Source organism: Ursus americanus, chromosome 22, assembly GCF_024610735.1.
Source record: "Ursus americanus isolate L20-20 chromosome 22, mUrsAme1.1.p, whole genome shotgun sequence".
NCBI classification, from domain to species: Eukaryota; Metazoa; Chordata; class Mammalia; order Carnivora; family Ursidae; genus Ursus; species Ursus americanus.
Window position 1 is genome coordinate 20,449,341 of NC_142148.1, and position 120,840 is coordinate 20,570,180.

At 42.7% G+C, this 120,840-nt stretch overlaps 4 protein-coding genes and 4 non-coding genes across 13 annotated transcripts; 5 read left to right on the top strand and 3 right to left on the bottom strand.

Annotated features, from left to right (window-relative positions):
• Nucleotides 1–248: 248 nt before the first annotated feature.
• RALGAPB (Ral GTPase activating protein non-catalytic subunit beta) lies at nucleotides 249–79,335 on the bottom strand. Of its 5 annotated transcripts, none has more exons than XM_045804607.2 (31): nucleotides 79,112–79,334; nucleotides 66,480–66,695; nucleotides 63,099–63,301; nucleotides 58,273–58,436; nucleotides 56,496–56,682; nucleotides 53,012–53,143; nucleotides 52,161–52,339; nucleotides 50,723–50,871; nucleotides 50,378–50,594; nucleotides 48,109–48,144; nucleotides 46,688–46,889; nucleotides 43,725–43,892; nucleotides 43,072–43,186; nucleotides 42,554–42,701; nucleotides 40,023–40,087; nucleotides 39,013–39,142; nucleotides 37,102–37,223; nucleotides 35,623–35,805; nucleotides 34,372–34,523; nucleotides 28,682–28,869; nucleotides 26,304–26,410; nucleotides 24,585–24,737; nucleotides 22,195–22,404; nucleotides 20,265–20,423; nucleotides 16,669–16,834; nucleotides 14,180–14,302; nucleotides 12,250–12,386; nucleotides 8,297–8,405; nucleotides 7,424–7,502; nucleotides 4,833–4,981; nucleotides 249–4,128 (listed from the first exon to the last, which is right to left on the bottom strand). In XM_045804607.2, the coding sequence occupies exons 2-31, from the start codon at nucleotides 66,663–66,665 to the stop codon at nucleotides 3,935–3,937; spliced, it is 4,512 nt and encodes a 1,503-aa protein (XP_045660563.1). In that variant the 5' UTR covers nucleotides 66,666–66,695; nucleotides 79,112–79,334; the 3' UTR covers nucleotides 249–3,934. The 5 variants fall into 5 exon arrangements, 4 of the variants coding, with proteins under 4 accessions (XP_045660563.1, XP_045660561.1, XP_045660565.1 ...); XM_045804605.2 differs by having other exon boundaries at nucleotides 37,102–37,235; XM_045804609.2 differs by lacking the exon at nucleotides 48,109–48,144 and having other exon boundaries at nucleotides 79,112–79,333.
• A 10,545-nt stretch (nucleotides 79,336–89,880) lies between these two features.
• On the bottom strand, nucleotides 89,881–94,581 carry LOC123796981 (uncharacterized). Its single transcript, XM_087853943.1, has 4 exons — nucleotides 94,286–94,581; nucleotides 93,499–93,658; nucleotides 90,358–90,465; nucleotides 89,881–90,271 (listed from the first exon to the last, which is right to left on the bottom strand). Exons 1-4 carry the CDS (start codon nucleotides 94,579–94,581, stop codon nucleotides 90,233–90,235), a joined length of 603 nt encoding a protein of 200 aa, XP_087710069.1. The 3' UTR covers nucleotides 89,881–90,232.
• LOC123797040 (small nucleolar RNA SNORA71) lies at nucleotides 91,209–91,342 on the bottom strand. The gene has a single exon (XR_006780867.2). It is a non-coding gene; the product is annotated as a small nucleolar RNA SNORA71 (small nucleolar RNA).
• Nucleotides 94,582–103,682: 9,101 nt separating the features above from the next.
• LOC148108034 (uncharacterized) lies at nucleotides 103,683–107,729 on the top strand. 2 transcript variants are annotated; one of them, XM_087853589.1, is made up of 3 exons: nucleotides 103,683–104,006; nucleotides 104,537–104,696; nucleotides 105,277–107,729. In XM_087853589.1, exons 1-2 carry the CDS (start codon nucleotides 103,710–103,712, stop codon nucleotides 104,684–104,686), a joined length of 447 nt encoding a protein of 148 aa, XP_087709715.1. In that variant the 5' UTR covers nucleotides 103,683–103,709; the 3' UTR covers nucleotides 104,687–104,696; nucleotides 105,277–107,729. The 2 variants fall into 2 exon arrangements, with proteins under 2 accessions (XP_087709715.1, XP_087709714.1); XM_087853588.1 differs by having other exon boundaries at nucleotides 106,065–107,729.
• Nucleotides 105,458–105,591, top strand: LOC123797039 (small nucleolar RNA SNORA71). The gene has a single exon (XR_006780866.1). It is a non-coding gene; the product is annotated as a small nucleolar RNA SNORA71 (small nucleolar RNA).
• On the top strand, nucleotides 106,104–116,370 carry LOC123796933 (uncharacterized). Its single transcript, XM_087853944.1, has 4 exons — nucleotides 106,104–106,135; nucleotides 107,620–107,737; nucleotides 109,894–111,576; nucleotides 111,683–116,370. Exons 1-3 carry the CDS (start codon nucleotides 106,104–106,106, stop codon nucleotides 110,527–110,529), a joined length of 786 nt encoding a protein of 261 aa, XP_087710070.1. The 3' UTR covers nucleotides 110,530–111,576; nucleotides 111,683–116,370.
• LOC123797041 (small nucleolar RNA SNORA71) lies at nucleotides 106,666–106,798 on the top strand. The gene has a single exon (XR_006780868.1). It is a non-coding gene; the product is annotated as a small nucleolar RNA SNORA71 (small nucleolar RNA).
• On the top strand, nucleotides 108,600–108,734 carry LOC123797042 (small nucleolar RNA SNORA71). The gene has a single exon (XR_006780869.1). It is a non-coding gene; the product is annotated as a small nucleolar RNA SNORA71 (small nucleolar RNA).
• Nucleotides 116,371–120,840: the final 4,470 nt, after the last annotated feature.

Genomic DNA, 120,840 nt, shown 5'->3' on the forward strand with positions numbered 1-120,840 from the left:
AGGCAAAGCAGAACACACACGCCCTGGAAAGAGTAAACTAGAAACACCAATGCAGGGGTCAAACCCTGGCCTGTCACCAAAAGCACACACAACATTATTAGATAAGAATCTCCTTAAAATTTAATTGACTAAATGTATTACATTCAATATTCCATGGGTTTCTTCTGGACAAAGGATCGGCATAAATACAAACAAGCCTCTGGGCCTTTTTCCCTAACTGATGAAGAGAAAACACAGGAGGCGAGGGGTCACGGGTACACCTTCGTATTTACATTTCGCCTTTACTTTACAGTTCAGTGCCAGAAATATTTACAGAAAATACAATAAGAAAAAGATCATGTCTTGGCAACATACCGAAATTCATACAAATTGTATATATGATTTCAAGCAAATAATGATACTGCTTATTTTTTAGCCACAACTGCCAAGCCCTTCAGAGGAGAAAGATGTTCTTGGTCGCTGCAAGAGGCAAGGACTTGGGAAACTTGGTTTGCTTCAACAAATATTTATTGGGCGCCTACTATATGCAAGGCACTGTGGAATCCCAAATCACACCTTCTCCCTCACCATTAAAAAAAGAAAAGCATCTTAAGAACGTGAGCTGATACTCTGAGAAAAACACTATACAGTACATGGCTTCTTCAGCTACCGAGAACCCACAGTTCGATTCCACACTGAGCGGGTGGATTACCTCCAATCTCTCCGTCTCAGGAAAAGAGGCTGTCACGGAAATCCTTAAAACAGACCATCAAATTCAACTTACTGTTTCATGTAAACAGAGAAATCAATTCTTTTCGGGAAGATATAACCTGAATGGGTTTTAAAATGCTGAATGGAGAACCACTGCCAGCAGGAGTGTCAAATTACCCCCAAAACATCTTTACTATCTACCACAAAACAGGTCTTTGAGCAAGGCTGATTTCCACCTTGGGGGTAAAGTCTCACCTTCCAATGGAAATCAATGCTCCCGAAGACTGTCTCTCTGAAAATCACTCTGCAGAGCCTGACAAATGCTTCCCCACAGTGTGTGGAAAGTAACCACTCACAAAGGCCTCATACATACAACCTGTGGGCAACTGACATTACTGGCCAAAGATGTAGGTCTTTTGTTTTTATAAGTGAGTCCAGAGGAGAATGGGCTGCCCTGAAATCGAGGACCAGGAAATGGAGGACAGCATGCACGCATGTGGGTGTGTCTAGCCAGGGCAGGATGGGGTGAACCCACCATGTAACTATTCCTTTCAGAGGGCCAAAGTGGGATCTGGCTGACCAAGAAAGGGCAAAGCCTCCTTACTGTCATCAGTGCTCCCAACCAGAAAGGAGGAGGAAAGCCCCCATCTCCCGAATGGGAAAAAGGACTATGAGGGGCTACCTGCCTCTGTCCCTTGGGTAATGCCTTCCTTGTCACCAAATGCCACACTCATCCACCCCCTGATAACACCTGTCACATACAGCTACTATACTGTTTAAGCCACAGACCACAGTGGTCCTGGCTTCCCTTCGAAGGTTATGAAACTAAAGGTTATTACTAGGGACTACATATGCTCCTCTGGCATTGTTCTACTCAAAGTGATTTTTAACAAAGGCAGTTGGGTGAACTTAGTGACCATGAATTCAAACCTACGGTAAGGGTTCTTACCGCACTCCTTTTAGGTAAATGCTGTTTTGAGCAGAAGGGAGGAGCACCTCACGAGCTACACGTAACCCTATATTCTGTTTGTGCTGTACACACCAGGATCTCATGCCTTTGGGGGCTGCACAGCTCTGAGTCTATCCCTCCTTCCCTGGGAGATCATAGGCTTCCAGATTACAAACTGCATTCAACATAGTTATTCAGTTATCAGTCATGAGAATTACGAAGAGTTGCCAGAAATTACAGCAAACTGAAGGATCAGGAAGCCTACCTTCAACACGCACAACACAGGATATTTTGCTGACGATAAAACTATGCTAAAGGAAAGTTTTACCTGAAGAATCACACCGAGGAAGTACACTTACATCAGTTATTTTTAACCTCTGGAATGTTATAAATTGCCTATCAATTTAAGCTTTCTTTGTTCATGTCCACTAGAAAAAGGGCCCATTTTTCCCTTGAAATGTCAATCTGGAATTTCCATGGAAGTTGTTAAACCTCACCTTATAACCTGCTGAGTTAAATAAAACATTTTTAGGGTAGAATTTGCTCATCTTTATCCTACATCCCCTAACCCCATGCTACCATCTGGAAACATCGATTTATTGCCCAGATTAAAAAGAAAATCAATTATTCAATAATATCACACCCTGAATGGAAACTGGAGTCATAGGAGGAGGAGGTAACCTTTACCTGAGCTTAAAACAAACATGAAGAAACGGGTACAGCAAACTTAAGACCAAGAGCTGCTATGATATCCACATTTCTTGCTCAGAGATGACAAAATACATACCTTTGGAATAGAAACATCTGCACAGGGAACTAGGCCCTACATTATCCCGCACCCTCGAATGAACTCCCCAAACATCAAACCAAACACAGCACTGCGGCCCCGACCTGCAGAGTCTACTGACACCAGAGTTCACGTGGGAAACCACCCTCAACACAGCCATGAGCACTCCTCTTTGGACTTCAAATGTCACTTATTTTCTTAACAAAAAAAAATCTTAATAAAGAAGAAAGCACAGAAGAATAGGAGAAATGAGCAGTGTATACTCTAGCACTGGAACAGGAATCCTTGGAAGGTTGTTCTGGGTCTGGCCACCTCAAAACATTTATCCCTGGCAGAAAAGTAGCAGTGAGGTAACAGAAGTATTTCCAAAACCCGGGCAGGGATTTGTTGTGCCTTCAGCTGGCAAAAGTCCAGAAAACATGACCCCAACAGCTATTTCTAACAGCAGCCACCCTATGGGGTGGTCATTAACATTGGTCAATTATGACGAAATCCAGTAGCTCTCTGGGAGAGATCTGAGTTAGTAGCGCTGAGAGGCTATTTCCTGAACCCAAATTAGACTCCTTCACAAACTACTGCAGTCTCCTGCTTGGTCCTGAAGTAAGAGACAATGGATGAAACCAATGATGTTCAACCCTTGTTGTGAATTTACATTTCTCAAAATGTAACCAAGAGATTACCAAGGAATTACGAATGCTTAGCCTATCATCATGTCCCCAAGCCACACAGCAATGGAGAGAGTTGAGGCATCTCTGCTGTCCCACAACTTTTAACCCCACAAACGCCACTTGTGTCTCTGCTAAAGGACAGGGCCACGCCTCCATTGTAGATCTGCTCCTGGGCTGCCCAGAAATGGAGGCCTTCAGATTGATCTGTGCAGTAATGAGGACGATAATTTTGTGAAATGTGGAGAGGAAACATGAAATATTTTAATGTCAGGCTTCTTATCTAAACAAAACACATTTATGCTCATTTCTGTCAGTTGGACAGCTGGACGACAAATGGACTTACAAGTGAGCAGAAAGCTGAGATTTCTTCCCTTCTCCTCCATGCTATCATCAGCATGAGTCTTTAAATGTCCTGGAAGATTCTGAGACAGATTTCAATTCTGAACATAACCTCCTAAAAAGTGAAGTATAAAACTATCTTCAACTTCTAATTTGCAAATTTGATACTACCAATGCACATGTTTAACTGAGATGCATAAAGCCTTTCTCCTCAAAAGGCTTATATTTAACTAAAATTGTCACTTTTAAAAGAAAGTTTATGGCTAAAATGTATATCATCATTACCAGCAGGAATATGATTGTGTCTGGGAGCCCATTTCACTAGAAAGCCGAAAGTCTTCTATCAAATGGGTTTATAATGTGTTTCTTCTATTCTGGTGATTAAACAGTAAGCTCTTGGGGAGTGATTTGTTTTTCTTTTTACAGTGATCACCTATCAAACTGTTTTGCTCTGATATCATAGCCCCAAACTGGAGTTCAAGAGTCCTAGACAGACCGTGTCTAAGAAGTGCAGTTCTTGAGTCCAACCTCCTGGAAAAGTGAAGTATAAAACTCTGGCTCCAGCTGCTTGTTCCGGTACTTGTTGACGATGTCTGTGATTTTCTGTTTCCGGCGGACATGTGGTGGACTGTAGGAGTCACTCTCCAGTCTCTTTCTTCTACAAATATTAATTACAGTCTGCCTCACCAGAAAACCTTAAAAACAGAGGGTATTGAAGTCAATGTGAATAACTAGCCATCTAGGTGAACTACCAGTATTCAAGTGAACTACACTCTGCAGTCAAACCTACTTCATTCCATTTGCAAAACTCCCCGTCCCTGGAGAGACAGACAACATTCTACTAAGACAAAACTGCTAGAAGAAATATATGAGAAGGGAAAACCGAAGTAAATCTGGTCCGACAACCCATTTTCCTGCCCTGGATTATAAACCGCTATCTGATTTTCCAGGAAGTTTGTGAATTGTAGTTCTACACATGCTTAAGTAGATGAAGCACAATTAAAACAGAACAAAACATGCTGCTTATTTAACAAGAACCATAGCATTATCTTTTTTTCTTTTTTTTTAGATTTTATTTATTTGAGAGAGAGTGAGTGAGAGAGAGAGAGAGAACGAGCAGGAGGAAGAAGAGGGAGATGCAGACTCCCCGCTGAGCAGGGAGCCTGATGCAGGACTTGATCCCAGGACCCTGAGATCAAGATCTGAGCCGAAGGCAGACGCTTAACCAACTGACGACCCAGGCACCCCAAACCATAATAGCATTTTCTACATGTGGCATCTATTAAGTAATATCACCATTTCCTTATTTCTACTTCTTCTTGGTTCATAAAAGTGTTTAAACAAATAAATAAATAAAAGAGAGAAACCTTAACTCTTTGGCCATACATGAAGACCTTACCAAGTGCTCGCCTGCTGACAATCATCCCATCCACAAGCGGGATGACCATGTTAAATTTTCCAGTGGCTCCTTGAATTTTTATCCGGAATAATCCAGTGTTTAAAGGGTGGATAAAGATGACAGGAACTTCTTTTTCAAGAGTGGTAGATCTTAAGAAAAGAAAAGAAAACTCTTTTTACCCCAAACATATAAAAGTTGAAAGGCCTCCATGTGTAATATAAGAAAATTAAGGACACTTGATGCCAGGCTTGATGTAGTCTGATAAGAGCCAACATGTTAGTCTGCTCAGAATCCTCCTTCTGGGAGCCCATGTTGCTGCACCCAATCCCCCACCCCCACCCCCACCCGGCCCAAAAGGCCCATCACTGGGGTTGGGCTTTTTGAACTGACAAAAAAGGGGCTAAAAAATGTGTTTTAAAACCTCTAGGGACACAGGGTGGAAGCAAAGGCAGAGGAATCTCTGGCAGGGAGCTATGACTCCAGCACCAGTGATGGGGCTTTCACTTAGTTCCTCCTTCTTGTAGGGAACAAATGTGGGGGTGGCCAGAGAGCAGGGAATGCCACCACAGTTAACCCTGGCATCTCAGAGCACAAGTGGGGATATAGTTGAGGCCTCATTATGGGAATCTCTAATGTAATTTTTGTGCAGGGGTGGGGGGAAGAAGTTGGGAGGCCCATTAGTCTGGGCCAGCTGCAAATGTCCTCCTTAGCAAAGGTGATAAATGACTGTATCTTGGAGGGCCAAAGCCTTCTAAGCCTCTAAATAGGTCATGGGTGCTAATGTCACAACTGTGCCTTTAGAAGACTGAGATACACATCATGCTCAGGGATATGTCACCAAACCTAGAGGTACCCACATTACTACTCTGTGATACTTGCTACATGTTGCCATTTCTGTTTTTTTGTGTGTGTTTTTTTTTTCTATATAAGTAAAGTGATTCTGGCCAAAGCAACACTGAGTCAATTTTCAATACATTATATAAAAGTCAAACCTATAGTTAATTTTGTCACCAAGCCAAATTCTTGATTTTGCCAGTTTACCAACAAAACACGATTTTTACAGTCTAGTCATATCATAACTTTTGACCTAAAAAGACTGAAACAGTTAACACTACCACCACCAACACAAGACACTTAAAAGTTCTCTTCCAAACTAGTTCTAGAAAAGTCCACCTCAAGAATTACTCTAGTCTTTTCAGTAAGTCAGTATCACGGAGAGAAAAAAAAGACAAAAAGGGCTGTTCTGGAGTAAAAGATACTGAAGGCACATTAACATCAGACACAAGGTTCCAGAGTGGATTCCGGTTTGAACAAACTATAAAGGATATTCTAGGGAAAATGGAGAAAACTCAATATGAACTGGTTACTACATAAAATTAAGGAACTATTACTAATTTTATTATTGTGATAATTTTATCTTTATCTATTTGAAAAGTGTTTTTGTTTTTCAGAAATGCAGACTGATATATTTAAACTGTCAGGATCCCTTGTAACTTGTTTTAAAATACTTTAGCAGAAAAAACACGTAAGTTTTAAGAATGACTTGTCCTCCTGGAGGGGGGTGGGGTGATGGGGTAATTGGGTGATGGATATTAAGGAGGGCACATGTTGTGATGAGCACTGGGTGTTATACACAACTAATGAATCACTGAACACTACATCAAAAACCTATGATGTACTATTTGCTGGCTTAACTGAACATAAAAAAATAAAAAAATAAATGACTTGTCCTTTCTGGAAATTTAAAAATATGATGTTAAAATAAACCATCTTTACCTCACTTCAATTCTATGACAATAATCTAGTGATGTTAAGAACAAATTCATCTTACATGCAGTACAAATCAGATCATGTAGCTTGACATCAAGGGTAGCTCTCTGATGTACGAAATGAGGCTGGCATCTGGGGGCGGAAGCTTAAGTTCAGATCACTTTCTCTTTTAACATTTACTGAATGTGTGATACTGAAGAAAAACTTCCATCAGTATTTTACTCCATTTGTAAAACAGAGATGATAATGGCACCTCTTATGAATTGTTTTAAAATACTTCCAAAAGGAAGCAAGCAAAAAGCCTTGAAACTATAAAGCCTATATAGATACGTTGTTCTTAATCTTAGAATTCAGTTATCCCCTTTTATCCTTTTCGTGCATGGGCAGCTACAATAGGAATCTTACTACTATGATAAAGTTACTATTATATTTTACTTAGAAATATTTTTCCATTAAATAGCTTATTTAATTAGGACATTTTAACCATCCAGAATGTTTTGACCAATTTAACTCTATTATTTCTATCCAGTATTGCCAGTCTGTTATTATAGTCTTCATTAATACTTAAGTGCTTCCACCTATTCATTTTTCTCTTTGCTGCAGATAAAACAGCAATTATGCCATTTAAAAATGCTCGTTAATTTATCACCTTGTACACATATCTATCAACTTCTTTGATTTTTTTCCCCTATGTTTATTTCCTATTGCCTTCATCCCTTTTGTTTCCTTACGTCTTTATGAAATCACAACTGACATTGTAATGAACGGTTTCTGTATACTTAAAGACATGCTGGTGAGCCTCGGGCAAATAGAGAGTGTACCTCAGAGAAGTGCTACTGTTTGCAGTTGTTTCCACACCAGTACTGATCTCTGTCAGCAGGTCTGAGAGGGGAAAGTTTTCTGGAAGAAAGTAACAGCATTACAATTAATATCTCCCTCATATTTCTAAAATAAACAGTATGAAACCTAATTTCCTAATCTCTTTATACAAGTGTGCAATAAATACATGGATTGTGGTATCCTGAAATACATAATCCTAACCATTCCTCATCAAAAAGAAATCTCCCTCAAGATAAATTTTCGCTAAGTTCATCTAAAGCTGAGTGTTTATAAAACATGATCTGTGGTCTCTGAGGGCTTGGTTGGAAAGCAATGGTCACACTCTTCCACAAACCCTGAGCTGGATGAGATTCTAGGCTAAGTATGCATTTCTAATGCTCTTATGTTGCTTACATAAAAATCACGAGAAACTTATCCATGGCAGAATTCCTAAGGACAAATTCATCTTTACACCAGAACGAGACAGTAGGGTTCATGCAGAGGTGAAGGAAGTGTTCCCCTTTCCCCCTTCCAGAGGTCTTGGGATGACTGGGAGCTACGTGGAGTGGGACTGACTTGCAACAAGCCATTCAGTGTGATATCAAGAATAGCTAAGTTTTACATCCACTTACATCCACTAGTCTCACCAAATCATAACTAGGAGGCACCATGAGTGTCTCCATTTAACAGAAGAGTAATCTGAGGCTTAAAGAAATTGAGTGAGGGGTGGAGCCAGGATGCCAACCCAGGCTTGCTGAGCTCCAGCTCCAGCTTCTGGCCACCATACCACATCTGTGCTGCCTCTCCCTAGACATTCAGCAAGTCATTGTCATTCTACAATAATTTTACTTATGGACAAAGCCCTTACACAGTACCTATATCATCATAGCGCTCCACCCAGACTACAGAAACTCTTGTCTCAGGTCCAAGGGGAGGCACAGGGCGACCCTGAGGCAGCTTCTTCATTCTGGAACTGGGACTAAGCTATATGAGGTAGAGAAAAGCAGAAAAGGAGAAGGGGGAGGGAAAAAAAAGAAGCGGCTTAATAAAACTACCCAACCACATATTTATCAAGCTGGCCAGTGATTTAAGTATCAGGTCATGGGAAATCACGTCAGGAAAAAAGTGAAATATATTTGCAAAAAAGCTCTTCTTTGACTTCTGTTTATCAAGTCTCAACCTAGAACAAAGAAATGAAGGTCTTAAATTCTCAAAGAAAAGTAGATAAGGAATACGGACCAATTATAATTTACATTAATAAAAATAAAACTTGTGGGCGGGGTGCCTGGGTGGTTCAGTCGGTTGGGCGTCCGGCTCTTGGTTTCAGCTCAGGTCCTGATCTTGGGGATGTGGGATCGAGCCCCACGTATGCTGGAGATTTTCTCCCTCTCTCTCGGCCCCTCCACTTGCTAGCACATACTCTCTCTAAAATAAATGGGTAAATAAAATCTTCAAAAAATTTGCAGGCAATGTCTTAATGAGGGCTTCAAAGGATTTGAGTCTATCTGTCTATGGCCAGCAAGCAGAATGCTTTCCTCATCACAGCAACGTCACTGGTTTGCCTGGGGATCCTAATCTCTAAAACGTCCCATCAGCAAGTTACTTCTAGTTCTCATTTCTAGGCCAGAAGTTTCCTACTGCAATCTAAGCCAAAAAAAGACCTTTTTCTTGCCAACAGAAAGAAAAGAAGAGTTGCTTATGTCTTTGCTATCATGCAGTTTGCTTCTGGTGTCCCTGCCTACCTGATCGGCTTGAAGTTTCTCTGAAGGGCTAGCAGGACTCTGTGGCTCCCCTTTAGCAAACTGGTGCTCTGAGCACCACCACTTCAAAGACATGCAGCCGGGAGGAGTTTGTGCTAAAGCCCTAAACGAAGCTATGTGGACAGAAGAGAGACTCTCATATCTAAGTTGAATTTAAAAAATAAAACTGCTTTATTAGTACAGAAACATACCTGTGTTCAGCAGATGACAGAGACCATGGCAATTTCCCTAGATTCTTATTTCCATTTCTGTTTGTATTCTGGCAGTCACAGAAAATGACTGTGACTAAAAGATCTTCCCCAACTTGGTGGCAGACATCAGCCACACTGAGAGACCATTTTCTTAGCATGGCTCCTAATCAGCTTTGAATCTCTGACTTCAGCCCTAGATTTAAAGGGCTCCTATGGGGCGCCTGGGTGGCTCAGTCGGTTAAGAGTCTGCCTTCAACTCAGGTCATGATCCTGTAGTCCCAGGATTGAGCCCTGCATCAGGCTCCCGGTTCAGCGGGGAGTCTGCTTCTCCCTCTGCCCTTCCCCCTACTCACACCCTCTCTTTCTCTCTCAAATAAATAAAATCTTAAAAAAAAGGGGAGGGGTTCTTAATGATTAGGTCAGGCCTACTGGGTAATCTCTCTTTTGATTAACTCAAAGTAACCTTAATAATTATATCCACAAAATCCCTTTTACTGTATAATGTAACATAATCACAGGATATCTCATCATATTCACAGGTTCTACCCACACACAAGGGGAGGACATCATACAGGGGCAAGAGTCTCTGTGGGTCATCTTAGAATTCAGCCTAACACAGTGGCCTTTTTTCCTATAACCTTAATAAACTCACCCAGTAGATCTAGTAGATTCTTTCAAAAAGATTCCTCAGGGTTTCTACATATATGATCATATCTGCAAACACAGTATTACTTCTCCTTTCCAATCCTTATGCACTTTAATTCTTTTTCTTGTCATAGTACTCCATGCTGAATACAAGTGGTGAGAGCAGACATCATTGCTTTGTCCTCTACTCAGGGTGAAAGCAGTCAACAATACTGTATAGTATAATCTTAGCTCTAGGCTTCCAGCAGAGCTCTGTCTCAGGTTGAGAAAGTTCTCTTCTTCCAGAAAGTCATGAATGAATGTTGAATTCTATGTCAACTACTTTTTCTGCATCTATTGAGGTACTATTTTTCTCTTTTTAGTTAGTAGTGTAAAAATTAACAAAGGGAAACCTCACTAAAGTGGGAGGCTAGAAAAAGGAGCCATACCACCCAAGAGCAATTACATGAAGAACTGCCCATTACAGACCCCAAAAGAAGAATCATCAACAGGAAAGAATAGTCAATTATAGGCCTCACCACGAAAAGATGTACATGCAATCTCCTACCAAGAAATCCCCCGCAACTCAGCCAATAAGAAACCTTGGTTAGTCATTCTCCTCCTGAACTCTTGCTTTCCTCCAATGGATTTCCACTCAGAACAACCCCTCCCAACTTCCTCCTCATTCTCCATAAAATGTTCCTCTCCTCTATTTGCTGGATTTGCCAATAGTTTTGCCATAGTTTGCATGTCCCTGATTGGAATTCTTTGCTATTCTCTAGTAAACCCATTTTTGCTGATAAAGTAGGTCCTATTTTTAAGGTTAGTAAGTAGTCTGCAAAGTATAAGTAATAAAACGTGGTGCTTTGAAGATTTTGTATTTTAAGGGATAATCATACTGACATTCAGAAAATGAGTACAATCATTGAATATCAGATCTGGCTGAAATCCTATATTTCCACCCTACACAGACATGTTCATCTCCAAACTGTACTCTATGAAACCTTTTAAATATGCAACTCCTGATTTTCAATATGAGTCTACTTCAGAAAGTCTTAAACAACTATTTTTCCTAAATTAGTTTTTGATTCTCCAAAATTTAACTACTAATAGCCTATTGTTGAAGAGAAGTCTTACCAATAATATAGTCAATTAACATATATTTTATATATTAGATGTAATATGTACTGTAAAGCTAGAGAAAATAAAATGTTACTAAGAAAATCATAAGGAAGAGAAAATACATTTACAACACTGTACTGCATTTATTTTTTAAAAAATCCACATATAAGTGGACCCACATAGTTTAAACCTATTGTTCAAGAGTCACTTTTATTTATGTTAAAAACAACTTTCATGGGGAAGGAGCCAAATTAAAATCCTGTAAAATCAAAGAATGGTTCAATCAAGGTTGCACTTTTTTTGTCTTTCTTATTATTTGTTACAAATCAATCTTCCCATATTTATGAAATGATCCTATATCCTCCTATCACTCACTTGTCCACTTTCCAGTAAGGATGAAGACGTAACAGGAGGAGAAAACAAAAATAAAGACATAACATCTACTCATATGGCAAGAAAAATAGTATAAAAGTAAAATGCTCCCTTCTTGTGGTGGCTGCTGTGTGCCTCACTCATTATGTCTAGTCACACACTGGGCTAGTCTCCAAAGTGCTACCATTTGTATACACCAGACTTAAGTTGAATGTTGCATGATTAAAGATGTGGAACATACAGCTGCTATTGCACCTTTTCTTTTTTTGAGGTTTTATTTATTTGAGAGAGAAAGCAGGAGCACGCATGTGAGCGGGGGGGGGGGGGCTGCAGGGGAAGAGGCAGAGGGAGAGGGAGAAGCAGACTTCCTGCTGAGCATGGAGCCCAACACGGGGCTCGATCCCATGACCTGAGCCAACGGCAGACATTTAACCGACTGAGACACCCAGGTGCCCCATTACTGTTGTACCTTTAATGGATAAACCCAGGCTTGAGAAGGAATGGCTGAGAGACTCAAGCATGGTACCAGAATGGCCAAATCAAGGAAAACAATAGAGGCTGTCTTAGAATGACCTATTTGTTGCAAGCTGAAAAAAAGAAAATTGTGAGAATTTGATTTTAAAAAATTAAGATACTAATGAATCAGTACTGCTATCATTGCTCTCTAGGTTACAGTTAAAAGGTTGATTAAAGGGATGATTCTATAATTATTTCCATTGCACGACAAATTTTCAGAGCTGTATCAACAAAGTTACTTACCCGCTGTGAGGAATTAAGATTGTCTGTGTGATTAGGGAAAAGCTCAAGTGTCAGGGATGGCTGTTTCAGAATTCCAGGCATAAGATCCATATTTGAATCACTATCTTGGTCCGAGATGTTACTTTCCAATGAATCAGCTACAGAGTAAAGAAAAAAATCAATTATATGTCCTACTTCTTTAGAGAAGTGTTTAATTATGCTAATGGTCTAGCCTAAGTCACTTAAGAGAAGCACTGCCTCTAGACAAAAGGCTGGTAAACTTTTTCTGTAAAGGGTTGGTAAATATTTTAGGCTTTGCTGGCTATGTCGGTCTCTTCTTTGTACTTTACTTACAACCCTAAAAATGTAAAAACTGTACTTAGTGGTCTGATTTCGGCCTGCGTGCCATAGTTTGGAGGCTCCTGAGCTACAGGATGACTGAGTAAGACTAGAAAATATTTGACTTTTCAGATGCAGAATATAAGCCATCTATTATTCTCTGAATTATTTTGATTACATATTCAATCATGTAGCACGGTACCAAGTGGCACTGGGGCATTCCGAAGCTAAAGAGGACCTAGTCTCTGTAATTAAGAAGGGATCTGGTTGGAGCCCAGCACACAGAGAGTCAGAAACCACAAACACAAAGACAAATCTCAAGAAACAGGAGGAGGCTGAGTTGCAGCAGGGGCACAGTCATCACACAGGACATTTCATGACAGGAGGTGAAGACCCAACTGTGGAAACTAAAGTACGAGGACAAGGCTCTAGCTCTGTTGGTGCAAACAGGTTGGGGTAGAGACGAAGCAGGGACTCAACTCACAGAGGACAAATGGGGCCTGGCTTCTGGAATTAGGGTAGTAGATCACAGCCTTGACATGAAGGCAAACAGCTGCTTAGGGATACTGCTAGGGAAGGACACAACTGGCCTAAGAATATAAGACAGGGGTGGGGGGCCTAGTGTGTGAAATCAAGGGTCCAAGTACAAAGGTCAGGAGGCTGCCAGAGCAAGGGCACGAGAAAAGTTATTAGCCTAGAGATGAAACCATGACAGTATGATATATAGCAGCCCATCCTACAGATGGTCTCAATGAAGAAGGTGAAATTTTCTACCTACTGCCTGGTTAGGCACAAAGAAATGAGCTTACTTTGCAAGAAGCAAAGGTTCTAGGCCAGATAAGACTATGGGTTCACACTGAGAAGTAATAATCACTCCTGATCCTTTGAAGAACAGGATTAATTTACCACCTTTTCTAGGTTGTGAAGTTTCTCCTACTTGGTGTCAGAAGATCAGCCAGATGCTATCTTCCAACTATAGAGATCTTCCAATTGTAGGATTCTCTGGGGTTCCACATAAGGCTCTCACATGGAAACAGGCAAGTAGGTGGGGGCTCATTCATAGAGAAAAAAATGAATAAACTGGAAAACCAGTCTTCTATGTACTGATTAATTAAAGAAAGACAAAAAAACAGGCTGAAGTGGGTCCACTTCTCTACTTAAAGATTATTATGAGAGGTTGGGTCTACCTGTCTTTTTTCTTTTTTTTTTTTTTTTTTAAGATTTTATTTATTTATTCGACAGAGATAGAGACAGCCAGCGAGAGAGGGAACACAAGCAGGGGGAGTGGGAGAGGAAGAAGCAGGCTCATAGCGGAGGAGCCTGATGTGGGGCTCGATCCCATAACGCCGGGATCACGCCCTGAGACGAAGGCAGACACTCAACTGCTCTGCCACCCAGGCGCCCCAAGGTCTGCCTGTCTTTAACTAGTGTCCTTAAGAAAGTTAAGAAGAGCTAAGATCCTATACCTTGGCATACTCTAAATGCTATCATGTCTTAGAAGTTAAACAACAACTTAGAGAATTTCAGAATTTCTCCCAACACAAAAATACTGCACAAACCAGTGAATACAAAAATAGATTTGAAAACAGCACCATACAAAAAATGCTCTTACTTAAGGACTCCACAGGAGAAGGAACTACAAAAGCTATTTCCGTAAGGGCATCGGCATAATACAGCACCTTCTTCTGTCCATTGAAAATGCTAGCCCCAACGTCTTCAGAGGAAATCACTTCATCTAGGAATGAGAAACACTACATTACTGCTCCAAGAAAAATCAGTTTCATCCAGCTTCATGAAATTTTAACTGGTTAATAAAATGGTAATCAACAGAAGGCATGTTTCCAGCAAGAACCAATGAGTGTGTAAGAAGAATAAACTATAAATGTTCATTAAATGTCTTTACACTAACTTTAAATGATAAAATCTTAAGAAACTACTCTAAATTAGGCTACTTCTGATTAGCAGGGACTTGAACTCATCTGTATGAGGCAGATTATGAAAACAGTTTTTCAGGAAGAGGTAGTAATACAAAGGAAGATGACCACCACAGACCTCTGAAAGGAGTTAGGGCAGGTGTCTGCGTGTTTCGTACTCTTGCTTTCAAGGCATTTCTGTCCCTGGTCTGTCTCTACTGCTCCTCAGCTCTGCTTCTGCTCTACCTTCCCCAATGGTCAGTGACACAACATAAAATGTACATTTTGAGTAACAGCATCTGCTCTAAGCCAGCAAGAATGAATTAACAAAAGTAACGTTCCTGAGAGCTAGTATAGTTCTCAATTAGAATGAACATAATGCCCTACTGGTAATACATAAAAGACCAACAACCTGACAAAAAATTGGGAAGAGGAAATGAACAAGTAGTTCTCAGGAGAGAAATAAAAATGCGAAAAAATGCTGAAACTCAATCACAATTAAAAACAGAAAATTTCTCAGCTAACAGATTGGAAGATACCTAATGTTGGTGAGGATGTGGCAAAAAGAAGTTTAGACCAGAGGTTAACAAACTTTCTCTGTAAAGGATCAGATAGTAAATAAGGCTTTGTAGGCCACATGGTCTCTGCTGCACTGTAGCATGAAAGCAGTCATAAACAATACATAGACAGGTGTGGCTGAGTTCCAATAAAACTTCATTTGCAAAAACAGGATGGGCTGTACTTTGCCAACTCCTGGTTTAGACACCGGGAAGGCACATTGCATCTACCATAGTGGACACTTTGGTTATTGCCCGAACACACACTCCGTCCTCCCCCACTCTGTAGCAGGTGTGAACTGACTGGAACTGACCCTTCATACGGGTTGTACCTGGTCTATAGCTCTCTACCAGGGTCATTCCATCTCTTGCCAGGGCAACAGGTTTGGAGTGGCCAAATCACTGCATATCTAAGGACCTAGGTGTAGGGAGGTTCTGAGACCCAGCTAATCTCTCCTCTTCAGGCTAGGGTTGGTATGTGAATTAAAGCCTGGAATGGCCTTTTTGTACTATGAGAAAAGCCAGGCTAGGGACAAAGTCAACATACGAACAGCAGAGCTACAGGAAAATTGTAGAGAAAGAGAATGGGGTGCTGATCAAATGACAACAAAAATGTACACTAACCTCTGGAATTTTCATTTACATCAGACATTAAATGACCTTTAAAATATAAGCCAGTTTGGGTCAAGTTTTCTATTACTGCAACCATAAGCATCCAATGATACATTTATCAAATTGAAAAATGTGCATATCCTTTATCAATTTACTTACAGGAATTAAATATACTCAAGCATATATTAAAGGATATATGGAAACTTAAATTAGAGTATATTCCCAAATACTTCGATTCAACCTTGACTGAAATTAGTAAAAATGACAGGTCACAAGTCACCATGGTATTCAGTGGGAAACCTTGAGAGAGTACAATCTTGTTGACAGAGCAACTCTGATAATTCCAAGCACTCGACACAGGTATCACCCACTTCAGAGATAATATTAACTCTCCAGTGACTTCAGGAGCCCTCAGAACAAAGAGCATTAGCCAGGTGGGGCAAAGGTCTTAAGTTTAAATTTATACTTGCTCTGGTACTTATTATCCTGATTATAGTTCCTCAGGAAGATTTGTAGATATGGGCATGAATCTCTCCAAGATAGTCAGCTGTTTACTACAAAGGTTTTTATATAATATCTCAAGAATGTAACCTTTAATGATAGCCACAAAGTTTATAAAACACACCTGTTAATAGAAAACTGTATTGGACAACATATGTTAGCACACTTGTTAGCAAATAAATTTCAATTTATTATAATACTGTTATAGAAAATAGAAGTTGTTTACTCACAATATAAAAGGGAACTTACTAGCTTTGTGATATTTAAGCCATGAATTTTCTATTAACTAACTTTATCTGTAATTTTTTCCCCTGAAATTTACACAGAAGACATCTGAAAGAATATACAAACTAGTGTTAAGTGGCCTCTTGTGAGGACTCCAATTAGGGGAAGAAAACTTTTCTTTAACATACTTCTGGTTTGTTTGTTTCTTTGTAAAGTAAGACTACAAACTTATAGTAAAGAAAGAAATCAAGAATAACAAAACAAGAGAAAACAATGACCATTATGAGTTTTACCTTGTTCGGGTCCTTCACCATCGTCACAACTGTTAATAGACCAACTGGTGGAAACGTGCCCAGTCCAACCAGGGTGTCTGCCCACATCTACTGACCAGCCAAGGGAAAGCAAAAATTCTAGGAAATGTGGCTGAACATTTCTGGAAGATTCCACATTCTTTAAAATCTGAAATACATACCAATCATCAGCTATAATGAAGGAAACAAAAGAGCATATCAAAATAAATCTCCATAAAAATCAGTTAGCTTTGAAGTATCTGACAAATTAAGTCTAAGCTCAGAATAAACTTGGGAATACATCCCTATAGTTAAAAATGATGCTTCTAGTTAGACAGATTTCGGTTCAAATCCTGGCTGGGCCTTGGGAAAGTTTCTTAATCTTACTGTTTCATTGCCTTCAAATCTAAAGTAGGGATAATAATGATGGTTGGAAGATTAAGTGAGATAATGCAAGTAAAGCCTTTAGCTTCCCTTGTAGCCAAAGAATTACTGAACCAGACACGTTTACTAAAAGTAAATTAAAACTGCTATGTCCCTGTCTTCACAGACTACTGTCTGGTTAGTGAGATACATTACACAGGTATGTGATTATTTTATTACACATCATGACAAAGGATATAAAAGGCACAAATCTATTAAAAATTCAATAATGATTAGGTATAATTAACAAACAAGTGAGAAAACACCCTCCTCTTAGTCCAAAGAAGAGAATGCAGCCATTCCAGAAGAAAAAAGTAACCAGAAGGTTCTCCCCTCTTCACTAAATACCAGATTTAATACCTGGGCTTTTTACTGGCCTCAAAAAGAAAAGTCCCTAAAACCATGGTTCTCATGAGGGTGATTTCCCCCTCCAGGGGGCAACTGGAATGTCTGAAGACATTTCTGTCATCACAACTTGTGGGGTGCTACTGGTATCTAGTGAGTAGAGGCCAAAGATGCTGCTAAATGTCCTATTTATAGGACAGCTCCCATAACAAAGAATTATCTAGCCTAAAATAGCAATAGTACTGCTGTTGAAAACCCTATGCTAAGGGAAGGAAAATGAGAACTCCTCTACAAATTATAAATGAAAAAGGGGGGAATGTATCAAAATCACCAAGGGAATATTTTTTCTCGAACATTTAATTAAACTTTTAATTATAAAACATTTATTTTACTTTTATTTAATTTTGTATTAAATATTATTTCCCTTGTGAGAATGACTAAAATTATTAAGTGATTTATCTGATCAAAAATCTTAATCTAAGATCATTCGACTTATAATTTAATATCTGTAATAATAAAAGTATGCAGTATGAACGACATCTATAAAACACATAAACAAATCATATAACACAAAAGAGTATAAGGATCACCTGACACTGATTACAGCAATAGATATCACTGTTGATAGCACTCAGAATCAGCACACAGAGATTTGAGGCATTCTTGAATTCAGAGAGGAGTGAGCTGACATTGATTCTACAGAAACATGAATCAACGGGTTCTAGGGAAACATAAATCTGCCACCTGGGCAATTTCTTAAATATGAGATTCTCTTAGATCACTGCAGACCTTCTATACAGCATCAGAAGTAGGATCCTGGAATCCTGGAGTTTTTAAAACTCTCCAAATGACAGTGATGGAGTCGGTCCACAAGTCACAGATGTGGTTCATCAATGCTAATCTATCTCAAGACCATACAGAGGCCTGATCAAATCAAAATACAGGGTGTTCCCTCGATTACTTGTCAATCCACTGGGCAAAAACTGCCAGGCCATCATGTCTTAAACACTTCTCGTTAGAAGCACACTTAAGTAGTTCACCCATAGCCCTTCACAGTCCTGTAAGTGTCAGCAAACTGATTTGACAGCCACTTCCAGTTTTCTTTCAACTAAAATTTTTATTCAGAAGTAGAAGTTTAAAATAAACAATTTCTGAAAAGTTAGTCGAGACACAATAGATGAGTCAAATTCAACCTGCAGGCCACTGACTGGCAGCCAGAAATTAATCTAAAGCTCCCCTGCGGCTAGGGAAGCTGGGGCTCAGACATCTACAGGAGGCTGCAGACTGTGCAATGCTCTAATCACTCTCAGTCCCTAGAAAGCTAAGGAAAGTGAGTTAGTTTAAGAGCTACCTCAATAGTTTGTGTCTTCTTTCACAGGAAGAAGAAAAACGGCCCTATTATTATCATACGAACCATGCTTGAGTCTTCTTCCAAACAAATCCCCAACCCCTGCAATCGACCCCATTCTGAGGTTCTTTCAAACATCTGGAGTCTACTAGTCTCACCTCCAGCTGGCATAAGCTCACATTCTCCCAAGCTCCAAGTATACTGGACTCCACAGTGAATTTTGTTAAGATGGAATTCTCTCTTACCTCCAGGGCCATTACACATAATACTATGACTTTGTTAGTAACAACCTGCTGCTACCTTTTTACCTACTCTTAATGTAACCACAGATACCAGTAAAATGTCTTCTCCTCCTAACCTCAAAACAAGGTTAAGTCTTCCTGTGGTTGGCTCCTATAACATGCACACTTTACTATGGTTGTTTATTTAGTCATCTGTGTTCCCCTTTAGACAGTAGTTCTGGGATGTCAGATACCTTGTAGATCTTGTTCACCATTACAACCCTGGCACCTGATAGTGGACACTCAATAAATATTTATTGAATCAACAGCATGAGATGAGAAGAACTTTCTCATAAATCAACCTCATTTTCTACTAATTCACCAATTATCTGAAATAGTGCTTCTAACAGAAATAAACATTTGATAAATTTCTTAAGGTGTGTTCAATCTGTAACACTGTTCAGCTAACAGTGTTACAAGGATTACAGTAAAATTCCAAGATCATGTAGTCGTAGTGCCCTACACATCTAATACTGTATTTGATAAATCTTCCTTTGGCCCTTTCCTAGTCAAAAGTTGGTAACTGCCTGCCTACTCCATGTTTCAACTACTCATTTCCAACAGACACGTCAAATCTCTTGTCATTTACTCTTTTTCCCATTATCCCTTATCTTGTATTTTTCTTCATCCTTCTCCTACCCTCTCTGATACAAGGACCAACTTCAGTCTTCTTTAACTTAAGTTTTAACTTCAGTCTTCTGCTTCTGTCCTTTATTTCAGGTGTTCTTTTCCCCACCACACGCTATACATGCCTCGACTGAAATCACTTGCTTGTGAAACTACCTGGAAGGTGAGCTCCTTGAGAGGAAAGACTGTTGTTACTCACTTCTATACCCAGGCACGGTGAGTCACAAAGATGTTCAGTAAATATCTGTTGCTGTTTTTCATCTTCTTAAGCAATCGAGCCTAGCTTTAGCTTTTTGTGGTTAACCTTCTGTATTTCAGTTTCTTTTGTCCTATCAATCTGAATTCTTTAAGGGGAAGAAAGAAACACTATGGCTCCTTTCTGAATCATGTTCTTTTGAGAATCAAAAGACTTAGGACTCTGGGCATCACAATTTTCATTAATTCCATTCTGCACTGGTTCACAATTCTTTAAGCATCAAGTATAACCTACCTCCTACTATGGATAAACACAAGCCAAATAAAACTTGTTAACATTTATAGCATAAAAAGTTATCCCCAAAATTCAGAAATCTTACCTCCTGGTTTGTCTTCTGACCTGGTTTCATATAGAAAATAAAAACTGTGTCAAAGGGACGACACGGCAAGAGATCCAGATACCCAATGTCATCAAAAAATCCAGGTATCGTGGAGTCAAGTGCAATAAGGTGAGGAGGTAGGCGACTATTTGCAGGTTCCTACCACCAAAGGAAGAAAGGACAAATTATTATCTCTTTTTACTATTCTAATTATAAAAGCAATACTTGCTCATAGTTCGATAAATATTAAGTAAAAAAATTATAAAGTGGCAGGAGTAAGCACAACCATTATCCTAAACTAGAAAAGCTATTTAACATTCTTGTATACTACAATTGTCTTTTTTTGTCAAAGACAATTGAGATCATACTATGTATCTAATTCTGGATCCTATTTTCTCTGTAATATATCACGCTTTCTAGACAAAAAATAAAAAATTTCACGGGGGGTGCCTGCATGGCTCAGTTGGTTAAGCAGCCAACTCGATTTCAGCTCAGGTCATGATCTCGGGATTGTGAGACTGAGCCCCACATTGGGCTCTGTGCTGGAGCCTGCTTGAGATTCTTTCTCTCCCTTTCCCTGTGCCCCTCCCCCTACTTGTGCGAGCCCAGAGTAATGTTCATACTCTCCATCACCAACTCACTCTTCTACAACACGGAACATTTTCCATCAATGTGCTGAAACCCAAAACCAGCAATGTTGCCCCTGCTTTCCCAAAAAGTTAACCTTTGGCCTTTAACCAAGTAGCTGCTAGGGAGTGAGGGCAGGGGACAACTTGTGCAATGAGCAACTTCTTGCCTGGCACACGTCCACTGTGCTTTTCAAAACAAAAAGCTCTTAGTACAAACCCCAAATCTACCTCGGGCAAGCTATTTCATATTTTTGAGCCTGTTTCCACATCTGTAAAATAGGGATAATATCACTTTCCTTGTAAAACTGTTTAAAGGATAATGGAATTAAGAATAATGGCAATAGGGGTGCCTGTGTGGCTCAGTCGGTTAAGCATCTGCCTTCGGCTCAGGTCATAATCTCACGGTCCTGGGATCGAGCCCCATGTCAGGGTTCCCTGCTCAGTGAGGAGTCTGCTTCTCCCTCTCCCTCTGCACCTCCCCACCCCCCGCTTGTGCTCTTTTTCAAATAAATAAATAAAATCTTTAAAGAAAAAAAAAAGAATAATTGCAATATCCAGGCCCTGGCTGGTTCAGTCAGTAGAGTGTGCAACCCTTGATCTCAGGGCTGTGAGTTCAAGCCCCACACTGGGTGTGGAGCCAACTTAAAAAAAAAAAAAAAAAAAAAAGCATGGCAGTATTCACCGTCCAGGCTGGTGGCTGTGCACTAGGTACTGCATGAGCGTCTCACACAGTCTCACAAAGCCACAGCGACGTGGGTACTTTTATTGTCTGCGTTTCGGATGACGAGCTAAGACTCGGAGACGTTGGGCAACTGCCCAAGACCACACGGCTGGCAAGCACTGGCACCAGGACATACACCCAGCCAATCTGACCTTAGAACCTCGGCTCACAAATACATGTTACTTTTTAAGAGTGGCATGGAAGAGCAGAGCCCACTGTAGCCTATGCCTTTGGTCATAAATGTTGATAGAAGATTTTTAACATTCTTATTCTAATTATCTGAAGATTTCCTTTATACATGTGATATGGGCCCTGCACTACTTAGGGACTTTCAGAGCTAGGTGTATTACCAAAGCAGCCCCCTCAGATAGGGGGATTGTCCCCCCAACACAGAAGGATTCATGAGACAGTCTTGGACTTGTAGAGTAAAAACTACAGCACCACAGAATTTCATTTACTTGCATACAGGGTAAGATTTATTTATTTAATTCCTTCTGTCCTCATAAAAATGCTTTACCTGTTATCAAATCCATGTTAATTTATGAATATATTTACTCATATAGAGGTTTAGGAAAATTACCTTCAATGCTTCTAAGGACAAAAATCCAAAGTGGGAAAGGAAGAGGCGTGCTGTTTGGAATTCCTGGGCAGGAGGTGGAGGCTTACAATCTGTAATTGGATCAGGAAAACTTCTCTTCTGCAGTTCTTCCTCACTTTGTTTTTCAAGGTGTACTTCATAAGCAATCTGCTGGGTCATGCCATTCCTTAATTTCTCATGTCTCTCTTCTAACTGAAATAAATCAAATATTTAATTTTTTTGGAACTATCATAAAAGTAATAGGATCAATCTTAATTTAAGAATAAAAAGCTTTAAGCAACAAAGAAAACGCAGATAATTTTCAGTGATCAACACTGAGTTTCAATAGAGAACGCAACCAAGCAAACATGTTTCAAGGTTAAAACAAATACCCAAAAAACTCCCCTGTAGCGTCAACAATGATGTCCTTCATCTCCTTGCTGTAAATGAAACCATTGTGTCTCTGCTTCCCCTCAAATGGGCAAGAAAGGGGGCAGAGTTGTTGCTTTCACCCGCTCTCCCTCATCACTGTCCACCCTCACCCCGCAGCTCATGTTGAAAGTTCTCGTCCCTATGGATTACTCCACTAGATTCAGAGACTCTCCCCGACCCCCGCTTCCCTTCTGATCAAACCTAGTTTAAACTCAGTCCTCTGTGGTGAGCAATGATCCTTCCAATAGCCTGGCTTTTATTTCTGTAACTTCCTCAACCTTCATAACTTTGGCCATCCATGAGCACACTCTGAACCTCAGGTAAGCTGTACTTTAAAGAGCTACAATGATGAGATTCCCTTCTCCACCCACAAGCCCCCTCCTGCAGCTCTCCCACAACTTCACTTCCCAGGCTGTGCTTTCCCAGCACTGTGAGCATTCAATCCCTCCTCATGTTGTCCCAGGCCGGTATATCCCGGCTTCGTCTATTTCCCCACCAAGCCTAACCCCCCAAATCTAACATCTTAGTACCCGTCTTCTAAATATATAAATGGCCATGTTTTTTTATTCTTTCATATTCTTTCCCCTATCAATCTCCACACCAAATTTTTTACTTAATACCTCCAGATCCCAAGGACTTTTGAAGAAGCACAGTAAGTTAAGTAATTTCACTACAGACAATTCTATTTAACCTGGGCTGGGCTGCCTGGCAATTTTATGAGCCATATTTTATTCCCTATTTCATTGCTAAGAACTAAAATTAAAATTTACATGAGCTCCTTCAGTTTCCCTCCTTTCCACCTTCAAATGTCTCTGAACCTCCACCTGCTCTCTCTCTCCCGTCTTACCAGAAATAAGGTTTTTCTAGACACAATCACTCAGACTCTTGACCTTACTGCCTCCAGGGCCTTATTCGATTACTTGTTTCCCTAGCCCACCTTACAGTGTTAGCAGACACAGGCCCTTCTCCACTGCTTCCTTCCTTTCAGCCTCTAAGCATGTTCTTATTCCTCGCATCTATGAGTTTAAAAAAAAAAAAGAAAGAAAGAAAAAAAAAGAAAAGTAAAAACTAGCTTTGCCTTGCCTTAGCTAGGCCATTTCCTCACGCTATTATCCACTTTGTACTCTTCTCTTTACTGCTAACTGTATAGTTTATGTTCACTGCCTCTCATTAACCATTCACTCCCCAGCCCCTTACACTCCTGTCCCTGACTTGAACACTCTTTTGAACCTGCTCCCAAAGGTCACCCACACATTCATGCCAAAATCCTCTACTTAGTGCTCCTTCTCCCCAGTCTCTCTGGCTAGTGTAAGCAGCCTCCGATTCCTGCCCTATTCTCTCAAGCCCTAACATACTTATGCCCCTACTTCTTAAACAACTTCTTTCTTGATCTAAGATACCAATCATTTAATCTAATTATCTAAATTAATCTAAAACCAAATACATTTTTCCCATCTTCCCAAACCTGTCCTCTTCCTAAATAATCCATATTTCTGTAAACAGCACTGATATCTCCCTTGTCACTCAGCTTCAGAATCTAAGTTCTTACAGTTTTTTTCCTTCTCTCATCAATCAAAAACTGCTTGGGTCTACCTCTACAGTACATCCCATGTGTTTCAACCTCCACTATCACTCAGGTGGTCTTTCCTTTTCCCTTCCCGAATGGTCATCAAAATCTCTAAACTGGTCTCCCTGCTCCAAAAACCCTCCACCAGAGTCTGATCATGTCCCCATCCTGCTGGACCAGCCCAGACGCCTCTCCAAGAGAGGTCCAGGTCCTTTCAATCAGCCACAAACTACACTTGTCCTACTACATGGTAACCTAGATGACAGAGATCTAGGTCATCTCAGGAACCACCTCCAACAACATCAAAAAAAAAAAGCAGTGTCTCGACCACAGCAGTTGTTCAAGAATGTTTATAATCCTTCCCTTAACAATAGCTGACAATAACTTATCTTACTTCTTCAGTGACAATTTCATGCAAATCTGGAATGCTCAGATCTGCTTTCACAAAAGGAATCTTATCCACCTCTTCAGGAAACGGTCGATGTTTGACGGTATATTTAAATCCAACATCGTTTTTAGGAACTGGACGAGGTTCAGGTACAAAAAGCTGTTAAAATAAAACAAATAATGTTATGTGTATTACATTTGGTGCCTCTGTAATGACATGTACTTCCCCGGTCTCTTAGATGCCTGTTTCCCTAGGATTACATAACACTGAAACTCAGTTAAGAATCTGCAAATACCACTGCTAACACTAGAGGTAAACAGACTGTGTACCAGTGTACTCCTTTATTTTCATAAAAACGTTCATTTTGCAGATTTTGTGACTTATGGGTTGTATACCTCTAACAGCCCCAGGCCAGAATCTCCCATATTAAGTGGTAAACCAATTGATAAGGCAGTTCAGAACTTAAGGCTCAAAATTCCCTCTTCTCCAAGGGCTCTCATATCATCCCATATAACAAAGTACAAGTTTAGGTCCCCTGGGCCTCTCTAGACAGTGAGTTCAACTGAATACCAAATCTAGATCCTCATAGCTCCAAATCTCTGCTTTAATATACATTAACTGTGAGGCTTCTGTTTTTGCATCTGAAAAGTAGAAATAATCCATCTCAAGGATGTTGTAATGATTAAATAAAAATGTATAAGGCACATATTAAAGCATCAACAAATTTTAGTTCCTTTCCTGATCTCCTTCCTCCTGTCTTTAATGCTAATTTAGTGGCTTACAGTGTTGATAGAATGTGATCTGCGTGATGCCAGCAAGTGAAAACAGGGGTGTGCTCCTCAGGGTAAAAACACATCTCATCTAAAAGAGATGGCTAGGATGTTAAATGACTTTAGACACATGCTCCAATTTTGTGGCTGTCTCTCTTAAATGCTGGTGACATTTTATGAAGTCATGTTTTAAGGAATTTTTAGTAACGTAAGTAAAAGCTAGTAATGTAAAAAGTGAAAAGAACAGTATATAAAAAGGACTCAAATTCGATTTAATATTATTGTGTACAGAAAAGAAAAAAAGATTGTAAATAAATCCACGAAAATACTTAGTGACTACTTCTGGAAAGTCAGAGTACAGATGATCTAAAATTTCTTCCTTATTATCTGAATTCTCCAACCTTCTCCCATGAGCAAATTTTATTCACAAAATTACAAACGTTACAAAGAAAATAAACTATGCCATCCCAAATAAGATTTCATTAAATTATACAGCATATTAAAAAAAATTATAGGGCATATTACCAATTACACAGGAATTAATCATATAAAAACAATGTGAAACTAAGTCCTGTTGCCAGAGAGATAGAGAGTCTGGCCAAATTTTTTTCATATACGGCATATACCTGAGTTTTATTATATTTAACACAGAATAAAAAAATGAGGCCACGGCTCAGAACAGTTCTTGATCATAAGCGGATTCAGAATCACCTGGAAAGCTTTTTGAAAATACACCCGTCATGAAGATGTCTTTAAAGAGTAATTTAGTGGATGTGGAAATTATGGGCTCCTAAGATGATTCTGATGTGAACCCACTGACTGAACCCTGACTAGGATCAAAAATATTAATGAATTTTGTTGGGATATTATTTAACCTTTAAATCATAACACACGCACACTCGAACGCATGCACTCACTCACTCCTAGTCATTTCCCTGTAACTTCTAATGGATACCTTCTGATTTGCTTTTGCTCCTCTGGGTAAAAGGCAAAGTTGTTGTGCCCAAGCAAGTCTTCCAGACATTCCCCGGACCAGCACAGTGACAGAGGGGAAAAAATCATCTAGAATAAAATATTGGCATAAAAAGTTATTTCAGACAACAACCATTTAAAATACACGTGCTATCAACTGTAGAGCCTCTAATAATCCAAACCCCAGCACAGTGTTTGAAGCCAGAGTGTTCCTGTCGTGTGCCACCTCTGCGGTTTCTGCCATATCCACTTGCCGTAAGTACTATTATCTTACTTTGTATCAACCACTTTCTTATTTAAACTTACATCTATTTTAAAAGGAAATTATGTATTTTTAAATGGAAAACTGCGAATTTTGGTGTGCTAATAATGTATTTTTTAAACACATGTTTAACAATACATAAAATAACGTTCACCAATATATTCACCAACACCATCTCACATGCCTCCATGGGTACACATACACATTTTTGGTAAACCCTGTCCTAGCCAATACTCTTAGTACAGAGAGACAGACTGGTTGTCTGCAGTGCTGCTGCTGCATTCCCCCACGCCTTGTGTAATGCTATCCACCACAGGCAGTCACTGTTCCATCCCAGGAGAAGTTCAGGGGCAGGGATTTGGGGGTTGGGGGGGGATGGGAGGAACTCAGGATGGATTTCCTAAGTGACCCAGATCCTCCTCCTTATTCCCTCCTTCTGTCCTGGTGTGGGAGTTCAACTTCTTCAAACTTTTTTTCTCACTTCTTCTGTTATTAACTATTACAATAAACTATTAAAATGTCCTTGTAAATCTATAAAGTCCTAACTGTTTATATTTTTAGTACACTTCCAAAGCAGTGAAATTACTGTGAATGAGAGTAGGGAAGTCCTAAAAAATCTGAAAGAGGGCTGACACTGACCCCTCAGGCCAGGAAACCTGAAGGGAACACTGAGATTTTAGACTCCACAGCAGGTGGCCTGGGAGTAGAAAGCTGGAGGAATCATGAATAACAGGTACAAGACAAGGAAGAAAGTGAAGCAAGCCCTAGGTCTAGGACAGAGAAGATTGAAGTGCATGCAGGGAAGAGCTGGAACTAGCACTTCTAGAGCTGGGCGATGCTTAAAGGCAACATCTATTTTATATTAAAGTCATTGTATCTTACCACCACACAATGGAAACCTGTGATGGTATCCACTCGTCTCTGAGCTATAGGGAAAGGTTTCATTTTCATTTTATGGATTCATGAGATCCTACTTATACAGTCTCAACAGAATTTGCATCAGACTGTAAGACCCTGTTCACCTTTGTAAAGGTAACAAGTCTTCAATTACTAAGAAAATCCTTGGGGGCAGGGACAACAGAAAAGGACAGCATGAGGCTCAGAAAATTTGGACACTAGTCCTAGTCATACCACGTACTTCTTGAGTAACCCTGACCAAGTCACATACTCTCTCTGAGCCTCCATTTCTTCACCTGTAAGTGAAGGAACAGTGGGTGATTCCCTGGACCCTCTCTGCCCATAGGTTCTGTAAGCTTCACTTCCCCAGAAATAAGGGTCTCTCTGAGAACATGCTTCCTTTACATACTGGCTGATTCCAAAAGCCATCAGAAAAAATATATATATATACTCTGAGTAGCCTCGGTTGTAGTGGTAATCATGTACCTCGAGATGGGTTACAACTGGGGGGGAGGAGTTGAGGAGGGAAATAGTGTATGCTATGTCAACGGAAAATCATTAAAGGGTTTTCAGGAGGGCACTGGCATGGTCAGATCCATATTTAAGAGTATAATGATGGCAGCAAGTAGGACTGGGGTAAGGGTAAGATATTTTGGAATGGGGGGGTGGGGGTGGTCAGACCATGTGGGAAGCAACCACAATAATCTGAGTAAGAAATATTAAGGCCCTGCATTTGGATGTATTGGCAGGGATGCAGAGGAAAAAAAGATGCAAGAGTCACTGGGTAAGCAGAAACTTGGACACCAATTATGGAAGGGGGAAACAGGAAGGAGCAGGCCAAGATGACTCCTCAAATTTCCCGCCTGTTTGGGTGGCACGGATAACTGAAATACGACGATGTGGAATGAGGACCAGAAGAGGAGAAGGGCAGGATCCGAAGTTCAGGAAGAGTAATAATAATTTTTATACACATTACACAAGAGAAAATACCCCACTAAAATAAACCTTTTACAGAACTATAGAGCTCCTTTCTGATATTTCAGATACATACAAAGAGCCTCTAAGAGATTCTATTTAATATGTGTATTCTATTTTCTGTGGGCATTTGCAGTCTTTTCCCTCCCTGACCCTGGAAACAGCCTGTGAGTACTGACGAACACGTCGATTTAGCAATGGAGAAGGCCCAAAGTGCTGCAACTTACTCTGTTCATTTCCAAGAGGTTGCTCCAGCATTGCCAGGATGACACTGTTATCCAAGACAAAGTACCGGAAACTATGCTTGTTTATGGTTGGGAGCCTGGAGTATTTAATCAAAGTGGTCTCATTCACCAGACTACAAGGAGAGGCAGGACCACTGGGTGAAGGAAATGCGCCAAGCAACTGCATAATACTATGGAGAATGCAAAAGATAACAGTTAATACCCAAAGCAAAATCTTAAGTTTACCTCATGCATCAATGTGTTCTTCTGCCCTTTGAATTTTAAGTGACCAGAGCCATGCCTCCTCTTTGCAAATCAGAGTTACTCCCTGTGGTGGACATAGTGGTGTGTGGTCCAGATTCCTGCCTCCAAGTCTGAAAGCTCCGGTCCCAAGAGATGGTGGCCACAATTTTCAGCTGCATCCCTCTCTAGGACTTGCTCTCAGGCCAAGAAGAAGCACCTCACCCCAAATCACCACTTTGTCTGGGACAGCCCACAGGCAGCAAAAGGGTTATATGGCAGTATCAAGTCCCATCCCAGCCCCAAAGATCTCTGTTGCACCTGCCTCAGCTTAGTGTTTCCCCTCTGCTCAGTCCTGCCTCCTTCACTTCCACAGAGCAGCTGATCCTAAGAGCACCTTCCAATAAACTTCTTGCAAGGAAATTTCTCTCAGAGCCTGCTATCCAGAGAACCCAACTAACCACACTTCTAAACTGTGGAGCTCCCAAAAATGTATTTTAAAAAATATGTGCTCCAAGTGTCAGGATTACGCTAGCTAAAGCATTCTAGACCTAGAAAAGAACCCAAAGACCAGCCAAACCTCAATATTTCAGATGAGGAAATTCAGGCTCAGATGTGATAAGTGATTTTTTTAAGCAACCAGGAACCAGGGCCTGCTGCCTTCTCACTGTGTGGTCCTGAATAGACATTATCCCCATTTTACAGATAAGACTGGAGGCACTAATAGTACACCTTACAGAACTACTGTAATTACTAAATAAGAATATTTAAGAAAAAAAAATGCTTTGTAAACTGGAATTCAACTGAACAAAACTTAACATTCAGAAATGTTTATGTCCATAGAAATTTCTGCATACATTCAATTAACAATAATAATAACTGGCACTTATCATGAGGCACTGGTCTAAGCACTTTACACACGATCTTTTGTTTAGCTATCAAAACAACCCTATGAGGTAAGTACCACTATTATTCCCATTGTATAATGAAGAAACTGAAACAAAGAGAGAAAGTACCTTGTAATGATTTTACCTTGTGGTCCTCACATCACCTGACCCGTCATATGCATCTCATCTGGAGTCTGATGTACTACCAGTGTGCCACAAGGCCTTCCCCACATGCACCTCATTCGGAAAACTAATACTCCCCAACCATTTTCGTCATCTCAATCCTTAGGTGGAGCAGCCTCTCCCTTTCTCCTTCATTCTAATGCCTGAACGCCAATAGCTCTGATAATGGAAGGCAACACTGCTCAACAGATGTTTTCCACCCAAAATTTTCTCTCCTTTTAGGTGGAGGATGGTCTAAAAATTTCAAAGACCAGGAGAATTTGATGGTGAGTTCAAGCCTCTAAGGATGTGTGGGAAACAGGTGAAATAGTAGACCAGAAAGAGGATAATGTGATTTCAGTTTTCTAATACAGGACAGAGACAGATGTTACAAAGTATATGGACCATGTGAGTTTGTCATGTTCCACGCAAGATCCTAAGACAATATCAAATGGGCTGCTGGCAAGGAAACAGGTTACTAAGATCAAATCACACCAGCCTAACCACATTTTCTCTTCTGATAGTGACTAGACTGGAAAGGTAGAGAATGGTCTCTGAAGTCAAGACATACAGGTATTTAACAGTGTATGGTGATAACCTTGGAGACAACATTGAAAAATTCCTGTCAACCCGAATGGAAATCTCTGATGGTGTGCTTTGTGAGTCTATCTCTGTTCAATATTTTCACCAGTGTCTTTGACTAAGTCACACACATAGCAGGCTCATTAAATCTACGGCTGACCAAAAGTTGAGCTGCAGAGTTAATATGTCAGAGGAAGAGTTGGGATCCAAATAATGAGATACATCTTACATAAAAAGATCCGAAGTTTAAATGTAGAGTTCTGTACATCCAAATACCCCCAAACAAGTAAGTACATGATGAGAAAAACAGACAAAAGATAAATGTGTGAAAAAGACTCTAATTTTAGTTGACTTTATGCAAATCATCAAGTTCTCAAAAACCCAATGCAGTCTCAAAGTACATTTTAATGAAAATAATATCCTACAGAGCATAAAGATCATCCAACTCACCTAGAATATTGTACTCAGTAACTTTAAGAGGTACATACGTAGTCAAACCCACACTGCTGAGAGAAGAATGACCAGGATGATAAAGGTACTTGAAGCTTTGTCATACAACAAATAGCTAAAGGTACTGGCAGAAACGAATCACTATCTTTATGAGCACTATGTTCAGATATCATTATAGCCTGGGAAGAGGACTCCACTACCAAGAGTTTGAATTAGAACTAATAGGTAGAAGTTTAAGTGGGACGATTTCAGTTCAATGTAAACATCAAATTTTTAACAATAAAAATGAAATGGGAACCCCGGGGGTTACAGTATCCCAAAATTAGATACTAAATAACTGGGTATACGTGTCTTACAGGTGGCTTAAGCAGAGGGGCTGCTGAAAGGTGTTCCAAGAGTCCTAATTCTGAATTTGTATTAGTACACGGAGAAAACACCCAACTAGCTAATCTGCACTTCATCACTGTCTACTATTCTTAGCATTGTGAAGAGGTGTTGAAGAAGGAAATGTGGGCTCTACCCAAGTTTGGGAGACAACACCAGCATGTATCAAATATAACCAGATACGATCGTGACAGTATAGAATTCCACACTACGCAGTCGGGTCTGACTGAATGAGCACAGAGGCACAGTCATCATTTGGAAGCAGAATAGCCAAGAGAGATACCATGGAGGTAGACAGATCTTATGTGAGCACTGAACAGTGGAGGATGTGACCGCAGGGAAAAGAGGGAAGTCATGAAACCCAGGGAATACACAGAGACAGGTATGAGCATACCCACAAATGGCCTGCCAGGTCCAACTATGGCAGAAGGGATATGCTGGGAAAGATCAGACAGTATGAGTGGGGACAGAAGAAGGAAGGCCTTGACAACCAGATAAGAAGTTCAGACAACATGGCAGGAAACAAGAGATCTATTCAGTTTTCAACCACTCAAGCAACAGAAAAAAAAAAACAGTGCTTAAGGATGAGTTCAAAAACGGAATACAAGACGAACAAGGTGAGATTAAAAACAGGGAAATTAGGCAAGAAGTGAGAAGAGCCTAGACCAGGATGCTGAGGTTAGAGGGGACGGAGGAAATACTTGTAAAAATAAAGTCTACTGGATTCGGACACTAGCTTCATATGGCGAATGACAGATAAAGCAGAGATAAATCAGAAAAAAAGCCAAAGGTCTATGTTTGCATAACCGGAAAGCAGCAGTGATGCAGACATAAAGCAGTAATTTTGAGGGAACAGAGAGATTTGGTTTGGGACAGGTTTCATGATGACGGTACTCTGCAGGGCCCTCTTTAAGACTGGTAACTGGAGATACCATTCGTGGAGTTGGCAGCAGAAACAAGTGCAGATAAAACAGATGAGCCACTTAGATAATCACTGGCTAGGTTGCCTGGAAGCCAGGGCTCACTACTCATTCTGAACACATACCAATTCTTGCGGCGTCATATTCTCATAGGAATGCCCCACCTAGGGGCTAGGATGCAGCAAACTTACTTTTGTATAATACAGAGTTCCCAGTGAGAAATGCTCTCCCTCTTTCTCTCCATATCCTTCTTACTCTTCCAGGCACACATCAAAGCTCAGTTCTTTTATAAAGCTTTTCAGTCTATCCCACCCCCCACATGGTCTTCTCTCTGAATTTTTTTTTTTAAGATTTATTTATTTGAAAGAGAACACACGTACACGAGCAGGAGGAGGGGCAGAGGAAGATAATCTTTGAGCAGACTCTCTGCTGAGCGGGAAGCCCAACTTGGGGTTCAATCTCACCACCCATGAGATCATGACCTGAGCTGAAACCAAGAGTTGGAAGGGCACCTGGGTGGCTCAGTCAGTTAAGCATCTGTGTTTGGCTCAGGGTCCTGGGATCAAGCCCCACATCAGGCTCCCTGCTCAGCGGGGAGTCTGCTTCTCCCTCTGCACCTCCCTCTACTCGTGCACAATCTCTCTCTCTCAGATAAATACAGAACATCTTCGAAAACAAAACAAAACCCAAGAACTGGACACTTAAATGACTGAGCCATCCAGGCACCTCTCTGAACTTTTATCTAGTACTCATCGCCTGTATAAGTACATATTTAAACAGTTACATTCACATTTTTCTGGTTTTCTAGCTATTAGCCAAACCTCCAGAAGCACACCAAAAGCCTAGCTAGTGCAGTAAGCAGGACTAAACTAAAGCATGCATGCTTCTAAAAATGCACTGAATAACCAAAGCCCACAAGGAAGAGAAATAACACCCAATAACACACACCCCAAGTGATAAATAGACCACTGAACTCAAAAGAGTCTGGGATCTTGGTAAGGGCTGACTTACATACAAATCTGCAAGCAGTCTTGCCTACCACTTTAAGACCAAGATGAGCCAATCCAGACTGACCTGACATCCGCCTTCCTGCTTTTATGTTTTCTGGGTCTTCACCCACCCTTACCCTCATAAGCCCCAACTTTCCATCTGTACTGTGATTCTACCTAATCTTCTCCACTCAACTCTTCCCTTCAATCCATAAATGTGCCTACATGGCCTTCCTTCCCTCTTTCCACTCTCCTCACTTACCAGCCAAATGCAAACTCTCTCAGCAATCTCTGCTATTTTTCTAAGGTTCCAACCTGTCTCTATCCCTTCACTACCAAAATGATTAGAACAGAAATCTTCCCTTGCTGCCTTCTTAACCACTCTGTAATCTGGTTTTTGATGAAACTTCACCAGTCCTGTAAAAGTCAGGTCCAATGTCATCTTCTCTAGAAATCTCTGATTTGCCCATATCTGGAAGTATTCATTTCCCCCTTCCAGCATGTTATTATACTCCTCCTGCAGCACTTACTCTCCACCTAACATTATAGCTATTTGTACTCATCTCTTATCTTCCCTATTGGACAAGAACCTCTTTGAGCGTGGTGATTGAATCCGATTTATCTTTACAATCCTATTACAAGTTCATAAGAGGGAGCTCATAAATTTTGACTGAATGCACTTCTAATACGTACTGTAAATGTAACAGAATACAGACCACTCAGCTAAGAAGCAGGAGACTTAATAGTGTGACCTCAGGCAGATCCCATCTCTGGACTCAGGCACCAAAGTGAAGAGGAAGGGTAAGGCTCTCCGAGATTCTTTCTAACTCTAACAAGATATGACTTCAATTAATGCCAACTAGCACAGAAAAACAAGGACCCAAACTCTCAGCCCCACATTCCTGGGTTCTTTTGGTTCCCAAAACAAGTTTTCCCTTTCCATTTTATTTCTAAAGAAAAAGTATCCTGGAAGATTACATCACTTAATGCTGAACAACTGCGGAGGAGAGGAAACAACATGGACCACAACTAACCCCATCTAATTGCTAGGCGCAATCCCTGTGCAGTCACTTTCATACCATGTTAGGGTGGCTTCAGCAGCATCCTTTACCCTCATAGATGCAGGGTTTGGCTCCTTATCTCCTTTGTACTTGACCTCTTGCTCACTGCTCTTGGACTTACTTCCTGAAATACCCAGTTCCACAATCTCCAATACTTCCTTAAGACAGTCCTAGAAGCAGGAAAGGCAAATCAGTTTTTGTAATACACCTATCTTATGAGAAGATAAGGAAATACAGCAAAATGCTAACAGTGGTTGTGTTTTGGTGATGGGCTCCAGTTTCCTTCTCACTTTAATAGGTATATGTTAATTTCACAATAATATAAAAAACTTTGCCCAATTTTTCTTTTAAGAACTGAATTTGAATGTTCAGTGTTAGATAATAAATGATAAATTCAATTCAATCTTATCAGTCATAATTCTTACAAAACTACCACAGACTATAAAATCATGAAAGCCCAAGTTTAAGAGATAGAACAGTAATTCAGTTAAACCTGGGATGGTTTAAGACATTAAGACATTAGATTATCCAAAGGGAAGTTCATCCGTTACTAACATTTTTAAGCAATTCTTGGTACCATAACTTTAGTAGAAATCATAATGAAAATAACTAAGATTTTATCAACAGTATTATTTTAAAATGATATAAAGTTCTCCATAAATATCCAATGAGCCTGATATATCTTATTTATACTATGAATTCTTGATAGCCGCCTGGCTCCCTATAAGGAAGATATTAAATGGAACAATGGCAAGGGAAATCAGCCTAGAGATCCGCGCCTACTTGAAAGTGGGAAATATGTGTGAAATGAGATTTTTATATACAGGCAAACCATTATGGCAAGCTGTGCCCTTAGTTTGCAGCCCGGCTACCAACTGTCCTTCAAAGTTTGGCAATGTGTGACCAAAGTGCCTGGTGGCCATCTCAAAGCTACCACATCCTTTCAAGAAAGAATTTTCTTGATAGTTCAGAGAAATTAGTCAAGGCTCCATCTTGCAAAAGAACTTCTCCATCGATTAATTTGCAACCAAATATAAGTGTGATGACAATTTTTGAATTGTGCTCCAAAGGACAAGTATTCTACTGAAATACAACAAAGAATATTCAGTTTAAAGTAGGCAATATGTATTTAAATATTCTCTTTTAAGAGACATCGTCCCAATATACATTTTTGTTTCTCCTTCCTGTTTTAAGATCTAGTAAACTAACCTTTTCTTTCTTTTTTTTTTTAAAGATTTTATTTATTTTTTAAAGATTTTATTTACTAACCTTTTCATCAAGCATATCAGGGTGCTCTGTCAGCCAGACACAGAGACACTGAAAAGCTGCTACTATCATGGAGTGCAGATCCCGGGAGTGAAGGGGAGCTGGCCGACTACACTGGTACACAATGTAGCTGCACACAGAACTGATGGCTCGCTTCCGGTCTCCAGAGTCAACCATCACCTTCACCTAAGCATATTCATATGGGGAACACAGTTAGCCAGGAACCACTGTATCAATTTCAAACTATCTGCACTGCAGCCTGGCCTTTCTGACACTGGGATACACCACAGGAAGCCTTGCTTTTTAAAATATTATTGATACAAAGGCACCTGGGTGGCTCAATCAGTTGAGTGTCCAACTCTTGATTTTGGCTCAGGTCACGATCCCAGGGTTGTGTGAGATCAAGTCCCATGTTGGGTCTGTGCAGTGGGTAGAGCCTGCTTGAGATTCTCTCTCCCCCTCTCCCTTTGCCCCTCCTCCCACTCTCTCTCTCTTTGAAATAAATAAATCTTAAAAATAAATAAATAAAATATTATTTATACAGGAACAGAATATTTCAGATACATCATTATATAATACTCTATAAAAACCAGAGAGCATTTTTCAAACTCTAAAATAGTTATTTCATTTTAGCATATTTTTTCATTGGCTAAAAACCTAAACTCCTGGGGTACACCTATTCATCACTGCTAGGTATCAAAAGAATATCTGGCAATGGAACGTGTATATTTCTTAAGCCCTCTAACCCAATCTTGCGGTGATGCACTATGGGCTATGAAGTTCTGTATAGCTGCTCAGAGGTATAATTAACATACAGGAAACTACACATATTTAAAGTGTAATTTTACAAATTTTGGCATAAGTATACACTTGTGAACTACCACTACAATCAAAATAGTAGATGTATCCTTCACTCCCCAAATATCCTCATGCACCTTTCTAATTCTTTCTTCCATTCCTTTATGCCCCTTCCCTAGGTTACTATTGATCTGCTTTCTGTCAATGCATTTTCTAGAGTTTAATACAAATAAAATCACATGTATCGTATTCTCTTTGGGGGGAGGGGGTCTGGCTTCTTCTTCTCAGCATCAGTATTTTGAGATTTATGCATATTTTTATGTGCATTTATTAAAATCAGATGATCCTATAATGACACAAAATATCATGTTGAAAATTTAAGGGTATTATAAGCAAATACAAAACCAATAGGTATTCTATTATCATGTGCAAATTAATAGGAAGTACTGAAATGTTTCCTGTAACTTAAGAGCAAAAGTATCATTCATAATCTTTGAATCTATTAAAAAAAGTAAAGTTCACTTTGTAAAATTTCACTAGGAGGCTCATTTTTGCACACTCTGGATAAAACTATATTTGAGTGTAAGTAACACTGTAATACCCATATCCAGGAGTTGAGAGATATAGGAAAAAGAGTCATGGTCCAAAGCTATTGGGCTAAAATAAGAGGACTGTTCTCCTCACCTTTGCCAGGCCAGAGAGGAGCTCTAGAGCTGCCAGTGATATGCTCATGTCTTGCCGCCACTGGGAGTTGAGTCTTTGGGTGACAAGATGAATGCTGCGAATCAGGAGCCCAGCAGCTGAATCTGTATTAAGAGCTAGGATATAACCCCAATGCCACATCCCACAGGGAGGGAAAACAACTAAGCATTAGTAACGAGAAGCACAGCATTCCACCAGGCACAGACCACAGCAGCCACAGTGAGCACGACGGGCACCCACACAGTGCTATGCTCCCCACCCCACTGGCCTGAGCGTCAAGCCTGACTGAACAACAGTGCACAGGGCACACACACTGGACCAAAGCAGCTTCTAGCGCTCAGCTCAGGTACTTTTACACAGACATCCACTAGGATTTGGCAGTTCAATATATCTTAAAATTTCTTAATTAACTCATAGGGAGTTACATTTAAAAAAAAAACCAATGAAAAGGCTATCAATTATTTTTTTGGAATTTTATAGAAAAAGGAATTCACATTTTAGAATCTCCTCCGATGTTAGGAATACCCTAAAACATCTGTTGAAATTATTTTCAGGGTTTAACACTATCAAAAGTCACATGCAATGCCTTTTCAAACACATTTTAACATTTAATTCTCTAAAGCTACTTTAATACTTCTAAAAAAATTAAATAATCAAGTCGCCATATTTTTATTTGGCCTCTAGTTCTACATTTAAAAATAATTACTACTTAGCTAATTATAAATTAGGACAAATTAAACCAAATTTATAAAGGAAGCTTTAGGGACATTATACCTGTCGATCCTATCAGAAAGAGGGCAGTGACAACAGAAAAAGGAATGATCATTAAAGAGAGACATTCATGCGACACTAACACAAATCTGGATTTCTTAGTAAAAACTACTTTACGACATTACAAGCAGAACTCACTAACACCAGTTCAAAAGGCTGAAACAAACAATAATCACTTCAAACATTTATATTAGAACACATACAATAATTCAAAAAGTTCTTTAGTGTTTTAGAAAGCATGAAAAACAAATTTTCATCTCTAGTATACTTAAATCCATGAACATAATGAATAAGATAACAATTTAAATAACTTCTTTATAAATGCAATATTTAAATTTGTTGAATAACCTCACAATGACCTGATGTATTTGACATGCTCAAGGATACTTAAAGCAAATTTAAACATGCCTGGACTCCTAGGCTCATGAATTCTCCAGATAATTAAAAAATTAAATTCACATCTAAGGATCCAGATTTCATTCCAGTCATGTTGGACTAACACTCACAGATTCAATACAATATTAATAATCATGTAAAAAAAAAAAAGGCACCCACAAATTCACAGAACCCGTAAAGTAATTGCCAAAGTAATGGGCATCACTGAATAGGATGATCTGCTAGCTTTTGCTTAAAATTTGTGACTAAAAAATCTAACCAGTTATAGTAGGGTATATGGTTTTTAAACACAAAGACTCTCCCCTCTTGGTTCCATCTAACGTATATTTTATCACTCCACTTACCACACTGCAATAATTGATGTGCTGGCTATCTCTGTCATTAGAGCCTGAGGCAGAGCACATTCTATTTCTCTGTATTGCCAGTATCTGGTAACAGAATCCATAAATTTTTCCTGACTACCCGCTATAAACATTTATAAAATTGAATAAACTACCCAAAATCTAGCTACTAAAAGCTATAGAGTAATTTTAAAAGATTTGTTTTCTTTTTAAAAATCTTGTAGACTAATAAATATTAGGTTATTAAGTATTATACCTAAATACATTTAAGTATTATACTTAAACACATTAAAATCATGAACACTAAAATTTTGTTTGTTTTATGTACTGGGCATTAAAAATTATTCAATAATCTTCAGCTTTCAAAAGAACAAACATGGCTTACCATAATCCCTTAGGAGAGCTTGAGCAGGTCTTTCACTATCGGGAGTTGTGGGCTCTGTGCTTCCACCACTTGCTGAACTAATACCACTATTAGTGCGACTATGACTCTTCAGGTTATTCTCTCCACCACCCTAGTCAAATAAAAATGGATCAAATATTTGAGGGCTACATCCAAAATTGGCCAGTACAGACAGAAGTCAGTCATTAAAAGCCATGTTAATAAAATGGAATAGGCCAACTAAGTAGCACAAACTGATACACAGATAAAAACTGACAAGGGATTAAAACTACTGAGGTGTTTTTGCATAGACACCATCTACTGAAGGGTATGAAGGGTCTGATGATTATGAGTGTCCATTCTGGAGTCTTTGCTGCTGTTTACAAAGGGCGGGCCCAAGACCTTTCCTATCTTCACTAGACTTCACCAGCTAATGACTCTGGGCCCTTAAACAATTACCTTATGCCTCCTAAGCAAAATTTCAGGAGTACAAGCTTAAAAAACAAAATACAAGTAAACAAACAACAGTAACTCTCAAATGTAGTTACATCATAGAAAGCAAACAATAAGATATCACGGTTAGTGTAAAGACTGACTCCTACACGGATAGGGGCTAACAAAGGTATCTGTTAAAGGTTTCTCTCATTTTTTCCCCATATAAACAAAATTCATTATATCCAGATCAGTGGATTATTATTAGCAACCTACTGGGACACGAATATAATTTCCTTAATAATAATTTGATCACCCATCCTACCTCTACCCAGCTCATTCTGGTATACTCTGTTAATTTCCCCACTCTCCTGTCTGTACTCCAAGTGTGGGGATCACATATCCTATAGCCAGAAGCAAGGGGCAGTGGGAGTCTCTGGGAAGCTCTTTTTAATTTGGAAGTATTGGTGCTTTGGGGGACCTTCAAACTTTAAAAATCACAAGGACAGACATTTTGGAATGCAATTTACATAAAATCAGATGTTGATATTCTGACAGATAACATGTGGTATGCTTCTTACCATCTCCATTTGGCAACCAATGGCTTCTAAAAGTGCTGAATCTTGAACAATATTTAACATTGCCCCTGTAACAGCAAAAAAAAAAAAAAAAAAAGGCATTTTATTTAAATATATGACAAGAATACTAAATTGGCTAAAATATCTCAATAGAGATAAGAATATGATTTTAGCTGACTATTCCTGAAATGTCCATAAAATTGCTAATAAATCTACAGACTGGATAAAAAAAACACTCCTTAGAAATGCCCTAATTCTGATCCGTCCTCAAAGTTGTAAAACCACATTTTCTAAAATAAACTTGAAGTCAAACTTAACTATATAAAAACATGACCACTCAGATATTTTTAAACTGGTATTTAAGACCAAATGCAAGCATATCAATTTCAAGTATAATACAAACTAAGAAAAATATTATGGACTACTTTAAAAAAACAGATTCTGTTCTTTTATTTTTTTTTTTAAAGATTTTATTTATTTATTTGACAGAGAGAGAGAGAGCCAGAGAGCACACGTGGGGGGAATGGCAGAGAGGGAGAGATGTGGGGCTTGATCCCAGGACCCCAGGATCATGACCCAAGCCGAAGGCAGACACCTAACCAACTGAGCCACCCAGGCGCCCCTGGATTCTGTTCTTTTAGAAATAAAAGAAAAATGACAAAATAAAAATCTTTCTGGTCAGACTGCTTTTGTGTTTATTTATTTATTTGAGATAGAAAACGAGAGGAGAGGGCATGAGTGGGGGGAGGAGCAGAGGGAAAGGGAGAATCTCAAGCAAACTCCCTGCACAGCACAGAGCCTGGGGCTCCATACATGGGGCTTGATCCCACAGCCTATGAAATCATGATCTGAGCTGAGATCATCAGTCGGACGCTCAATCAACTGAGCCGCCCAGGTACCCTTGATCAGACTGCTAAGAATGATTAAAGCCACAAGGTTCAGGGCTACCCGTGGCTGCATATTCTGAAGGAAAGCTGCACATATTTACTATCAAGGAACTTACAGCCCTAGAAAGGCTAGAACAGAAATAAGACAGTGTGCCTAGCACACCGCTTCTTATCTCAGTGTGGGAGTACTCTCGTCCACAGTGGATAAAGAGAGGAGAGACACAGCTTTGCCAATCTATGGCAAGAGTTGGACAACTGACTCTTCCTTGAAATGTACATATGGAGCTCTTCAGAACAAGGGTAAGGCAAAACTAAATAACAACTCTGTAGTAAAGTATCTGATTTCAAGTGATACGTTATTTGAATAACCTAAAACACTACAATGTGGAGGCCCCCTCATAGTAAGATTTAAGCTCTGTTCTTTCAACTCTTTCAAAATGAAAGGATTTATTCTTCCCTATTTATTCCACCTTCTCACTGCATAACATAACACTTCCTGAACACTCACCTCAACTACTCCTGCCACCACCAATTCTTTGGCCAGGACATTTCCTCTCTTGAAATGAAATCCTAACTTCATTTCTGCCTATTCAAATTCTGCCCCACAAGATCAAATTTAACTTCCACTTCCCCCATGAAGTCTTCCTTGCTCTTTTGGTTTGTTCTCTCAACAATGAAGACACTGAACAAGACATGCAATCTGCTATTATCTGACACTTTGTGAGAATATTCTAATTTCTGCAATAAGACTTGCTCAAGGCTGAAAGCCATGTCATTCAGTTCTTTAGTACTGTCCTCAGAGCACCTGTAACTAGGGCCATGTTCTTGGCTTGGATGAAAAGCCAGAAGTACAGAAAGAGACAGCTGTAGTAATTAAGCTGAAAAATAACGGGGGCTTAAAACATGGCAGTGGGCATAACGATAAGGAGCCATTTAAAACAGATAATCAGGGACACCTGGGTGGCTCAGTTGGTTAAGCTTTGGCTCAGGTCATGATCCAGGGTCCTGGGATCGAGTCCCGAATCGGGCTCCCTGCTCAGCGGGGAGTCTGCTACTCCCTCTGCCTGCTGCTCCCCCCTGCTTGTGCCTTCTCTCTCTGACAATAAATAAAATCTTAAAAAAAATTTTTTTTAAATAAAAATAAAACAGAGAATCAGTATGATCAGGAGACCACCAGAGAACATTAAGGAAAAAGGAAGGAAGCAGAGCAACAGCTATTCCTCAGTTTCCTCCTGGTAGGGTTCTGACATAGCTTCCAGATTTACACCCAACTCAAAATTTTTCCCCATGGACATAATGAGCAGGAGGCAGAGGAAAACGCAGATGTAAGGGATGGAAGGAAAGAGGAGAGAGGGAAAAAGAAGAAGGAGGTAAGGGAAAGGAGGAGAGAGGAAAGGCAAGAGGGAAAGAGAAAAATAATACAACTAAAACTAAGCAAAACTGACCCCCTGAGTCACCTATAACGCTTTCCCCTTTCCTCATCTCACACCTTTAAACTTTTTCACATATAGAAGCAAACAAATTCTGCCTCTGATTCAGAGTAGAGCTGTATTAGGCTCAGGCTTCATCACCGACCCCTGGCTTCCAAGCACACCTGGGGTCAACAGTGTATGGGTTCACTTACAAAAAAAATGTGTTAACACAAACCTAGTATCATTTGAGTGTTGTTGGGGTCCGTTTCCGTTTGCAAGGCACCTATTAGTATATTCACAAGTCTCAACTTCAGGGACAAAAAAGTTATTGGTTTATCATATGAAGAGCTGTCATCATTACTAAACTTTCCTTCCAGGACCACCTATGGAAGAAACAAATAATACTCAACATCAACTGCTGCGGTGCGCTATGCCCACGTGGCAACTCCTGCAGTGGACAAAGAGACCAGGCTACCAAGCAAGGCCTTCAACTTACTAGTATTAGCCCGTCTGCGAAGTCTGGCACTAACTCACACAACATGCGTTATTATTAGCTGTCACTAGCTATCGCCACCTGAAACAGTAGACCAAGGCATGCTGGCTGGCTGACAGAAGAAGAACTTTGTTGATTTGATTGAAATAATCTGAGAAAAGTTTTAAAAAGCTCATGTTCCATTTTTTAAAATACAATTTGATTTGATTTAAGCACACAAAACAGAATACAGAATATAAAAAACTTTAATAAAACATTACCTCAGATCTGACTGTGCCAAAATGATGAGGGAGGGGCAACAAAGAAAGGAGGATATTAATGGAAGATCTTCTCAATTCTGTTGGATTTACATAGCTTTTGAATTTTGAGAGTTCTCTGCCAAAAAAAAAAAAAAAAAAAAAAAAAGAAGGAAAGAAAGAAAGAAATAGCTATTGGTATTTCCAAACCAAAGCTTGTTTTTAGCTATTGCCAAATATACATTATGTCAATTTTTCACAATATTAAGCACTGAGTTTGGTTTCATAATGCAATAACTACTTTCCACTGAGTTTATATTCTGTGGGGGGTGTGTGTGTGTGAATTTCCATGTTAAATCGTTACAGAATGAAACTAGAATCTGATTGACTGATTTAAAATGTATGACCTACTCTGTAAAAGTAGGACCTCTGGGCTGCAGTTGTTCTTAGCCCTCTAGACCAGGCCAAAAAGGATTCAATATGCCCAGGACAAATTAGAACTAAATGAATTCAGGGATGAGGTATATCTGGATGTTCTAAGCTCAGGTAATGTGACCTGAGTCCCCTTGGGCTATGAAGACAACTGCACAGGATAAATTAGGAAACTGGGGAGGAAGCACCAAAACAGACCAGGCCAAACCCAACAAGTGATATGCTAGTACAGAGTGAGAGCTTACCTGTCAGGCAAAATGGTTTCAAGAGCTGAAATAAAGTAAGGAACCACAACATCAATCCCTTTCAAGTCACAGCAGAACAAAGGAGGGGAGTTTAGAATAACGCTGGCCAAGACAGGATGGCACACATAATCATTTATCTGCAAACCTTGAATTAAAAGCATGTAAAATCTAGGAAAGCAAGAAAAAAATTTTAAATAAACTGATCAACTGTTTTCATAATTATTAATATTTTCTACACACTTATCTGAAAGTCTATTTCCACTCTTCACTACTTCTATCCTTTAAAAGGTATTATTAGAGTTAGAACAATTCAAAAGCAAATATACTAAGAACCAAATTATCTTTCCTAATGAAAAGAGAAAAAAGATTCATGTCTATTACACCTTCTTGAAGTGTTAAGCCTCGCAACTCAGTTATAGGTGCCTGCAAATGAAGACAAATGACTGCAGTAATTATCAGTAAACTAGGAATTATTGAACTGAATTCCATGCCAGTAAAATTCTGCAACAATTCCCAGTTTTCCCAAGGGGGAAAAAAAAAGTGTGTGTTGTCTCTTTCCCCTTCCCCATCATTTCTGGGGGGACGATGAAAGAAAGAAACCTCATTCAACCCTGCATTTACCATGGAGGTGAGTATGAGTAAGACTCCTTTTAGGAATATACCTGAGCGTACCTTCCTTCAGCCTCCTCTCCTAACCTCCAATCAACTAAGTATTCAATCTTCCATCATTCAAGAGCAACTAGATCGGTAAACTCTTCTACTACCGTGAGGCACTTTTCTCCACAACCTATTCGGAAACAACTTCCTCACCTCCTGGTCACTACTCAACACACTGCAATCTAGCTTCTCCTCCTAGAACTCGGTTGAAACCATGTCAGCAAATAATCAACAGCCTCTCAATTACTAAATCCAGAAGACATGTCTAAGTCTTAACTTACTCTGCCTTTTTTAAAGCATTCAACCCTTTAATTACTCCCTTCTTCTCTTCTTTTCCTTCTGTGACCTCTGTAGTTGTTTTCTCTAATAGACCCTCTTACTCCGCCTGCCTCCTACACTGGTATCCATCAGGCTGTCAAGTTCCACTCTCTTAAGCTCTCTCTCACACTAACCTGGTTTTAAGCTCCTGAATATAGTCAAATCAATCTCTAGCCCATGCCTCTCAAGTGAGCCCCAGATCTGTGCCAAAAGTGTGCTGGATACCTGAAAACAGGTCATGTCAATTATTGATTAGTGATAATTTGTACTGATTACTCCAGTACTTCCTATGCACAGTGTCTGGCACATGGCAGGAACTTAATAAATATCAGTTGATTAATATCCTACAGGCATCTCAAACTCAATGGTTTCATAACTAAGTTCACCACTTGCCCTCTAACAGATCTGCTTTTTTGGTTGGTCATACTCCCACCACCCAGTCTTAGGGGCCAGACAGAAAGCTCATGATCACAGCCTTCTTCCTTATTGCTATTTACTCTTCGGGGTATCTCCCCAACCCATAGTCTCCCTCCTGAGACTATGCCTCCACCACAAGTGATAAGCTCCGGCGCTCCATGTGACCCACCCTCACAGTTGTAGCTGACTAGACCAGAGGAAGACACCTGATTAATCCGATCCTCTTTCTCAGGAATCTGAAATTAGGCTTCAGAAATGCTAACTGGCCCTGCTGATCATCTAGACCAAAGCCATGGAATTTGAGAACTCAGAAGCATATTGAATATAAGTAATCTGCAGAGAAGAGAAGAATGAAGCAGCTCTGGGAGACCATGAAGACAGAGAAACAGAAAGGAAGAAAGTTGCTTTGTTCCTTGAACACTTCCTAGTTTCTGATCCCTGCCCTTCTGAGGCCCTGCTGCACGTCCTGACTTCAGAATGTATTAAATAGCAGTTTCTCGTAACTCATTACCATTTTGCTTAAATCACATTGAGGGGTTTCCTGTTACTTAAAGCCAAGAACCTATTAAGATACCCGATTAGCTGCCTGCATGTACCATTCTGTTCAGGCCTACAGGATTCTGCACTCGGTTCCTTCTGACTCAGTTTAATCCTCACTCTTGAGAACCCGGCAGGTACAGACACCTGAATGCTCTTGTTGATCACCTTAGCAGCTATGTGAATGATCAGTTCAGGAAAGCAAAACAGAGTCAAGAAAAAACAGGAGGCCACTACAAGTTAATTTAGGGAAAAAATGACAAGATCTAAAGTGTCATGGTGAGGACACAGTGGAGAGACTAGAAAGAGGGTTAAGTAAGGCAGGAGTTGGTTCACCATCTAAAGAGAAAGAGGGACAAGAGTCTAAAATGACTCCCTGGTTTCTGGCCTGAGCAACTGAATGGCTGACAGAGCCATTCACCAAGATGGTTGAAGTCACCGATTGGGGTAAGATGACTCTATCCAACCTGCTAACATAGGCTAACCACTACCCAACCTTTTTAAGTCCAGCATAATCATCCCATCCTCTGTAACTCTTTCCTGAACCCCTGGGGTAAATGTGTACTGCTGCTTCTTCTGAATGCCCACAGCACTTGACCTCTGCCTCTCTCCTACCAGCTTCCTATTACTATCGGATCATTGTTACTTATGTACGTGGCTTTGCTCACTTGAGAAAATAAGCTCCCCAGAGGCCAGATTCACAGCCAACATTTCTGGACCATCTATAGTGCCTAATACTGTGCTAAAAATTTATTTAATTAATGTGATTCTTCCAAATTTCTCCATTATTAATAAAAATCAAATATGATGAAATAAATAATATTTCTAAAATAAAAAGCATCTCAAGGATCTTTACCAAATTTGATGAGGCAGCTAAAATGCAAGAATTCAAGCAAAAATTCCAATTACTTATAGACATTTGCAAGTATTTCAGACCAAAATTTACTTATCACTTCAGCCTACCAAGTCATGCTATAATAGTTTCACTATCAAAACTATATAAATGGAAAAATAAACAAAAAAAATTCTAAGACCTGGATAAATAAGCTGGCAGAATCTCTTCTCCAGTCTTCTTGCTACAAAAAATCCTACACAGTGTCCCACAAGCCTCAGCTCTTCCTGCTTCATAGTTATCAGGAAATTCACTTGCATCAAACATAGGATTGGAAACCATGGTGTCTGTGGACATTTGTGACCCTTTCCGTCGAAACTCCATGCTAGCTTGTGTTGTAATGGCTGAGGAGAGAAAAGGAGCGTTTTATTATATTTGTCAATATGCAAATAGGCTCATGGGACCCTGGACACAAAGATCAAGTGTTGATGTCATTAAATTGTTACTTAAATAGAATTCAATAATGCTTTTGTTTGGCAACTACGTCTTAATTTTTTTAAAAAGGGGCTCTCTGAAATCTTCTTTGAAAATGGTAACAATTAATTTACAGTGATATTATCAGTTTAATAGAGTCTACTAGAAGCATTTTTCAACTGAATTTTTGATCAGCAGAGTACATGTGTATATATCTGTATGTGAATACAGATATATAATAAAAGAATTTGGCTTTTCTATTATTTATTCTGCTTTTTCCTCCCCCTGTAGAATGATGCTTAAACATTAAGAAAAATAGCTACTGCAATTTACACATTACCCCAGACAGACATCATAATTGAATGGGCAAGCCCATGCCAGTTTGTATACTTTAGGGAGAGGGCAAAGTAAGGATGAGAAATGGGTAGGGAGGAAGAGAGAGCATTCCCACCACCCACCCAACTCCAAAACACACACCAAAGAATTGCCCAACCAAGCAAAATGAGAATGAATTTTAACAACCACAGACAGCAGCTAACTTGAGGTTGATAAGTCAGATAATTGGATTGGTAAGAAAGATTATCATGGTCATTCGTTGTCACTGAAACAGAAGCCCTTTGAAAGTTGCTTTTATTTTTAACAAAAGATTTCACAGTGTATTGAAAATCACTCTGAAATCTTTTATCACTCTACATGAAATGTTTAAATTATTTTGTAATAGTTTTAATAGAATGCAGAGTCAAGCATAAATCTTTATGCAACTTCCCATGAGCCATTTTTTAGTCCTGAATAAGCTATCCAGCAATAATACATTTGAAAAACACTACATGCAGAATGCATACAAACCAAACACTAAATCTGTATAAAAATAAGCTTAAAGCTTAAAAAAAAAAAAAAAAGCCAAAACACAGTTAGTGCAAAGTCCTGGAATTCATGACATGACCAGACTAGTGTACAGAAATAATGGGACTGATTCAGGCAGATTAATTTGCTTTTGCCAACAATCTTCCCCATTCAAAACACAGAAAAGTATTTTTCTTCCCAAGTGCAAAAACTACAAGAGACAATGACAATCAAATTTTTTAATGGAATTATGAAAAAAATAAAAACATGACTGCAATTAAGGAGAAGCTTCTGGTTCCTACTTACAAGATTTATAAGAAAGAAGAATTTGGATAAAAGATGCTGCAAGATAATAGAAATAAATGGAAACAAATCAAAGGACAGCAGTAATTATAAAATACTTTAAAGATGGTGAAATTTTACAATAAGTTAAGAAGCTTTTTAGCTTTTTAAAAGTTAGATTAAAAGCTTTATGATACCACAAGCTAGTTCAAAAACAGGAAATTGTGCATTCAGATCCAAAATTATGATTTTTGTATCATGCAAAACAATGAACGAAGAAAATTACACAACTACAAAGAATTGAGGTTTTGAACTGCCAATACGTGCATTAAAATTTTAGTTCATTAACCCTTCCCAGCTCAATGTCACTTTTACAAACTACAGTGTAATGTCACATCAGTCTAGAGCTAACCAGTTCATAGAAGCAAACATTTTAAGTTAGAGGTGAACTGCATGGCAGAATTCCTTGATGGCAGCCAGTACTTAGAAAACAGACTACAGCGTTAGTATTTCCAAATCTTCCAACCCTGCCCCTCCACTCCCACCCCCACAACTTCAAGAGCAGCACCCAATAGCACTCAAACCCAGTGAAATACCAGGACACCTCCTATCTCCTGGGTAATGTAACAGCCTTTCTCATCTCCAAACACAATAGGGGAAAGAGGAGCTTCTATCTTTTCCGTACCAAGGAAAATGTTAAGAGTTAAAAGTAAGAATTAGTTGCCCACATATTATCTGAATTATCCATCTTTTGGAACGAGAGGGTGAACAAAGCTGTTACAAACTCCCTAGAGAGTGAGAAGAGCTGTATATTCCCTTTAAGCAAGCCCACCAAGGAGGCAGGAGATTGAGCCATTCTGGATCCAGGGATTTTATGGTCAATAGCTTGATACCCAAAAGTTACAATTATAAGAATTGCACCTTAATAAAAATAAAAATTAAAAATATGACTGATTCATTCTAGAAAATACAATACAAATTAATAAACATAAACATGGTTCAGAAAACTCAAAATATAAGGCACACGAACATAAGAAAATATAAGCCAAAAATGTGTCCTAAAAGTTTTCATTTAGTCATGAGTACATTTACTTATCCATACGTAAGAACTACTTTCAAACTTGTAAATAAAATATAATATGGAAATGGCAGAATATAAAGTGTCTGAATTTGAAGAAAATAAACAAAGGAATCTGTAAATTCAAACATGCAATCTCCAATTATATTCCCAAAAATATCTTCATAGTCACACTTTTTAAAATTATTTAAAAGATTTGTGAGAACATCCAAAATGATTAAACACGTATAATGCTCATATAGACCTTAGTTCTGAGATGATTCATAATAGCTAAGAATGCATTTCTGAGAGAAAGCAGAGACCTTTATGGTCATCACATCAGTTTTAATCCTTGGAACTAATATTCTCCCTAGAGATGCATAAATTAATGCAATCAGGCATCCTTTTCTCTCAACCTACACCTAATCCCAGTCGGAAAAGTGCTTTCCTAACAACCAATACACTCACTAGTGCATATAACACAGTGTCTGGGCACATAGTCATTGCAGCTCAATAAATGCTAGCCATGATTATTGTTCTCTATAAGACATGTCATAAATATCCAGTATTTTCTGCACTACCCCACACTCCCATCCTGCACGCTATGCCACTACTTCCAAGTACAATGGTGAGATGACAAAAATAAATCGGACTTCACTTAGTGCCATTTCTGTAATAAAATCTAAATGAAGATAGCAGGGTTGAGTTAATTTGCCACCAGTCTTATTTAGTTCCAAAGCAAATGGTATTTTTTAAAGTGTGCCCTGAAATAAAGTTCTCTAGACTAAAACCTGAGAAGAGTTTTTCATGAAGCAGAAATTTTCTAATATTTACATGTACTAATAAGTGAATGGCTGTCAGCATCTAAGAAAACACTTCCTGTGAATAAATTTCTGGTCAAAATCTTTAATTCTTTCTATCAATATTATTATCCTGGCTGACATGAAGGGAACTTCCGGCCACCTACTGAAAGGAATTTGATTCAACAAAAAGTGGCTAACCTGAAGTGTGTCTAATAAACCAGACAAAAGCCAAACCTCATAGAACAGACATAAAAAGGACATAGGAAAACTTCCAAAATTCTGTTACTGCAGCTGGAAGGGGTTAAACACAAGACACTGCTTGGTCAGAGACAGAAAGCTTTTTAAGGTACATATTAATCTTGCAGGTAGGAAAGATTAAAAAGAAAAAAAAGAAAAGAAAAAAGTGATAACATATTTCTTGAGCAATATTTACCAGTCATGCTGCTGTCTCTGTTTATCCCATTATGAAGTTTACAGTGAACAAACGCTGCATCAAACAACCAAGATCCAAAGAGATTCAAGATGCTGTTAACCTTTGGTCTCCGAGGGGCAGGCAGTGGCCGGGGTTCAGAACTAGTCTGATTGGGACTTGACAGAGGAGAGGTGGAGGATGTCTGGTGCTGAACTTTCGAGGCATGAGCAGTACTAACCTGTTAGAGGAGTACAAGAATATATCCATACTCAAGAAAAGTTGAGAAAACAGCAGGACTTTTTAAAAAGGTTAGCAGATTAAAAAGTCAACTTTATACAGCATAATAAGAGAGACGAAAACTCTTACTGTGCTTGTCTTCATGGTGGCCTTATTCACAGTCACAGCCCGGTGCCTCCGGTTATGTGGTGGGGTGGTATTGACAGCAGTGCTTTGAGGCATACTTAATCTATTCACGGGTGTTGGAGGAGCACTGTCTGATCGGGGCCTAGAAATGCCTTTAAGAAAAAGACAACTGGAGTTATTCTTCATAGTTTCAAACATGTGGTCAGAAAAATCTTCCTTAAATAACACCAGTGAAGGCTGATCATGACAGACTACAGCAGACACTGCTAGCTGCCTCCCAATAACCACTCACTCTTTCTGAGTTACAGAACACGAATTTTAGCTGGACATGGCTACCCAAAATACACAACTACATTTTCTAGCCTCCCTTAGAGCCAGATGTAGCCATGTTCTGACCATAGACAAATGGGTGATTGTTGGGTGGGTCTTCCAAGAAATCTCCTTAATAAGACCAATCAAGTACAGACTTTCCTCCCTTCCTAATTCCCGAACAGGATGGTTGGAACTTATTTAACCATCATGGCCTATGAGAGAGTACACAAAGAGCCACAAGATGGAAGGGCCCTGGGTCCCTTACAATGATGGAACAGCTACAGCAGCCCTATACTGCCTACCCATGGCCTTACCATATGTGAAAATAAACTATCTTGTTTAAACCACTGGTATTTTTGGTTGTTATGTGGCAGCCAAACTTAATTTGAACTAATATACTAGCTATGTAATGTATTAACAAGTGCACGTAATAAATGTTTTAGAAAAAAATAGTTATTAAATATCATTGCCTTTTGGTAGGTTAAAAATACTGACTTTTCATATTCCTAAAATGTGAAAAACGTTTTTTTTTTTTTTTTTTTAAGATTTTATTTATTTATTTGACGGGAGGTGGGGGGAAAGTACAAGGAGGGGGAGTGACAGGATGAGCAGGGAGCCCGATGTGGGGCTCGATCCCAGGACCCCGGCATCCTGACCTGAACAGAAGGCAGATGCTTACCCGACTGAGCCACTCAGTCGCCCTAAAATCGTTTAAAATAATGGTTCACAAAAGGTGTAATTTGCTTCCCAGTGACACACATAAGAAAGATACCTAATGTATTTTAATCCTATTTTCTTGGATTACTAGTGAGAATGAACTTTTCCCTTCTGTAAATCATTTATTTATATCCTTTGTCCATCTATCTACCAAATCTTATTCTTTTTCTTAGCATATTTTGATCTATTTATATAAAGACAACGGAAGCCTTCTAGCTATTACATTTGTTGCAAATAATTTTTCCTACTTTGTCATTTGTAATCAGATTTGTTCTGAAAAACAGATTTGTTCATCTTTTTCTTCGGGCTTTCCATAATGGTTTCTAAATCTATACTCTAGAGTTATCCATAATAGTTTCTAAATCTATACTCTAGAGTTATCCAAACATTTAGCAACATACACAAAATTCACCTAAGAATGCATCCACCAGACAGCTGATTCCACGCATGGCACGAAAAAATATTTGAGGCAGATGTTTAAGGCAGGGATACTGATTCAATTCTTGTGGCATTCCGCTCACATTTAAGAACTGTTCCTGAAATTTGGGAGTTGAGCTTATAATGGCCGGGTTACTCAAATCCACAGGATTACTACCAAAAAAGAGAAAAAGAATTAATTACAAAGAAAGGCTTTCTAATTTTAAAGGAAACAGAAAACGATCATAGAAAAAGACATTTTAAAAAAACTAAAATCACTGAAAGACAAAAAACAAACTACAAACTGGAAAAAAAGATAGAGAATGATTAACATCCCTAATTTATAAAAAGGATAATTTAGCATCACTAATACACAAACAGAAAAATGAGGCCAGTCAAACCAGAATGAGAGGATATGGAGAGGAAATGGTTTAAGAATTAGGGCAGTATGCAACAGAACAAAAGTTCCAAAGGACACAAGGACGTAGCTAGTAGAAAGAAAAGTAAGAAGCAATAAAACTGAACGGAAAAGAATTACTATAAAGAGAGAGCAGGTCCTGGGAGAGATAATATCCAAGCTGCAACAGTAGGCACGAGAGCAAGTGTTACATGTACACAGGGGACAAGATTCTAGAGAGTGCAGACCAAGCGCAGCTGAGGGTAGCCTGACTCTGCTGGGACAGGGAGAGCAGGAGGCCCATGATGTAGATATGCCTATTGTCCACTGTGCCTCCATCTGAGGACTGTACTTAGCAGTCACATACTGAGCACCAACATGAAAGTTACAGCATGGTTCCTGCCCTAAGACACCGGGGAAAGAGCACACACAATATTAAATAATAGTACCTTAACATATGTAAGAAGCGGAACCACGTCTGTGCTACACACTCGTTATCCATTTCAGGAGGGATCAGACTGGCATCTTCATCAGGAACTTTAAATGGAGGAAATGAAGGACCATATGTAAAGCGTAGCAATCTGGAATACAAAAAAAATGCATACCACCAAGTTCTTTTTTTTTTTTTTTTTAAAGATTTTATTTATTTGACAGAGGGAGACAGCAAGAGAGGGAACACAAGCAAGGGGAGTGTGAGAGGGAGAAGCAGGCTTACTGCCGAGCAGGGAGCCCGATGCAAGGCTCGATCCCAGGACCCTGGGATCATGACCTGAGCCGAAGGCAGACACTTAACAGCTAAGCCACCCAGGTACCCCAACTAAGGTCATTTCTTAACAGAATGAAAAATATATTAAAGTGTTAAGATATGTATTAAGTATTAAAATATTAAGAATTAAAATATGATAAGAGAAATACAAGAGAAACAGATGACATGTGCATTATACCTCACAGAAGTGAATAAGATAAATGAAAACCTTTGTTGATAAGAGACAAACTATAAGGGGATTTCCAGTTTTGTAAGATAAAAAAATGTTTAAATATTTGAATAATGTATTTATTTTAAAAATTACTGTTATTTAGTTACATACCTATTTATATTTTAGGTTACATAATTTACATTATAAATGTATATATAATTTATAAAACTACATATACATAATGTTATACATTAAACATATACATTATGATCTTATATTTTATATACTAGCTTTTTAATACATAATATGTAATATATAACTATATGATATAATTTCATAATATATAACATTATAAACCATATATTATCAAATTATAAAATTATGCATTTTTAAATTTTTATTTATAATTGCAAACAACATAAGTAGTAAATTGTATAATCATATAATATGAAACTGATGTTTATATAGTTATATAGTTATAATATAGTTATTTAAATTATTTTTAAAAGATTCACCCCACTGCAAACTCCTTCAACACAACTAAGCTGTAATTTATCCATAATAACTGCTATATAACTTGCATGAAGTTCAGAATTTATAGTGTACCTTAAAAGTAATTCGATTCAAAACTTCAATTACTTAATTTAATAGTACTATTCCAAATGTATTTAAACTGTTCAATGCCCTTCGACTCAATTATCTTATATCTAGAAATTACATCTTGGGGCGCCTGGGTGGCGCAGTCGTTAAGCGTCTGCCTTCGGCTTGGGGCGTGATCCCAGCGTTCTGGGATTGAGCCCCACATCAGGCTTCTCCACTAGAAGCCTGCTTCTTCCTCTCCCACTCCCCCTGTGTTCCCTCTCTCACTGGCTGTCTCTCTCTCTAAAATCTTAAAAAAAAAAAAAAAAAAAAAGAAATTACATCTTAATGAAATAACCAAAATACACACAGACTTTGTATAAAGCATTCATATCAACAATATTTTTAAAGAACATAAATATCTAACCAATGAAATTATTTATATAATGAAAAACTACAAAGGCATTAAAAATACGATCTTGAGATTTAAGAATGGAAAAGGCACACGTAATTAATGGGACAAGAATCAAATTTAAAAAGCAGATAACAATACTATACAGATTAATCTCAAATTTTTTTTATAAAGAGAAATGGAAAAAATACATTAAAATGTTAACACTGGTTATCTGTAAGTGATGGATATTTTTCCCTATATCTTCCAAATTTTCTATTTTAAGAATGTATTGCTTTTATAATCAAGATAAAAAGAAGTATTATTTATTTTTTTGGAGGAGTAATTAGTTGATTTATTTAACATGATACAGGTATTATTTAATGACTACTTTTTTTTTGGTTGCTAAAAATTGGGGGTTTTTTTTCACTTATTTTTTTTTCATTTAAAGTCACTTAAGTATTATTTAAAAATAGATTCATAATTTTGACATTCACTAAGATAAAACAGAATCAAAAGAATATTCCAAAACCTCCATTTTTTACTTTAAACAATGATAAAGATATAAACATAAACATTTTATTAACTCAGAAAAAGACCAGTCTACCTTCTGATATACAATGCTACCTATAAGGTATTTGTTCCTGCCTTCACACTGCCTCTCCATCTATCGAATCTAAATCAGATCAAGTCTCTAGATCGTACTGCCAGCTGACAGGAAACACAGAGGACAGAGAAACATACTGACACAGCTAGGACAAAATCAGAAAAATTCAGAACGTGGAAACACTCTAAGACAAACAACCCAGTTTCTTCAACAACAAAAACTGCAAAGAAATAAAAATGAGAGAGTAAGAACCTACAGTTTAAGATAAGCTTAAGAAACATGTCAACTAAATGTAATATGGGAACCTTGCTTGTTTTGATTCAATGGCATCAACCATAAAAAGAAAAAAATAGAGGCACTCAAGGGAAATTTAAACATGGAATGGCTAACTGATATTAAAGAGCTGTTAAAATTTTTAGGTATGATAATGGTATTATGATTATGCTTTAAAAAGAATCTTCATCTTTTAGAGTTACATATTAAAATATGTAGAGTTGGGGGTGCCTGGGTGGCTCAGTCGGTTAAGCATCTGCCTTCAGCTCAGGTCATGATTCTGGAGTCCTAGGATCAAGCCCCGCAACAGGCTCCCTGCTCAGCGGGGAGTCTGCTTCTCCCTCTGCCCCTCACATTGCTCTCACGCTCTCTCTCACTCCCTCTCTCTCAAATAAATAAATAAAATCTTTAGGAAAAAAAATGTGTAGAATTGAAATGAAAAAACAAGTCTGAAAAAAAAAAAGCCTAAAGTTTACTCACATTACATATAAATGGTAAAAAAGGTAAAATTATTATAACAAACTACCTACACTTTGGTTATAATATAGCATGTTATAGTATGGTCTTGTTTCTGTAAAATTATGTATAAATATATATAATAGGATTTCTAGTGAACTTAACTTTTTTTATACCTTTCTATGGTTTTTTAAAAATAATTATCATGGGGGCGCCTGGGTAGCGCAGTCGTTAAAGCGTCTGCCTTTGGCTCAGGGCGTGATCCTGGCGTTCTGGGATCGAGTCCCACATCAGGCTCCTCCGCTATGAGCCTGCTTCTTCCTCTCCCACTCCCCCTGCTGTGTTCCCTCTCTCGCTGGCTGTCTCTCTGTCACATAAATAAATAAAATCTTTAAAAAAAAAAAATAATAATTATCATGGTATTTTAGTAATCAAATTAAGAATGGGATTTTGGCAAGGGAGGCAGGGTGCTGAATTTATCTGCTTCTCCATACTTCATCTGAAGGTTTTAGATTTGCCAGGCAGTAGCCGAACTGCTATATCCATTTTTAAAAAGCAGGTTGATTCTACACCTGAAATACAAGTAATAACAGACACAGGATATGGACTTTTCACAACATAGTCCATGAATCCCAGGAAGACATGGAACTAGGAGAAAGCTGTCTTAGACCAGGTGGATGAAGGAAGGCAAGTCAATGATGGTAACCTACCTTGAAGTGAGCGCACAGGTGACCTTGCTCCACTGCTCCACCACTGCCGGGTGGTGCCTCCAGTTCGCCACCATCTCCTTGGCTGTTTTCCAGTAAGGTGGTGTTGGGAAGCACCGAGTACAAGCTAGTAACCAAACCTCAAAGAGAACACCAATCAACTTCTCTGCTAGATTCTCAGCAATGCCACCTTACCAACAAAAAGAAAACATCTTTGGCATACTTACTTTTAAAGAAAAATCTTTAATTCACTGATTTGGGATAAGTGGTCAAAAAAATCAAAATAACTGCAATGTTAAGTTCTGACTTTCAAACAGCCACTTAATAAGTAAGAATGAGAAACTGTTCTTAGGAGCCCCTATGAAGAAAATAATGACTACGTCAACCAATTATCATTTATAAAGTTTTCAAGTCACCCTGCTCAATTCTTATCAAAGATCTTTATCTTCCAGCAAGTGGGACACAGAGGAGAAGGGGAAGGAAGAATGTCTATAATGTGTGACTACTGGGTCAGTTTCTGGCTGACTGGTTTTTACACATGACCTCCCATATTCCTCGCATTAATTCTGCAAGATAGATACTTGTATCTTTTACCAATTATCAATTAAACACGTTTTGAAGAAGAGAAAACTTAGATGAGAAAATTTAAGTAACCTCTCCAAGTTTACTTAGTAAGTGAAGGAATCAGAGCAAATAAATACCCAGGTCTTTCTACCTCCAAACTTTGCTGTAAAACACTCAGGTGTTTGAAAGCTACCCTTCGGGGAGAGGGAGACAAAGAAGGGAGCAAAAGGACTGGTGCTGTGCAGGACAGAGCCTCAACCATGAAAACAGACCTGTTCCTCTGCTCCGAGCCCCGGAACTAGGGAGAAAAGCAGTGGTCTGTACTCTGCATAGCTCCACAAGGCAAACGTGGGATTAGTAGGAAAAGTTACAAGGATGCATATCTCAAATAAGCAAAAATGAAGTTTCAACAATAATGAGCCCCAGAAGGGGAGAAACTGCCTGTGTTGAGTTGCTGAGATCCCTGGCATGGAGACTGTGTACCAACGATCTAATGAGTCAATGACTGGCTAGCTATCATCATAACAGACAATGTATTCCTACTATGGACTCACTTTCAACGGTGGAATTCTGTGATTTCCTTTAGGTAATTTCCTGGACACTGCATTTGTGTGAGATCACAAGCACACACTTGCATGTCTGTTAGTAAGAGACTACACAGATGAATAGGCAACAAGGGAACCTAGAACTAGAATATCAACGTAGTTTGTGTACACTGTGCTGTAACATACACAGCAGGGCCTCTAAAATACAATCTGAAGGCATAAAGCTGGAGGCTTCTTAATGACAAGGTAATGAGTGGCATACTGTCATAGCTCAAATAGAACCCTTAAGATTTTGTATGTTTCATTTGCTGAACAAAATATCTTCTGCAGCTGTTAAGTTTTCAGTGTCTACTTTGATAACTACTTTGTAATCAGGTACAGTACTTACAGGTTCCACTTCAGTTAGTTCTTTCCTATATAGGCTCTGTACCGTTCCTATCATTATCAAATATGCATCAGTGCACTGAGTCTCTCCCTACATTAGCAAAATCATCACTGAAAGTAAAATAACTTCATATTGCACCTATGAGGGCTCCCATTCTAAGACCTGTTAACCTTAGTTTGTCAAATGTCATGCCAAATTGTAAATCCCTACTGAGTCTACTACTCATTGAGTTTAAAGTGAACTGTATCCAGAGCTCGGAAATAAATTAGAAAAAACATAAACAGACCTTGCACCGTTGGCGGGGCTAGAAGTATGTCATTAATCTGCAGAAGAAACAACAGTAAGACTTCCCACGTTTCTCGTGCCATGATGGATGACTCACGGGCCAGTTTCTGAATGGCTCTCAGGACCTGTAAGCATAGTCGGATCTGACTGGAGCCCTGTTCCTGTCTGAAGAAGACAGACATATCACTGACAAGCCTCAAGGAGAGAAAGCAAAGGCTTGAGGACAGGCGACTTATGGACACAGCAAGCAATGGTCCAATGACACTCCCCAAGAGCATCAGAAGACAGGACGAGGTGCAGCCTCTTCAGTTCAAAGCTATTTCACCACCATACAGTTTGGCTCTCTGGGATCTCAACCTGCCATTCCTATGAGAGCTTGAAGAGCTCCTGGGGGTGGGGGTGGGGGAGGGATAGCAGAATGGAAACTTCACCTCTGGATTTTCTAAGTCTAAAATGTGCCTGACACATAACAAGCACACCATTTTCTGCTGAATGAATGAGTAAACACCCACAGCCCCTTCTGTTACTCAGACTGAAGTAGAATGGCCTTTGTATTCTTTTTTAACTTTTTTAAACACACATTCACAAGAATTTGGAATGTGAATTCATAGTGTTCACAGTTGCACTGAAGCTGATGTCTGGTAAAGAAGAGCCTACAGACCCAATGAAATATCCTCACAGGTCCCTGAAACTGATGAGGTATGGAGGCGACTGCCTCAGAATTGAACACCCTGCTACTGCTGTTCTAATGAAAAAAGCAACTTAACCTAAGATGGGGGTTCCAATGGTTCCCAAGATAAACTAGAAAAAAGTTTCATAACTCTCTTTAGTCCACGGGACCATTTTTTCTCAAGAGAATAAAACAGATCAAAGTACTGGGGCTTGAGTTGAAGACAGAGGTCCAAGCCCCAGCCCCTTATCCCTACTTTCCAAAGTGGACGACCTAAGAATTTTGAAAATAGTAGGAAACTCACTGCATAAATGAGTGGTGAGTTGGCCCCCGGACCTCCTATGTGAAACTTAAGACAAGTAACTAATATTACTGAAATAAATCTTGAGGACAAGTTTCTGTATTATGACTTATGTCACAAAGAACTGATAAAACAGAGCTTCCTCAAAAAAATCTAGAAAATGAAGTGAGTGGCCTTACCACTCCTGCCCCACCTTCAGATCGAAGATTCTGATTCTGGGCCATGGCCCAGAAAACCAGACACTTACCCTAAAGTTGCAAATAAATGACACACTAAGTTTTTCCTAAAGAAGTCCTACCTAGAGTAAAATGAGACATTCACCTGGAAAAGACCAAGCCCTCCCAAAGAGCAGGGAGATGTCCCATGTTCAGTTGGAGGTGAATTCAGTTCATGTGAAGCCATGAGGCTCAAGTTTGTGTCTGTTGCTCTGGCTACTTGAAGAATAGTACAAAACTATCTAATAGCCCCAAATCTCATCTAGCCATATAAGAAGTCCAGAATAAGAAATAAGAATAGCTCGAGGGCGCCTGGGTGGCTCAGTCGTTAAGCGTCCGCCTTCGGCTCAGGGCGTGATCCCAGGGTCCTGGGATGGAGCCCCACATCAGGCTCCATGCTCTGCGCTGGAAGCCTGCTTCTTCCTCTCCCCCTACCCCTGCTAGCGTTCCCTCTCTCACTGGCTGTCTCTCTCTCTCTGTCAAATAAATAAATAAAATCTTTAAAAAAAAAAAAAAAAGACAGACAGACTAGCTCTGGGGCTGACACTCTTCCAAGCTAGTGGTAAGACTCCAAGCCAGTAACTTAGGCCTATTCACTACTTCCAGGTACCCGTCCACTGGTACAAAAGGAAACATCAGCTCTGTAGGTAACTGTAGCCTCACTAAGAAGACCTACATTCAGGAGCAGCGTCCAAGTTTCTAAAGCTAAGAGAAACAAGATCATCTTTACTAAAAAATAAACAGAAAGGTCTAAACACCAGAGATTCTCCTTTCCCCCCAATATTTTCAAAAAGAACTTGTGATCTTCAGAAAAACCATTCTTAGAACAAGGGCTGGTGAACTATAGCCCTTGGGTCAAATCTGGCTGCCATCTGTTCTTGTTGAAGTTTTATTGGAACACTGCCATGCTCATTCATTTATACATTATCTATGGCTGCTTTCTCTACATCAGCAGAGTGAGTAGTTAGAACAGACACAGTATGGCCCACAAAGCCTAAAATATTTACTATCTGGCTGTTTATCAAAAAAGTTTGCCAACCACTGATTTAGAAGAATATTACATTTTTTAAACTACAATATATTTGAGCAATGAAAACCCTAATCAATTTTAAAAGATGATTCACTCTTCAATTACTCAAACAAAAAAAGAGGTCAAACTGATAGGCAAAAAGAGAAAGGTTACCCCCACCGACTTATCTCTAGCAAAGCGGCAAAAAGTTTCTTCCATTTTGAGTGTCACTTTTTATAAAAATAACTAAGTAAACTTGACGACAATTTTGTGATCTGAATAAAAAAAAAAAACTCTGATACTTCCAATAAACGGAGAGGAAATCATAACTTGCAATATTTAGCACTGAAAATATTCAGCTCCCCAGAACTGTTGGCCAGGAGAACTCTAGTACTCAGTTCAGTATCCTCTCCAAAGAATGCACACACACTCGTGAAAAAACAAGCTAATGAACAAGGTACTCATGTTCTCAAAAGGGAAAAAAAGCAAAAGCCCAATTAACTCAAATGCCAGTGATATTCTTCATCAATACAAATGAACTGAACACGGAGAGGTGGTGAGAGTACAAACAGGAAAGAAACACAGTGACAATATTACTCATCAGACTGTCCCATGCCCAAGGAAAAAGCCAGTAAATTAGTCTCCTACATGGAATGACAAAAGCAGTAAAACTATTACACCATTTTAGAAGAGCCTGCTTAGACACAAGTAATATGCTAATCACTGCCAACTACTTCCTGTTACTACTTCTATTTGAAATCAATAAATACAAGCAACGAATATTTAATTCACATCTAAAGTAATATAAGTACTGCACCGGGTACTGTGGAAGCCCAAAATACGGACAACCTAGCTCTTGCCTTCAATCTGGTTAGCTGGGGAAATGAGACACACACATTTTAAAAGATAAACAATAAAACAGTGAAGACATAAAGGAGTGACACAGGAAGTACCACACTGGTTCAGAAAAGGTATGGTCACCGTGGGTCTGGATGGTCAAGCAAGGCTTGACCAACAAGAGTGAGATGTGGACAACCAGGAGAGGGAGAAGAGGAAGAAGATGACAAAAGGTCACGTGAAGATGCAGATCATTAAGGAGTCTTAAGGGAATGTTTAATTTATGAGTCTGACCTATGAGCAGGGCTCAGGCAGAATTAGCAGCAGATAATCTGGCTAGATTACAGCCAGCATTTCACACAAGGCAAGGAGTTTATACTTGATCCTACACATCACAGTTCTCAATGAGATTTTTTTTTAATTCAAATTTTACAAAGTAATCTTCTTTCTAAAACTCTTTAAAAAAATTTTTTGGGGGGGGGTGCCTAGGTGGCTCAGGCAGTTAAGCGTCTGCCTTCTGCTCAGGTCATGATCCCAGGTCCTGGAATCCAGCCCCGAGTTGGGCTCCCTGCTCAGTGTGGAGTCTGCTTGTCCCTCTCCCTCTGCCCTCCCCCCGCTCATGCTCTCTCTCTCTCTCTCACTCACTAATAAATAAATAAAATTTTTTAAAAATAGTAATTTTTTTAAGTAAACTCAATGCCACATGTGGGGCTCAAACTCACAACCCTGAGATCCAGAGTTGCATACTCTACCAACTGAGCCTGCCAGGCACCCCCAAAGTAATCTTCCTTCTAAACTTAAAAAGTTAAAATTTATAGAGTAGTTTTTGGATGATTCAAAGTCCCTCACCATCTGATAAAGAAAAAGCTGTAACAAGAACTTTTCCAAAAGGAAGCAAGCCCCTCTGCCTCTTTCAAAGACATTAAAAAATAGCTAAAGACAGGTTTTCCTTAAAGGAAATCCTCATGAATGGATAAGAAATAATTAATGCTTTCTTCTCCATTATTTTCTGTATTTCCCAAACTCTTTACAATGACATATAATCTTTTAGAATTGGAAAAAAAAAAATTTTAAGATTTATTTATTTATTTATTTGAGAGAGAGAGTGCAAGAGGGGGAGAGTGCAAGCAGGGGAGAGGGAGAAACAGACTCCCTGCCAAGCAGGGTGCCCAATGTGGGGCTTGATCCCAGGACCCTGAGATCATGACCTGAGCTGAAGGCTGCCACTTACCTGACTGAGCCATCCAGGCGCTGCTGGAAAAAAAATTTTAAGCCCAAATAAGGTACATACCCATACTATGACATTTAAGGTCTTTGTCTCTGAAGATGGGAGAAAAAAAAATCAGTAACAAACTGTTAACATAATCTTTTGGCCTACTATGAATTTGCTCATAATAATTTCAAGTCTGCTTACTTCAATGTCTTCATTCTCTCATAGGAAAAATTCATTTTAAGGTAGTAGACTTAGTTGCCTTTAGCTTAAGTGGAGAAAAGAACTATGATAGATAAAAGTATGATTTTGAATGGAGGGGAAAGGGGTTATAGCATTTTAATATCTAACAGCTATCTTAGAAAGGAAACCAAAAGCCTTTAATGAACACACAGTTGTTAAAAACTCTTAGTAAACATTATATAAGCCCATCTCTTTTCATTAATATTAATACATTCTTCAAACAGTAATGAAAGTCACTTTTCAAAAAACTAACAATGAAATCAGCTCCTATTAATATAAAAAAGTAACATTTATGAATATTTTATTATGATCCTGATAACAGGCCAGACAGGTATAGCTTACCTAGGTACAAAAAGATTTTGCAGGTGTTTTAGTATACTTTGAACATATAGATTAGGCTCTTTAATAACTGGCAATGGAATAGAATCTTTCGGCAATACTAAAGCCATAATCCAGTCTGTATATACATCAACACAATATTTTACAGTCTCTCCATCCAACGGAAGGGTCAGTCCATAGCAAATTACTTCCATGGTCCATTTCACCTGAACAAAAGAAAATATACATACAGGATTATCACAACTCCCTACTAGATTTCAGTAGACTGATTGAAAATATTTACCTCTTTTATTACAAAACCTCTCAAGTGACAGTATATTCATCTCAATTAGGTATCATCAGATTTATTCTCAAGAATGCACTTTCCATGGATAAAATGTGCTCACACATTTCCTAAGCAAAATATTTAAGAAGAAAATAAATTACTTATTTCTAAATATTAAGCCCACATTGGCTTTTACCCATTAGAGATTATTATTGTTTGCTATGTGAAATAAAAAGCAATTATGGGCCATCTTGATTTTCCCTAGAAACTGGAGGCACAGAAATAGAAAATTTTAGCTATATTTTTCCTTTGAATTTGTATATAGGTATGTGTGTCACTTAGGAAATCATCTACATAAATTCAATCATATTCCATGTCCACATTATGCAACATTAACAAGCAAAAGGAAGGATATGAACCGCTCAACTCTTTTTCTGCCAAAGAAAATAATTAACATGGGAAGGTAAGAACAAACACAAGTGAGAAGAGACTTAAGCTGGGTAAGATCTTAACAAGGCACTTAGCCGCACTAGTGCCGGCCTCTCGACCCATCTGCATCACATCACAGAGGCTGAGAGAACTTGCCTAAGGGACTGCCAAACCACTGCCTGCAGTCATGAAGAATGAATACGATCTGAGCAGAAAGGGAAAATAGCATGATTTGCAAAAGAGAATGAAACAATATTCCAGATACTGTAGACTGCAAAGTTTCAGTGAATTCCAGACGAAACTTGGGACAAATCACTAAGCAGATGATCAGCGAGCACTTATAAAACGGAAGCATGATCACTGGGAACCAGCCTACTCAAAAAGAACAAGTCATGCTAGACAAGTTTCATTCCTTTACTAACAAGGTTACTATGAAGGCAGTGGACAATTGCATAACCCTGGCAATTTACAAAGCAACTTTCATAAATATCATCTAATCATCAAAATAACCCTGTGTGAGAAGGTAAACTATCCTCACTTTATAGATAAGAAAACTGGGGGCGCCTGGGTGGCACAGTCGTTAAGCGTCTGCCTTCAGCTCAGGGCGTGGTCCCGGCGTTCTGGGATCGAGCCCCACATCAGGCTCCTCCGCTGTGAGCCTGCTTCTTCCTCTCCCACTCCCCCTGCTTGTGTTCCCTCTCTCGCTGGCTATCTCTATCTCTGTCAAATAAATAAATAAATAAATAATCTTTAAAAAAAAAAAAAAAAAGAAAACTGACACTTAGGAAGATTAAGCAATTTGGCCCAAGTCACTGGTTTGGAAATGGTAAAACTAGAAAATTGGACCCTAGTCTTGCAGCTAGACATCTGAAGCCACTCTCACCATACCATCAATAGCCTTGTCTGGCTAAGGGGGACCTGGGTTTTAGCAAGAAATGTGGTCAGATGCAGGATATCCTTTGGACAAGATGGAGACCTATGGCCCAGAGGATGGTAGAATGGCTGGATTTATAAGTGGATGAAACACAAGATGAGAGAACACAGTGGTTTAATGTACCAAGATCATTTTGAAGAAGGTGCCCAGTGGCATGCCAAAGGCCCTGCTGAGATTTTAACTTAGGAAAAGACAGAAAAACAGATTATAGGCTGACCATCTGTAGATATCACAAAGCTAAAATGGATAGCTAACTATTCAGGATTCGAAAAGACTTCAAACAGTTTAAAACAAAAAAACAAAGCTGAATCTAACAAGATAAATACATGTCGAGAAAATGTTAAGCTCAAAAACAACTACAAAGACTAAGGGTAAAATTATGTAACAGCAATATAACATAGATAATATAATACAATATTATCTACAACAGTGATAAACTTTAAAGGCTATAATACCACAGTGAAGCTGTGACAAATATAGGAGGGTGGGAGGAATTTAACCACACATAAGAAGGGATTTTAAAAGGGACAGCAAGTCCATAATTGTCAGATGAAAAGACAAAGGAGAAAACATCTCTGGTGATATCTTCATAATAGTTCAATTGTATAATTCTAGAGGACACTGGATTCAAGGACTGTTCTCTCGTATCTTTTTAAGGGCGGGGAAGGAGAACAAACAAGGGCTGCCCCAGAGCACCGCTATCTATTCATGTGCCATCTCCTCCCAGGAGAGGACTACAGAGCCAGCAAGAGGAGAGTGCACCAGGGCAAGCTCTGGTGCTCAGGGTAAGTCTCTGCTGAGGTACTCTGAAGAGAGAAAAACCGCTCCTCAGACTGAGGGGCTTCGTCCTCCGGCAACCCATGGCCTGCGGAGGGTAAATAAACTGCCTTTAGAACTATAAGCTTTAGTCTTGTATCCAGTTTTCTATCTAGATTAAGTCTAATCTCTCCTTCATCAGAAAGAAATCAAAAAATAAGGAAGAGAAAAAGTGGGTCTGGAATATAAGTTAACCCAAAGTCTGAAGGTTGTGTAAACTTCCTCAAGCACAGAGAGAAAGTTCTAATCCCATATCTTAGCCAGACATCACACTAGCAAGTTCCTGTATCCCTCCATTTTCAGGGTCCCTTCATGTCCTGCCCCTGAACACTTCACTTCAGCCCAGTCACCAGAACCCAAGAACAGAGGACCACCTCCAGGCCAAGCCACTCTAAGAGACCTTATCTTTAGGGACAGCAAACACAACCCCCATTCCAACGACTTGGGCTCAGAGCCATACGGGCTTAGCTGCTCTGCAGCACTCTAAAACCTGAGAGTCAGGTAAGGGTAGGCAAACATGGAGACACAGGAGGGCCTCAAGTTCAGTGCATATGTGCAGCCTGAAAAACTTGATACAAGATAGGCCTTCAGTTAGAGGCCATATGGGAGTAGCAGTGAAGACCTTCCAAACACACCTCTGAATAAAAATCTGAAGACTGGGCCCAGAGCTTAAGGGAAAGGGCTGACACTTAAGCCTCTGTCTTGGGCACACAGCTCAAATGGAGAGTTGGGTCTGGCTAGTAAGGAGCCAGCAGCACAAAGGTACAACCTATTCCGTGACCCCCACAAACTCTCAGCCCCAACCCTCAACCCAAACAAAGGTCAAAATTAAGAAAGTTGTACTACATTGGAGAGAAACCCATTAAAAGGACAATGTCAAATAAATGCTTCAATAAAAAAAATTTTGTTTTCACACAGAATGAAATGAAGAAACACTTACTTCTTTGTCAGTTTTTAACAAACTCTCACTACCAGCCACTGAAGGGGTACCTAAGGCCTGCCCAAGGGGATGGACCACTGCATTTGCCACTTCTCGCCCAACGCTCTCTGGATAGCTGTGCAGCACACTCGTGTGGCCCTGATCATTCTGAATCACCAAATGCAGTGACCTCCACTCAGAGTACATCGTGCCGCTAAAGGACTATCCAAATGGCACCTGAAAAGACAAAACAGAATTATGTTAAATTACACTGTTGCAAATTAATAAAAATAAGTAAAACACAGATTTACCCTACATGGAAAGATAAAGCAGCTACAAACACAATGCCAAGTAGACAGAAAACTACACATCTAAATGTTTTGAGAAAGTCCTAAAACAGCCTCATGGCAAGATCAGGGAGGAAGGCAGACCCTGGGAAGCAGCTGTCTGAGCACCTCCCCAAAGAGCCTCAGAAGCGCCGGAGCGGAACTCGGACAGACATCACTGTGCAAGGGGATAAAATGATCTGATTTGGCAGTCATAGCAAGAGGGAGCCCTCCTCATTCTATGTTCCAGGATAGAAAAAGACAGCAGAATGAAGCACACTAAGTAGGAAAGGAAGACAAAGGAAAGAGTTTACTCCAAGATCCAGATTTTTCAGTCAACAATTTCCAAGTACCTATTACATGCTAGAAACTTACCCCTGCAATTTCCCACCAATGTCCTCAAATCAGACATAAAATTCTTTGAGAATATTTCATTCCCTGCAGCAGTGACACACAAATTTCTAGTAATGGAACACCTGGAAGTCACAGCGTTCTTCAGAAAATACTGTAAGAGCTCCACTCACTGAGCATTTACTACATGCTACTCATGCAATCATCAAAACAGGGGTGCCTGGACGGCTCAGTCGGCTAAGCCTCCCGACTCTTGGTTTCAGCTCAGGTCATGGGATCCAGCTCCACATCAGGCTCCACGTTCAGCAGGGAGTCAGCCTGGGATTCTCCCTCTCCTACTCCCTCTGCCCCTCCCCCCACCGTGTTTGTGTATGCGTGTGCGCAGGCTCTCTCTCCCTAAAGATAAATCTTGAAAAAAAACCAACTCAATGAATATCAATAAATGTTATCTCTATTTTACAGATGAAAAAGCTGAGACACAGAGAGGTTTGCTACTTACCTGAGGCTTCAGAGCCATAACATGGTGGAGCTGGGTGTGAATCCATATCTGTTGGGTTCCAGGGACCATTCCCTCAACCATGGCATGTACTACCTTCTCCCTATCTTATACATTCTCCATGCATGTACTGCTTCTCCCTGTGCTGTGTATTCTCCATGAAATGATCTGTCTACCATGCAAATGAAAAACTTTCAGCCACAGAAAACATATCTGTATGAATGCAATGTAAATGTTACAATCATAAACACCACGCTCATGAAGAGAATCAAGGATGGTTAGCTCTTTCCAATTAATTTCTGTTAACTTCCAACTTCTACTTGTTCTGAAATCTGTATGCCCAGTCAACAGAGTTTAAGCAAAATACATGGGTACACTTAATCTTTAAAAAGTTCTATCCCTTAAAAAAAAAAAAAAAAGTTCTATCCCTTAAGTTAATTTTTCTTCACACTGGGAAAGACTAGCATTGTTCATTTTTATCTCAAAAAACCTCATTCCAGCTCAACAAGTATCAGTGTTTTTCAAGAGGATATGGCATTTGAGAATTACAGGCCTGCAGAATGAAGATGAAACTCCTTAGCACAAAGTCAAAGTCATTCACAGACTGGTCCCAAACTACATTTCTTTCTCATTTCCATACAGAGGAACCCACCACCTCCCCTTCCCCTCTTGCGTATCTCCCACCCGCAACCCTACTCAATCTTCTCAGGTGCTTCGGGAATCTCATGGACTCTGGACCCTGGTACCTTTCAGTACCCTGTGAGATCTGATGTTCCCCTCTGAAAAAAAAGCCCTGAAAATGGGAAGGCAAGAGAGATGGACCAGCATCTAACAAGGTACCTACAATTTGAAGGAAGGGTGAATGTGACTATTAAGATTGCCTCAGTTTCCTTGGGTTTATAAGGAATCCTCCCAAGGATACTCTGGTGCTCTCCCCACCCCTCCCAAAATAATGGAAGGGGGAAAATGGAAAGCTCTGATAGGGAGCCATCCCCATCAGATGACAACTTATATTCCCATGCAACACATTTTTTCTCACCTTTTTTAGTCTATATATATGTATATATACACACACACACATACACATACAGTACAGTATAATATACATATACACGCTACACATAGTCTCTTACATATATGCACAAGAATATTACACCACAGGGACTTTCTTTTTTAAAACTTTTTGTTTTAAGGTAGTTTTAATTTTTTTTTTCATTTTATTTAGCTCCATGTCCTGTCCAAATAATTCACTTTCCTAGATAGATAATCCATGTTGCCAACCTAACATTTCCTCTTGTGTTTGTCCTATTCTAACTCAATCATATTAAAATAATTTACATACTTGCATAGATAAGCAGTGTATACTTTTCTATATCTGTTTTTTTTTTTTTCCATTCAACAATGCCTTGTGAACGTCCTTCCAACTAATAATAGATTCCTTTTAATGACTGTGTAACATTCCATGGCATGGGTGTGGTATATCTTATTCAACCAGTCTCCTAATGATGTGTATTTATTTCATTTCCCATTTTTTGGTACCAGGAAATGATGCAATAAACATGCTTGTTCATATAAACACTGGCCTTTTAATTTCTATGGAACAAGTCCCCAAGAATGAAACTATTGGATCAAAGGACATTTGTTTTTAATGTTAGTAGGTCTTGCCAGATTGCTTCCCAAAAAAAACTGTAACAACTTCCATCTACATTGAGAATGGATGAGAGCCGTTCCCTCCTCTCACTATCTCCTGCCAGGAATTGCTTGCTTTTTTCTTTCTTTCTTTGAGAATTTGGTAGTTATGAAGTGAAATTTCATTGTTCTAGTCACATATTTACATTTTACAGCTTGAGTCTGGCTTAGGTGGTTTCTGTCTCCCCTCTCCTCCATCAGTGTTTCTCAAACTGTGCATCATGAAATAAATGTAATGGTAACACTTTTGTTTTTCATTACATGGAATAAGATATACAATAAAGGCATCACACATAGTAAAGGTAAGCAATATTCTGTGAAATTTGTTTCACTCTTCAGAAATGCATATTTCTGGGTCACGGTGTAAAATACATTTATTATGGGACTAGGTCCAAAAGTGTGAAAATGTAACCCTAAAGTGTATGTGTACTCTCCCAGATTTCCTACAAAACAACTGTTTATTTCTACACACTGAAGTTTTATATTCATCTGGAATTTACTTCTGTAAGGAAAGATGCAATTTATTTTCTTGTAAGTGTACAGGCAGTTGTGCCATCATCATCTATTAAAAATACATCCTTTCCGACCAAACTGAAACACCAATTTGTCATATACTAAATTGTCATTTATACAGGAATCTACTTATGAATGTGTTCTATTCAACTATTTACGTATTCCTATGCCAATGCCATAATGATTTAAATTTAGTGGCTTTACAGAATGTTTTAAGATCTGAAAAGAAAGCCCCCTCCACCTCCCCTATTCTTTTTCAAAACTTTATTGGCTGTTCCCAGAACAAATTATTACATATGTATTCTTCTATATAAAATTTAGATTATTTTATACAATTAAAAAAATAGACACAACCTTGCTGGGAATCTAATTGAAATTGCTTATTCCACCTTCTCAGCCTCATCTTCTACTGACACTTTTCCACACGTACCCTTCCCCACAGCTATGGCCATAAAGGACCACTGATGGATCACTCAAACTCAACAAGGTTTTTCATACCCTATCTTACTGCTCGAGCTACTCCCACTGACTGCACTGCCACGCTTCACCTTGATCCACTTTATGAAGTACTCCTTCAAGGAACAGCACAAATGTCCTCCCTTTGGTAAGGCTTTTCTACACTCCTCAAATCACTCCTCCTCCATGTGCCTATTACAGGTTGATCATATCAAACTTCACATTAACTTATTTGTTGGCTGTGTAAAGATATCTTCACAAGAGTGTCAACTTTTTCTGAGTGGAAACTTCACTTCCTAAATCTTTGAGTAGTTTCTAGCATGCAGTAGGTAATACATGTTTCAGAATGCTAAGGTTTACCAGTGGGAAACAGGAAGACATCAGAAAGTTCCCTTTATTCCACTGAGCTATGTTCAAAATTCTGCATACTATACACAAATAAAATTGGAAAATGTCCATTTGTTTTATGCTATTAGTTTTTTTTTAATTTTTTAAAGATTTTATTTATTTATTTGGGAGAGACTGAGAGAGAGAGCACGAGAGGGCAGAGTGCCAGAGGGAGAAGCAGACTCCCCACTGAGCAGGGAGCCAGATGCGGGGCTAGATCCTGGAACTCCGGGATCATGACCTGAGCCAAAGGCACATGCTCAACCAACTAAGCCACCCAGGTGCCCCTATGTTATTAGTTTTTTAAAAAGTAGTTAGATGGTTTCCAAATATCTAAAGAATATTTAATTAATATTTTGCATGAATTCCAGACAACACAGTATTGGAGGGAAAAAAAATGTTTTAAGGCAAAAAAAAAAAAAAAAAAGGACAAGTTAGCTTTCAAACTCTATTGCACACATAAGAATCATGGAGGGGCAGGGCAGGGGTGGTGGTGGTGCTGCTGCATATTTCCAGGCCCTATCACTAGAAACTGAAATTCTGTATAGGTCTGCACTGGAGCCTGGGAATAAGCATTTTTAAGAAACAGCTGCTATTCCTCCCAATTCTGAAGAAAAGACAGGAATATTATTCTTTAAAAACAACAACAACAACAACACTGTGAAAGACCAATCAAAACAGGTTTAATAGCTCTTAAATCCTTAAAAACTTAAATGTAAGAAATTTTAATTCTTTAAATGTACTTTTAAATAATTAAATGTAAGAAAATGAAGCATATAAAGTAGAAAGGTATAGAAAAGATACAGTGAAAAAGTTGAACTTAACTATTAAAATGTATATAACAGAAAAAACATGCTAAGTTTTAACAAAAAACATGCTAAGTTTTAACAAAATAGACAAAAAGTATTAAGACAAAGATGTGCGTTATAATTACAGGCAAATTAAATAAAACAATGAAGAGAAAATAAACATTGGAAACAAACATGAATAAAAAAACAAAGCAAAGCAACAAAGATATTGTTTTGTACCTATTAAACTAGCAAAACAAGTGATAAAACTCAATTCTGATTAGGAGGTAAGGCCAACAAGACACACTCAAGAATTTAAGTCAATGGTTTTCAATACAAAAGAACTGCCTCCTAGAGGGCATTTTGGAACTATTAAGTGTACTTCTGGTTAACACAATGATTGGGGTGTGCTATTGGTATTTACGGGCAGAGGCAGGAAATCTAGACATCCTGCAATGCAGGAGACAGTCCTGCACAATGAACAATTATGCTACTTTTCACATGACTATCAACTGTCTGCCAGAAAATCATTCTGTCCTTAACTGTCTAAGCCTAGAAATGTAACTCTACTTTATATAAAAATACGAAATATTTTGTGCTATCTTAATATACACTGAATTTTTCAGTAATGCAATTAATCGTGTAAACTGCAAAAAGACTGGACCTTTTATGTTTATAACCTCACCATACCAAGAATTGTTTAAAAAAAAAAAAAAAACTGTTGACCATTTCAGAAAAATCACATCACCAAAGGCTATGCCACGGGTGATATCTGAGCTGCTGATACCACACACTGCTATCAGACACACAATCACAAGAACTACATACATACTTCTGAAGCCCTTATTTCAAGAAAAGACAGTCTCTTTAATAAATGGTGCTGGGAAAATTGGATATTCACATGTAAAATATACAAGAAAAGACAGTCTCTTTAATAAATGGTGCTGGGAAAATTGGATATTCACATGTAAAAAAAATGGAACAACCCCTATCTTATACCATCCACAAAAATTAACTCAAACTGGATTAAAGACTTAATTTTAAGACACAAAACTCCTAGAAGAAAACACAGGAAAAAGGCTCCTTGATATGGGTCTTGATAATGGATTTTTTGGAAATCATACCTAAAGCAGAAGCAACAAAATGAAAAATAAGTGGAACCACAACAAACTGAGAAGCTTCTGCAGAGCAAAAGAAACCATCAACAAAGCGAAAAGACAACCTATGGGGAAAATATGGGAATGGGAAAAAATACTTGCAAACCATGTATCTGATAAGGGGTTAATATCCAAAACACACAAAGAACTCGTATATACAACTCAATAGCAAAAAACCCCAAATAATCCAATTAAAAATGGGCAAAGGATCTGAATAGACATTTTTCCAAAGAACATATATGAATGGACAACAGGTAGATGAAAAGGTGCTCAACATCATTAGTCATTAGGGAAATGCAAATTGAAACCAAAATGAGATACTACCCCATGCCTGTTAAAACGGCCATTGTCAAAAAGACATAATAAATGCTGGCATGGATGTGGAGAAAAGGGGACCCTTATACACTGTTGGTGGGATTGTGAACTGGTACAGCCACTATAGAAAAAGGTATGAAATTTCCTCAAAAAATTAAAAAAGAACTAACATATGATCCAGCAATTTCACTTGTGGGAATATATCCAAAGGAAATGAAAGTACTAATTCAAAAAGATATCTGCACCCCCATGTTCATAGCAACGTCAATACATGGAAACAACCTAAGTGTCCATTGATGGATGAATGGATAAAGAAGTTGTGTGTGTGGGGGGGTGTATAATGGAATATTATTTAGCCATAAAGAAACAAGAAAATTCTACCATTTGTAACAACACGGATGGACAATGAAGGCATTATGCTAGGTGAAGGTAGACAGAGAAAGACAAATACTGTATGATCTCACTTATATGTGGCATCTTAAACAAACGAACAACAAAAAAAAACCCCAACAAAATCATAGAAAAAGAGATCAGATTTGTGGTTACCAGTGATGGGGGTTTTGGGGAGGGGAAATTGGAGGAAGGTAGTCAAAAGGTACAAACTTCCAGTTACGAGATAAATAAGCACTAGGGATATAATGTACAACGTAATGACTATAGTTACCGCTGCTGTATGACATACAGGAAAGCTGTTAAGAGAGCAGATCCTAAGAGTTCTCATCACAAGGAAAATATTTTTTTTTTCTTTTTATTGTATCTATAGGAGATGATGGATATTAACTAAACCTATTATGGTAAGCTATAGGCAAGACATTGTGGAAGTTCAGAGGACAAAAGATTACTTTTGATTGAAAGAAGGGCTGAGCTGGAAAACAACAGGTTAAGATCAGGGAAGAATGAATGAGGTATTGAACGAAGGTTACAATTTTAACAGAGATAAGAAAATTAAGTGAATAAGAGTGAGAATAAAAAGAGGCGGGCAGAAAAGGAAAATATATGAGGAAGGGTGCTTGCTTCAAGTAGCAAAAAAAAAAAACAGCACCAGAAACTAAAAACCTAGAGTGGCAGAAAAGAAAGCTGTAAGTAGAAGGGATAAGATTTCAAAGATAAACAGTGACCAATTTTGAAAGAGTATGAATGCTAGGACTGGAGATTTATAACTTAACAAAAACTGGGGCAGAGAATGAGAGAATATTAACTTTATCATAGAAATGATACAACAGAAACTAGAATTTGGTGTAAGTGTCCAAGACAGGCTGAAGAGACAACAGAAAAGTAAACTCCAGTGCAGCTAATATACTGAGAGGGAGGGAGGGAAGGATGGGGACGAGGCAGGGAGGACCGGGCACTGCAGTGAGAAATGAAGACAGAACTGAAGTTAGATAATTAAGGGCTCTGACTGCTAAGTTAAGGATCCTGTGTCTCCTCCCCAGACAGGCTCGGTCAGCTATCACCCTGAGCTACTAGCAGAGAAGTCTCCAGAAGTAAATATGACAGGAGGAAGGAGAAGATGATGACAATGCTCCCCTGCAGATCACTTAATTTCTTCCCAACTCTACATGTGTCGATTTTCTAGGTAATCTCCCTGGAGGTTTCTACTATCAGGTGACTGTGTGCTGGTAACAGCTTATGGCTTGTAGGCACTACTGCAAAGTAACATGAAGGTTTGGTCTAATTGACAGATTACCAAAATGATTGATACAGTGGTAGTAGTAGATGCACTGAGACCACAGCCTGACATTAATTATATCAATGGACTCAACCAATATTTACTGCATGCCTTCTGTACACCTTCTGTACACCATGCACAGGGAATAATAACAGTGAATAAATAAGATCCCTGTTTCCAAGAAGCTCCAAGTCTAATTGCAAAGAACAACTTTTAAAAACTTCATAAAGTAAATCCAGACATCAGTTATTTCTGAAACAAACATTTATTAAACACAAGCTACATGTCAGGTATTGTCCTAGGTATAGGTAGGCAGATATAAACGGGACACGATGCCTGCCCAAGGGAAGGTTTCATAGTAAGGAAGACAAGAGAAATCTATGACAACACCAGAGTACCGCAGTATTCAACATAATTAACTGACATGATGAGTTTTGAAGTCAGCATCAAACAAGAGAAAAACTACTAGAGATCTTGCTTTGCACCTCTGTAAGTGTACCTCTGTAAAACTGATCATTTTGAAAGAGCTTTCACGTGTTATTTCATTTTATTCCAATAACGAGCCTAGAAAGTTCAGTAAGACAGATGTACTAGACACTAGCTGAGGAAACAAAAAAGGCTATAACTTGCTCAGAGTCACATCAAGTGACAGTAGAGCTGGGACAAGAAACCACCTTTTGCTCCAAAGCCCAATGTTTTTCCCTTTTGTTCTGACTCCATACCTCACCATTATGACCTTGGACAAGTCACTTGGCATTTCTTTGTCATAGTTTCCTCATCTGCAAAACAGGGAGAACACCTGCAGTACCTACCTAAAGTAACTCAGGGGGAAGGATCAAATAAAGTGACATAAGGCAACATACTTTAAGATGTACAAAGGCAAGGTACACATTATCAGGCATGCCTTGTTTCTCTTAGGAAAAATAGGGTACAGAGTGCCAAAACACTGAGTAAATATATGAACCATGCTGGATTTTAAAGCACACATTGCTCTCAAGGTCACCCATATAACTTTATGATGAATAAAGACAAAAGGATTATAGTTTACATTTCTGTTGTAGTCCCACTGACCCTACAAGGCAAATATCAATCAAGTTTCATCTGAAAGGAATGTATTCACCTATACACCAGATTCTGTTGGGGATCCTACCAAACACCTGAATCACAAGAAAGAAAGACAGGTTGTGCCTGTATTCCTCCCTAAAAGGGTAAACAAGTAGTTTTTGCTAGTTTCAAAAAAAAAAAAAGCATGAATACTATGAATACCCTGCCCGCCCCTCATCAGCACCATCACACTTCTCATCTTTTATGCCTCAGACCTGCTCTGTCCAGTACAGGAGCCATATCCGCACGTAACTACTTACATTTAAATTAGAAATTCAGTTCCTCATTTACACTAGTCACATTTCCAGTGCTCAGTACTCACATGTGGCTAGGGGCTACCATACTGGACAGTGCAGATACAGAGCTGCTTTAGATACTATACTTCTATTTTTATGACAACTCTAATGAAACTATAGACTCCTTGAGGACAGAGGCTGTGTCTTATTTGTCTTGGTATCCTCAGTATATAAAGTACATGTCACACACCAAGCATTCACTATACATCTAATTGAGTTCTCAAACATAGCAGACTACTCTGTCATTTTCCCCACCCCAAAACACACACACAGGCACACACACAACAATAACAAAGAAGACATCCTCTCACTTGGGGCATGGAGGTGGAAGGAAATACTGCACGCAGAGGAAGGAACCTGCTTTCTAGCCCTTGATGTGCTAGAACGCAACCATGTTGTCTTGGGCAAATTACCTACTTTCTTCATTTCTAAAAACTTAGAATTAAACTCCATGTACTTTAATTCTAAAACTTTAATCATCTTGTACCAAAAGAAATCATGTATTCTATCTAAAAGGTCTTTATGCATGTCAGAAAACACATTGGCTAACATTGATGAGTATCTCAAATTAAACAGAATCCATTTCTAAGTCTCAGGCTATCTTGATTGGAGCCACTTTTGGTGTTTAATGAACATGTGAAATATTTCACCTTTACTTTGGAGATCAACTACAGAGTAAAACCTCAGGCTTAAAGATTGAGTTTCTTCCAGGCGCTGAGGCCAGAACTGGATAGTCTGTCCACATCTGATCAGAGAGAAACAAGAGCAAGTTTCTTGAGTATCTGAATTTGACAAGAATTGTCCCATCAGTTTCTCTATTAGCCTTAGCCTAAAAATGGACAAAACAGTCCAAAACAGAACCAAGAGAATCTTTCTGTAACAATTCTTATTCTGTAAAGAATGTCTTTATATAAAATGTATATATTTTTATTTAGTCCACACACTTCACCATATTTAACTGCTATAAAAAACTTTATTGTACAAAAACCTCTTCATAATGACCTTCACACACATATTCACTCATTTCCTTTTATAAACTTTACATGAATTGAAGACCAGCCAAGAACAAATATAATCTGAATTACTGGCCTGCCTTTCCTTAAAATCTGTAAATATGTTGGGCAATAGCAGTTCAGGCATTCTACAATAAATATCTACTAAGTTTGTCAAATCCTCTTTTCATTAAATACTACTTATGTCATCTCTCCTAGTGAACAGGATAAACTGCTAAAATAGCCAATCCCATCTACTAGCATTTACCAAGTACCAACAAAGCAATAACAACGTTTAGCAAATGACAACTAAACACTATTTTGGACAATGAGGTGGGGAACATATGCAAAGGCCTACAAACAATTAAAGGTCTCCACTGCAGAAATGATCATATCTGATTATGATAAAATCAGATTTTAAACAAATCAACCAATGTTGATTACACATCATCCTACATAGTGCCTTGCCAGTGTAAGAACTCAATGTGTTTCTCCAGCTGCTGGATGGATAAATTAATGAACCTAACTAGAGTGTTTCTAAGCAAAAAGAACAAAACTCTATAGGTTAAGAACTATCAAACACCTTTTGCAAAAATGGAAATAGAGAAGCATGAAGTCTATGACATAGAAGAGACTCAAACATGCCAATCAGTAAAACCTGTGTAAGTCTATACCAAAACACTGGGAGAACTAGAGATCAAAAAATATAGTTCAAGTTGCTCATAATCCAGTAGAAGAGAAAGAAATGCAATACAGAAAAAGAACTGGTAAATTCCATTATGATGATGCTAAAGAGCATATAAGAACAACCCAAGGTGCCTAAGTGTCACAGACACAGGCTTCCCAAAGGGCACGCTGGGAGTTAGGCAGCCAGAGACTGCAAGAAAAAGCTCTGTGCACATGTATAAGAGAGAGCAGAAATGTGTTCGTTTGGGTGGAGTGGGGACAAAGCATGGAGGATAGCCTAGGTAGAAGGAGAGCAAATGTAAAGATGACCCAGAAGTTAAAGACACTAGATCCATGAGTACTGTATATCAAGGAAAACCATAAACTAACAGTTTATGTGAGACGTATATACTGTAAACGTATAGCAACTCAGAAATCCTGTAGAGAAAGTTACTTTCCATCCCCAAGTGGCTTTCACAAAGTGGAGTAGTCACTGGGCCTAAAGATACGATCTTTGCAAGTGGAACTTGCATTTTTAACAAACTCCCAGACGATTCTCCTACACACTTAAACTGGAGATGCACTGAAACATCTTCTGAGATACAGGGCTGCCCACCCTAGCAGTTCCCAAAGTTTGTTACACATTGGAATCACATGGGGCTCCTTAAAAAATACGGACGTCTGCCCCCCCCCCCCCCGCCTTCCTCCAAACATTCTGATTTAATCCGTCTGGGTGTGCTGCCTCAGCTTCGGGAATCTTTAAAAGCGGCCCCAGGTGACTTTAACATGCAGGAAAGCTGGAGAGCCACTGACCTAATTGTTGAGAACTTCAATCTGGAGTCAGGCTGCCTGGGTCCAAATTACCAGCTATGTGACCTTGGGAAAGTAAGTCACCAAACCATTCAGAGCCTCAGTTGCATCGTCAGTAAAATGGGGATAACCATCCTACCTTACAGGCTTGTTGTGAAGTTAGATGTGGTGAACGTAATGGCCTGGCACAATGCCTGGCGTATAGTGAGCGCTTAACAAGGGTTAGCTGTTTATTCTCGTTATTAACTCTTCCTCACCCGACTGTCACTGTGCAATGGGCAGCATCGTCCCCACAGGGCGGCAGCAACTCAAGCTGGACCAAATTCCTCGCCGGAGTTGTCTAGCTCCGCTCCAGACCCGCCCCCTCCCCCAGGTTGCCAGGAGAGCGCAACGCCCGGCCCGGGTAGCTCCCAAGGGCTAGACCGGGTCGGAACAGACCCGATAGAAGCCGCCGACTCCCCCCCGAGTCGGGGCCAGGCTCCGCCGGACCCCGCGGGTCCCCGGAGAAAAGCAGAGCCGTGCTTCCGAAGGCAGGGCCCTTGAGGCACCCGGGCCCGAGAGACAGTGGCCGTTTCGGGACCGCCTGGACGGGAGGAGAGGGGAGGGTCCGGCAGCGACGGGGAGGGCCGTCCGGTTACCTGAGGCGACGGGCGGGGCCCGCATCGCTGGGGCGGGCGCCGCCGCCGCCGCCGCCGGCCGCGCTCGGCCTTCCGCCTCACGCCACCCGCGCCATAGTGCCGGCGCTTTTGCTGCCCAGGCCGGCTGTCCTCGGGCGGTCGATCCGTCCACCCGTCAGCGACTCTCCGCGGGCGCCCGGGGACGACGAAGGCCGGTCAGGCCGGCCGGCTGGGCTCTGCTCTGGCAACTTCCGACTGCCAGGGGCGGCAGCGTCAAATAACTCCCCGAACCGAGTGGACCACCGCGCGTGCGCGGCGCGCCTGATCAGAGGCTTCTGCGGGTCCGAAGCCGCGGCGTTAAATAATTCCCGAGACACGGCTCCGGAAGCTGCGCCTGCGCAGCTATCCCAGATCGCCGTGCGGGGCACATTTTCTCCTTCCTTTCCGGATCAAGTGGAGTGGGAGGAGTGAAGTGACGGCTGCGGCTGCCTCATCTCAATACCGCCCAGGGGGCGCTCCACCTGCGTCCCTGTGAATCAGTACAGACTTCGCATGTTTTCGGTGCCGACTGAGTACGGGGCTTCTCTGCAAGATTCTGGCTCCCACCCAGGTTCTAGGAGTTTCTCCCATCCCAGCATTACAGCACCCTTTCTTTGAAATGTTGCCCTTTCCTCGCTGCTCCCTTATTACCTGGACATAGCATTAACTATAAGAAATACTCAATTCCAGGAGAGGGGCAGACTACAAATTAATCAGAGCCTCTGGTTAAGGAGTTGAGTCTGACATAGGCGAGTAAACATAAATAGTAATAATAGTAGCAGGAGATACCGGTTTAAGGACCTACGATGCACCATAGATTTTGTAAACATTACCCCTTTCTATAATCTGGTTTCACCCTCAACGAGGAAAATAATAAATACGCTTAAATAGATACAGCTCGAGTGCCTTGGGACTGTAAAGGGGGAAACTTGGGCTGAGAGAGAAGAGGAGGGAAGCCGCGGCCTTGAGACTGTCCTTGATATTTAGAGAAGACAGGATCAGGGTGTTGAGTAGTGCTGAAGGCATGGTTGTCTGAAAAGGGCTGAAGAGAGCAGAGAAAATGCTGACTTCTTACCTTCAGTTAGAAGAGACCGTGGGAACTGATATTCTCATAAAAAGAATAGAAGAGTGTTTCCTCAAGACCTTGCCACCCCCTTACCCCCCAGCCCTGCCGCCAAGCCGGACCCCAGGAAAGTTGTTAGAGGAAAGAGGAACAAGGAGTAAGAATGTTCCAGGACAGGAATGGGGCTATATCCAGGACGCTTTGTGGATCAAAGCAATGCATTTTAATCAAATGCAGTGTGACAAACACTCTAAGAGGCTCACTGAATATCTATTCCAACCACTTATCCCTTGCCTTTCAGAACTACGGAGACTGGAAAGCAAAGCATACCATTTCCAACCTCCCTTGCAGCTAGGAGTGGCAACAAAACAAAGTTTCTGGCCAATAGGATGTAGACAGAAGTCCGAAGGGAGATCCTCCCTCCAGAATAAAAGTGAAGTCTGTGGAGACGTTTGTGACCTTCACCTTTCCTGTACTTCATGCATGGAATTCAGGCACAGCACCTGGAGATGCTGCAGTCATCTTGAGACCATGAGGAGAACTATGCTAAGGAAGGTGGAACAGAAAGACGAAAGAAGCCTGGTTCTTTAGGACATACTCAAGCATCTGCACAAACCCTGCTAATTTTGGTGACTGTTGCTCACGTTGAAACCAGGGTGAGTTTAGGACCCTGAGCTACCAACAGTCCACTGAAGATGCTTGGGCTTGGGTTGTATGATGTGGGCCCAAATGTTGGTTTGCACCTCTGTGTTCAGAACATGATACCACTCTGACCTACTGCAGCCAGGGTGATGGGGGAGGGGGGGCAGCAGGGATCCTTTACTCTGTGCACTCTGCAGTTCCTTCCTCAGCTGGTCCCCAGGGCAGTCACCTCACCCCCTTTGGCAGGAGTTGCTATGCCTATCTCCTCCAATGACTTGAAATGTTGCTCTGCAATGCCAGTGTGCTCTTCTCATTGATGTACTTTCCTGCCTCTGACGGACATGACGGCATGCTGCTCTCATTGTCTTAAGCCATGCAGCACAAGGGTGGATGCATCTTGTATGAATGGGACTGCTCTTCTCGCAGACTCCTTTCCTGTGCTCCCTGCTGGTGGCGGTGTGTGGAAGGCGAGTGTGGTCAGCATTGAAAGCAATCACATTTTAGGAACACAGTGACAATTGCCTGAAGAGTTCAAGATATGATTAGAAGATGTGTTGTCTGTGTTTACGAAACGATATTCCAAAAGGTAAATTTAACATGGCCAGAAAATAAATTATCATTAACATTTTCCTGCATATTCTGGGTAAGATTTGTATTTGTAGTTCTCATCAGTGAGTCACTGTAGAAAACTCTGAGTCCTTGGAAGCCAGTGTATCGAGACCACCACTGCTGGATGATGCACCATCATAAGAAATAATATACCAAGCATTAAATAAATGTATCAGAGGACTACAAAGTTAGGTTATATTGTTTCAGTACTAACAGGTTCCAAATAGTGTACCTTTTTTGGCAGTGGGAAATATGAAATTAAGCAAGAATGGCACATTTTATAGTAAAAAACATGAAGGGATGGTTCTGGGACTCGAACTGGAAGAGATGGCGCCTGGATACTACCAAGAATCTTCATGTGCCCCGATAGGACAGTAAATACAGTCCCAGCACCTCCTCCCTACCCATTATTCTAAATCCCCATCAATGAATCACTATATTCCACAAGGGCCCATGAATTTTGTGATATATTTTTAAGCAAATTGCTTATATAGAAAGGAGTCATGCAAAAAACATTTGCCCAAGGCCTTGCACATACTAGTGCTGCTTTGGCTAGTGTCCTCTTCCCCCGGTAGCCCCCTCGAGTTTCCCTGAGCTCACTTCCTCCACTCTTGAGAGCACCATTTTCCAGGCAGTCTTGCTTGCCAACCTGGGCCCCACTGTAGTGGCTGCTTGTGCCCCAGAACATCCCCTCCCATCAAAAGGTCCAATTCATACATATACTCCTTTCCTGCTTGAAGGGAATGTGCCTGCTCTCTTATTTTTAAGAACTGAAAATAAGTTTTGTGACCAAATAAGGGCAAGCCACTGAGAACGGACTGTTGTCTGAATGCCATGAGCAAGGGCCATCACAACGTGTTTATTTTGAGAACTCAACATGCTGCCCGTTTGCTGGAACCTAGTTAGGCAGGCCAGTGTCATACAAGGGAAAGTCAGCCTGGATAAGCAAAATGCCCACAGTGCCTCATGCAAAGCCTCCGTGGAATACCTTATTAACTGGCCATTTGGAGGCAAGCTAAGGGAAAAAATAAGCTTTTCACTAGGATGCATGGGTGACAGAAACCTGACTTATGCTTCCAAACGAAATAATTTTTGGAAAACTTACAGAATCAAATGAGGGGGAAGACAGACGTCAAACTGGGCCAACACAACAGACACCATAGACTGGAATGCCACCAGACTTCCTGCCCTGCATCTCTGCTTCTCTCTGTATGTGGACTTCTGACTTCACACTTAGTCTGGTTTTTTGCATACAGTGAGAGACATATACTGGGTTTATCCCAGGGCACATCCCCATCCCTCTTCCACTGAGGGTAGGCAGGCCAGCCACATAGAGTTGTGCACTGGACAATTCATGGGAGCCATTCACATCATAGTTTACTGTTGAGAAGCAGAGATGCTGGGCATGCTTGGCTGAGCCAATGCCACAGAAAATGGAAAGAAAAGGATAGGTTTTCCTAGCACAACCTTCTCTGGTGAGCAGTAGCCCTTGAGGATCCCCTTCCAAGGAAGTTCAAGGAATCCCATCTTGACCATTAATGACCTCCCTAATAAAGCCACCAGGGAATAAAGCTGGTGTTCTGATTCTCTCATGGTTATGAAGGAGTGCCAAAGACGAGAACACTGGGGAGTTCTGAACCCTCTGAATTCCTGTCTACAAGGGTCAATACAGGGAGGTCTCCTGTGTGATGGGTCACATGCTCCCTTACCGATGGGAAATCCCAACAAAAGCATTTGAAATTATAAACTCCTTGTGTACTGTTTTAGCTGCATTCCACAAGTTTTGATATACGGTATTTTCATTCAGTTCAAGTCTGAATATTCTCTAAAGTTTGTTTTGGTTTTATGTCTTTATGTTGTAGTCGCATATTGTAGTCTATATGATACTGATGCATTGGTATGTGCGATTTGCTTTGCAACATACAATGTGGTCAACATTTAGAAGTGCTCTAAATGTGCTTGAGAAAAAATATATACTCTCATTGTTGGGCAAAGATTTCTAAACATGTTTTCTAAAATATGTGCTGAAATCAAGCCTATATTCCAAAGACCAGAATCTTTGGAAAAGGAGAAACAGTAACTTTTCGGTGAAGTCTGGCAGCCACCCCTCAGCCAAGTAAGTGATCAAGGTTAATATCACTAGTGATAAGTCATGTTGATATCATGTTCCCCTGATGTGTGATGAGAGGAGAACTGCACCTCTGTGATATTCTTTCCTCAAATCCACAACCGTATTCTAGTCATGAGAAACCAGCGAAGAAACGCAAATCAAAGACGTTCTACCAAATACTAACATTCTCCAAAACTGTCAAGGTCTGAAAAAGCAAGGAAAGCCTTGAGAATCTGTTGCAGATCGGAGGAAAGGAGGATATACCCTGACAAAACGTAACATGGTGATCTGGACCAGATCCTGGCACAGAAAACGGACATTACAGGGGAAGCTGGTGAAATCCAAACCGAGTCTGGAGTTCAGGTAATGGGACTGTGCCAATATTAATTTCTTAATTGACAAATATACTGTGGCTACATAATAGCCATGTGCTTGTTAGGGGAAGCTGGGTGAAGGGCATATGGAACTCTCTCTGTACTAGGTTTTTAACTTTTCTGTAAATCTAAAATTATTCCAAAAGAAAAGATTTATTTTTAAAACTCAAGTCTGTTGCTTGTGTTGTTCAAATCTTCTAGTAAAAATAAAGTAAGGGAAACAATAAGGGGAAGGGTCTGTCTCCACTTCTCTAAAAACTACTTTGGAGGCTTCAGCCCCAACGTCCCTAAGACAAGGAAGCAAACACAAAACTTGGCCATCTTCTTGATATGGTGCAGAAGAACCTTTATTAATAATAGCAGAGGTCCATAATTTAACAATGAATCAGGGTGTCTGCTTTACGGGTGTTTTCATATGTCTTCATTGCATCCCTTTAAGGGAGGTAACCAAGGCCCAGAGAGGGTGAAACTCGTCACCCGAGTCACCCAGCCAGGTTGAACTAGGTGTGTGTGGCATGAAGCCAGTGCGCTCACACTCACTCCGGGCTGCTGCCCCAGTCCTCCGCGCTGCATGCCATCCCCGCTGGCCCTCCTCCAGCTCCCCCTCTGTCCCCCACACTGCTTGCACACGTGCACCACTCCTCCATGGCCCAGGTAATTCCACTTGCTCAGGGAGACCTTCTCTGACCGCCCCCCAAGACCTCCGGTGTCCCCGTTTAGTCTCATGGCAACTGTCGTTTGTCCTCCAGAGCATTTATTACATTTCTTCATTTGTGGTTACTCGTTTATCATGATGGGACTGTGAGCTTACAACCGCCTGTGTTCACCGCTGTGTGTTCCCACTGCTTACGGCAGAACCTGACACTTAGTAGGCGCTCAATAAGCAAGTAGCGACTGACCGAATGTACAAACTCTGGGCACGCTAAGGTTGACTCCAGGAGATGGGGCTGGTGCTACAGAAGCCCTACAGAACTTGGAGTCCTGCTTCCAGAAGGTTCTGGAACATGATGCAGGGGCTTCTTCAGGCATACCTGATATATACCCAGCCCTACTCTGCCAGGATATAGGATCCCCAGGAGGGATACCAGGGAAAGGGGGGCCTAGGTGAGAGCAGCTTCTTGAAGACTGTACAGGATGCAGCAGCCTTCCTGTAGAAGAAGCATCGTCAGGACACTCTTCTTACATGGAATTAGCCTTGAACCCCTCACCACCTACGTCTTTGCTGTCTGATAAAGTAGCCAGCAGCCACCTGTGGCTACTGAACATTCAAATGGGCTTAATCTAAACCCAGATGTGCTGTAAGCATAAAATACACACCAGATTTCAAAGACTTAGTTTGGGAAAAAGTGTAAAATATCTCATTGGTAATTTTTTATATTGGTTATAGACTGAAATGACAATATTTTCTGATATATTGCATTAAATAAAATATATTATTAAAATGTACTTCATCCTCTTTTTATTTAAGTGGCTACCAGGAAACGTTTAAATTACCTTTGTGGGTTGCATTGTGTTTCTGTTGGATAATGCTATTCCAGACTATAAGCTCCATGAGACCCCCACTCTGCTTTGGTCAGAGCTGTATGCCCAGCTTACAGCGAGACTCAGCACACAGTGACTGTTCGGAGACATGTAGGGTGTGGATTAATAAAACTTACTATCTTATGTACTTGTGTGTGACCCTCTTGAGGGCAGAGACTTTCTTTTTCATCACTGTATCTCTATTCTTAGCACAGCCTGACAAGTGTTTTTTGAATGGATGAGTGAACCTTCATTCTTCTGGCTCTCTGTTCTCCTACAGTAATAGCACAGTGGTGGCAAATACAAGGTCTCTAATAAAAAAAAAAGCAACAATAGTAAAGATCAACAATGGTTGATATTTTGGTGTTGGCTGAAACATGCCTATTGTCTCTGTACATGTCAGCTTCACAAGTTCAGTTCTAAAGACTGCTGATTTAGACGGGGAATATTTTAGAAGACTGGAAAATAGGCAACGTGAAGCAGATGGGACAGAAGAGTAACATACCCTAACTTCTAGTTTTCCAGCACAAACAAGCATCTGACAACCTGATATGCTCATGCTATTTATGAAATCAGCCTGCAACATTTTTCACTACTTAATACACCAGGCAATGGAAAACCAGCTGAGCCACTCATTAGAAGTAAGACAGGTCCCTTTGTTTCTCTGAGCCCAGGTTTCCTCATTTATAAAATGGAAGATAATAAAACCTACCTCACTGGGTTGCGAAGACTGAATGAGGTCATTATATCTACAGGCTTATTTAGTACAGTGCATGGCATTTAATCAAAGTTCGATTGGTGGTGGCAATGATTAACACCAGTCCTACTGGGATATCTGCAAACTAGCAAAGAAGAACGTATTTGTGGTGTCACGTTGACAGATGAGTCTGTCATCGTGACATTTATTCTTCCTGTTAACCATCAACAAGCCCATCCAATAAAAATGGCTGACATTTACTGAGCACACAGTATGAGGTAGGTACTGTCCTGTGACTGAACATGCATCACCTTATTTTATCCTTACTGTGGGGGGTGGGTGCTGATGGTCAAATTACAGAGCCAGAGGGGCCCCTGAGTGGCTCAGTCGTTAAGCGTCTGCCTTCGACTCAGGACGTGATCCTAGAGTCCTGGGATCGAGCCCCACATCAGGCTCCTCCCCTGGGAGCCTGCTTCTTCCTCTCCCACTCCCCCTGCTTGTGTTCCCTCTCTCGCTGGCTGTCTCTCTCTCTGTCAAATGAATAAATAAAATCTTAAAAAAAAAATTACAGAGCCAGAAACTGAGGTTCAAGGAGGCAAAAGAATGTGCTCCAGGCCCCACAGCGATTAAGGGACACTGTGAGAATTCAACAGGTTCTAAATGATTTCATTAGGCTGCTTCCCAGGGCAGGTGTAGTTAGGTATCCTGGTGACATGGCAGTTGTAGTCACGGGGACGGGGAGGCCTGCATGAGCTATTCCTGGTACACACTGTTAAGACCACCATTGGCCTCTTTCCTCATCCTTGAATGCTGACTGAGCTCCTGGCATGCACCAGTCACTGTACCTTTCAGGCTGTTAGGGGCAGAGGCTCTAATAAGGGCACAGTGGTGGTAACCCTAAGGTCTCTAATGAAAAAGGAAGACAGGAGTTTTGGTCACTTGGCCACGCCTCACAAAAATTCAGGGAAACCTGGACCCCAGAGCTTGTGGAACACAAACATGGTTTGGAAATTGAAAGATCTCCCCCTAGAAGAGTTCTAGAAATGGTCCCTCACCTGCAACAGGAGCTCAGTGTCTGTACCTTGAGATCCTGTGGTTAAAGGGACTCAATCCCTCTGTCTCTTCCTGTTTCTGCTCCTGTGACCAATTACTCCAGCTCCTAACATACTCACAACTCCCCAAGAAGACGACCTGCTCTTAGTCCTAGACCAAGGTCACAGGTTAGGGCTGCCCTCAGTGGCTGTGCTTCCCTAATCTACGGAGCTGTGGTCGAGGTGGGCGAGGGGGCTGCAGAGTTGGCAGAGGCAGAGCCTGCCCTCAAGACATGCACGGCCCAGTCTGACTGGCCCGTCCCCACCTGAATGGGCCGCCCCCCTCACCACACGGCAGCCATTCATCATCAGGTGCAGCACAACAGTGGCCTCTGCGGCCTCCTGTCCCCCCCCGTTCCCTAGGCCTGGTCCCCCAGAGGAAAGCTTCCTACCACCCTGTCTACACTGTAATGGAGGCAGCACAGGCTGCCATGAATGCCCAGAGGAGAGAGGCCCTCCCTTGACTCCAATCACACCTGCCAGGTGAGGCCTTCCCTGTCCGTTCAGTTTCAAGTGCCACTCCCCCTCTTGCCCCAGACTTCCTGTCTCATTTCCCTGCTTCATTATTTTTTCCCTTAGCCCATCTCTAGCATGCTACACGTTTTCTTTATTTATGGGCTGTCTCTGTCCTCTAAAATGTTAAGTACCTTGAAGGCAGGGGTTTGCTCTTTTGTTGACCAGTTCCTAGAATGGTGCTGAACATGAACGACACTGGGTACGAAGGAAAGGAAGGGCAGGGAATCCAGTCTGGCTGGGGGTGTAGCCAAGGCAGGCTTCCTGAAAGAAGTGACACAAGCTGAGTCAGGCCAGCCTCTGAAATGGGGATGTGTTCCAAGCATGTAGGCCAGGAAAAGGAGAGCACGTTCAGGAGCCTTCAGTAGTATGGCTGGGGCCTGCTCACGGGTAGTGGCGCATGGGGTTAGGATGGAGAGGCAGACCGTGGGCAGCGAGAAGGGCCTGGCAGGCAGCCTGGAGAATGGGATGTCTATGCTAGGGCTGAGGCTCAGATGGGACCTGGGGAGTAGAGGGCGGGGGAGGGCAGACCAAGAGGCTGGGCCAGGGGTAAGGATTGTTTGCGGTTTGGAAGTGAACGAGTTGTTGACTGAGGAGAGCTGTGCTGAGTGCGGACTGTGCACCCGCTGCCGCAGCGAGGACCTCCCTGATCTCCCTGGCCCGCCATTATACTAGGGTGCCACAGAAACAGGGCAAAGATGGCTGACTCCTCCACAACCTGACCAGTTGGGCTTACTGAGAAGGACATTTTGGTGATGCCAGGCCAAGCCACAGTCAGTGATCACGCCTCTATAGCCCCAAGACGCCCCTCCCTTGGCCCTTTCAGCAACCATGGCCATATCGCCTCCTCCTTTCTTCCCCAGCACTCCCTCACTGCCCGCTCCTGCAGATCATGGACCAAGTGGCATGGCAGCAGAAATGCCCCCGGCCACAGGACTGAGGTGCGGGCACGGAGGCAGTCAAGAAAACGATGAGAAAATAAACAGAATAAAAGGGAAGGGAACGCGACGCACGGGGCTACCCAAAGCTGACCCAGGGCTACTGAAGATGGCAGAAGCTGCCTGGCAAAGAGGGGGCTGGTCAGTGTAAAAGAGAAGACATCTACAAACAGCAAGCCAACAACCAACAGTTAAACTTCACTGGAAAGGAATTTTGGCCAAGCTGGGAAAAATGCGTTCATTTTTCATGAGGGGACTAGGGCCACGGTTGGAGGACACTGGCCCAGACAGTGGAGTGGGTAGGGGACCTTCAAGAGTGGGCAACGTCAGGTCCTTGGGTAGGAATTCAGGAGAGGGGCGAGGGAGAAAAAGGGCCTCTGCCGGAGCTGCTGGGCAGAGCAGACGCTTCAACCCCAAGAATGCCTCCTGCGGACTGAGGCTGTCAAGGTGCTGAACTCACAAAAGTGGGCCTGACCACCTGGTTTTGACCTCAGCCCCAATCAAGGTGATTTCAATTTCCATGAAAGGAATGGACAATCAACTCCTCCCTTTCTACCTCTGTGAGTTCCTGTGTGGACCGTACCTGAAAAATGAGACCAGAGGAGCACCTACCCACGTGTGGGGAGGCACATGGGCGCAGGGCACACTAGTGCCGTGACTGTCACTGAACAGAACTCCCAGAGACCAAATCTACCTTGTGGCAACAGCAACAGAAATCCCGACACCTGGCCTTTGCCTCCTCCAGCCCCAGAGCTCTCCAAAGGACAGGTGTTCCTCGTCCACACCACGCCCGCCCCTGCTCAGAACCATCTCCCAAAATCCCCCAGGGGAACCCCAGCCCCAGCACTCAGGGCACTCCTGCCTCCTCCAGGACTTCAGCCCCTGACTCTGCCTCTGCGTCCACCCCACCGTCAGACTCTTTTCCAAAGCCCCGGCCCCGATGTCCTTCAGCCAACAATTCTAACGTTTTCCTTTTCTCCCAAACCCGAGCCCTCCAGAAGTACTTGGGATTGTCCAACCCTTAGTCCAAATTTTACATCCCAACTCCAGTCCCTAGGTCAGCCTTGGGAGTGCACTAAGTGGAACATCTCAGAGAGTAAAAAATGGAAGTCTGCTCATGACCCACCTTCTTTATACCTACCTTGCTGGCACGTGGAGGTATGGATTTAAAAAGAGAAGACAAACAACAAAAACAAGCAGCAGGGCAGTTTCAAGATTTATTGGGTGGGTGAGAGGACAAGGATGCACTGTGCAGAAAACTCTTGGTTCTAAAACGTTACAGGAGGAGTAGGTTGGGAGACGTGAGGCTGCTGGACAACCTGGCCAGGTGGAAGGGAACCAGTCTTCCTGGTCCACGGCGCTCGGTGACACCTGCTGGGGGAGTGGCAGAAACAGCTGAAGTCTCTAGCTCTGGACCTCAAGCCTCCAGGGTCCCAGGGCTTTCCCTCTGGCCTGCTTACACAGAGGGAAAAGTGCTTCCATGCTGTGCTGAGGCAACAGGGTAAGAAGGTCTGGCGATGCTTCACCTGGCAACATTATTCTTCATCATGCTACTCCAGTGTCCACGATCAACCCCGACATAATCTAAAGGAGAAGGTCCAATGAGGCCAGCAGCCTGGAATTTCCGTATCAGAAACACAGGCCGACTTAGCCCCTTGGCATTAACTCACCATGAGGAGGTCCCTCCAGGGCAGCTGGGGCCTGGGTCGTCCTGAGAGGGCCAGTGCCTCCGTCCACTCAGGCTTCCTCCAGCAATCTCCAGCTCCGAGGCAGCACTCCTAGAGCGAGGAGGATGCCACAGAGCAGGAGGTCACAAGTGTCCGGGTTCCAACGTGATCTCATCTTTCTCCAAGCTGTTATCAATGAGAATGCCCCCAATTAATCAGGCATGAGCTACCAGGTTTTTTTCACACCAAACACAGCTCAAAAATGAATCTCAATGCTCCCAGAGAAGAGTCAAAATAAACACTGTCTTAAAAAATGGTCATTTTCAGGGCAAGAGCAGATATAGTAACTGATAGATGGCTGGAGAGCGCAAGCTCAGAGGCCCCTCCCACTGAGCCCCCCACCTACACCCACCCCACCTTGGGAGTGAAGGTCACCATTTCAGCCTCCCTCCACTGTCATTACATCCCTGCACATCTGTCTCTCGGGTGCTTGTGCTCACCCCGGCGTCAAACTCCTCCTGTTGCTCCGCCCCTCTCTACCCAAATACCTTCCTATTTCCCATCACATCCCACCCCTTCAAAGACCTGCCCGGGGCCACCAAATCCAAAAAACTGCTGCCCTTTGAAAATCTTATGGCAATCAGTATACATCACCCAGTATCACACAGTATCCCTATGCAGAATTCATTCTGGCTCCTTAAACCCTATAAAGTACCTAAACTTGAACATAAACATAGCCCGGTTCCCCACAACAGGAGGCCAAGCTGAGAAAGCTCAAGTGTCCCATCACTGACTCTCACACAGCATCACTCAATGCCTGAGGCCAGACGGCACTAGCAGGAGAGCAGCAGGAGTGTGTGAAAGCGCCAGCATTTGGAAGGGACAGGTGTGGACCCTCCAAACACGGGAAGCTGCTTTCAACAATTCCTCTCCCTGCATTATCAATGACCAGAGCACAGACCGCCCATGATCGCTTTCGAATGCAGGTGCTTGAAGGGCAGAGAGAGACCTAGGAAGAGAAGCAGGTGCTACTGGTCTTTGGAATAGACTGAATCTGGGGAAACCACCCAGGCAGCACAGGACTTCAGGAGTGGCCATTCTTGCAAAAGCCCCACAGAAACTCCCTGCCAAGGGGAATCAAAGAGAAGTCACTTTTGGCAAAAGCGCTGCGAAAATCTTAGGGTTGGAAATGACAGGAATCCTGTGGTCTTAAGCAGCACAGAAATCACCTCTATCATAAGTTTGTTTCTTTTTTTTTTTAAGATATTATTTATTTATTCGACAGAGATAGAGACAGCCAGCGAGAGAGGGAACACAAGCAGGGGGAGTGGGAGAGGAAGAAGCAGGCTCATAGCAGAGGAGCCTGATGTGTGGCTCGATCCCACAACGCCGGGATCACGCCCCGAGCCGAAGGCAGACGCTTAACCGCTGTGCCACCCAGGCGCCCCATAAGTTTGTTTCTTAAATGAAGAGAATAAGACTCTGAATAGGTCACTGAGAGAGCAGCCCAAAGGAATTCAAAGCCAAGGACAGGAGTCTCTGAAGTGTGGGTCTCATTTCCCATTACAACATGCTTCTGCCGTCACTCCAAGGACAGAAGGCAGACCCTCCAGAGAGCGCTTGTGACCCAGTGGGACTCTGGAGACCCTACCTCTGCAGCAGCCGCTGAGGACATTTCAAGGGCTAGATGTGATCTAGGTTGCCTGGGATCGAGGGAACAGATCTGGGGGCTCATAGACATTACCTTCTCACCTCTCAGCTCCCCTATATCTTCATATGAAGCCCCTAGGAACCCACAAATGACTGAACCAGATGCAAGGAACGAACACTCCAGACAAGAGACCTCTTACCTCAAGGACACTGGGGTCTAGAATGTTCCTGATACAATTCCCACGATGCCTCTGCACACGGTGGGCTCATCTGCAACAGACCCAACTTGTCCCTGCTCACAGCAGGGCATGGTAGGCATCAGGAAGGGGCTTAGCACAGTAGTTACCAGAGAGTTAAGGAAGCATTCCACACATGTTGGCTGTTATTATTTCTTCAACAGACACACTACTTCCTTGTCAAAAAGACAGCAGTTGACTCTAAAGAGGGAGACAGTGCGTGGCCTACGACAGGGTGGCCAATGCTGACGAATGCATCATTAATCAAGGATAGCCTGAAAAGGATGTCAAGGCCCGATTTACAGGCGTGTGCCACGGGTGCCCGGCAACACCTATGCTGGACATCGAGGAAAACAAGTAACACACACAGCCTGGTTCCCAACAGCACGGAGAGAAAGTCAAAGCCCCAACGGTGACACTCATGCACACACAACTGCCCCCGGGGCCCTGGAGGCCCAAGGTGTCTGCGGACAGGATGGAATGTGGGCAAACTCCTGGAAGGTGAGGACATGCACCCTCCAAACACAGGACAACCCTTCCCCGAATCCTCTGCCTCCACTACCAGGGAGCATGACGTTGGCACCAGGTGACAGGAGACATCTGAAAGGTGGTAGGAAAGAGGAAGTGCGGGAATGTTCCAGGTTTGAAACGGACAGGAGTGGACCCTCCGAACACAGGGAAACACTTTCGGCAAACCCTTTCCCTGCACTATCGGTGACCTGGACATGGGCAGCCCAGGTTAGCAGCCTGCTATCTTCCCAGGCAGCAGAAAGCTGCCCGCCAAGCCCGGGACCCGGAGCATCATCACCACTTCATGTAAAGATTCCATCTCCCATCATCAACCGGAAGACCAACTCCTGGCAAAAATGCCTATATTGTTTATTCACCCCCCACATACAGCTTGAGTACCTACTACGTGCCAGGCACCGTGGGCTCAAAAACAAAGGACACACACAAGACCTCTGTCCTCCCAGAGCTCTGGCAGTTTCCCCACCTAAAAGAAAGTGAAGCTCAGGACGAGGAAATAACCGAGCCAAGGTTATGCGGCTGGCCAGGGGCTGAACCAGGATCTGAACCCAGACCTCTCTGACCCCAATCCCACCCCACCCCACCTACCACACCAGGCCTCCTCCTGCGCAAGGGCTTTGCAAGAAGGGTCTCAGAACCTGCGCTCCAGGACCACGCCCCTCCCCGCGCTGTGGCAGGAAGGCAAGGAGCCCCCTCCCTGGTCAAGGTGCTCAGGCGCAGCAGCACTTACCCAGCAGGCCTCAGCCCTGCACACGGGGGTGGGGGGGCATCTGGCGCTGCGGACCACGGTCCTGCGGGGCAGAAAGGGGTGCTGCCTGCGGCTCGGCCCGCAAAGCCGTCCAAGGGACAGTCTCCATCTGCTTCCAAGACAGCCGCAGAGCTCGCACGGCCTAGGCACGGAAGAGAACGGGGAAGGGGCTTTAGTGCCAAGCAGGGAGGCAGGAATCACACGCTGCCCCTCTGCGCCCTGCGAGCACCCCCGAATGAAAGCGCAGACAACTGCCCTGCACAACCGGGGTTTTCACACTCTCCGTTAAAGACAGGGGACGGGAAAACGGGTTCACGCTCCTCAGGTCACTTCGTAGGCAACGGATGAATGGCTCTGGGGGACTCAAGGCCCGGAGCCGGGGGTGGGTGTGTGCGTGAAAATCGCGGGGTCCGCGGCGCCCCTCGGGCCGGGGAACACACGTGGCCGCGCACCCCGAGCCGCGGCACTCGGCCCGCGCGTCGCCAGACCCGCTTCTGGTCGTACTTAGTGGGACCCGAGTCTTCCCCGCGGGCGGCGGATCGGACCCGGGGCCCCTTTCTCGAGGACCCGCCTCCCGAGAGGTCCGCACCTAGCGGAGGGGCCGGACACGGAGCCAAGAGCGGGGCCCGGAATCCGGACGGCTGGACTCCGCCGGCTCTCCCCGCCCCCTCGGGCCTCAGTTTCTCCTCCTGTCGTGGAGAGAGCGGGATGCAGCACCGGCCTTGGAGGGCCGGGGGTCCCTGTGCAGCGCGGCCCCACAGTGACTCACCCGGGGCGCCGGGACTGTTGTCGGCGGGGGTCAAAGGGAACGACGCGGAGAAGGTGCGGCACGGTGCGGGAGGGTTCGGGACCGCTCGGGGAGGCGGCAGGAACCAAAAGAAACCCACCCTCCCTCCCAGCGCGGGCGGAAATGCAGCTGGGGCGCGGGCTGCGGCCTAGAGCGGCGTCTCCCGGGCTGAACCTGCGCGCGCGGTGTGTTCGCGCCCCCTCGTGGATAGGAGGTGAAAATCTGAGCGGCCAAGTATCCAAGCATCCCTTTATCTTCCCATCACCCCGTCCGTCCATCCGTTTATCCGGAAAATATTTAGGGAGCACCAGCTTTCCCATCCATCCATCCACCCACTCACCCACACACCCATCCAGTCATACATCTATGTGTTCATCTAGACTCCCATTCCCCCGCCCCGGAAAATCTACAGAGCAGCAACTCGTATCAGGGACTGGGATAAGCATTGGAAATATATTGAAGAAGTCAGACAGGGTTCCTGATTTCTTTGTTGTTGTTATATTCTTGTAGGAATAATGAGCCAGCGAATGCAGTAATTAAAATTATGACAAGTTGGGATGTCTGGGGGCTTAGTTGATTAAGTGTCTGCCATAAAAACTCTTAAAAAAAGGAGTTTTTTAAAAAAATCATGGCAAATGGGGCGCCTGGGTGGCGTCTGCCTTCGGCTCAGGGAGTGATCCTGGCATTCTGGGATCGAGCGCGCCACATCAGGCTCCTCCGCTAGGAGCCTGCTTCTTCCTCTCCCACTCACCCTGCTTGTGTTCCCTCTCTCGCTGGCTGTCTCTCTCTCTGTCAAATAAATAAATAAAATCTTAAAAAAAAAATCATGGCAAGTGTTACAAAGGAAATGGGCAGGGTGGTATAATAGTGGGGACATACCTAGCCAGGGTGGAAAGCAAGGGCCTGCCGGAGGGAATAGCAGTGTTTTTCTTTTTCTTTTCTTTTTTTTTTTTTTAATGAAGATTTTATTTATTTATTTGTCAGGGAGAGAGAGCAAGCAGGGGGAACGGCAAGCAAAGGGAGAAGCAAGCTCCTCACTGACCAAGGAGCCCAAGGCGGGACTCCATCCCAGGACCCTGGGATCATGACCCAAGCTGAAGACAAATGCCCAACCAACTGAGCCACCCAGGTGGCCCCAACAGTTTTTTTATAGTGTGATATCTGTCACTCCAATGCCCCATCCCACCAATGCTACAGAGGACAGTAATACCATAATGTTAAATCATCACTAAGTTTTAAGCACACATTATATTCCAGGATTTTGATCCATTTAATCATCATATCCTATAAGGTAAACACTATTATTATCCATTTTGCTGATGAGGAAACAGAAGCTCAGAAAGTTTAATTACTGTCCAGGATCATGCAGTTCATATGTGTTAAGAACCGTGCATGTTCTGAGAGCGGACCCTACTTTCAAGCTAACCAGTTAGCCTATTGCTTTGTGGGTGCTGGCAGGGGACACAAAATTCTCGAGTCAATCTTAGGACCGTATTACTGTGGCAAAAGAGAGAGAGCTTTATGTTCATTCAGGTTGGTTCCTATGCCACCTGGGTCCCATGGGGTGGTGCCTGGCCCACGATGGCTGCCTGCACACATACTCTGTTACAGCGTTACGGGATTGGGCCACTGAGTTGGGGGGATTCACCACTTACAGCAAACAGAAGCCAGCCTGATTTTAGTCTGGGAGGAGACTTTATCTCCTCCTTCAAGGTTTCTCACTGCAAAACACAGCTCTAAGAAAGGGCCCAGGTAAAGAGGAGTCAAGACCTTGAATTCTTAGCATATCCAGCAAGAACGTCCATTGATACTCAGGGCCCATGGCAGAATGCTTCTCCCAGCAGTAGGTATCAGAGTCAAAATTCAAACCCAGAAATCAATCTAAGAACAATTTAGAAGGTGTTTGAAAATGTGTTTGATAATATTTAATTTCTTTTGGGGCGGTAATATTTAATTTCTTCTCCTGGTCAGAAAAGTATATTTTGGCATACTTGGATGAAACAGATGTTTTCTTCACGTGATACGGATCATCACCAACAACAATGCCCACATCTAGAGGCTTTCTCAGAAAAACTAGGACCAACAAACTGCCTATTTTCATGTGAATCTGGGTATATAAATGGCTAGGACATCCAGAGTTTGGACCTATTCACTCTTTCTCCCTGATTTGCTTGTGGCTCTTCCCGTTGAACTTAGTCTTGTTGGGAATGTCAGTTATGGTGTCCTGCCCTTCTCTGACAAAAAGTCGGATGTGCGACCCATGCTGGGAAAATGATGCTTTCCTTCTTGATTTTTCATGGCGGATGTGAGGAAGCATGGATCCTAAAGCAGCTTGAAGGCTAGCTATGGAACCATGACTGGAGTCAGCCTTCTGTCAGTTTCCAAAAGGCGGCTTCTTGGAAGTGGTGTGCCCTGGCAGGGTTTTGAAGGCTCACATAGAAAGGGGGAACAGGAAGACATTCAGGGAAAGGGACGAAGAGGAAGACTCAGAAACTGAAGCGTGAGGAGGGGTGGGGGAATGAGTATGGGAAACCCTTAGGGGCTGGATGGGGTCATATCTCAACATCTCGCTGCATGGTAACAGAGCGGCTTTAAATGTTGATACAGGACAAGAAAAATCCTCATTATTACTATGGAAGAGAACTCACCTGATTCTAAAATGTAAGAAAAAAATTCCATGTGTCGCAGTCTGCTCTTGACACTGGAGGACTTAAAAAAATGAGAGAAGAGGACAATTGAACTGATCCCAGTGGAGTACATCAATGAAATTACAAAAGCAGAAAGTAAGATGGCAGAAAACGAGCATAACCATATTTAGAGCAGCAGAGGCAAACACTTCCAGGAATGAGAGCGAGGTCGGAGGACAGTCAGAGCAGAGAGTAAAAAACTAGAGAAAAATAAAATCGAAAACTTATGTAAAATGAATGCATTCCTGAAAAATATATAGCAAAATCGCCTGCAGGAGAAATAGAAAACCTGAATCATCTTAGAACACTTTAAAGTGTTAAGTCAGTAGTTAACAATATTTCCACAAAGAATTCAGACTTACGCCTTCTCCGAGATAATAGATGAAGAGGGAGTCGTTCTCAGTTCACAGAGTAACCACGATCCCAAAATTAGGCAAGGTTATTGAAAGGAAAAGTAAATCATAGTCCATCTCATGAATGTAGATGTAAACATCTTTCAAAATATATTGGCAACGTCAGGGGGAAGCAGCCCAGACCCCCGGTACCCTTAAAGGGCAGTAACTGCGCTCCTATCTTGTGAATGTCTTCTGACCATTGATTTCAGTCCTCTGGTCTCCAGGATAGTGACAGAATAAATTTCTGCCTTTGTAAGCCCCACAGTTTGTGATACTTTGTTATGACAGTGTTAGGAAATTAATACAACAGACATACTTAGAACTTTTCTCTACCACATTCTAGCTGTATTAGCAAGTGACTTCATCTTTCTGAACCTCAGTTTTTAAACTTTAAAATACATAAAATATGCAAATTGGTGCAGCTGCTATGGAAAATAGTATAGTATAGCAACTGCTCAAAAAATTAAAAATAGAATTACCATATGATCCAGCAATTCCCCTTAAGGGTATGTTCTTGAAACAATTAGGAATGTGGTCTTAAAGAGATATTTGTCTACCTGCGTTCATAGCAGCACTAATCATGATAGCCAAAGGTGGGAGCAACTCAAATATCCAACAACAGATGAATGGATAAAAAAATGTGACACGCACACGTACGCACACCAGCGGAATATTATTTAGCCTTAAGGAAGGAAGGAAATTCTGAGATATGCCACAGCATGGAATAACCCGGAGGACATGCTGCTAAGTGAAATAAGCCAGACACAAAAGGACACATACTGTATGATTCCACTAACATGAGGCACCTAGAGTAGTCAACTTCAGAGACAGAAGGGAGAATGGTGGCTGTCGGGGGCTGGGGAAGCCAGGAATGGGGAATTGTTGTTTCAAAGGTACAAGTTCAGTTTTGCAAGATAAAAATTCCAGAGATTGATTGCACAAGAGTGTGAATGTACTGAACGCTACTGAGCTGAATACTTAAAAATGGTTAAGATGATAACTTTCATGTTACGCATATTTTACCACAATTAAAAAATTTAATGGTAGCTGAAATAATACATTGAAACTCAGTAGTATAAGGGCTTTTTAAAAAATAGGTGTTGGGTTATAGTAAGGCAGTTTAATAAATTTTAGTATCATCATCATAATCATCATTATCACTTGATAAAAATTAATACCCGTTCATAACTTTTAAAAATTCTTAGAATTCTAGAAACAGAATATATAACATAAACCATCTGCCAATATTATACGTAATGGTCAAATCATAGAAGCATTCTTCTGTTTTCATCCTGGAAGTCCCAGAGAAATAATTGTGGGGGGGTTGTCTGATGCCCTTGGCCAGGAAGACCCAAGGTCTTAAAAGTGAAGAATTGATGTGGTCAGTTACCATGGCAAAAGATAATGGGGCAAAGCCAAATATTATCCTGGAATGCCCAAGTATTCAAGCAAAAAAGTTAAGCCAGGAAAGTTTAAGAAATAAGCCACATAGATCTCAGTGATTTAGTTCGCAAGGAAGGTCCAGGGTTGTTGTTCAGGGAGGCCCAAGTTAATTAGCTGCGACCATCCAGATTGAGTAGTCAAGACAGTTGTTTTCCAGGATTGTCCACCATGGATAGAAGGAAAGTCCAGTGTCCCTGCTAAGGCTATCAGTCTCTAGCTAGGACTCTAGTTCATGAGGGCCCAGCCTTGCTAGTTTCTAGAGGGAGAGGGCCACTGCTTCTCATGCCTGTCCCCACGGCAAAGCCTGAGCCATTCATAACTTCCCTGAGCCCACACTGAGTCCCTCTCCAGAACCAGTGGTCCACAGCCCAGAACAAAAATGAACCAGAAGCAAAACTCGTATGAGAGAGGGTGTCAGGGTCAGAGGACCCAGCTAGGGGACCTAGGGAGAAGAAGGGATGGAGACCCAGGTGGAAGCTGACCCTGGTGGGAAGCGTCCAGTGAGGGCCTGTGGCTGCTGGAGACCCTAAAACAGGCCAAGACCCAGGCCATGTATAGCTTAGGAAGAGTCCGTCGTGCTTGAGAGGCCCTAAGGGGCTAGACTGGCCATGGCTTCCATCATGCCTCAGTCCCACCTTGCAGGAGCTGGAGCCTATTCTTTCCGAAAGAAGAAGTAACAGATGAGCAGCAAGAAGCAGAGGAGGAAGATGAACAGATACAGCAAGGTTTCCAGCATGGTGACCATTCTTAATGCAGGGACAGGGCCTGGAGCTCTTGCAGGCCTCACAAGGTTGGCTCTGGACTTCAAGCTTGGACCCTGGGCACCACCTCCTTGGAACAATCTGTCCAGAAAGCCACAGCTCCATCTCCCCAAGGGAAGGAGTTCCACACCACAGGGATCTCTCAGCCACTGTGAGGTCACAAACTCCAGGATGGTGGAATGTTGGCCTCCTAGCTCTAGCCCTAATCTGTATCAATGTGATCAGTCTGTGGAAAGCAGGACTCCTGGTACGTAATCATATAATTTTTTTGCCTGCCTCTTTAGACTTTCTAAATGGTAGTGTCTTTTCCCTATCCTTAGAAAAATATCGGGCAGGCCTCATAGCTTTTCTGATCATTCTTAGGTAATAAGTAACCACTAAAATTGCGAACACTGTTTCCATTTGATAATGACCAGTCTAGTATATAAATCACATTTTCAATAATTATAGGTAAGACTTCTCTCACCCTCTGGGGCCAAGTGTGGGGTGGGCTGCTATCTGCTGAGAGGGGACAGGAGACTTCTCCCTTATCCAAGTGTATTTCTCTTCACCAGGAGGACTCTGGCCATTCTCTTATCCCCAATATCTCCAGGATTGGAACAGATGGAATAAAGATTAAGGTGGAGGGAGGACTTCTCTCCAGGTTGGGCACATATTTAACGTAGGTCTTTCTCTCTTGGCCTCTATTGCAGGGGTTTTTTGGAGAACCCAACCTTTGTTCTCCTAGGGATATGAACAGGCCAGGCCCGGTCCCCTCACCCTAGCAGGCTCCCTCTTGGGCAGGACCTCTTGGGTAGCAGGTGGGCACTCCTACTGATACCAGAGACTGGGGGAGTTCTTGGGTCCTGAGCCCTCAACCACAGCCGGTGCCAGGTTCTTGACTTTGCCTTGACAAAGAATTCAGGGGTGAATCACAGTAAAATATAGCAGAGAAGCTTTATTGCAAAGCAAAAGTACACACTCGAAGCGGAGGTTGTACAGGTGCACTCAGAGAATCTGAGTGGCATGGGTAGATGTGGGATTCCGATTTTTTAAAATTAATTTTTTTATTATTAACATATAATGTATTATTTGTTTCGGGGGTACAGGTCTGTGATTCATCAGTCTTACACAATACACAACGCTCCATCACCAAGCCACCCCATCACTCCCACCCTCCTCCACTCCAGCAACCCTTAGTTTGTTTCCTGAGATTAAGAGTCTCTTATGGTTTGTCTCCCTCTCTGGTTTCACCTTATTTCATTTTTTCCTCTCTTCCCCTATGATCCTCTGCCTTGTTTCTCAAATTGGGATTCTGATTCTTACAAGCAGTTATAACCAAGGGGTGGAATATTCATGTAAGATTTTGGAAATAGCTCCAAGAACTCCATATAGGATTACGCATGCTCTAGTGACTGCACTATGCGCAGGCGCACTCTGATTTTTCTCTTGCGGACACGCGGTTTAGAGTCAAGATCTACGAGGAGGAGTCCTCTAGCGCCCCCAGTGGAGGGGTCATTCTCCATCAGTTGCAGGCTAACTGGGGCTTTTGCGCATGCGTGCCGCAGTCGTGGTGTTATCCCGAAGGCTTCTTATGGCGACAAGCATCCTGTTACCCCATAGGTGCGAGGTCAGTTCCCTGTTCCTTGTCTTTCTTCCTCCGGCCGCTACCCAACATTTCCCTATTCTACCTGCCTCACTACCACAGATGCTACACCTGCTGAAGAAAATGACGAACCTTGGACTGAGGAGTGGGTCAGGCCTGGCTCCCCTGTGCTCCCTAACGCCAGGTAACACATATCAAGCTCCCACGTGTTTCTGCCGGAACCCCTGATACTCAGATACTCCTCTTGTTCTCCCTCTTTGGGGCCGGGGGGGGGGCTATTTTAAGATATAGAATTCATAATTCTCCCTCTTTTTAATGTGTAACTGTACTGTTAATACCCTCAACTTAGAGAATTCAGAGTCACGAGCAGTCACTGTGCAGTTATTTCCTTCCTAAATTCTGCATCCGGCCCAACACCTTCTTTGGAAGGCAGCTGCCATTTTATCAGATGGAACCTTCACAGATTGCCAGTATTGGGCCACAGTTTGCTGACCACAACAGCAATTTGTTGTTGCTCAGCCGTTCATTCCTATATCGTCGTGCCTCCTTGGTGCCTTGCTGAAATGTCCCTTTTAACATCCGGTTATCCTAATGATTAGCAAGCATCAGCCACACCTCTTAGATGCCCAGCCTCCTCGAGGCACTGGGGATGCACAAATAAACTGCCCCAGATCCCCTCCCTGGCATCCTAGGAGCAAGAGGTGCAGGAGAATAATCTAGGATTGAATCGTGGCTCTCCCCTTTTTTAATCTTCTTAGGGCACCCTTGCCTTAATCTCCAGCTTGGGACAATAAGGCCCCCAGCCTGAGCCATGCAGGAGGTCCAGCTCCTCCTAGGATGTCCCACGCTCATGGGGTGCTGGGTGCTGTGGAAGGGACAAGCTCTCAGCCTCCTGCTTGCTGCTTCTCTCCTCTGGCTTGCAAGAGCTGATCAAAGCCAGATGGCTTTAGACCTGCGCTGATGCACAGAGCAGCCAGCAGCCACGGTGGTTTATGGAGCACTGGAAATATAAGTGGTACAAATGTCCGTGTTAAGCACGCGCCAGATTCTAAAGACTGTCAGAGGAAACAGATAGCAAATATCTCATTAATAATTTAAAGATATTAAATGCTGAAATGACAGTATTTTGGTTATATTGGGTTAAAAAATATACTATTAAAATTAATTTCACCCTTTTTTGTGCCTTTTTAATGTGGCCCTTAGAACATTTTATTTTTATTTATTTTTAAAGATTTTATTTATTTCAGAGAGAGAGAGAGCATGAATGGGGGCAGCGGGGTAGAGGGAGAAGCAGACTCCCTGCCGAGCAGGGAGCCGAAAGCGGGGTGATCGTGACTTGAGCCGAAGGCAGATGCTCAACCTACTGAGCCCCCCAGGTGCCTCAGAACATTTTAAATTATGTATGTGGCTAGCATTATATTTCTACTGGCAGCGCTGCCTTAGACTTTTCCAACAGCACATTCTCTCAGCTTCATAAATAATCCCACGGTGTCCTCTCAGTGACAGAAGCCCTTGGCTTTCTCAGAAATACAAAGTATAGCAACTACCATGCTTGGCCATTTGCTCTGTGCTTTGCTTTTGATATGAATCATTTCACATAAATCTTGAAGCAATGCTCTAAGGGGAAAGTTACGATTTTGTCCATTTTTCAGAAAAGGAAAACTCAAGCTGGGCTGAGGGGTTAGGTCATTTAGTCAAGGTCACACGGAGCATAAGAGCAAGAACAGGAGGCAGGAGAGGACACCAGGGCCTCAAGTGTGTGCATCTGACCTCTTGGTCCAGTGTCCTCATAGCTACAGCATCTGTGGTCCCTACCCATCAGAGTTCCCCAATGTTCCCACAGTCTTGGAATCTCACAGACTCTTCCCAGGTACACAATAGGGAGTGTGCTCACCTTCAGAGACCCCCCCCTCCCCCTTGGTTGCATTGGTCAGGACTGGATTTCCACTCTGTGCTGACCTAGTCAGTTCCAGGAATCTGACTGGGGCGACCCCCTCCTCGGGCACAAGGGTGTGCTGTTTATACTTCAGAATGTGGGCTGAGTTAGTGGCAGGGTTGCCTTAGGTTCAGGGAATACACATGACCCAGGGTGCAGGCAGTGTTAGTGCTTGTGAGGTTTGGGAACTATGAGCCCCTTCTCAAGCCTGTCAGCAGTGTCCCTGTAGTCTTTGCCGCTTTGCAAATCTGATCAAGTCCCTCCTGCATCAAGTACTCATTTTTGGGACAAAGTTTAGCAAAGAGCCTGCCCAACTCTCTAGGTTTATCTCCTTGTCACTCTCACGTTCCACTTTCAGGTCATCAGAACAATATTTTAACCTGGTGACTTCCGGTCAATCAGGCAAGAACCCTATTGTCCAGACTACTTGCAATCAACATGAGCTCTTGCTAATAACAGCTCCTCACGTGGAAGAGTAACCATTCCTATAAATTAATGACAAACCAGTGGCACAAGCGGAATAAAGAGAAAAGCAAAATAAGCGAGGGGATGTTATTTCCAAAATTCCAGGCTGCTCTTGGAAAGGATCCCAAGCCCTTATGGAATCAGAATTTGAGCTCCGCACCACCAGGGGGCGCGAGAGGCCCGCTTGCCCGGGATCCGCCCCGGGAGACGCCGCTCTAGGCCGCGGCCCGCGCTTCCGCTGCATTTCCGCCGGCGCTGGGCAGGTGAGGCGTGTCCTGTTGCTGCTGCTGCTGCTTCCGCCGCCGGACCGGTTCTCCAGCGCCGTCCCACGCCGCCCGGGCCCATTTCCCGCAATCCCCAGACATCCGCACCTTCCCGCGCTGTCGGCTCTGTCAGCGCCGCTGTCCTGCGTCGTAGTCGAGGAGCCCGTGGTGAGTCCACTTCGGGGATCCCTGGGCGCGTGGTCTGCGCCCCCACCACCTTCAGGGGAAACTGAGGCCCGGGGGGGGGGGGACGGGGAGAGCCGGCGGAGGTCAGCCCGGATGCCGGGGTCCGATTCCCCGTCCTCAGCCCGTCCGCGGGGAAGACTCGGCCTCGCTAAGGCCCAGCAGCGGGTCCGGCGACGCGCGGGCCGAGTGCCGCGGCGCGGGGTGCGCGGCCACCTGTGTTCCCCGGCCCGAGGGGCGCCGCGGACCCCGCGATTTTCACGCACACACCCACCCCCGGCTCCGGGCCTTGAGTCCCCCAGAGCCATTCATCCGTTGCCTACGAAGTGACCTGAGGAGGGTGAACCCGTTTTCCCGTCCCCTGTCTTTAACGGAGAGTGTGAAAACTCCGGTTGTGCAGGGCAGTTGTCTGCGCTTTCATTCGGGGGTGCTCGCAGGGCCGCAGAGGGGCAGCGTGTGATTCCTGCCTCCCTGCTTGGCACTAAAGCCCCTTCCCCGTTCTCTTCCGTGCCTAGGCCGTGCGAGCTCTGCGGCTGTCTTGGAAGCAGATGGAGACTGTCCCTTGGACGGCTTTGCGGGCCGAGCCGCAGGCAGCACCCCTTTCTGCCCCGCAGGACCGTGGTCCGCAGCGCCAGATGCCCCCCCACCCCCGTGTGCAGGGCTGAGGCCTGCTGGGTAAGTGCTGCTGCGCCTGAGCACCTTGACCAGGGAGGGGGCTCCTTGCCTTCCTGCCACAGCGCGGGGAGGGGCGTGGTCCTGGAGCGCAGGTTCTGAGACCCTTCTTGCAAAGCCCTTGCGCAGAAGGAGGCCTGGTGTGGTAGGTGGGGTGGGGTGGGATTGGGGTCAGAGGGCTCTGGGTTCAGATCCTGGTTCAGCCCCTGGCCAGCCGCATAACCTTGGCTCGGTTATTTCCTCGTCCTGAGCTTCACTTTCTTTTAGGTGGGGAAACTGCCAGAGCTCTGGGAGGACAGAGGTCTTGTGTGTGTCCTTTGTTTTTGAGCCCACGGTGCCTGGCACGTAGTAGGTACTCAAGCTGTATGTGGGGGGTGAATAAACAATATAGGCATTTTTGCCAGGAGTTGGTCTTCCGGTTGATGATGGGAGATGGAATCTTTACATGAAGTGGTGATGATGCTCCGGGTCCTGGGCTTGGTGGGCAGCCGGAGGCTAATAGGGGCTTCTCTTTCTGGCTCACCTTCTACCTTTTCTTTCTTTCTTTTTTTTTTTTTAAAGCTTTTATTTATTTATTCGACAGAGATAGAGACAGCCAGCGAGAGAGGGGACACAAGCAGGGGGAGTGGGAGAGGAAGAGGCAGGCTCATAGCAGAGGAGCCTGATGTGGGGCTCGATCCCACAACGCCGGGATCACGCCCTGAGCCGAAGGCAGACGCTTAACCGCTGTGCCACCCAGGTGCCCCACCTTCTACCTTTTCTGCACCTGCATTCGAAAGTGATCATGGTCTGTCTGTGTCCTGGTCATTGATAGTGCAGGGAGAGGAGTTGCTGAAAGCGCTTCCCCGTGTTTGGAGGGTCCCTTCCTGTCCCTTCCAAACTCTGGAGCTTTCCCACACTTCCTCCTCCTCACCACCTTTTAAGTGCCTCTGGGCACCTGCTGTATTTCTTGCATGCTCTCTGCCTGGTTCAGGACGATTTCTGTTTCTGTGAGTCTTTAAAAAGGGACAAGAGCGTGGGTCCTGTCTCAGTGCATGTCTGAGTTGGTTGTGGCCCCACAGCTGTGGTCTTCTGACACTGGTCTCTAATTTCATCAGCCCTGTGTCCTTTTCTGCCTGTGTTTGAGGGGTTTACAGGCTGCCTGTGTCCTGATGATTGGTAATGCAGGCAAAGGAAAAGTTGCCAGGCTTTCTTTACGTTCAGGGGTTCCAGAATGGGGCAGCCTTAGGTGACGGAGCACGAGGTAGAGGGAGGCAGGCGTTCAGCGCATTCACCTCCTAAGACCCAGATTCCCCCAGTGTTTTCCTGCTGGTGAGCATAGCGGTTTCCTGGACATGTAAAGCAGTGCCAAGTGCTTCTTGTCCCCTGCAGGAGTGTGTCGTGACTGCTGTTCCATGTATGTGAGAGGCGATGTCAGGAAAACCTGGATCAGGAGGTCCCAGGTAAGTGGTGTCCTGCCTGGTTCTCTAGAGCTTAAATTCTGTGCGGGCTGTGAGGCCGGAGGTGTTCAGGTGATGAGATGTGGGAATGAGTGCTGGTGAAGACTTCTTCCCAGCGTTCCCAGCTGTGTCCCCTTGAGCTGGCGGAAGCAGGCCTGGGCCCTCTTCGGCTCCTGAGAGCCCCTGATGAAGGCTCCTGTGACGTGGAAAGCGGCAGTATTGGGACGGTCAGAGGGCTGCACTTGAGAGGCAGACCGAGATTCATATCCGGTGCCCAGCGGAGTGCTCATTACGTGGCCACTCACACCCCGTCGTCCAGAACCGCGGGTCCTCAGTGTTTCTGCACCGTCAGTCTTCCCTTCATCTCTTGGGTGGAATTGGTCAGTTGTCTGTGCAAGTGAGGGGCAGCCTGTGACCTCAGGCTATCAGTCTGGTCACTGGCCTGTGCGCCAGGCTCCGAGTTCAGGCCGGTTCCCAGGCTGTTGCCCCACAACAAGGCTTCCTTTCTCGGCCTCCTCACTGCCCTTTCCTGCTCCTGCATTCGAAAGTGATTGTGGGCTGCCTGTGCCCTGGTCATCGATAGTGCAGGGAGAGAAGTTGCTGAAAGCGTTTCCCCGTGTTAGAAGGGCCCATCCCGTCCCTTCCAAACTCTGGAGCTTTCGGACACATCTTTCTTCTGATGAATTTGCGTTACTTCCTCGTACCTGGCACTCTGTACCTCACTGAATCCCCTTTTTGCCGAGAAGGGCCCTGCCTTGGGGTGTGTCTGTTCATGGGCCAGTGATAGAGCCATGATAGGGTCCCTCTTCTTCCAGGCCCCCTTCCCTCCCGAGCTTTCTCTGCCTCTCCATCACACTTCTTCCCACACCCTCAGCCCCACCTCTCAGCCCTGGTCACGGTGGACATTGGTGATTCACTTGTCACGCCCCCTTTGCTGCGATCTTGAGGGCAGTGCCTCCGTCTTCGTGCCTGACACGTAGCACTTGGACAAAATAAGGTGGAGGAGGTTGAACTGCCATGCGGTGAGGCAGTGGGCTCATCCCATCGTGGTGTGTCAGTGGGAAGACAGGGCCCTTGAGCCTGCCAGCCTGCTCAAGGCTGAGGCAGCCTCTCCCCGGAAGTGTTTCTCTCGTCCTGGTCACGGGCTGGGCCCGTGGTCCACGGGGTGATGTTCCTGTGCCCTTAGATTGAGGGGCAGGGAACGGAGTAGTGATCGCGCTGGGCAGTACACATCGTAGTTGATACATACGTGAGCTGCCTTTACACATGAGATGGAGGACACGGGGACTTCCCACCACCTGTTACCCTCCTGCTCCATGCTTGTCGCTGCCGGTCAGCATGGCATGCTCCCCAAAACCTGCCCTCGACAACCTTTTGACATAGACTGCTCAGCAACGGATTGTTCGCAGGCACAGAGGTTAACACCGATGTTACTGGTGCCCAGCAGACCCCTTTCTAGAGTTAAGTTGTTCTTGTCCCTGAGACAGTGGTGTGGCTGTTCAGATTCTGGTAGCAACAGGCCGCGAGCGTGGGTGCTGTGATCTGCCGACCGCCGTGCCCTCCAGGGCCCGCTGTGAGTGCTCATTTGTGCCTTGTGTCTCGCAGGTGGGTCTGCAGGTGCAGAGGCTCCGTGAGAGGTGTCGTCTTACCAGCTGGGGGCTAGGCCCTGGGGCCCGAGGTAAGATGTTTGGACTTCTCTCTGGAATTTTGTTCTGTGCATCTGTAAAGTCACATATGTGTGCCCTGGGGTTTGGATGAGGAAGTGAGATGGCAGCGGGCATCCTGTGAGCTCGCACTTGTGTCCCTGGTGTGGGCAATCCCTCACATACCGAGAAGGGACGGGCATCTAGAAAGCTGTCCAGGAAGGTGAAGGGTGCCCCGGGGCAGCTCGCTTCCTAGCGTCAGCAGCGTGCCCTCATGGAAAGCATGTAGATTAGGCACCGGAGACCTTGGGTCCAGCCTCTGAACCGACCTAGCTTCGGGACCTGTTCTCAGTTTCCACTTCATTTGAAAAACGTAGCTGGGATAGCGGTGAAGGATTTAAAAAATTTTTCGTGGTGGTGGTGTAACTGTATGATCCTGATCTCTTCCAACCCAAAAACATTTCCAATTTGTTTTTTTTTTTTTAAGATTTATTTCGGAGAGAGAGCGGGGGGAAGGGGGAGAGGGAGAGAGAAGCTCAAGCAGACTCCGCACTGAGCGCAGAGTGCATCAGCGGGGCGTGTTCCCACGACCCATGAGCTCACCACCTGAGCTGAAACCCAGGTGTTGGGCGCTTAGCCAGCTGCCACCCAGGCTTGCCAGCATTTCCAGTCTTTTATGCTGGAAGCGTCTTGACTCTCCGTGGCAGGTGTTATGGGGTCTCCGTAGGGTACCACCGAAGCTGCTGGGGCTCAGAGTGTTTCCGCTCTCCCTCCCTTTCCTCAGGCCATTCCCTAGGCCCCTGACACCAGCCTCCCTTTTCTGCTCCTGCACCCAAAATGACTGCGGGCTCTCTTTACCCTGGTCGTTGATCGTGCAGGGAGAGGAATCACTGACATAAGTTTCTGTGTGTGAAGGGTCCAGCCGGGCGTCTCCTTCCAAACCCTGGAGCTTTCCCACACTAGCTTGCTTTCTGCCATTCCCTTCAGAGCTTGGGTCTTGGCTGGCTCCCGTGTGATGCGGTGACTGGGCTAGCCCCCTGACCTGTGGGGGCTCATTCTGTCTTCTTACGTTGCAGATCCTCTTGTCAGAAAGCAGTCTATACATTTCTTTCTGTGTGGACCTCACACTGGACTAAGTTCATAATAGCGCTCCAGGGCACACGTGAGAATCGCAAGTCATGGGTTCTGCTTTACAAATTTATGGGAGTGGATGCTAGCCCGTAAGAGCACATCAGTCAGGACAGCCTGTGGATTCATAGCTCGTGTGTGTGTTGTCTTTGCTCCTTTACTGTTTCTTGAGCACATTGTGGATTGCTTCTCCAGGAGCTGTCAGTGATGTTAAATAAATGGCGAAAGAAAAGTCCAGGGGGGGCCTGCTGTAGGGGCATGGGGGAGTTCCGTCAATTCCGAGTCAGTAAACAGGTTCTCATTTGTCTTGGCCTGCCAGAAGCCGGGGGAGTTTTCTCGTCAGTCACTGATGGGAGGAGAGTGTGTTGACTGATCACCCTGTGTGTCGCTCTCCTTTCGGTGGCTTCATCTGTGCTTTGTGGGTTCTTTGGAAAGGGTGACCCCAGGGGCTGACTGAAGAAGAAATTCTCGGGCCTGTGGATCTTTGAAATCTGTATTTGTAGACTGCAGACTTCCTAGCCTGCTTTCTGGTTCATGTCCGTGAGGATATTGTGGCTGACCGGGCACGCGGTGTGGGTGTCCATCCGCAGCAGGCTGACTGGTGCCTTTCGTGCTGTGCTCTGCCGATGTGTTCCGGGAGCAGAAGCCCCGCCGTGGTGCCTTCACTCTAGACAGAGAGAGATACAGCCTGGCGCCCTGAGAGATGACAGCCACGTGTCCCTGAGAGATGACAGCCTGGTGTCCATGAGAGATACAGCCACGTGTCCCTGAGAGATGACAGCCTGGTGTCCATGAGAGATACAGCCACGTGCCCCTGAGAGATACAGCCTGGTGCCCTGAGAGATACAGCCTGGTGCCCCTGAGAGAGAACAGCCTGGTGCCCCTGAGAGATACAGCCTGGTGCCCTGAGAGATACAGCCTGGTGCCCCTGAGAGAGAATAGCCTGGTGCCCCTGAGAGATGACAGCCTGGTGCCCCTGAGAGATGACAGCCTGGTGCCCCTGAGAGAGAACAGCCTGGTGCCCCTGAGAGAGAACAGCCTGGTGCCCCTGAGAGAGAACAGCCTGGTGCCCCTGAGAGAGAACAGCCTGGTGCCCCTGAGAGATACAGCCTGGTGTCCCTGAGAGATGACAGCCTGGTGTCCCTGAGAGATGACAGCCTGGTGCCCCTGAGAGATGACAGCCTGGTGCCCCTGAGAGAGAATAGCCTGGTGTCCCTGAGAGATGACAGCCTGGTGCCCCTGAGAGATGACAGCCTGGTGCCCCTGAGAGAGAACAGCCTGGTGCCCCTGAGAGAGAACAGCCTGGTGTCCCTGAGAGATGACAGCCTGGTGCCCCTGAGAGATGACAGCCTGGTGCGCCTGAGAGATGACAGCCTGGTGCCCGTGAGAGATGACAGCCTGGTGCCCCTGAGGGAGAACAGCCTGGTGCCCCTGAGAGATGACAGCCTGGTGCCCCTGAGGGATGACAGCCTGGTGCCCCTGAGGGAGAACAGCCTGGTGCCCCTGAGAGATGACAGCCTGGTGCCCCTGAGAGATGACAGCCTGGTGTCTCTGAGAGGCATGTCTTGGCTCCCAGGTAACAAGGCAGTGAGGCTGGAGGTGAGGTCAAGGTGTCCACCCCTTTGACCACCCCACTTCTAGTCAGGGCTTCTGTTGTTCCCGAGACCTCTTCCCTTTCCATTCGGGTCTCTTGTTTGCAGATGGGATCCTGTTGTGCCAGGTGGTTTTGTTCCCATCTCGCGATGAGTGGAGGTAGCGAGAGTAACATGTGAACCACCTGGTGCCCAGGAGTCCTTGAAGAACCCAGAGAGTACCCTTGTCTTTCACACCTGCTCTTCGCCCCCTTTGCATCAGGGGCCTGTCCTGTCCCACAGCCTAGTTCCTGGCTCAGCCAGGCTGGAGGATTCAAGGGACAATGGTGACCATTCTGGAAAAAATCACCCCACGCCCCGTTCCAGACCTGGTAATTCAAACCTCTGGGTATAGAGTCCTAGGGATTGAGTTGGGGTTCCCTCACACAGTGTCCTCAAGCTTTCATGATGTTTTCTCATTTCTCCTGCACGTGGGCCTGGCACTGCTGGTCTTCACGGGCCTGGGCACCTAACCAGAACAAGTCTCGTTGGAAGTTTATCTTGTATTTGCCTTTCTTGGCTGGGTGCTATCAAGTGGCTCTTTGCAGAACAGGATGGCAGGTGCTGGGGCCTTGTGACAGGCTGGGCAGGCAAGTCATGACAGTGTGGGAGAGCTGCTGAGATGGTGGTCTATCCCTTTGCTCAATATGCAGTGGGACCTCGGGGTCCAGCCCGAGAGTGAGCGGGGAGCTGTCTTCCTGTGGATTCCCGGATGTAGTCAGTTGCCCTGATGGCGTACTGCTTGAAAGAAAGTGATTTATTATAAAACCTGGACTTGTAAGATATTTTTCCTTTACTATCCTTTCTATTCTGGCAATAATCTAGTATGGCATGCATGAACTGGGCGCTTAGGCCTGGTTGACGGGGACCCTCTCAGTGATGTCACTTGGGGGAAGGAGGCAACAGAGACTGAATGCTTGTCTGCTGCTTCTCCCTCTTAGGTCGGCCTTAGATCTGGAACTGTTGAAGGAAGTCCCAAGGCCGTGAGTCCCTGACCTTTGGGATGACTTGGCATCTGGGTTTGCCGATATGTCTCCCCAAGGTGAGTGACTGCCCAGCGCTGGGGACCCACAGGCAGGGGCAAGCTGGTTTGCATCTCTGGGTGGGAACTCCAAACCACCAGTCTCACCTGTCTTTTGGTTTTTTAGATTCTCTTGGTGTTAGTGGACAGCGGAGGAGCAGAGGATGGAGAGGGAGTCCCCGCGGGAAGCGTCATCTCCTGCCGTGACTCAGGGCATCATGGATCAGCTCTTCACACAGGAGATGAGAGGGAAGGAGCTGGGGCTGGGCTCCACGTCAGCTGGCTCTGAGTCTTGACAGCAGTGCCCCGAGAAGCCATGGACAGGGAAGGCCAGCCCCGTGTCCCTCCGCTATGCCTGGAATGACCTTAGTGACCAAGACTGTTTCTCTAGAATTGCAGCTGCGCATCACTATTCTCCCCCCCTCCCCCATCCAGTACACCTTATAGACTCCCTGTGTCTGCCTTCTAAGTCCGTAACACGCCGTGTGCCCCCGAGGCTGGATGTGGAGAAGTGGATCACAGGCCAGTGTTGTTTCCCTGTGGGCCTCTCCCATCGTGCTCCTGGGGCTTGGCACACAGGCTGCAGTCCGAGGTGTTGCGTTAGGACTGGGCTAGTAGCCGGCCCAGATTCAGGCCCACGAAAGAGTGAAGGTCGAGGAACAGTCAGGCCAGGGCTTCGGAAGAGTGGCTGGCGACTGGGCTGGAGTGAGGCAGGCGTTGATGTCATTGAGGAAGCTGGGGAGGCCTGAGCTCTGGGGCCTGGCTTGTGAGTAAATGCCTGCTTGTGTGGCCAGCTGTCCTAGTTTGCCTGGGATTGAGGGATTTCCCAGGACATGGGACTTTCATTGTTTAATCCAGAAAGGTCCTGGGCAAACTGGGATGAGTTGGTCAACTTACCTGGGGAGTAAAATACGTGATGTCGGCTTGAGAGGACAGGTTACTGAGTTACGGTGGGAGGGAGCAGGGTGAACGTGGGGCAGCTGCCATGGGTGGACCTCGTGGGTATCCTCAGGGTCAGGCTTTTGGAGATATTGTGGTAAAGCAGTAATTGCAATAATGTGATGGTGGTCTAAGGATGTGCATATGGGAACTTTTTAATTCCCGTGTTATAAATGGACAGGTCTCCATGAGGAAATAGGTCCCAAAGGCCATGATGAAAGGCTGGAGTTAATTGTCCAATTTCTGCATTTGAAATTGAACTTGCCTTGATGAGTTGGACACTTTGATGGGCTCTTCTGTGGGGGCAGGCGTTCTTTGTGGCTGAAGTATTCACTCTGCCAGCCAGTTCCTGACATCCAGAAGTCAAAAGTTGTCTTTTTTGCCTTTCCTGTGGACTGTCTTGACTATTTTTTTTTTAGTAGTCTTTTCTCAGCTGGTTGTAGCTGCCTGGAAAGATGCCAAGGGAAGGATCTGGGTCCACGTGAGAAAACTGTGCCTGGTTGGTAATGCTTGCTGCCGTGGAAGGACAGCAGCAGAACATGGGCCAGTACTTCAAAAGTGTGCATGGAGACACTTGGCATGTCCCACCGGGCACCAGGTCGTGCCCGCCTCGCACTGCAGCATGGGAAGCAGGAGCGATGCCAGATCTTGAGGGCCTGAGGAAATCTGAGGCGAGCATTTCAACCAGCATGACCCGGGAACCAGGCTTAACGGCAGGGAGCTTTGATCCTTGCTGGGAATGTGCAAGCTTGCTGGAGGGCCTGGTGGTGCAGGGAGTGGAGATTTCCATAGCAGAACTGCGAGCTAGGTGCATGGGGAGCTGGTCAGAGGAAGGTCCATCCATTAAAAAGAAAAGCATTTATTTATGCTGTTATGAGCCAGATGCCATGCTGAAAGCCTGTGGAACGTGCGTTTGTGGTGGGCAGTGCCGGAGGTATTGGGGATACTGCTCCAGACAAAACACGGGAGGCCTCAGAGCTTCCTCAGAACTGTAGTCCGTGATGGTAAGCCATTAGCCGTGTGTGGCTGTTTAAATTGATTTAAAAATATAAGGTTCACATTACCACTTGCACCAGCCATAATGCAAGTGCTTGTAGCCGCAAGGGGCTGCCGTGTTGGGTAGTACACGTAACAGACTGTTCCTGTCACTGCAAGAAGTGTGTGTGAGAAAACCCACGGGCCCAAAGTAGTGTCAGCCAAGTCCCCAAACCCGGGCTTAATACCTAATGTAATTGGCGTTTCACCCTCCCCCAGAAATGTAGTCTTACCTGGTCCGTCAGAAGTTTTCTGATGGGTGCCTGGGAGTCTACCACAGGGACCCCCTCCATCCCCACAGGAAGATGAAGTAATCTGCGCGTTTGGACCCAGTCCTCTTCCCCCTAAGGGAAAGCGTTGTCTGGAACAGTTCTTTTCTTTTGCAAATAAGTTTCTTGCCCTACCTCCCTTCCATGAAAACCTTTCATTTTGTTCAATCCCCTGGAGCGCCCCTCTGCCTGTTAGATGGGATGCTGCCTGACTTGTGAATTGTTCAATAAAGCCAACTCGATCTTCGAATTTACCTGGTTGAATTTTGTTTGACATCAGACAATACTGGTTCAGAAGGTTAGGAGTTCAAGCCTAATAATATGAATGAAGAGTGTTGCTGGACACCTTTACAGAAGAGCTGTTACTTGAGTCTGAAGAGGATTGGTGCCACGTCCCTGCTGATCAGGGTAGTTCTGAGTGTTGGTGGATAAACCTGGGGCAGCAACCTGTGAGATCACTGGCTTTGCAGTCCCACAGAGCCGGGGTCTAGTCCACGGGTGGCATAAGGCAGGTTTGTACTACCTGACCTGACCTGGCCTCTTGTAAAATGAGAACCACAGCTTTGCAGGAATATGGTAAGGTAGGGATAAAACAGACTGGTGTATGAAAAAGCCTGTGTAATGTGTCCCTTCAGAATGTTCAGTAATTGATAGCTCTTCCTATTATTTATTAAAGGCTCCTCTGCACCCTACCAAGATCGATCATATTTCTTTTTGGTCTTGGGGGCTTTCAGGATGTAGCCCCTAAAGCCAAAGTTTGTGGGAAAGCGAAAATAGTTGCCTTTTACAACAAAAGACGTATATAATATAATTAATAGATATTTAGAAACATTTATCTCCAAATTAGGGGATAAGTACTTTTCTCAAGCATACAAAGGGTATATGTATAAATACTATTCATGTTCTAGGTTATAAAACAAGGGGCAGATACCAAGAATCAGAGTCCTACAGACTACCTTTGTACTACAGTATATATGCAATAACAAGCAAAAACAGATTTGAAAAAAATCCCTGGTTGGGAAATTTAAAACAGGTTTTAAAATACCTCATCAAAGATGATACCATAAGAGGAATTAGAAATATTAACAAGTAAATGATAATAAGAATTTATACATACCAAATTTCATGGGATGTAGCCCAAATAATTTCTAAGAAATTTATGCCTTGTGCTTAAATTAGGAAAAAGACAAATTTAATAAGTAACAAAGAAAATAGAAGTAATGAGAATAAAAAAGTGGAAATAAGCCAAAGTTAAGGAGTAATATAGATTACTTTTTGTCTATAAAAGTTTATACTTTGATAAAATGAACATATTTCTAGAAAACAAAATTGCCTTAAGGAGAGATGGAAAACTTGAATAGTCTGATAAAGCCCACAGGGGACAGTTCTACAAAGTCGGATTTATTTGCCTGTTGTAACATGAACTTTTCTTGGTCACTATCAAAGCTGTGATTTTCTGACAAGAAATCTTGGATCTGTCCTTGAATGAATATATAACGATCCAAACATATATCTCGTTGGGGACAATTGAGTACAATCCACTTGGAGGGGCGTGTCGTCTCCATGAGGCTTTGGCTTCAGACTGTCTACAGTTTTGTCAGAATTCAGCTGTAGACAGGTCACACATGAGAAACATTGGTCAGGCTTTTAAATTTTTCCCACCAATGTTGAAGATCACAGACATCTACTCCCCTCTACGAAGGTGCCAAGACTGAATAGCTCCAGCGAACGTAGTAATCAGTGGAAGAGAGTGAAAGCCTCTTTTGAGGAATAACACTTTCTGAGGATGTGGTGAAGGATTACCTTGGACTAAGAACATATGAACTGTGAAGACATTGATAAACCAATAGCTGTAGGCTTATATCCTAAAGTGTACTGTGATTGTCACTGACCGGCAAGGATGTTGAAACCTTAAAATCACTCTGTAGACAGTTTTTGTACCAGTCTTTGCTTGGACAGGAGTATGTTTCTCCTAATCTGAAAAGTATACAATTGTTCAGTTTTTATATTAATATAGTCTATACGTAATTAACTCAGGAAGATGGAACTTCTTTTGTCACTTTTTTGTGGTTTTTTTATCCTAAATTTGGTAAACAGAGCTCTCACAAGTTTTGAGTTGATTAAAACTTAGAGAATGATACAATCTAATAGCTTTTATCCTTTCTAAGGGGAAGGGGCAAATCTTTGTGTAACCTGGTGGCCACTCAAGGAAATCCAAAGATAGTTTAGGACTAAAAGACATTTTAAGCATTTTATTCAGAATTTGGGAAAGGAAAAGGCAAGAATTGTCAGAGGACAAAATAGGGACACATCACACTTTCCAAAAGAAAAAGTTACTGCAAGACAGCATTTTAAAAACCACAGCGATGAGGCGCCTGAGTGGCACAGCGGTTAAGCGTCTGCCTTCGGCTCAGGGCGTGGTCCCGGTGTTCTGGGTTCGAGCCCCACATCAGGCTCTTCTGCTATGAGCCTGCTTCTTCCTCTCCCACTCCCCCTGCTTGTGTTCCCTCTCTCGCTGGCTGTCTCTATCTCTGTCGAATAAATAAATAAAATCTTTAAAAAAAAAAAAAAACCACAGCGAAAAGTAAATAGCTATTAGAAACAACTTTTTTTTTTTTTTTTTAGAAATAAGGAACTTTTGTTAAGACGAATCAAGAGTATACCAGACATAACATCCAGATGGCCAACAGAGACATGAAAAGATGCTCAGCATCACTCATCGTCAGGGAACTGCAAATCAAAGTCACAATGACATATCACCCCATATGAGTCAGAACGACTAGTATCAAAAAAGTAAGCTATGTAGACGTGGAGAAAAAGAAACCCTTGTGCCCTGTTGGTGGGAATGTAAATTGGTGCAACCATCATGGAAAGCAGTGTGGACGTTTCAAAAAAAGTTAAAAGAACTACCACATGATCCAGTAATCCCCCTACAGGATATTTACACAAATAAAATGGAAACAGTAATTCGAAAAAGATATAGGCACCCCTATGTTTACCGTAGCGTTACTTACAATAGCCAAGATAGGGAAGCAACCCAAGTGTCCATCGACAGATGAATGGATAAAGATGTGGTGTACATATATGTGTATACACGCGTGCCCACAGACACACAATAGAATATGCAATATGTTGCCATTTGCAACAACATGGATGGATCTAGAGGGTATAATGCTAAGTGAACTAAGTCCATTTGAGAATGAAAAATACCAAACAATTTCACACGGGGAATTTAAGAAACAAAGCCAACGAAAGAGACAAAAACAGACTTTTAAATATAGAGAACAGGGGCGCCTGGGTAGCGCAGTCGTTAAGCATCTGCCTTCGGCTCAGGGCGTGATCCTGGCGTTCCGGGATCGAGCCCCACATCAGGCTCCTCGGCTGGGAGCCTGCTTCTTCCTCTCCCACTCCCCCTGCTGTGTTCCCTCTCTCGCTGGCTGTCTCTCTGTCACATAAATAAATAAAATCTTAAAAATAAATAAATAAATAAATATAAAGAACAGACTGGTGGTTGCCAGAGGGCAGGTGAGTGGGGGGATGGTGAAATAGGTGAAGGGGATTAATAGTACACTCCCCCCCATGAGCACTGAGTTATATATAGAATTGTTGAATGCATATATTATACACCTGAAACTAATATAACAGTATATCAGTTATACTGGAATGAAAAAAAAAAAGTATCTGGCACAGAATAAAATAATTTTACCAAAACCCCCTGAAATTCTAATTTTATTTGTGTGTGTGTGCCAACCATGTAGCAGTGTTCAGTAAAGGATTTATTTATTTATTTATTTATTTATTTATTTATTTATTTATTTATAAAGATTTTATTTATTTGTTTGACAGAGACAGCCAGCGAGAGAGGGAACACAAGCAGGGGGAGTGGGAGAGGAAGAAGCAGGCTCCCAGCAGAGCAGGGAGCCCGATGCGGGGCTCGATCCCAGGACCCTGGGATCACGCCCTGAGCCCAAGGCAGACGCCCAACGACTGAGCCACTCAGGCGCCCCATCAGTAAAGGATTTATAAATCTTTCTTGTGGATGAATTCATTGAGCCAACTTTGTCAAAAATTTTTAATACAGGTGTTTGTTGTTTAGGAACAGTGCAGGTAGTATAACCCAAGTAAAAAAATTGTTACTGAAATTTGTGTGTTTACAGTATAACCTTTTTATTATTTTTATTAGACACTTTAAAAATGAATCTTATTTTCAAAATATAATTAACCTTATGAACATATTACATAAACAGTGCACATATCCTAATGAATTTACCATCATAATAAACTAATAATTCCTTTAAACTACATGTATTATCTCGTACACATACTTGCATCTCCCTGTAATTATGCCTAATATCACCTTAGTCATTTTTGTTAATTACCATTATTAGCAAAGTAAACACTAGACTCCAGAAAACTAGAAGACAGGAAAACAATGACTAGCTATTTTTCTCCATTAGTTTGCATTTAATATTATCTTTTTATATTTAAGCATATCACCCATCTGGTTAATTTATAGCTATTTTAAGTATATAAGAATAAGGGATAAATTAGCTAGGTTTAGTGACCAAAGTTCAAAGACTTTTTAGCTTAGAAAGCGTCCAGTATCCAAAAATATTTATCCATGAATTCAAATTGACATTTGAGGTTTTACAAAAGTGAAGGATCTAAAAATTACAATTTTAGCTAAAACATGGTCTTTATGATTGGTAGTGCTATAAAGATTATAAGATTGAAGGCAGCCCTGCACCCACCATTGGGAGGCCTCCCTAATACCTGACACCCCCCCGGATGCAGGCTGTGCCCACCGCTGCCAGGGGCACATCTTTCATGAGACCCAACAGGGTTCTTTAGGAAGAAATGCCAGCAAACCGAAGCATCCAGCGATCAGGCTGACAGGCTGAGCTCTTAAAATACAAGGGAATGTCAATTTTTGGTCGCAGATTTTGGCTGAAAATTACCGGAGCATTCTGATAGCCAGTTAGGGAAATTCCAAACAGGCTGTTAACATACGCTCAGATAAGGGAGCCCCAGAGATAGGCCAAGCTGTTCTTCCAGCTTCAGAAAGGTCCCACGGGAATGAAAGTGGAGAAAGAAGATGGGTCACCCACGGGCATCAGGAGGACTCTTGCTGAATTGTCCCAGAAGGTTTGGGGCTGAAAGAGTCAGGGGTGGCAGAAATGGTCAGATCAGAAAAGTCATCCATCATCTTGGAAGGGGGTGGGGTGTGTTATGGCATTGGGCAGACCCCTCACAAAGCTGCCTTCTCCATGAGAGAGGAAAGATCAGGTGACAGGCTGGACACCAGTGGGGCTGCCCAATGTTTGGGACCAGGGAATACCCCAGGACCTTTACATGTCTCTGAGGGAATAAGGACAATGGGGGAAGAATTTCCTAATAGTTCAATAAATGGGGGCACAGAGATTATACTTAATTTAGCCAACATAAAGAAAGGAGACCTTTTCCCACCCTAGTTTCGTGGTGTAAGATGCATACCTGATATTCACAGGAGATATTGAAGGAACCGGGCTTTACATCTAGATGCTGTCTTTGGCCAATATCCCAACTGTTGGGGCATCTCGTACTAGAAGGTGTTTTCCCCAGTCAAGGCAGACAGCTTCCTCCCCCCCCAAATGGGAAAGGTTAGTTTTACGAATAAAGCTTTGACAATTAGAAAATCTCCAGGCGTCTTCGGCACTTTCATGGTTCAGTGGCACAGACATTGTGGTCCAGGGCCTTGCTTCCTGCAGAGCTCCCACACTTCTTGTAAAACCTAGATTTCTGTGTAGCCTGGCACATGTTTGGCCCTCAGCAAGTTTAGGTATCTTCTACCTAGTGAGGGTACATCGTGGGGCTAGAAAAATCCACAAGGGCTTTGCCCTTAAGATAGTCTCTGATGGCTTTATTAGTGAGAGCAGCCACTCTGGGGGCAAGGTTGGAACTTTCTGTCTTCCCCTAGGATGGGCTAACCCAGGGTTTTCGGCAGAGTAGGATATGCTGGGAGAACATCTTTCCTTTGTCAGTAGTTCTCAACATGGTGCTATTTTACCCACTGCATGGGGCTTCTGGCAATGTCTGGACACGTCATTGGTGGGCACCATTGTGTGTGCGGGGGTGTGCCACTGTCTAGTGGGTAGAGGCCTGGAAGCTGCTGAACATCCTACAGTGTAAAAGGATGGCCCATGACAACAACGAATTATCTGGCCTAAAATGTTCAACATGCTGAGGTTGAGAAAACTTGGTTTAAATCAAGCCTTTTCTATGGCATGTCTCACCATCTCTGCATCTCAGCTACAGACCACGATGTGAATGGGGCTCCCAAGAGCTGTACAGTGCACAGCCTTCACAACCATACGTGGCACCCCTGCACACCCACAGGGGAAGATGGGGGTAGGCATGCCTCGAGGGTAAGCCTGGCACTGTGCTCCCCAGGAGGAAGGAGAACGGCTGTGAGGTTGCAGAAACAGAAAAGGAAGGGGCAGAGGGGGAGGAAGGACAGTTTTTACAGTTGCTCTCCAATAGCTGATGGCAAGGGCAACAGAGGAGATAGAATAATCTACAGGGAAAATCATAACTCTGATAATTAACTGAGCATTCCAGGATGATATTTCACTTCGGTTCGTTCTCTTTCACCGTCCCGGCTGACCATCTCACGGCTCCACTTTTAGACACCTTGGGTTTTCCTGGCCAAGGTTGTCAGACATTCCGGCTCATTTCCTGGGCCTTCCAAGATAAAAAGGCGACACCTCTGTGATCTCATCACAGGTATGATTTTGGTTGATGGTGCAAGACAGACTAAAAATTTGAAAATCTGTCATCCTACTCCTTGTCTAGGAAGGGGTCTTTAATAACGAGGAGTGGACGGTGATGATCGTGCTAGTTTATCGGTCTAGCACAGTGCGGGCCAAGAATCGCCCTGAGCACTTTCCACATAGTTTATTTCAATCTCTCCTCTTCCCCACGTCATGACGTCAAACGACGCGTGCAACTAAGTCATTCAACACGTTTAAGGTTGAGCAGGGGGCTGCGAGTGGCATGGTCATTG

Excerpts from the sequence above, each read along its gene's own strand:
- LOC148108034 (XM_087853589.1), top strand. The coding sequence starts at position 103,710 with ATGGAATCAGAATTTGAGCTCCGCACCACCAGGGGGCGCGAGAGGCCC. Across the intron at positions 104,007-104,536 it reads TCGTAGTCGAGGAGCCCGTG|GCCGTGCGAGCTCTGCGGCT; the intron begins GTGAGTCCACTT and ends TTCCGTGCCTAG.
- RALGAPB (XM_045804605.2), bottom strand. The coding sequence starts at position 66,665 with ATGTACTCTGAGTGGAGGTCACTGCATTTGGTGATTCAGAATGATCAG. Across the intron at positions 39,143-40,022 it reads TTGGTTGCCAAATGGAGATG|GGTGGTGGAGAGAATAACCT; the intron begins GTAAGAAGCATA and ends TTATTTGACTAG. Across the intron at positions 37,236-39,012 it reads AGCTCTCCTAAGGGATTATG|CTCTTAATACAGATTCAGCT; the intron begins GTAAGCCATGTT and ends GTTATATCCTAG.
- LOC123796981 (XM_087853943.1), bottom strand. The coding sequence starts at position 94,581 with ATGGACGGACGGGGTGATGGGAAGATAAAGGGATGCTTGGATACTTGG. Across the intron at positions 90,466-93,498 it reads GCAGGGCTGAGGCCTGCTGG|GAGTGCTGCCTCGGAGCTGG; the intron begins GTAAGTGCTGCT and ends TCCTCGCTCTAG. Across the intron at positions 90,272-90,357 it reads CCTGGAGGGACCTCCTCATG|ATTATGTCGGGGTTGATCGT; the intron begins GTGAGTTAATGC and ends CTTCTCCTTTAG.
- LOC123796933 (XM_087853944.1), top strand. The coding sequence starts at position 106,104 with ATGTCAGGAAAACCTGGATCAGGAGGTCCCAG. Across the intron at positions 106,136-107,619 it reads CCTGGATCAGGAGGTCCCAG|TGGTGTGGCTGTTCAGATTC; the intron begins GTAAGTGGTGTC and ends TCCCTGAGACAG. Across the intron at positions 107,738-109,893 it reads TTGTGCCTTGTGTCTCGCAG|CCTGGTGCCCCTGAGAGAGA; the intron begins GTGGGTCTGCAG and ends GAGAGATGACAG.